This window comes from Melopsittacus undulatus, chromosome 3 (genome assembly GCF_012275295.1).
Source record: "Melopsittacus undulatus isolate bMelUnd1 chromosome 3, bMelUnd1.mat.Z, whole genome shotgun sequence".
Classification (NCBI taxonomy): Eukaryota; Metazoa; Chordata; class Aves; order Psittaciformes; family Psittaculidae; genus Melopsittacus; species Melopsittacus undulatus.
The window spans coordinates 21,206,747-21,350,925 of record NC_047529.1 but is presented as its reverse complement, the minus strand read 5'-3'; positions in this window follow the sequence as shown (position 1 = coordinate 21,350,925).

The following is a 144,179-nucleotide window of genomic DNA, read 5'->3' as shown; positions in this document are numbered from 1 at the left end:
AAAGGTGTTGTGGGTATAATTTATTCAAAGACTGTGAAGTAATCAACTAGTAGAGTATTAGAAGCTTTATAAATATTATGATAAATTGATGGAAGCGTTGCTCTCTATTTTGAGGCAGAAAGCTGGTCATGTTTTAAATTAACTATCTGAATTTGGATTCTCCATCCAGCTAGGGTTCATTGAACCCTAGGGCTTCTTAACATATGTCTACATAGCAATCCAGAAATGCAATTGTATTATCTTGGATTCATATTTGACCTGTGAGCTATCACAACATAGGAAGTATTGGAGTGAGAGGATGCATTCTGTTGTTTAAAAATGTGAAGGACAGGTTCATAAAACTACCAGTTACAGACCAGCTAGTGATGGAAGAAGTTTATTATTTGGATGCGAAGAAAACTGATCCATAATATTCTTTATTTTACCCTAGACAGTCCTAAGAAATTATTTAAAGAATACTCACCAACTCAATCTGAATCAAGAATCATCTTAACACAAAAGAAGTGAAATTTTGCACTTACCCAGAAAATATTAAATTATGAAAGGTCAATAAAAAAACACAATTTTTAGAATATGAATATCTATGATGTCAAAAACAGAAATTCCTTTATATTGTCCTTCTAAGAATTTAGAGGGAAACTGAGGTAAAGATGACGTAGTTTGCTCTGGCACATTTCCTTCATTCATCTCACTTGGAAACTCTGCAATTTACTATCAAACAAGTAGATTGGACTGGGTGCTCTGAAGAGGTCCCTTCCAACCTAAGTGAAGTTCCAATTCTGTGAGGAACCATTACCCAGAATCAGAGCTGCATCTCTTTCTAGGACAGGGAGAGTATTACTTTTAAGGCAATATTACTGTTTCACCCCACTTTGCCCCATTCAAAACACATCTAAGTGCCCTATGTTTAAGAGAGGCTAGGTAATTTCTGCTCCCATTTTTAGGTTATTTGGGTGTTAATCTGGAAAGATATTCAATTTAACCAAATAGGTAAATTCTTAGCTTCCAGCAAGGGTCCCATCTTTGCATACAAATGTTTGGTTAAAATAGGCCTTGTATACCATATTTTTGCAATGTAGAATAATTTCTAGCAGTTTGACATTATTTTACTGCCATCAGGTGAATATCCAGCTGATACAGAAATGCAAAGGCACACCTTCACAGCAGTTCACTGAACTAAGAGTTCATCTGTTTGCCAGTTATCCCATAGTGAGAGCCAGTTGAGAAAAGCATGATATCAAGCCAAAAAAATGAAGGTATTGAAACATACTATCACACAAAGATATTACTCACCAGTCCAGATACTGCATACCTGTTGTTTGAGGTTTATCCAAATATGACTCCATTAGGTAGACTAAATTTTCTTCTCTATTCCTTTAATTACCACATACCACTGTAAAATAGAAGTCTTTAAAATTTGCTTATTCAAATAAAGATCATCTTTCCCCCTAAATTCAATGTAGAATAACAAAAAAAAAAAGTTATATACCTGTCATAAGTATTAATTGGTAAGAACTAAATAAAATTTATTAGAAATTAATTCTGTTGCCTTATTTTATATGTCATTCATAATAGCAATAAGAATGTAAAATAATTTCTTTCCATTTATCTGTGTATTAATGAAATAGTACTCAGCTCCCACCAGAGCTACTGACAAAATTTCCCAAGGTACTCTAGAGGCCAGATTGCAGTAAACACCAATGAGCAAAGGAGACAGAGGCAATGGCCAAAAATACTCTTTTCTCTTCAGACACCATCTGATTCAAATTGAAAAATTATATGATCTCTAACCCCCTCTGGGTTTCCTAAAGAAGTGTGTGTAGGCTAAAGGTAAGAAGCCACTCCTCCAGCAACAGCAGTGAGCAACCTGGTAATCAGCAGCACCTTGGCTACTGTGTCTCAATTTAAACATCACAAATTACCTCTTTTAGAGCTATAATATAGCCTGCAACCTATAGGCCAGTATCAGTTACTTTTATGCACAAAACTTCACCCTTTGATAGGTAGATGGTCATCTTTCTTGAGCAGCTGTAACTGTAGCTTCACAGGATCCAGCTTTTCTCAGAGAGCAGGAATACAGAGGGGTGTATTCATTACTGACAGTGATGGGAACAGGTGGGTAGAACTGCAGTATTAATGAGCAAACAGAGAGGAATAAGTTGTTAACAGGGACATAGTCCAGGTTTATAGACCAATTTCTCCATTTTTATTTTAAGAAAAATAACAATTTAAAAGTATGTGAGATACATACACAAAGCAGAGGAAACAAAACATCCAGCCTTTAAAATGGAGATAGAGAACACATAACTTATTTACAATTTTTTTCTCTTTGTCCCCTTAAACTGTCACAAAGGCAAGGGAGAGAGCAATCCTTCACATTTTTTTACTGAAAGGAATTTTAAATACTTGAAGACAGGCTGGGAAAAGCTGCCAAACTGTGACTGTAAACTGCAGCTCTTCTTTCGCACGCTTTTTCTTCTACAGCCTACCTGGAAGGCAACAGTAATAAACTCCAGCACAATTCCTGCCTTGCTCCATCACATTAAGCAGTGCTGACAGACACATCATTGCAAGTTTGCCTCTTGGATAAAGAGTAACAGTAGTACACACCTTAAAGGAGACCTCTCAAGTCTGAAGACTGAAAGAGGCTCTTCCACCCACTTGTCTACTTTTTCCTGTCATTATCACACCATAGTTTATCACTTTTCAAAATTGCCTCTCTCCATCTCTTCCTCAGAGTGATCTCTATACACGACACTGTATAGCAAAATGATACTGGCACTGTGGGGCAAACTTGTCAAGTACTACACAGTTCCTCTTGATGCGTGGAGTTTTAGCAATATGCCGTAGTGCTTCTCCCTGTGCATGATATGCATCCATTCGTGTAAAATTCATGATGCAATCAAGACAAATGTTGAAATACTCAGATGAAAGCAAGGTCAGACAGAAACCCAGGCAAGGAAAAGCATGTGTGAACCAATCATTAAGAAAGAGTCCTAGGGTCAAGACTTTCCATTTTGTCCTTTCTGTTCATCTAAAGACTTCTTTATAATCACTAGCTAATTAATTAACTGCCCCTTACTCCTCATTCCGTACAAATTAACTTCTGTGTTACTTTATGTGGTTGTAACATTTCCAGAAAAAAACAGGTTTGTGTTTAAAATCAGCAGAGATTATTCCAGTTTGAACCAGCTAGGCTCACGGTTTCTGAAAGGATTGATCCCACAGTGTGACAGTGCTTCCACATAGATTCAAGTTGAGCATCTCATGGGAAATTGTACAATCTCTGTTCAACAGTAGAGATGAGGTCCTACTGGGACAAAGCAAGGGTTGTTTATTACAGCTTCCCTTCTATTTGGAGCTACCTTTTTTGGAGTGCATAAACAAGAATCAGAGAACCAGATATAGGAGATCCAAGTAATCTAAATAATGGTTTCAGTAAATAATGGTTTCAGTGACCCTCTCTACTGATTCTTCAACAAAATCACTGGGGCTCCAGCTGATTAAGGAGATTTAAATTGATGGTAATGCTGTTTGGTTTGTTATTTCCAAAAGGCTCATTTTGCAACATTACATGTCATGTTTGTTTACTGATGTAGTTAAATGAATGAATGCACTAAAGTTTCTGAAAGGAGTGGCTGCTTTATCTAATTTCCTGTCTGTTCTGATCATAGCTACTTTTCTATTGACACTTGGACATAAGAGAGTTTACAGCTGTTACTTCCCACAATCCTCTCCATAAATTTTCCATCACAAACCCACAGTGATCATCGGTTGACAGAAATACTATGTCTACTGTTGATGAAGACATCACATCCTCCTGTCTACACTCCTGTCACTTCTTTACAAGTACACTGCTAAACTGGTCAAATCCACATTGAGATTAGGAGCTTAGCAGGAATGGACATTTCATGTAGAAAATAAGAATGGTCAGAGTTACTGTCAGTAGTCTGTCCCACACTTCGCAGTATAGCGGACGAGGATGCTTAGGGTGTGCCAGTCCTTAGAGCTAAGAAAATGATGTGACAAGATAGATCCCAGTTTCACAGCTCTTGATGACTGTCCACCAGCTTCTGACTGAACCAATTAAATGTGGTTCTTTCTGCCAGCCTGAAGCAAAGCTCAAATTCTTCTACACAGAATTGCAGAAAAATATGTAATGTTTCCTTTCCTACTGTAATTTGGGTTTTTCTTATAAGTTATTAAAACCATAAATATGAGTTTGGGTCATAGGACAAGTTTAAATCCTAGATTTTTTTTCACAGTCTTTGACTACCATCAGGTAAATAGAAATGAGTCTTCAGGAAAACTGGCTTCTATCTGTCTTTTATCTAGATTACCATATCTTGGTGGAAATGGCTGGCACTGGATATTGTCAGACACAGATGTTGCTGAATTATTCCCCTCTGTGCAGATATATCTCAGCCTCTGTTAGAAACTCTCTGAAAAGTGAGCACTTTTACAAGAGCAGTGGAAAGCAAAATCTGATTTCCTTTTTGTTTCTTCGAGTTCTGGTCTTAAAGTCCTGCTTATAAGAGGGATTGCATTTGCATGAAGTTACTCGGCTTCTTAAGGAAAATCTTTGTTAAAGACTTTACATTTGTCATATGGGGGAAAACATGTATGACATATGCCATGATTAAGTACATAAATTTCTCTGCTGGACCACTGAAGTCTGCCACAGGGGCTTCAACTGCAATAAATGCTTATTTGTTTACCCCAGGACAGAACTGGAAAACCAGAGGTGTCATGAGATCCTGTAAATTTAGTGTAATATTCATTGCAATTGCCTTTTTAACTTAAGTTCTCTATTCTTACAGAAACCAGCAATGTGGAATCTGATTCCTTTCTGTGGTGTGTGTCTGTGTTTCAGTTTCAATTCTCTGGCTGCAGAGAAGCTTGTAAATGTGGCACAGGTGTACAATGAAGGTGCTGGATGAAAAGGTAACTAATAAGATACTTAATTCTATAACATGATTCTGGGGTTCCTGATCCTCATTTCCTGTGGAGGCTGCCATTATTGGACTTTCATTCATATTTGAATAATGGGCTTGCTGTCAACACAGTATTTTGGTGCCCTTCTGCTGAAGGGTAATACGTAAATTATTATGGTATATGACTCAAAATGCTTCTGGGTCTAGTGCTGGGGGAAAATCTAAAAGTATGAGAATCATTGTCTGTACTGTCAGTTATACCCTCCAGGGAAACATAATACATGAAAAACGAAACAGCTAAATGAAGCATCAAGACAACATATGCACCAAGTCCTTCCTTGTCTTCATTTTTCAGCTTTCTTCATTACCACTGTTCTGCTATGACAGAACTGCAGACACTCAAAAGAGCCGAGAAAATGAAATCTCAGATGTCATTCAGCACCCAAGAAGGACTGGTATATTTTTCACTTCACATTGAGGAATTCTACTGAATCGCGAGCCACAATACTAGATTATAGGCATTAAAATCTGTGGTGAGCTCATTATCATACTAAATTCAGGTGTCCAGCTGTGCACAACAGGCTTGGTTCTACTGCTTCAATACAGGCATGCACTGCCTTTTTCACAACACCTAGTTTATCCTAGACACCCACAGGCTCATAGACCTGACAAAAGACCTGCTGGAGGAGATGTGCATCCCTTTGAAACGGCAGTCAGCTGTCGGTGAATACAGTAGTGCATCTGGAATGGTATTAGACACCTGTGTTTAGGAAACTGACTCAAAATCATAATATAAGCTCCCATTATCATTAATAGAGATGCAATCAATGCAATCTATAAAGACCAAAGAGCTGGAGAGGCTCTATGATTATATTGACTAGGTTTTCATTGATTGTAACAGGATCGTAGACACCTAGTGTAACAGTAAATGTCTATGCTACATAACTGAATTTAGATTTCTTAAACTGAACTAAGCTCCCTAACATCTTAATTTAGAGAGTAGCAGTAGAAATAAATGTTTCCTGAATGTTAGAAGCAATTTCAAATTAAGTAATAAATGAGAAAATGTCACTGTGCAGTGAGAATGTGATTAGATTTTTAGCAGAATGTAATGAAAGTAGAAAAGAATATAAGAATAGTCTCACTTGGTCAAGCCCAAGGTCCTTACAGTCTAATTTCTCATTGTGACCATAAACAGATACCAAAGGAAATATAAGAACAGGCTAAACCTGGTTTCACGAGGATGCTCACCACTGTTGTGATCATAGAATCATAGAATAGTTAGGATTGGAAAGGACCTCAAGATCATCTAGTTCCAACCCCCCTGCCATGGCCAGGGACACCTCACACTAAACCATATCACCCAAGGCTTCATCCAACCTGGTCTTGAACACTGCCAGGGATGGAGTATTCACTACCTCCCTGAGCAACCCATTCCAGTACCTCACCCCCCTAACAGTAAAGAATTTCTTCCTTATATACAGTCTAAACCCCTGCTGTTTAAGTTTCAACCCATTACTCCTTGTCCTATCACTACAGTCCCTAATGAATAGTCCCTCACCACCATCCCTGTAGGCCCCCTTCAGATACTGGAAGGCTGATATGAGGTCTCCACGAAGCCTTCTCTTCTCCAGGATAAACAGACCCAACTTTCTCAGCCTGTCTTCATACGGGAGGTCTCCAGTCCCCTGATCATCCTCGTGGCCCTCTTCTGTACTTGTTCCAACACTTCCATGTCCTTTTCATGTTGAGGACACCAGAACTGCACACAATACTCCAAGTGAGGTTTCAAAAGAGCAGAGTAGAGGGGCAGGATCACTTCCTTTGACCTGCTGGTCACGCTTATTATGATGCAGCCCAGAATACGATTGTCTTTCTGGGCTGAGAGCACACACTGAAGTCGGCTCATGTTCATTTTCTCATTGACTAACACCCCCAATTCCTTCTCTGCAAGGCTTGATTTTTGCACAACTTATTTTGCACTCTCTGGGTTATATTTTTGCACAACCTGTAGCTGTGCCTGGTATTGCTCTGACCCAGGTGCACTTGGCATGGTTAAACTTCAGGAGGTTGGCATCAGCCCACCTCACAAGCGTGTCAAGGTCCCTCTGGATGGCATTCCTTCCCTCTAGCATATCAACCAAACCACACAGCTTGGTGTCATCGGCAAACTTGCTGAGGGCACACTCAATTCCATTGTCCATGTCAGCGACAAAGATGTTAAAAAAGACCGGTCCCAACACCAACCCCAGAGGGACACCACTCGTTACTGGTCTCCAGCTGGACATTGAACCATTGACCACAATACTTTGCGTATGACCATCGAGCCATTTCTTTATCCACCAAGTGGTCCGCCTATCCAATTGAAGACACTCCAATTTAGAGACAAGGATGTCATGTGGGACAGTGTCGAAAGCTTTGCACAAGTCTAGGTAGATGATGTCAACTGCTCCACTCCTGTCATAGGAGGCCACCAAAATCGTTAGGCAGGATTTCCCCCTAGTGAAGCCATGCTGGCTGTCACCAAGCACCTTGTTGTTTTTCATGTGCCTCAGCATGCCTTCCAGGAGAATCTGCTCCAAGATTTTGCCAGGCAGAGGGATGAGACTGACTGGTCTGTAATTCCCTGGGTCATCCATTTTTCCCTTCTTGAAAATGGGGGTTATATTTCGCTTTTCCCAATCGTCGGGAACTTCACCTGCCATGATTGGTCAGTGGCTTTCCAACTTCATTCGCCATCTCCTTCAGGACCCACGGATGGATTTCTTCAGGTCCCATGGACTTGTGCATATTCAGGTTCTTAAGATGGTATCAAGCTTGATCCTCTCCTACAGTGGGAGTAAGGTCTTCATTCCCACAGTCCCTGCGTCCACCTACCAAGACTTGAGTGGTGTGGTCAGAGACTTTGCCAGTGAAAACTGTGGCAAAGAAGCCATTCAGAACCTCAGCCTTCTCCAAATCCTGTGTAGCCAGTTCACCCAAAAGCTTCCGGAGGAGGCCTACATTGACCCTAGTCTGTTTTTTAGCCGCTACATACCTATAAAATCCCTTCCTATTATCTTTCACATCCCTCGCCAAGTTTAGCTTTAATTGGGCCTTAACTTTCCTAACTTGGTCCCTAACTTCCCGGACAACATCTCTGTATTCATCCCAGGCCACCTGTCCTTGCTTACACTTTTTATAAGCGTCTTTTTTCTTGTGAATTTTTCTCAGCAGCTCCTTATCCATCCAAGGAGGTCTCCTGGCCCTCCTGCTGTGCTTCCTTCTAGTTGGGATGCAACACTCCTGAGCTTGTAACAGGTGATCCTTGAATATTAACCAAGAGTCTTGGGCCCCCTTGCTGTCTAGGGCTATATACCATGGAACCTTGCTAAGCAGGTTCCTGAAAAGGCCAAAGTCTGCTCTGTTGAAGTCCAGGGCAGTGAGCTTGCTGCACGCTCTTCTCACTGTCTTGAGGACCTCAAATTCGACCATCTCGTGATCACTGCATCCAAGACTTCCCTGGAGAGTCACATTTCCAACGTGCCCTTCCCTGTTGGTGAGCACGAGGTCAAGCAGGGCACCTCTCCTCGTCGGCTCCTTTATTGCTTGCAGAAGGAATTTGTCTTCCACACAGTTGAGAAGATTGCTTGTGCCGGGCCGTACCGTTGCCCCAACAGATGGCAGGGTGGTTGAAATCCCCCATGAGAACAAGGGCCTGCGAGTGTGAGGCTTTTCCTATTTGTCTGTAGAGTTCTTCATCCACAGGTTCCTCTTGATCAGGCGGTCTGTAACATATCTCCACAGTAATGTCTCCCATCACTGATTTCCCCTTAACCCTGACCCACAAACTTTCTGTTAACTGATCAACTGTCTCCAGAGAGAGTTCCATGCTCTCCAGCCTATCTCTAACATAAAGGGCAACTCCCTTTCCCCTCCTACTGGGCCTGTCTTTTCTAAAAAGCCTGTAACCTTCCATTCCAACACTCCAGTCAAAGGAGCCATCCCACTATGTTTCTGTGATGCCTATTATATCATAGCCCTGTAGATGTGCCCACATCTCTAATTCCTGTTGTTTGTTCCTCATGCTATGGGCACTTGTATAGAAGCATCTGATCTGAGCTCCAAGCTGAGCGGCTAGAATATCACTACATTGCTCCAAGCATTCATTATAGGTGCTGGCAACTGACTGGGTGTGTTGGGATGGAATGATGCTCCCCTCCTCCAACACAACTAGTTTAAAGCATCCTTGACAAGTCTGGCAAGCCTCCCAGCAAAACCACTCTTCCCTTTCTTTATCAGAGCAGCTCCACCAGCCCCCAGTAGGCCTGGCTTACAAACTTGGGCCCCATGTTCAAGACACCCAAACCCTTGACTATGACTCCACCCTCTTAACCATTTATTAACCTGTCCAATCCTCCTAGCCTTTGGAAGGTCCTCCGCTCTGTCCTGGAGAACTGTTGAAAAGCCTATCTGAGCTCCAGAGCCCCTAATCACCTCTCCCAGGGCTCTGTAGTCCTTCTTTATACTCCTCAGGCTACTTCTATCTATATCCCTAGCACCCACATGTATCACTAGAATTGGGTAATAGTCCGTGAGACTTACTAGAGCAGGCAGCCTCTCCGCAACATCTCTGATCCATGCCCCAGGTAGGCAACACACCTCCCTTGCGACCGGGTCAGGCCAACAGATGAGCGCTTCTGTCCCTTTCAAGGCAGAGTCCCCTACTACTACAACCTGCTGCTTTTTCCTGGTGGCACCAATAGAGATCTTCTGTATTAGTGCACTAGCCGGCTGTTTCTGGTGCAAGTGTATTTCCTCATCAGCCCCCTGCAGGACAGCAAGGTGGTTCTGGGTGGGTGCAGCAGATTAGGAGGAAGCCCCTTGCTTTTAATTGCTCTCTTCCTCCTTTTGTTGGTTTTTCTTTTTTTTGTTACTAATTCCCAGCTTCCCGGGTTAACGGCCTCCTTCTTTCCTCCATGAGTTAGAGGGGAATCTTGAGGCCCCTGCGTTGTTTGGGCCTGGAGCAAGAAGTCCTGCTTCCTCTCAGCTTCCCTGACATCTTGCAACTTACTGACAGCATGCCGTAGCTCAGCCACCTGCTGGAGGAGGACCTCCACCACAGAGCAGCAAGTGCAGCCCTGCCCATTCTGCACCTTTCCCTCACAAGACCAGTTCAGGCACTCTCTACACTTCGAGCTCTGCACCGCAACCTCCCCACTTACCGGCTCTGTCTGGGTGCCTACGCTGGCCACCACCGGGGCAGCCAAGGCAGGGCTCCCAGACCAGACCCTGGTCATACGGCAAGTGTTCACCATCCCGCTCTCCTGCCCGCGCGAACTGCTGTGCAAACTGCTCTGGCCCGCTCTGTTTGCCCGCTCAAACTGCCTCGACCTGCTCTGGTCGCCATGTTCCGTGGGTAGGTTTTTAACCACTCACAGCTGGTGCCACACCTCCTGTCTCCACCCCCGGTGAGTCACCTCCTCTCGTGAGCTGAGCTGCTGGCTCTTGGGCAAGTCCTGTCGAGGACTTGAGGCTCCCCCCTCAATGGTTCTTGTTTCTCTGAGGTGAGGCTCCTGGACGCTGATCTCCCCCCGTTCCGCTCCGGTGTTGCAGGCGTCCTCTCTCAAGCTACTCACTTCAGCAACTGAACACAGATCCATTTTAAATATGCCTGGCTATTAATAATACAAAGAAAAGTCTTAGGTACACAACTATATCACTTCTTAGCCGGCTTCCAAAGCTCACAGATTTTGAAGAGTTCTACCTCCCATTTGTCTATCACTGAAGAGTTTCAAAATTGTATGTTTTTATATGAGTTGATAGTTTTTCAGCCTGATATGATTAGCAAAAAGTAATTGTGGTTATGTAAGCAATCTTCCCCTATCTTCCCAGAATTGTGCTAATCTATAAAATCTATCTACCATTTTAAAGTGTATTCTTACTCTCCCTCCTCTTCTCTTTATGTTGAAAACTTTCAGAAAACTGGCTTGTCACATATTGTCAGCTATGAGACAGGAGGCTGACCTGTTCAACTCAATGAGCCAAGGAATTCAGAGACTGCAGTCATTGAAGCCTGATGAGTTTATGGGAGGTATTGTATCGTGCCAGTGGCAGCAGGGGCCTGGAACTGATGATTAAAAAATATCTTCCTGTTGTGTGCTTTTATTTTAGTGAAACATGTTTAAGCACAGGGCCTTTTCTTCACTTTCCCCTTGTTTGTTTGTTTGTTTGTTTTTCCCTTTTTGAACAGAAAACTAGAGAGGAAACAAAATGTCGTGCTTCACAAAACTTATACAGATGCAAAATTCAAACTCAAATGAGACAAGAGAGAAAGATGGGAGAGCCAAACTGACTGGTGTTCAGGTACTACAGCTTCACCAGGAACTGTAGTGATAGGACAAGGGGTAATGGCTCAAACTTAAACAGAGGTGATTTAGCTTAGCTATAAGGAAGAAGTTCTTTATAGTGAGGGTGGTGAGGCACTGGAACGGATTGTCCAAGAAGTGGTGAATGTTCCATCCTTAACTATTCTACTATTCTATGATTTTATTTTGCCATTGAAGCCTGGGGTGTTGTTACAGACTTTACCACTAACTCAGTCATCTCTGTGTGAGTGGCAATTAGGACATTGCAATGTGGATGTAGGCACGAACATGTATTGGTTTTCTTCCTATTTATATTCTTGTCGCTTTCTGTTATAAAATGAACACCAATGAAACAGCAACTGGGGAATGTTAATGTAGACACTGAAAAATTAACTTCTCTGAAATATTTTTGTGATTTTAATTGTAAAGTCTTAAATAACATTAACAAAGCTTTATTCTCTATTGATTCTATTGCTATACTAAACTCTTCATTATGTGAATTTCTGAATGCTCACAAGAATCAATCATAATTATGCGTGGCCCAATACAGTTAAAATCAAAACAATGGATTGATTCATGCTGTAAAGTGCATTACATCTAGCAATCTCTGTAAAGCAATCAACCAAAAATTAGATCTGCATTTTAGTTATTTAAGTATTAAGCAATGGTAAGCAAACATCCAGAACTCCTTTTCACATAGGTTCACACCAGCATAAGATTAACTGATTTCAGGCTTATATCCCTAAAACACCAAGGAATTATAATCAAAACCACAAGGTCAGACTGTATTTTCATTAAAATAAAAAAATAACTAACAAAAAATTTAGTGCATTTTATTCTACTAAACCATGTTCATAAAAGTCTTAATTTTAGTTCCACATAAATAGAATTAAAGTCTGACTAATTTTGTAAATAGAATGGAATGATTCTATTTTATCTGAACAATTAAAATGTGGGTTTGAAATAAGGGGAACAAACTGCTATCAGCTGTGGTATGGATAGTTTGAGTATTGATTTATTTATTTTTTTAACCAGTTCCAACAACATGCTAGCAACTTGCGAACTAAGGAAGACAATTGAAAAACGAATTTTAAGCTTCAAATTTATCTAAATCAATTAACAATAGTAAAAAAGATGTGGGGTTTGGGTACCTTTAGTGCATTTCTTACTAACTTTGAGTTCTTAGAAAAGCTGATGCTATTTCTAGTCCTGAGTCCTAACACAGCAAAAGGTGGCAAGTGGTAGACAGCCTGTTGTTGTGATTTGCTGCTGAGTTAACCATGTGCCTGGTAACACCAAAAGAAAAAACAACAAAACAGAGTTGCAGATCAGGTAGGAAAATAAGATGGAGAAAGATTAAGCTCTCCTATTTTATTTTAGCCTCGAGTTGGACCCAAGTGCAGAGCCTACCAAATCTTTGCCAATAATTTAACAATTCAAAACCATACATTATTTACAATTGTACCCAATTCCTCTATCTGTCAGATGGAATCAGGCACACTTAGAGGGGTGTTTATGCAGTGAGCTATTAATTTCTCCCATAATGTTGCATAGACTATATATATTGAGTCACTCTTCTTTCACCTTTCACAATTCTTTTCTCTGCTTTTTCAAAGTGTTGGTGTTCCTGATTAGAGTCCATACCATGGGCTAAGTTCATTTCTCTCTCAGCGGCCCTGAACCATGCGAAACATGTTATTTTTTCAAAAAAACACCTTTCCTAGGTGTCAAGAGCAGAGTGTTATAAATGTTCCTCTTTAAAACAAGAAGATGAGATGATTGGAAAATTCAGGTGGAAACTTCCTTCTCTCTTTCTTCCTCTTAATTCCCCTGTACTTGATAAACCATGGATAAAGCAGCATTTTCCTTTTTATTGCTTATGAAAAGCAGCTGGCTCTCCACTCTGGAGTTCATAGTCCTGCACCACTGGACAAGGACAGAAACACAGTGAAATGTGTTTCCCTCAAAGCCCCTTTCTCTGCCACAGGACTCCTCAACTCCTACCCAAGAAGATAATTTCAAGAAGGGAAATAAGTTTAATTTAGCCTCTGAGCTTTTTCTCTCCTCATTTCTCTGATGAGATGTTCAATTCACTCCATTTTGTTGTCAGATTTGTGACATAGAGACCTGTCTCTGAGCAATGAGTCTAAAGCCAATATCTCATTTCACATAGCAGTCATCACATGGTAATGCTTTCCAGTCACTATGGGTGCAATGGCTGTAAGCTTTCATCTATAAATTCTTCTTTAGTTGCTCATTTCTGTCAAGCTGGTCTAATCTACTTACACCTGGCACATTAATTCTTATCTTTTCTCTGCAACATTGTAATTATATGTTATTTCCAGCAATAATTAATTCTCTCTCAGGCGGGCTTTTTATAGCTTATAAGTCAAAGTGGGTTGCACCATACTAAATAATTAATTCAGACTCTGTTTTATGTCATGACATACACACAGCCCCTGGGTGTAATTGTTGCACAATTCTTTTGAGAAGAAAGTCCTTAGCTCCCAGGGGTTGTACAGATCAGAAAGCACCAATTATAATGGTTATTTCTCTCAGACCAGCACCAGGTGGTTTCGCTTCTTTCTACCAACAATCTATGTAAGGCAGTGATTTCCAGAAGGTCTTGCTACAGTATTAACCTACAAGAACATGCAGCTGCAGACCATATGAATGACACCAAAGAGTATTTAAATCCCTTCAGAGAAGCCTGTAATAGTTCAAATACTTACTATGATTGCCTATATTTCTTTGGTTTATTAATTGTACACAAAAGGGATATTCACATGACAAAAGATGTGTTACAAAGATGTAGCTATGAGGTATTGACAAGCTGTGTCCAGAGAAAACTCAGTCATAAAGTAAAAGTCGACAGCTAGGTAGTATCTCTATATATCTATAGTATCTCACCTAGAGGAAGTTCAGTCTCGAATATCTCACCACTCTAGAAATGCAGCAAAAAAAAAAAAAAAGTAAAAAGAAAAAAGAAAAAAAATAGAAGTCCTTTCTTTAAAATTATCCAGAAAGACAGATGAGGTAACAGAAATCTGGAAATTGCAGTATGTGTAAAAGGTTTTGCAGGAATCCAATGAGATAATGTTTGGAAGACTTAAGAATTCTATTAATAGGAAAAGTAGGATTACCAGTTGTCCTGGGTTTAGCAGTAGCCGTCAATTTTTCTTCTCCTTAGTAGCTGGTGCAGCTCTGCATTTTGACTTCCAGCCTGGGAACAGAGCTGATAACACCAATGTTTTTAGTTGTTGCTAAGTAACGTTTACTCTGACCAAGGACTTTATGAGTGTCATGGTCTGCCAGGGAGAGCGGGAGGCCAGAAGGAAACAGAGACAGGACACCTGACCCAAGCTAGCCAAAGAGGTATTCCGTATCACAGCATGTCAGGCCCGGGGAGGTAACTGGGAGTTACCCGGAAGGGCTTGCTTTCTTCTGGGTCGGGCTCATTTTGGTGGTATCGTATTCTCTTCCCTTGTTATTTCTCTTATCATTATTATTATTGGTGGTATCTGTAGTGATTTGTGTTATGCCTTAGATACTGGACTGTTCTTATCTCAACTCGTGGAAGTTACATTCTTTCGATTCTCCTCCCCACCCCTCCGGGAGCGGGGAGTGGGGAGGAAGGAAACAAAGACTGGGGGGTGTGTGAGAGATTGTGTGGTTGGGTTTAAACCACAACACCAATCATGAGCTATAAAGAAAGCAAATATATTAAACACAGAATTATAGCACATACCTCCTTATCAGAGCAAGAATAGCAACTGTAGAAGGAAGAGAAAGATCAAACTGTATAGAAAGCATGAATAATAGCAATTTAAATTGTTTATGGATAATGAAGCATAAGAAAATAACATGTTTAAGTAATGTTATATCCAGACACCTTAAAGCAATAGGTCCCAAATTTGCGTTGGTATTCTGCTCTTTCAGCTGCTGGTATAAGTAGTGGCATTAGTAATACCAGGTCCTAGTTCCTGTTTTGTTCATACAAATTATTTCAGCTGTTTCAGGAGTGGGCTTATTTCAGCTACAGTACCTTTACCTGTGCATGTAGCACAGTCACAGGGTCATTTAAAGAGTCAGGCTAAGTAAAGTACTATAAATTTGTTTCTTTGAGATCATGTGGTCAGCAATGAAGAGTAAGCCAGAGCAAAGTACTGGGCAATTCTACTGATAGGAAAAAAACATACACACTGCAATAAGCCATTATATAGTAATAAAAGGTTTAAAAACATATATATCACAGAATCATAGAATGGTGTGTTTGGAAGGTACTTCTGGAGATCATCTCATCCAACACCTCACACCACTCCACCCCCAAAAAGCAGGTTCACCTAGTGCAAGTTGTAAAGGATCGTGTCCAGCTAGCTTTTGAATATCTCCAGGGAAGGAGACTCCACAACCTCTCTGGGCAGTCTGTTCCAGTGCTCTTTGACCATCAAAGCAAAGAAGTTCTTCCTCATTCAGATGGAAATTTCTATGTTTCAGTTTGTGCCGATTGTCACTTATCCTGTTACTGGGCACCACTGGGAAGAGTCTGACCACATCTTCTTGACACCTGCCAGTAAGATATTTGTATCCATTGATAAGGTCCCTTCCCAGTCACCTCTTCTCCAGGCTGAACAGGCCCTGCTGCCCCCACAGGCTAACATGGAGGAGAAAGGAGGTAAGAGTAATTCAGACTACTTGAAAGTACCTGCAAAAGACCTGAATCTAATGAAAGCAATAAGGTGTTAGCCAATGGAAGGGAACTGCATGGAGCCAATGATGATTTCTTTGGTAATAAGACAAGGGCAGCAATGCTCCATGAATGCAATCAATCATAATGGCAAGTTGTCTATACACAGCCTCCCAAAAAAAATTCCTTGAGTTCTCGAACTTCATAAGGAAGTGTTACTATCAAGCCAAGATATTCCTTTACTATTTGTATTTGCATGATAAAGTTCCAACCATCAGACATCTCTGAGCAGCATGAGCATGTTAACAGACTGACAATAATAACCTTCAGCAATATGGCTGGAAGGAGTCTCAGAGCAGTTCTGCAGCCCTTCAATATGAAAAGCAGTGGCAATATTACTTATATTTTAAAGCTGCAGTAAATGGGTGAGGACTAAACAGTGTGAAAATATCAATCATATCTGCAACATACTGGTAATGAAAAGTGCATGACACAGTTTTTTCTGCTTTAGCTCTCACACAGAGCTTAGAGGATAGCAAGAGTTTTGCATTTGTATCATCTCAGGAAAATTACTGTGTGTTTTGGTCCTCCCTGTGTTGGGTTTTTTTTTTTTTTTCCCAGTTGAGTTAAAAAGTTAAGGGTTATGCTTGGTCAAGAAGGAAGAAAGCCTTTAGACATATAGAAAAGAAACAACATTCTTTTCACCTTTTAAATGATAGAATTTTTAAGAACATACAAAAAGACAAAACTGTGTCAACTTTTTGTCTAAATATCAAAATTTCCTGACAGCTCCATTATGCATAATTTTTTGCCTCCCATGAGGATCCTGATGCCTATAAAGAACACACTTGCTGTCTCCCATCCCTTGCAGAAGGAAGGTAAGTATAGTTTCTTAAAAAGACTGAACAAGAGAAAGCTTAAATTCCTTGCATTTTGCAAATATCTTACAAGGTCATTGGTGCTGTTATAACTGTTTGTTCATTGCGTTATTTACACCATGGCAACTGGCCACATCACAAGCAATAAAATATCTGTCCATAAGGTAGCTATAATTGTAATTTTCCTATTAAACACCTCTATTTATAATACAGAAAGAAAGCTGCAGCAGTTTAGCTTGACCCTGCTGATATAAGGGGACAGTGTGAGACTCATCTCACTTTCTGAACAGCAATAAGCTTCTGCCATAACCAACAAGTCCTGGAAATGTCATGAATTCAGGGAAAAAAATAAAGCTGAGGATTCCAGCAAGTATCAAAATGTCTTTTGTGAACTTAGTTATGATGATGACTGCAGACAGTCCTTTGAACAACAGGTATATATGGCATGAGCTTAGCAGAAGAGGAACGGGCTAAGTATATGCTGCTTGCTTTGGCATTAAGGAAACTCCTGGGCACCACTAATAAAAAATTACAAGAATCTTTTATGAATTATGAGATATTCAAGTTGTCTTAAAGATTCCCAAGCAGGGCCTTTAAAGTTGGCAAATAGCAGATTTATCAAACTTTTTGAAATACAATATCCACCCTATGCAAATGTATAAAGGAGAAGGAATGAAATCTGTAAAAATAGTAAAAAATATGCTGATGTAACTAAAGATGTTATTATAATGCACATACAGATTGGTCAAAATAAAATTTATCTTAAAATGATAACAAGGGCATTTACTAATTTTCAAGAGCTCAACTCTGAATACCACATTTTTGCTACCTTAAGTCTGTTGTTGTTTTACATATTTAGAAAACTAACCTCGTGGGAAACACGTTTTCAAGGTCTTGCCTTCTGATTTGAAAGTAAAATAGAGAAATTTCACCTGCACTTTTAAAACAGTGGCATGGAAATGAAATGCAATTTCCTTAAATGTCAAGATTTCCAAATTTGATTTTGAATACATTGCACTTATGCTTTGTTCCTATCTTACCACAACTGTCTTATTTGTTGGTAATAAAGATTAGGAAAGCTGAAGGTCAAAAATATAGTAATTTTCTGTTATTTTGATGTCTCTAAAGCAGAAAGAACTATGGAACAGTGAAGAATGCAGAATATTTCCCTTTTAAGTGCTAACTGACTTTGTCCTTGTGTGCCATGGGTACCCCTTTCTGAAATTAAATTCCTGTTTTGTGTCAATGGAAGTAAAGTCTACATCAGAAAGTACAGAGAACAGTTAAAATCATACGGATGCTGCTAGCATGATTCATCTGTCTAAACATAAATGCTTACAATGCAGATATTTGCATCAATGATGCCAGTAAAAATGCTCCTTTCATACCTGATAGAAATTGCCACATCTAGAGCTCTGTAAGTGTCTCTTCCTCTCCATCAGCTATAGAAGGTGTCTAGACAACCATTTAGTTACAGATGTCTGCTTTGAAGGTATTTAAAGCTAGGTGAGATGAATCTTACCCCAAGTGGATGTCTACCTTTCCTGTATTTTCATTGTGTTAATTGAGAGAAAGAATGCAGACTTTGTTCATCATATGCCAAATGATCTGGTTTCTCTGTCAACATCTGGATTAGTGAAGGCTCTTGAACATGGCCTTTTACTCTTAGTGATTTATCTCTGACACTTAAATTTTACTGTTTCGTTCTGCTTCAGGACTGATTTAACATTTTTTCATATAAAGGAATAATAGAAAATATGTTTCCTAAATTTTAAGTCTATCTGATCAGTCTCAAGACTATTCTTTGAAAATACTTAAATCATTGACAAAATACTCCTCAAACAAGAAATTGTGGGTACTGTTTTTTAACTTTTCATGATGTTGGGAAGTGCTGTTTTGGCTACAGTGGCACAAAACATGCTTTTAGAAGTATGTTGTGTGAACTTCACAGGTAAAAGTGAAAACAGTTTCAAGCTTTCCCTTTAAAAGATATTTGTAATCTCTGTGGTTGATTAAGAATATTTATCTGATTCCTTGGTTCTTTTCAGGAACCAGAAATGGTCCTTACCTGCCCTCAAAGCAAACGTAGGCAGCCAGTGTGCAGGAAAAAAATGTGTTATAGAAAAAGGACATGGTAATCACAGGCAGCTGCATTGATCAGATCAGACTGATTTTCCGATGAAGTGTAAATATTTAACCCTCACACACTGAATGAAGAGGACATTCCCCAGCACTCCAGAAGCAGGTTTAGTTACAGGTAGTTTTCATATCGTTACCAGTGACTTGAATATTGGCTGCCCAGACCTGACTATGTTAAAACATTCATTCTCAGTACTTTACACAAGACATCTAGCTTAAAGGTAGCTAAAGTACACCTATCAAGTTTCTTACCCTAGAGGCCCTGGCAGCTGTGTAGATATTCCCTTACTGAACCCTGATTTTCATTACGCCACCAGCCAAAGGAGCATTACTGAGTCCAAAAAGCAGACAAGCACACATTGTGGCCTGGGAGTAGAAATGTGGTTGGAAATGCTGCCTCAGTTAGAGGTGCCATTCCCCCAGTTGGCAACACTGCCACCAGTCAAATGATATTATATGGTTGATATATGCAGATGTGACATGCCATTGTAACATACTGTCAGCTCAGGATACAGATGCTGTTTTTCTGAAAATTGTGATTATAATAGCTCAAAACAAAAGGACTTTATGGAAGGGTTTTTTTCCTCCTTCTTTTTAAAAGTTTTTAAACCCATTTAACAAGTGTCAGAGCCCATGAAATAGAATGATGTAGGGTGCTCAAGTTAAGATGCTAGAGCAGAAATATGAGGAAAAACCTGGGTAATTTCCCATTACCTGCTAGGACCAAATACTTGAAATCTGGCTGCTCTGCTTGAATCACAATAAAGCCATTTTTTCCCTTGTGAGAAGCAATAGAATCCTAACCAGCTTCATTATTTTCACTTCTCTGCTGCTTTATTTTTTATATTATTAACCAGTGTATTACTGAAATATACATATACATATACATACCCACATGCAAGCAAAAGAAATAAATTAGCCAGATTTTCATCATTAGGGATAAAAAATGTTAATACCATTACATCTTGCATCCTACTGGAGATACTTTTATACTTGTCTTTAGCTGACTTCTATTACAGTTTCTTTATAAGGTGGGAAAATATAGGTACAGCAAAGAAAGTTATCCCAAGTTAGCTGGATGTCTTTTGCATAGGCTAAAAATGTTAGTGTTTTGATTTCCCACTGCAAGTCTTTAGTCTTTAGAAAGTCTATTTCCCTTACAGAAGAACTGTGCATTTCCCTTTTTGTTAAAGCTCTGGGAATGCTGAAATGCCTTGAAACATTTAGCCCTTTGGGACTTTTGAAGACCTTATCTCTGACGATAAGGAGTTTCAGCCTCTGTTTTGCAGGAACATGAGAGGCTGCACAAAAGGGCACTATTTCAGGTGCACAAACTGTATAGGTGTCCCCACCTTTCTTGTCTCTTTTTTAATAACTTTTCTCTCTTTAGAATATGCTGACAAGAAATTATCTCTCCCTCAGCGTACAATGACTGGATATCTTTCCTTGTTAGTTGAAGTCTTCAGACAAGAATACAAGAGTTTCTAGACTGAAAGGGCAGCACAACTACTCTGAACATTTTGGAGACACAGTTAGGAGAAGTTGAGGGACTTAAATTTCCTTACACAGGTACCTGCAGATACACAAGGATCCACACCGGTGTCCCACCAGCTAAAAAACTCTGAGACCCATGACTATAAAACCAGTCTAAAAATTGTTTCCTTTCCTGAATTCATGTATTCTGCAAAAGCTCCATGAATTCCTCAGTTGAGATGTATGTAGTGGTGGGGCTCAACAGATTTTCCAAATTATGGCTCAATGGGGGAACTGAAGGAAATTCTGGCTAATCATGGAGTGTTCTTTGTGACTTCAGGTACTTCCAGAATTAGCTGAAGTGTACCAAGTGGAATTTGATTCAGCCACACTGAATATTAGGATATGTGCCAAAGTACTTTGAAGTTAGCCATTTTATTTCTAGTACTAAGCTTTTTTTCTAGGGGGCAAAGCGGTTTGGGTTTCAGTACGCTGGTCTGACTAGGCTCTGCTCTTGACTATGAGCCTCATGGCCGTAAGGGTTCAGCTCAGGCATGAGGAACTGGAGAGAATTGGGGTTTGGTTAACAGCTGCTGGGTAGACTGTCTGAGGCCAGCTGCTGGAGACACCCATATTGTGTGTGCCTATATCCCATCAGCAGACTTCAGCCCTGATCAGTTGGAGAAAAGGAGCAGAAGAGAGTGACTCTGCTGCTCATGAACATGTGAGTATTGAATGTGATTATACAGGTCGCAGGATATGCTCTCTTTCCTCTTTTTGCTGACATGTGCTGTTGGTTCTGTTTATATTTTGTGTATGTACTAACCCAGCCTAGGGGCATGTAACTGCAGCAGCCTTGCAACTATCAGGCTGGCAAGGTGAAATACCGCTGGGGTCTGAAGCTACCCCTGATCACCCCACCTGGGCATGTAAAGCCATTAGAGCTTCCAAAGGATGTGTACCCATCCAGGCAAGTACATGGAAAGGAGAAAGGATATTCTAGGGCATTTCAAATGGCAGCAGATGTCCATATTGGCAGAACTAAGACTCAGGTATTTGAAGAATAATCTGAATCCCATCCCTAACAATAGACAAAATTAATCCAAACTGTTGTCATTATAAGTATTAGTTGATTTCTGTCTTTCAGTTCACACTTGCAGTATGTGTTTGCTTGCCTGAAGGAAACGTTCGGATATCCTTACATTAAACATATATCACCATCATTGTTCTTCCCAAAATGAGTGCTAACTTTATACTATATTTCACACAGGAGAGGCTGTTTGGCTGGTGTTGTGGTTTAAAACCCCACCACAGTCTCCTGCAGTACCACACACCCCTTTCCCCCCCCACCTCCCCACTCCCAGAGGGATGGGGAAGAGAACCGGAGGAATACAACTCCCACGGGTTGAGATAAAATCCAATCCAGCAATTAAGGTATAACACAAATCACTACTGCTACCACTAATGAAAACAATGATAGAGGAAATAAACAAGGAGAGAGAATACGATACCACCCGCTGAAATGAGCCCAACCCGGAAGAGAGCTAACTCCCCCCCCTACCCGCCAACTTCCAGTTACCTCCCCAAGCATGATGTGCTGTGGTATGGAATACCTCTTTGGCTAGCCCAGGCCAGGCTCCCTGTCTCTCCCTCCTCCCGGCTTCCCCTCCTCCCTGGCAGAACATGAGCTCAGAAAAGGCCTTGGACAAAACCAAACATTTGAGCAGTAACTCAAAACGTACGTGCTATCAGCAACCGTTCTCAGCCCGAAAGTCAAAACACAGCACCGCACCAGCTACCAAGAAGGAGAAAAAATGATTGCTACTGCTGAACCCATGACAGCTGGTTTTCAGAAAAGATACTTCTAACCTTCCTGGCACACTACAGCTGCTGGGAATACCTTGGGAAGGCAGTAAAGGCAAAATGCTCACTCATCACTCAGGACAAGTGAAGCTGTGTAACACTCATTTGTTTTTACAATAATTCATTGTGCTACAACAATTTATTTTTTTAAACGTTTTTACTCCTAAATCTTTTACTGAAATGAGACTTTTTGGAAAAATTCATTAAATAGAAGATCTATTTAAACAAGCCTGACTTCCACACTCTTTCTTCTGCTATGATCCAGCTAGGAGCACCAGCCCTTTCTTCACAAACCTCATCAGTGGGAGCTGCTAATTCTTGCACTGAGAAAAAAGAGACATCGCCTGATTATCCAGGGAGTTAGCTACCAATGCATTTTCCCCTTCCCTATCTCTTTGCCTCTCTCCCTGCCATTGTCCTACAGGTTCATTATTTAGGCAGCTGTAAAGCCCAGGTAGCACAATAATACATACAATCAGAAATGCAAGTGGTTTTCTGCTAGGAACTAGGAACATAGAAAATGACAATGAATCCACTGATCTGGTGAAGCTGTGTTGACTTTCAGTAAGGATGATGTTGATAAAATAGGTGACATCACCTGGTGTCCAGTCACTTGTTCTTAGTTTTATATGATGTAATGATGTGCTTCTTACTTTCTTACTCTCCAGATACCAACAGTATCAATTAGATGCTTGCTTTTTTTTTCTTTCTTTCTTTCCCCAAATCAAAGTAAATAAATATTTTGCTTGCATTTTTAGCCATGAACATGCTTTTGATCCATTTTTAGACTTCCTCTGAACCCTGCCTCTCTCAGCATTCTCCATTAGCCAAAGTTTAACATCTGGAACTTCCAGCCTGACTTGAAAGCTGTATGTTAAATTATAGAGCTGAATTCCATCAGTCAATTTCTCCTTTGCTGTCTACACAGCAGCTACATTTTTTGTCTGAACAAGCTCATCCCATATAACAGGCTGCAAAAACATCAGAGGGAAAAAAGGATCAACATAGGACAATACTTCCTAATCAGGCCTGCGTTCAAGAGAAAGGCACAAGGATTTTTCTTTTGCAAAACCAAATTAAAAAAAAAAAGTCTTTTGCATATCAGATAAGCCAGAAATTGCCTTATTTAATTTCTGAAAGACTAGGATCATTCAGAGCAAAATTCTGCTATGAAGAAAAAATATGCAAAGCTGCCTGTAGTGGTGTGGTACAGCTTATCTGAACTATCAGCTTTATAAAATAAAAACTAATGAAGTCAAGGCAGAAAAAGTCAACTGTTACACATCAGACAATTCTGGAATCTTTACCTCTGCAGAAAATAAATGATTGTAAATTTCACGTTACTATTATATGGGAGTTATGCATAGCTATGTTTTTATAATATGCTAAAATTATTGTTACTGCAAATTTCCCTTAGGCTAGGTCTACATGATCTACCATTCATGTAAACTTAATCAGCTAATGCGGTGAGGCACTGACACAGGTTGCCCTGATAAGCTGTGTATTCCCCATCCCTGGAAGTGTTCAAGGCCCGGCTGGATGGACTTTGAGCAACCTGGTCTAGTGAAAGGTTCCCTGTCCATGGCAGAGAGGTTGTAACAAGGTGATCTTCAAAGTCCCTTCCAACCCAGACTGTTCTATGATATGATTCCCTGAAAACCTTTATGAAAGCTACTATGTTTAGCACACTTTAAGAAAGGAATTAAATCAGAAGCTCACTGGAAGTACTTATGTTTTGACTGAGGTATTTGGCCTCTTTTATTGAACATTCTGCTTTCAATGCATACATCCCATGGATATAAAATGATAAATCTCTTTGGATTTTAAACCAGCGGCACTTTATATCATTAATAAATATTCATTTTCCTGCTATCCCTCCAGTGGTATTTCATCATCAATCATGGCTGAAATCACAGCTGTGAGAGCTGTTTATGCCTTACTGTTCTCCTCTACATGATTTGGCAGATACTTACAAAATTATTGGACCATGGAAGTAAAGGGGGGTTGGAGAGGAGGGAAGAGGTGGGATAGGGTTTTTTTTTAAAAGCCTTTCTTTGTGTTCATATTTATTCCTGGAACAGAACTGTTTTGTTTTGCCTTCCAAAGTACACATAAATCATTCCATTGGTTTCAACTGTCCTGTGAAAATAAAAATGATCCCAAACTGTTCAAGAATTACTCAGGGACTATTCAGTGTTCAATATGTCAGAGAAGCAAAGACAGACGCTCAGGAAGAGGAAGATTACAATCAATGAAGAAAAATCAATAGCGTGTAGAAGTTATACTGCCAGCATTGTCAGAAAAAGGCTTCACCATTCCCCAGTCTCATTATATGTAGAAGATTATTAGAAGCTGAGCAGCCAAAGTGAAGCTGCAATCATCTCCCTTTTGCTTTTTTTTTATGTTCTTCGTGTAAATCAACATTTCACTTTGGCTTAATATACAAAAAAAACTGTTCTACTAATGTAGCCTTTTATATATTTACTTACCTGCCACTGTAAATGAAAAGAGATGAGATTAAAAATATCTTAAAGTACATATTGGAGAAGTCTAAACAATGACTGGAGCTGTTAGCTACAATATTTTCTGTTTACTTGCAGTGTTTCTTTATTTTTCCATCTGTGTGTTTTTCTGTCCCTCTGGCCAAACCAGTAGATCCTGGTTGCTAATCTTGGCTTGTTAATGAGGTGGTCATTTCTTGAGTCTCCCCTAAAAATTAATTAACAAGTCAATGAAATAACTGGGTTTTATGGAATAACATTTGTGTAACCTTAGGGAAATACTCATGCTTTATTGTATCAACTGATAGAAAGAAATAACTGCACAGCTAACAACATTATCTTTCTGGCCCTGATTCAGAAAAGTATTCTTGTTTTGGAAAATGATTTAACATACGCAAGTGAAGTAATTGAAGGCATGATAGGTAAATATTTAAATACCTTCCCGGATTTAGATCTGTACAAATAAAAAAATAATATCCATGTAAAAAATATAATAGTTTATGGCTTAACATATTGTACATTTTAATAAAATATACACATGCACACACTGACATATAGTAGAGAGTCCACACAAAAAACCTCATCTTGAGAAATATATGTCAAGATTAATTCCATAACCCTCCACTTCCCAAGGCCCTCTAAATTATGGTGACAACTGTTAGCAAACACAGATGTCCAAACTCATAAACTTTGCATTTATATGAAATAGGATTGCTTGTGTGTGCAGGTGTTTGTTTCATTTATAAAAATATCAACTGTATGTACAAAATCAGGGCATTTTTTTTTTCAGACAGCTTTCAATAGAACTATGTCCAAATGACATCATATCATCATCACTATCATCATCATCAAGTCTGTTTCTGAACATTGTCCATCAGAGGCTGGTGGGAGATAACACATGGGATAAGTCAGTCAATAATACTTCTATTTCAGAGATGGCTGTTGTGTAGTCAAAAGCATAATGGATATTTTTAAGAAGTCAAATTCTAATTGCTAAATTCTGGCAGATTGTTTGAGTGTGTGAGCTTGTTTTTCCCAGATTTGCAATTTTTTTTTTTTTTTAGCAGGTACTATTTATGTTTGGATATATAGAGTTCAACTAAACTGAGTAATTTGTTATGTTAGTTTCTTGATTATTGATGTGATTGTGTTTGGAATATCCATCAACATTACAGGAAGTACCTGCAAACAACTGAGAGGACTTTGCTCCTGCTCTGAAGAATGTGAAGTCTGAAGCACCTGCCTTCCTAAATACCATCAGGAATCCCAGGAGAATGATACAAAGATATATCCTTTATTTGTCTAATCTAGAACCAATGAAAAGGCCAATCTATAAAATCATAATCTTCAAGATTCAGTAAGAGTTTCTGAATCTACTCTTAGAGCTAATAAAGTGAGCACGTGGTGAATGCTGATCCTGTAACATATGGTTTTCAGCTTAGCTTTTACAGCAATGAAATAAAATCAATTCTTTCCAGGGAGGAAATCATAAATAGCACTAAGTTTCACTTTCTCACACGATCTTTCAAGCTATATGCTAGGCTGTTTGTCACTTTTGAGAGCTCTGATAGCCAAAAAGTTAATTCTTCAGAAGTGAAACTCTCTAGCAGTTCTTGAAGTAATTGACTGGGATGTGGAAGTGAGTGATTTGTCTTGCCTGGCAAGGTTGTTGTTTAAGTTAAAAGAGAAAATGCTAAACATAGTATTTTAAGCTCAAATATTAGTCTTTGTTTTTACAAAAGAAGCCTCTGAAATGTAATACCATAATAAATTCTCCTTATTCCTATAGTCTCTTTTATTCCTTAAATATAATAATAATAAAAAAAAAAAACAAAAAAACAAAATGAACCTGAGTTCTAGTATCACCAGAAACTCAGTTACAAGGAGTATCTGTATGTAAATTATCCAAAAATAGAATAGTCCAGTCAAGTTTTGTATTGGAAGTGGTATGTACCAAGCAGGCAAAAAATGATAAAAAGACAGCTTCCATTAAGCACTGCTGATTATACTTGTCGGATTTATTTTAGGACAATGTGGCCCACTGCTGTCAGAGTACACAGTCTGTTATCATTTTTACCACTTTTTCTACCCTTGTCACACAGATGCCTCTTTTTAGTCAGTGGAGAGAAATAGGCAGAAATATTTTACAGTCTTTTTTAGAAGAGTCTTCAAGATTAAACAAATTATGCCCTCAGTTCTAACAAAATCTTTTGTCCAGTTCTCTACTCATTTTAAAGGCAGCTTATAGACACTTACTCAAGCACAGTTGTCAATGCTGTATGTGTTTGCATGTAGTAAAATGAATCCAAATCTTAATATCATTTATTCACTAACTTGGCCAAATAGGACCTGGCCAGAACCAAAGACTTCATTATCATTTATAATAAAATATTATGACATTTCAGCTTATTTTTCATAATGGGTGTTAGAATTTGTACCATATTATAAAACAAAGATGTCTTTTCCTGTTTATTTTCTGTCTGATCAACTGATAAAGTGCAAATGAAATCTCTCAACTTGTTTACTAAGAGCTATAAATCAAATGTGTATTTATTGAATTTCAATGCCTATTTTATACTGTCTCACTTCACTAAATGTATTGTACATGACAATCTAGGATTGAGCTCTGAAGAGATGCACATATATATATAGGACCTATTCACAGCATATGAGAAAAGGTATGCAAAATTCTTTATCCAGTGATAGATTTTGAAGAGCATTTAAAAGCACTGGCATACAATGTGCAGGGTTCTCAAAAAAAAATTCAGGGACGTGCTTCAGTTAATAACAGTGGGAGTCAAACATTTAGGCAATGTTAAAAATTGTATCAGACATCTATCTAAATCCATAGATTCTTTAAAAGGTTAGTCTTTTATGATGTACTGCTTATTTATGTGGAGAAAAAGGCCTAGTCCCATATGCAAATAAATAATATTCTTGCCTTCAAATCTTCTTTTGCCACTTCTTCCCCTGTAATTTGTCCATTTATCTATTTTGGGGATCCCTCAAAGTAGATTCTTTCAGAATCAAGCACAGGGAAAATGTTTTCCCTTCAGTTTACTGTATATTCACACTAAAAGTATAAAATGTTTCTCGTATGCTCTATGTATAATTGCTCTTAATAATCAAGTGGTGCAGTAGAAAAGTCCCTGTTCATTAGTAGCAAATATTACACACACACATACACATGCACACACATACACACACCTAATTTGAGAATATTGGCAGTAAAGTTAAGTATCTGCAAGCTATACAGAATTTAAGCCAAACTGAGTGTGTTTCTTGAAATTATGTGATGATAGCAGCTTTTAAAACTATCTCCTGGGCATTGTTTTCATGAATACAATTTTGAAGGAATGTATAAAAACCACATCTTTCATGAGAACAATAGCTTTTTATTGCTTTTGCTTTAAATATAATAAAGACTGAACTAGAATATATTGAGAAGTCCTATAATAAGAAAACCAATTTGCAGTATTTTTAGACTTGATTTTGTTTTTATTGTCAGAATGGAAAATAACTCATAAAAGAATTCTTCACTACATGTATGAATACCAGAAATATTGACAAGTTATTTTAGTTTTAACCTAGTGGAATAATCTATAAAGCAAATTTAAATTATTACTGCATATGCATTATTTAAGCAATTACATTTAAAAATCTAGTGAAACCAACTCATACTGAACTTTAACATTGTTAGTGTCAAGTTATTTAAAATCAGTCACAGTGTGGAAGCATTACATGCAAGGATTTCCAAATAATAGACTGTTTCAGTCCAAGCATGGCTACACGATGTTCCTCTGCAATATTACAGTCTTATACCTTATTGCTCACAAATTCTTTTAGACTTAGGAAAACTTGTCTTTTCCAGTAGTTTTTATTTTACAGCTATAAGGAAATTCCAGGTCTGAAACCCTTGGAAGCTGATCTTGATTGAGAATAATTATGAAGCCACTGCAGAGTATGAAGTACTTCACAAATGCACTCTTGTTCTTCTTTGCTCCTTAACTGGTGCAGTGACATATCTTGATCCAGCTGCAGTTCTCCAGCTACCATCATCCTTCACACAACTATGAAGCATAAAAAAATCACCAATAATTAATGTAACTAAGGTGAAGCCTTTTGGCCAGATAAATAAAGCAAGCAGAGCACAAACCAGAGACAAAAATGAATGCCCTCAAGGTTAAGAGTGTTCTTGATAATAGAAGGAAGATGCCCTGTATTGAAGGACATATTGTAAATTTTCTAAATCTTTTGTAGTACTTCCTCCTTTATATTAATTTCATTTCTGGCTTATCTTGATTCATCTTTGGGCAGTTGATTTAAACAGGCTCTCTATTACAAGCAGAGAAATAGTTTCATCGGCATATAACGTAAGGAATATCTATCATTGAATGCATTCAAATAATTTTCCTCTATGGTGATGATATCTCATGGTTCCCTCTTAATAATTTTACAGTTATAGAAAGAGAACGTAATAAACACATAAAGAAACAAAGGTACAATTGCTTATGACCCTCTTTGTTACTCTGAAAGGAAGATTATAGTACGCTGATTTATGTCGATACACTTTGTTCAATTCACCAGCTCCTTCAATATGTTAATAATGTCTTGTAGTTAAATGTTCTCAAAGGTGCTACCAGGTATGCAACTGTGTGAATACAACTCTCATAGGGTTCATTCTTCTAGGAACTTCTGCTAGATAACAGGTTTAATACTGTATTAGCTGATACCTTATTAAAAAAGAACAAGATGAAGCTGTGGTGTTCTCAGGTTCTGTCCAAGAAGCAGGGAGAGGGTAAAATATTTCTGAAAAAGCCATTTGTAGCTGGTGATCATTTCTGAAGTGCACACTGGGCAGATTTAACGTAGTACAGATTGTATAGCTCAAATGGATCTTTCTTACTGATATCTGTATTCCCCTAGAGCTTTTCATTTTAAATTTTCCACCATTGCTTTACTGCTTTGTGAATAAGCCATATGAAAATCAAGCTGTTTTAGTAGTACCATAACTTTAGTCATGGTTCTCTACTTCTAAGATTCAACGAAACCTACATGATGCTGTGAATTTATTTCATAATTTTGGCTCAAATATTTTCTGAGTGAACTCTGCTGATATCTCAACAGGAGTGAAAGCAAAACAGCTAAATGAACTACAGCTTTCTTACTACATTTTACAGTGTACAATTTAAAGTTTTCATCAGCAGCAAATAACGTTAATGTTGGGCCATATTTGCAAAACTAAGTAGCCTGAAAGTAGTTGTGTTACTGCTATTACAATTAATTATCCGTATCTGTTCATATTTCCACCAGCGCCATTCAGTATTGCTTCCATTATGATTTATCACTGTTTATCTGGCACTGAAAACACTCCATGAGATAATATAAGGAGTGCTATTTTCCTTCTATCTTACTACTTTATACTATCACCATGGGAAAATATTTATGGCAAAATATATATAAAAAGTGTAAAAAATCCCCAACATCCATCCTTTCCATATTTTCTGTTTATTTTTTAGAAGTGCAAATATCAACATTCAGGCATTGCTAAGGACGAAAGAGAATTGATATTTGAAAAAGAGATCAGGTGGATAAAATTGGAAACAAAAAATGATAAAAGAATTACAGTGCACAATGTGATTTGGACTATAAATTCTAATACTGAAGAATTACTTGAACTAATCACAATAAATACAGTAAGAAAAAAACAAAGTCAAACCCCAAAAGGCCGTAGGAAAGGCTGTAATGCAAATTATAACTAGGAAAGGTCAAGAGGGAAATTTACTTTTCATCACAAAGTTTTCCTTCTCTTTTATCGTTAGTGACCATGTAAAAATCTAATGAATTTTTAACTCAAGAAAAAAAAAAAAGACAACTACTGGGGTTTCTATACAATTTTTTTTCAGAATTTCATAAAAGATGGGTAGAGCTAATGTGGATTGAAGATATGTCAATAATAGTAAAAAAGGTATTTCTTTTCCAATTTGTATGATATCATTAGACAATTAGACATCTGCTATACTGTAGTTCTATGTTCCATTTCAACTGAAGATTCTCCAATATCTATTTTTATAGATTTATTTATTTATTTCTATTTTACAAGTACTGTGTCTGTGAATGAAAAAAATAAATTTGTGGGGAGGGGCTGGTTGGGGGAGATTTTAACTAAAACTCTATAGTTTTAAGTTTCGTAGATCAAATGACGAATAAAACCCAAATACCAATACACCTCTTACCATTGACATGAAAGGAAAATTAAAGAAAATGTAATCTGGTAATACTGAAAGTTCCTGAAACCCCAAAGCAACTTTAAATCAAGCCCTTGGGATCTACATAATGGAATAACAAAGAAGAACCAAACCATACAGCTTGAAAGAAATAGCTCAACATAATTATTAGAATTGTTACACCCTAATTCAATATATTGAAATAACTGTTAAAATAATAGTAAGCACAAGTGGAACACTGCTGTTAGAGTGGCCGAGTGATTTAGAATCCTCAGGTAGTATGGCCTGATAACATGGAAAGTGGAATATTTGAATAGGCAAAAAAAAAATATTCTTTAGGAAGAAAAGCAGTTTTTAGATGAGGAACATGGATCAAATAAAGAAGTACTGGTGTTGACAGTAGAAGTTAAAAAACTGGGATTTGTAATTAATAGATACAGAAAAATGGTGGACTGCAAAAAACAAGGCCTGGAATTGTTTATCTTACTTGTCTAGTTTATTTGCTGCTTCTACTCTCTACAGCCCATGTGCTTCACTGTCTCATAAAATCCTCTCATGCACTTAAATAAACTGTACTTTATTGTCCTGTAACAGACACTTGGGCTGATGCTATTACTCCAAATGAAATCAATGGCTGAGCTACCATCAGCTCGATGGGAAGAGAACTTTTCCCTCTCCTATAAAACACATTGAAAGAATTAGCACCAAGTCTGATCAATGTCTTTTCAAATCAGAACCTAGTGCAACACTCAATAGGTTTGCTGACTTGAGCATGCTGCTAAGTGCAGGTTCTTTTTCACTCACAGAACTAATACCTGGGCATTTCTGTGGCCTATTACACACACAAGACCTTACCATTACACATTTTTATTTCCTTTATTATCTTGACAGGTAACTTTTCCTTACCTGAAGAGAAGTATCCTTCAGCACTAAAAATATCTTGAGAAAGAAAATAGAAAATAAACTTCATCTTCATTATAGGAAGTGCTGCTGTGTCAACATGATGTAATTTTTCAATGCAGACATAATTCCAAATAAATATTCAAGCAACATACTACACAGCAGAAGAAAAGTCGATGTCATGATGAGTGGTTAAAGACAAAATATCATTCAGGCTTAAGTAATTCTTAGTGTTTTACAGTAATTTAGAATTGTTACTACTCTAAAGTGAAAAGCAAGATGAATATTGAGCCAGTAATAGCACCCAATAACAGAACAGACTCTTCTGAACTTCTGAAAATCTAACTTACTCCATAAGCAGAAGACACTAGAGGAATTTAATATTGACAGGATTCAATTGATTTTCTTGTATTTATTTACTGTATGCATTGCTATGTACCAGATAGATGTGTATAGATAGCAACTTCTTTTGATAGAATTCTAAATAAATATTTAAATTTTTAAAAAAACATTTCTTGAAAAAATCGAATTGTTAGTGAACTTCAGAACAAAAATATAATGAGCTTTATATAAATCTAGGGAGGAAAATGGTTCCATTTAGTCCAGGAAATAAAATTGTTTATCCATCCATCATTGCATATCAAATTCAAAGGCAGTTCTGTGGTTCAGAAGTTATTGGTGTGTGTATTCAGTGCTTCTGGTTCCTTTGTTTTTATTTTTTTTTTTTTTCATTTCTATGGTTATTTCACAATTAAAAATTATTTGTCAGCAATACAAAGATTTTGGGGGGGGGAAGTTGTTTGAAACAAAGAAATTGTAGACTGAAGTTGTTAAAATAGCAGGTGACGCTCTACTCACGCAAGAAACTTTTCTGCTTGGTTTTATTTGCATACCTGCAGCTGTCATAATTAATTTAGAAACACACATGTATATGCATACACACACACATATATATGTACACACAAATACAATGCATGGAAACCCATCAAGGAACTAGTATTTCTAGAGTTTCTAATTCCATAAATTCCATTTCTTTACTGAGTTACTTTAAATAGATTATTTTAATTGGATGTTTTAGTACTTAATATGTGTATAAGTACTTATATGTGTATAATAGTGTTAAGCTGTCTTAGGAGCATTATTTCATATCTGCACAGTGTTTTCTTCAAGTATACGATCAATTAAGCATTGTTAAAATTGTGTATTAATAAAAATGATGGAGAATAATAGGTTTCAGTGATCAATAATTTTTCACACCTGCAGATATTCTACAGAGTATTCCTAAAGGATTCAGTAAAATTCTTATGTTTTCCTTTTGGAAGAATAAATATATGACTTTTTAAAAGTACAGTTTAATACAACAAATTCACTCTGGGAATAATGCTGGCTTTTTCATGCTAAGATTTTCAAGTCAGAAAGGCTTTTTACATTTTTTCTTTAATGAACTTTTAGTATTTTGATTTTTTTCAAATGGGTTCAGAAAAGCAATTAATTCCAAAATTTCTTACAGAAGATAATTCCACTGTTCAAACAGTTCAAAAGCAGACAGGTTGATAAGCTTATATAAGTTAACGGCTTATGCAAAAGTGAAGTTTAACTTAAAAACGTGATATCAACTCTTTGCATTAGCATTACCTTGCCAGAAAGTAGTAAATCTGTATACATATGACTTTTTAAGTACAGTCTAGAGTTACAGATTTTATATTTCCTTTCTTTAACCAGTTTTATACTGACTTCAGCATTTAAAAGCTTACCTGTTTGGATTTACTGGCATTGCTTCTGAATTGCATGCTTATGAAGTGACAAAACGAATCAAGCTTGTCCTCTCAAAAAAGGATAATACTGAGAGACTAGGTATGGTTTACTGTCTGTGATTAGAGCCTTGTGTCCAGATTCAGAAACAAGAATATATAGAGTTAACCCACATGCCTTCACACTTTGTGACTTCTGCTGATTAGATTCTCCAGCTTTATTCCACTTCCACAGTAGCATCACTTAAATAAAATCGTAAGACTTGGACTTAAGATATCAGTCAGATCTCTCCTCACATCCAACCAACTTTATACATCATGGTGTAATTAAACTAAATGACACCACAAAGCAATTTCAGCTGCAGGCTTTGCCTACAGCACTAATGAGACAACATTCATGAAAATAAAAACAAAGAAGTGCACAAAGACTTTACTTTAGTCAGGTGGGTGATGGACACAGGCTGCAGGACTTGGTTTCATGAGACTCGATTCCACCCCATATATACTCAGCAACTTGCGAGGTATCAGCAGTTTGTTTATTTCTCTATCTCTGCTTGGAGAGCCCTGTTATATGGAAATTCTAACACAATCCAGAGCAGAGGCCAATGCTCAGTAGATTTATTTACACGTCAGTAGCCCCTAAGATACCTCTCCAGCCACAGCCTTTTCCGAGCAGCAAAGCAATATTTGATATGGAAACAAACCAAACGTTACAGTATTTTCTCTTTTTATAGGAGATGATTCATCATAGCTGCCCAATTGAAATTCATTATGTGGGGTTTTTTTGGCCCACAGTAAGGGAACATCAATGTATTGAATAGTTACACACTTTAGAACACTGATGTATTGGGTCCTTTGTGTTTTTGTTTTATTAGATAGGTGACTGCCCAATCCCCTGGGGCTTGAAAATGTCCCATTGTGCTTTCAGTGTCCAAAAGTACCATGAAAGAAAGAACAGAATTGTTATACCTACAAGAAAATGTCACTATGACAACAGTGATGCATTTCTGCTCCTGTCCAAGCCTAAAGTAAGCAAGCTCCAACTGGAGCTATGTCTGAGACTGGAAAGGAAAGACCTGGAGCTCACAAGCTATGGCTGAGCCAACCGAAGTTAAACTACTTGTGGCAGTAGGCAAAACAAAAGTCCATTTTCAGAAATGTTGCTCAGCACTAACTCCAAACCTGGGAAAAAGGGAAATCCTCAGTACTCAGATTTTATTTTCATATGGCTCTGCAGATTCAGACAGACACAGAAAATGGTCTGAGCATAATCAATTTCTTATCCATCAAGAAACCAAAATGCTACATTTAACTCAATGATGCTTTTTTTGCTATTGTCTGTTTGATCCTGGTACTGGGAAACTTTTTCGTTTTCTTTGAGCTTCTCATTCTGGTAGAAGATTCTGTATGTTGTGTTACTTTTTTTCAGAAGAGAAAACGTGCTGGAAATAGCATGATTTCCCACAAAGTGGAATTCTGAGCTTCAAACTACTGGATAACTACTGTCTCACACTAGGATAGGGAAGACAACACAAACCAAGTGCTACATAAGAAACAGATGCTGTATCACTAAAATATGAAATTATATTTTTTTGCTGTGTTTTGTCATTTTTTTTTTAATTTTGTGTTTTTATTTGGAGCATACTGAGAAGTGTTTTCAAAAGCAATGCTGGGAAAAAATGTTGCAAAGAATTATTCTCATCAGGTGGGATTAAATGTCATTGCCCTTGTAACAGCAGTACACCCCCAGTGTCTTGGCCAAATCCCACCTAGCTAAATTTTCTCAGCAGTTGGAATGGGTATCATATTAAGCAATATCAGCCATTGTTAGGGATCTAGTAAATAACACCATCCTTCTCCTCTTTGTAAAGCGATGCTCAGTGCATTCCTCAATAATATTTCCAGCTGACCTTGAGAGGTGTTAGTCACTGGAGGTAAAGGGGTATGACAACCACTGAACTCATCCCAGGAAAGGCTCAGCATTTGCAGGATGACATACACAAAGTAATTATTTTTGTGCCAGTGAAAGCTGCCTGCCATCCTAGAGAAAGTGAAATGATTCTAGTTAACGTGGAGCTTTTATAACTACAATTACAGCAAAAAATACAGAGCAGTCTGTGGGTCCTGTATTCTTAGGTCACTGAAGCCCTCTAACCAGCAAAAGAAATAATCAATTTAAATCGCAGTCTTTATTAGATGCTCAGCTGGTAGATACACATAGCAAATGGGAGTTATATGAACAAAATGCTATGCCCGTGAAAGAGTGTGTGCATCAGTAAAAAGTGACGTGAAACACTGTACCACTCACTTGGAATTAATTTGCAGAAATATCATTCTGATGTCACTGTTCAGCGTTGTATTCATATTAATTTAGTATTTTGTCTTCAGTATCTCATATACACACAAACATAAGAACACATAACACACAGACACAAACACTTTTTCCATTTTTCATCTCTATAATCCATATAAAATCAGTTCATTCCTTTCTTTGGGAAAAAAGCACATGGAAATGATAAAGAACCAAAACAAAGTTCTTCTCAAATTATTTGTCTTTAAATGCAGGTGCCTGAAGGATGCTGCACAAGTGGAGACACAGGAGAATTGGAGAAGAGTTTTGAGATCTCTTTTGTGGGCTAAAAAAGGGTGTCAGTCACAGAACACACTGTGTGGATACCTGATGGAGAAAAAAGTGACCTTGTATGAGAGGTTAATGTCTCCATATGGATTCCCAGGTGGCGGATCCCCTGCTAGTGTGTGTCAGTATGGTTCAGGCAAATCTGTATTCAGGCAAATCTGTATTAGCAGGTTAAGACTTCATGGTTTAGCACAAGGTCACAAAAACAGAGGTCCTTCGGTAACTTTTCAAAGAACTCCTCACTATGCCTATTACTCCTCTGAAACTTCCTACAGTTCCTTTCTGCTTTTCATTTGCTGGTCTAGCTCTGCCACAGATCATCACGCCTTTTCATGAGCCCTCCAAGGCAGATATTTGAAGCAGTGAAGGTCTATATATTTAACCTGTTTCTTCCATGGAAACTTCCTTATGCATGCTGGCTAAGAAAGCTGAGTAGATCCCACAAGCAAATCTATGAATTCTATCTAAAAGAAAACAGAAAGTTCACTGACCACAGGATTGTCCCTCACCTGTGTATAAGACCACAAGAAACTTGACATTTTCCAGTTTCTATAGAGACAGGAAGAATTTCACCTTCCCTGATTACAGACATCCAGTAGATGGATGTCTAATAGTTGCTAGTCATTCTAGACTACTTAGTAGTAAGAAACAGTATGAAAGAAGAAACCCACTGAACAGATGACAACCCTTTAATGACGATACACAAAAATGTAAAAAAAGTAAATTTATAGACTTGCTGTATTTTTTAAAAGTTGAAAAACTCTTAAAAGTTTGAACTGAAACATTCATAAGAAATTAATTTGGAGCAGACTGAAATACTATATGTTAACATTAAATGAAAAAGATTCATTTTTTAAAGGATATTCTAAAGGGAAAGATTAAGCTAAAGAAATTAATTAAACCAAATATATCTGTCCTGGTTTCAGCTGGGATAGAGTTAATTTTCTTCCTAGTAACTGGTGCGGTGCTATGTTTTGGCTTTAGACTGAGAACAATGCTGATAACACACTGATGTTTTATCTGTTGCTCAGTAGCACTTACCCTGATCAAGGACTTTTCAGTCTTATGTTCTGCCAGTGAGGAGGAACACAAGAAGCTGGGAAGGAGCAGAGACAGGACACCTGACCCCAAATAGCCAAAGTGGTATTCCATACCACAGCACATCATGCCCAGTATATAAACTGGGGAAAACTACCTGAAAGGGCAGATCACTGATCTGGTAGGGCTGGGTGTCGGTCAGTGGGTGGTGAACAATTGTATTATGCATTATTTGTGTTTATTGGGTTTTTTTCCCTTTTCTCTTTGCATTTTATATTCTCTCCCCATATAATTACTAATAATAGTAGTAGTAATAGTAGTAGTATACTGTACTAAAGTCACTAAAATTTTAAATAGAACTTTGTTTCTACAGGCAGATAGTGTTATTTTTATAGCATCTGAATTTGCTTTCTTATACTCAAAGACAGGCAGAGGATAACGCCTATAATATGACATGATAACAACACATAATTTAACAGTTTAGACTTGTGTACATCTTGCTGGTGTAATTAAATCTTTTCTTTTAATGTCACATCAGTACTTCATTTCTGGTAGATGAATGGCACGTTAAGGATGCAGTCAAGAAAAAGAAGGGTGGTGTCACCTTAACAGCTCGAAAAACACAGAGTAAAGCACAGGTTTGGGAGCAGAACAAGGGAAGAATATTTGTAACCCAAGATGGTATTTAACATTGAATTGACAGCCTTCATCCTCTTGCAGTATACTGTTGCAGATGCAATAAAACAGAGCTTCACATATAATCCTGGGGAATCTGGAGAATCAAAAAATTAATGAATAGTTTAAAGATAAATGAAAAAGGACAGAAACCTATAATACTCTGAAGTAGATTCAGTGCATGGTTGCTATATATATGAACTGGAGTTCAATCTCTTCCCTCTCTTTAGGTTTTAGGAAGGTGAGATGTGATGTCGTAGTTTCTCCTAGTGGGGGAAAAGTAATTCAAAATAAAAACACAAATCCTGTGCTAACATACATGAATACAAGAGAATGACAGCCACATGGACTACACCAGACTTCCTAAACCCAGTAAAATTCTTCACTGATCCTGTAAGAATATTGTGCAGGTTGAAACCTTTATTTTAGCCAGTTTTGATTAAAAAAGTGTTAACTGTGAGTTTCTGATAAAACTTATTGCATAGCTTTATGAATTCTTGATGTTCAAAATTCTTTAGTGGTTGTTCACAGTCTCCTCAGTCATGAAGAAGTTCTCATGGTGTTGAAAGCTGAATGCCAAAGCTCATGGAAGAGATTCGCTCAGACATTAGACAATAACATTTTAACAATTAGTATGAGACTGTGTGAGTCTGAAATTACGTATCACAATAGGCCAGATAAAAAGGGAAACCTCTGCCCTCAATGAAAAAAATGGACCCATAAATTATTAATTTCAGTGCCAAAAATGCCATAGGTGAAAATCAAAAATAACAGTAATGTTTAGATATTCATATTTGAGACCACTGAAAGTGATAGAGCTCAGAGGACATATCTAGAAAATCACAACTTATAACCCTGTCAAGAACACCTGAACTTTAGAAAAAAAGCCCCAGCTCAAATCTGTTTTCTAATAGTTTTCCCCACAAACCAGGAACTTGAATCCTGAAAGTACATGGTATAAAAAAAAATTGTTATAAAAATTATATGAGTTCAGTAGTGGCTCCCCTTTCAACTTTTTTATTCCACTCATGGCTGTGTCACCCAGAGAGACTGGAAAACAGAATGGAGCAACCCTACTGAAATAAGGAAGTTTCAGTCATTAAAAACAGCAGCTACATATTTGCCAAATACAAATGCTTGCAGTGTGCAAGACAGAACCAGTCATTCATGCAGGAAAGTGAGAGGCTAAATAATATAATTGCTGTATTATAATATATAGGTCTTCACTGTGGCATGACAGCCTATGTGGAGTCTCAACCACACAGTAGGACTAATTGAGAAAGCAGATGAACACTAGTGCTAGCAAAAATTGCAATAAAGGTATTACTTTTTTCCCACCATCTTACAGGCAATGAGAACAGAAAAATTCATAGTGTGCTCCACATTAGCCCATACATGAATGCTAAGAGAAAATTCACTTCCATTACTGCATGGTGGGTGTGCATCTATGGCTACCAGTTAGGATTTGAGTGCTCACCATTAATTATATAATTCTTATCCCACAGCTGTGTGGCGCTGTTTAATCAAGGTTTCCTCCATAAGGTGAAATTCACCCCTGTAGACAAAGCCGGAACACAACTGATAGAACAGAAGCATCGTACTTATACCTCCATAATTTACATTCAATAAATGTATTATTAAAACTTAGTTATGTGAATATTCTGTAGTCAGTGTAATCTGGGGTCTTGAATGTGCATTTTTTATGTAATGAGCTCAAGCAGTGGGAGATGTATGTTCAAATGGAGGAAAGTATTTTTCTCTCAAAAACAGTATATCTAGTATTCATTTCATGTAACTTTAAAGTTTTTTAAAATAAACTAGGGTGGGATTTAATACTTCCTGTCATCTAGACAGCAAAAAGTATCTAAAATGCGCCCTTCTTAAAAGTGCCCATTTCCTTTCATTAGCTGTTGATAGACCCTGAAGTGGCCAGCTAAGATGGACATGTCTGGCACTGGAGATGGCTGTAGCTGGTTGAGGTGAGTATTAGTGTAAAACTCTCTCTACCATCAGTAAAGAAAAGCATCTTCATGTGACAAAATTACCCTTCAAGTACCTTATTATGTATAGAGCTGGCGATAACATACAGGAATTGTAGGAGACCTGTGAACACCTGGAATAGCAGCTGGAAAACGGTTAGAGGGCCTTTGGGGTCCCAATTATTGCTAGGTGCCTATGTTTAAGGAAGAGGCTGCCCAGGGAAGTGCTTGAGTCACTAGTCCTGGAGATGTTAGAACACCTATAGATATATGGCACCTGGGGACATGGTTCAGTGATGGACTTGATGTGTTAGGTTTACAGTCAGACTCGATGACCTTAAAGGTCTTCAACTTAAATGATTATATGGTTCTATAATTCTAAATGAATTGAGCACTTAGAGTTGAAAGAGGTGAGTCTTCTCATACATACACACGATATAAAGTGTCACTAACAATAAATTTCTTCCCCAAGTTTTATTTCATGTGAACACGCTTATTTCAAAAGCACTCAACGTCTTTCTTAAAATTTCTTTAAAGAAGTGGAACCTGAAATTTGTATACATCTTTATCCACACATTTTTGCATCTTTATAACTAATTATAACCTAGTAAATATAACAGCAGTATTAAAAATGTGCATTATTTTTCTGATGTTAAGCTGCAAAAAGTGCCACTGTAAAGGCTAGGACTAGCAAAAACCAATTGTGTGTGAACCTATCCCATGAAAAGAATCTGGAAGGTCAGGACCTTGTGCTTTACCAATGTCCAGTCCTGTCCAGATTGTTTCTAGGTGTAGAAGTGTCATGGTTTGAGCATGTTTTGAGGGTGTTTTTGTTCAAGGTTTTTTTCCAGCCACGTGGAGGAGGGGAGTCCGGGAGGAAGGAGAGACAGGACACCTGACCCAGGCTAGGCAATGAGGTATTCCATACCATAGCACGTGATGCCCAGGATGCATACTGGGAAAGAGAAGGCTGGAGGGGGGAGCTCTGGAGGAAAATGGAGGAGGGAGCACATGGTGCTCGGCCGGGCAGGGTGGAGTGAGTTATGGGTCGGTGGCTGGTGGGGTGTTGTATTCTTTTCACTTGCTGTTTGCTGTATCATTATTATTTGTAGTAGTGAATGGCAGTAGGGGTTTTGTGTTATGCCTTAGCAATTAAACCGTTCTTATCTCAATCTGTGGGGGCTACATTCTTTGGATTTTCCTTCCTAACTCTCCGGGAGTTGGGGGACTTGGTTTAAACTACGACATTACACTTTTGGCGCCCAACGTGGGGCCCGAGGGTTTGAGATAAGAACAGATCTGAGCGGATTTATGGTCTCTTGTCACAATGCTGATTTATTGGCTCTTAGAGGTTTTTCTCTGGATCTCGCTGTTTCGGGATTTTGCCGGGTACTTTGTGTATGGATTGGACGTGTTTGAGGCTTGGGCTAAAGCTTTTGTTTCACTGTACTTTGTGTCGGAGGCTTGTAATACGGTGGGGCTCCGGCAGCAGGGGGGGATGGACGTGGCCGTGGACTTGGACTTGTACCAGGCCGTCCCGCTGCTCTTCGCCGTCCTTGCCCTTATCCTCGTTGTCGTCTGCGTGAGGCTGCATGAAGCCAGGAGGGAGCGGCCCCGGGAGCTGCCGGCAGCTGAGGCTGCCAGGGAGAGCGGCACGGGGAGCCAAACGGCTGTGGCAGAGCAGCGGGAGCAGGCGGGGGAGGAGCGGAGCAGGGCGGTAGCTGAGCAGCGGGATCAGGCAGCAGGGGGGGTGAGTCCCGCGGCCGTTCCCGACCCTCCGACGGCCGAGAGTGTCCCCCGGAAGTCGCCCGCCGACCCCCAGCAGGATGCAGGAGACTACGCAGCACTTCCCAGCAAGGCAGTGGAGGAACCGAGTCCTGCCGCCGTCCCGAACCCCGCAGCGGCCGAGAAAATTCCCCGGAAGTCACCCACCGAGCCCCAGCAGGAGGCAGGAGACCACACAGCATTTCCCAGCAAGGCAGAGAAGGAAGATCCGGACTCAGGAGAAGAGAAGCTGGTGGTGGGAGAGCTGGCAAGCAGGGCAGCTACATCAGCCCCAGTGACAAGTGCAGCAGCAGCATCTGAGAGTTCTGACGGTTTTGAATGGCTTTTGGGTGCCCTTGGGACCTGCCTGCTGATTATGATAGGGATCAGCCTATTGGCACACACACAGAGTGTGTTCTACCTACAACCATTTTGTCTGATCCCAAAAGTTAAGCAGAGTCAGGTCTGGGTCTTGTCTAAGGTTAGACAAGTACATAGGAGCACCAGGAGACTGTCCCCAAGGCTGGACAGTCATGAGTGGCAGGGCATGTGGGACAGTATGGCCAGGTATCTGATCCACTGGGCCCCTCCAGTGCTTTGGAAGCATTGGAGGTGGAAGGCAGCTGTATGGAGTCCCCAGCAGCAAGCTGTAGAACTGCTGAAGGGGACGGTGAATGATTTTGAGCCTGGTGGGCCCAGATACTGCAGGCCATCATTCCACAGATGCAACATAGAGATGTCTCATGATCGAGGGGTGGACTTAAGAGTGATGGTGTATTGAAAATGTGGGATCTGGGCATGACGTGAATGGTATGGAATAAGGGGTGGATAATGTCATGGTTTGAGCATGTTTTGAGGGTGTTTTTGTTCAAGGTTTTTTTCCAGCCAGGTGGAGGAGGGGAGTCCGGGAGGAAGGAGAGACAGGACACCTGACCCAGACTAGGCAATGAGGTATTCCATACCACAGCACGTGATGCCCAGGATGCATACTGGGAAAGAGAAGGCTGGAGGGGGGAGCTCTGGAGGAAAATGGAGGAGGGAGCACATGGTGCTCGGCCGGGCAGGGTGGAGTGAGTTATGGGTCGGTGGCTGGTGGGGTGTTGTATTCTTTTCACTTGCTGTTTGCTGTATCATTATTATTTGTAGTAGTAAATGGCAGTAGGGGTTCTGTGTTATGCCTTAGCAATTAAACCGTTCTTATCTCAATCTGTGGGGGCTACATTCTTTGGATTCTCCTTCCTAACTCTCCGGGAGTTGGGGGACTTGGTTTAAACTACGACAAGAAGTCATAATTCAGGTACTCTGTGTGGATCAGTAAGACAGACACGCAAAACTATATGCGCTTCTACTTGCCTGCTGTTACATCATGGTGCTGGGTTGCTTTCTTCTTCCATCTCTTAGCAGAACTTTTGCTACAGGCTCTTTTTTTCCAGCTTTTCCCTGGGCTTCCCAGGAGAAGTTTTGAACCTACCACAGCCTTTCAAGTCTCTGTCACATAGCATCTAACATTAGAACGAATTTCAAAGGACAGAATGAGGTCTAGAAAATAGGATATACAGTGATAAGCCACAAAAGGTGTTCTAGGAAATACATAAGTAAAGGTATTGCTGAGTAGGTACAGTTCTACATAACCAAAGACAATGAGGCTGTATCAGCTATATTCCATTGAAGACCTTGACACCTGCAAGTAATCTTCAGTTGTTCATTAGGTGACTGAAATACAGGACTTAAACTAAGCCACTGACACCCATGGTCACAGCAGGAGAAACACTCTTCTAAGTGTCCTTTGCTTTAAGCTAGTCACTCTCACCTCCCATTGATTGGTAGCTGAGGACTTTCAACAACCCAAATGAGTTCAAAAGCTTTAAAATGTTTCAAGTCTTTCTCAAGGTAAAATGTCACAACTATTTATCATTAAAAAACAAAATTCTATTTGTTGGTCAGATCAAAACTCTGACAACAGCTGGAACTCAGGAAGCAGAAAAAGAGACTAAGGTAACAAGTAGAGCTAAACTGTAAATATAAGCTACATTAATATGAACAAATAAATGAGGCCAAAATTGATTTATCTTAAGACAAGACAAATGAGTCACTCTAAGGAGCATATTTGGCCCATTATTTTTTGTTATATTTAATTAAAGTGTAAAGTCTTTGTAAAAATGTAAAATATGAATGTAAACCATTACATTTTTTTAAAATGAAGCAAAAAGTAGTATATCCAGCTAGGTCAGACTTGACATAAAACATAACTCATTAACACTCATAAATATTGCCTATCTTGTTTGAATCTTTGATTATGTAGTTCATTATAATACTATACTAAATATTAATCTTAGCAATTATTTAATAAATAGATGCTAAAAAAATGAGAGAACAGTATATTTTGATAAAATTGTTTTTTGTTCTCTGTAACTTCCATTAAATTCATGAACAGGTATACAAAATTTGCACATAACAAAGACATGACTTATTTGCAGACAGCCTGAATACATTCAGATCCAAAAGTTTTTTTTTGTGGGAGAATCAGAATGGACATTTTTATTTAGCTGCCTGTGGTGACCTGCTCTGTCACTCCCCTCCTCAGCTGGACAGGGGAGAGAAAACATAAAAAAGGCTTATGGGTTGAAATAAGGACAGGGAGAGATCACTCATCAGTTACTATAATGGGCAAAACAGACTTGACTTGGAGAAATCAGTTTAATTTGTTACCAATCAAAATCAGAGTAAGATAATGAGAAATAAACCCAAATCTTAGAACACCTCCTCACCCCTCCCTTCTTCCTGGGCTCAACTTCAATCCCAAATTCTCTACCTCCTCCCCTCAAGAAGCACAGGGGAGGTAGGGAGTGGAGGTTGTGGTCATTTCCTCACATGTTTCTGCTGCTCCTTCCTCCTCAAGAGAACTCCTCAAGCTCTTCCCCCGCTCCAGCGTGGGCTCCCTCCCACAGGAGACATATCTCCATGAACTTCTCCAATGTGAGGCCTTCCCACAGGCTGCAGTTCTTCATAAACTGCTCCACCGTGGGTCCATTCTGTGGGGTGCAGTCATTCAGGAACAGGCTGCTCCAGCATGGGTCTCCTGTGGGGTCACAAGTCCTACAGCAAACCTGCTCCACTGTGAGCTCCTCTCTCCATGGGGCTACATCTCCTGCCAGGGGCCTGCTCCAGAGCAGGCTTCCCATGGGGTCACAGCCTCCTTTGGACGACCCCCTGCCCCAGTGTGGTGTTCTCCACTGGCTGCAGGTGGAGATCTGCTCCACCGTGGTTCTCCATGGGCTGCGGGGGCACAGCCTGCCTCACCATGGGCTGCACCATGGGCTGCTGTGCAACCTCTGATCCAACACCTGGAGCACTTCCTCCTCTTCTTCCTCACTGACCTTGGTGTCTGCAGGGCTGTTACTCTCACATAGTCTCATTCCTCTCTCTGACTGCTGCTGGTGTTGCACAGGCTAGTTTTCCCCACCCCTCTTCTCAAATACGTTACCCCAGCAGCACTGCCACTGTTGGTGATGGTCTCAGCTTTGGCCAGCTGTGGGTCTACCTTGCAGCCAGGTAGCATTGACTCTATCGGACATGGGGGAAGCTTCTGGCAGCTTATTAACCCTGTAGAAATCACCCCTGTAGCCCCACCACTACAAGAACTTTGCCATGCAAACCTGATACATTGCCAGATTAGTATTCCTTTGACTTCATGGAAGTGGAGCATTCTTGGTCTAATTATAAATTAACATTTATATAAATACCAATTTATATAAATGAGTATGGAATATAAGGAATATGTTTCTTGAATTAAGATAAAAGTGATCTGGGGAGTCTCACTTTTAACAGTTGTATTTCCAAAAAGCACTGTAATATTCCCAGATTATTCTTTCTTTTTATTTGATTGTTAAAAACATTCTTGCCAATAATCTCTTGCCTTTGAGCAGTGTGCATATTTCTAATCCTAAGAAAAATTAATTTGCAGAAATATTCAACATATTTGTATGTACAGTGATAACATGCAGATCAGTAAGATAAACTATAAGAGGCTGGTAAATATGAGGAAGATCAGGTATATTTCAGACAAAGAGACTACAGATTGGATATTCCAGCAATGTTACTGTTTACTTTTAAACCAGGATCATGACATGTCAGAAAGGTAGACATTTCAGGGTACATTAGTCTGCAAAAATGCCTTATACTTACCAAGGAAACCCCAGGTTTCCTAATTGCCAGCTACAGAGGGTCTTAAATCACTATAAAATCATGTAATGTTCAGGTTTTACTTATGACTTATTTTAGCACATTCACACTCTACCCATTTCACACAGTTACTATAAAGTCAACTTACAAGTTCTAATGGGTTTCCTGGAAAATGCTGCATGATAAACAGAATCTCCAAGCTCCAGCACTGTATAAGCATAGTTACCAAGACTGTTTTGGTGAGAATGATGACCCAATTAGTACTTTGCTTAAGGAAAGAGAGAAAACCTGTAGAAGTTTAGGTTCTATCTTGGCACACTTTTATTAAAAGAGCAGAACTTTAATTACTAGTCCTCAAACTTGCAGCAATTCAAACTCCATAGTAACAAAGATAAGCTAATGAAATCCAATGAGACAAAATGTTTTCATACTTCAATAAAGGAGGGGATTTTTTTTTTTTCTAAGATAATGATTCTATGCCACTAAAGAGTTTTTGTACCAAAACAGAATCTCAGCCTTTCTCAGCAGTGTAGCTGCAGTGGAGGAGTTCCAGAAAGCTTTCAGAAAACAGACATAATAAACTTAATATGTTCAAGCCAAGATTATGCAGTGAGAGTTCCTCAAAAACACTGAAGTGCATCTCTGTTAAATGCCTGAAGCTTGAGTCTAGGGAAGAAGGAGGGAAGCGCAACAGTGGCAATTTCTGTATGTCAGTACTACCAGCAATGTTCAACTTACTGTGCTGCTTGCAAACAAGGAAGAGCCATTGTGCCCAGGATTGTAGATGAAAGCTTCAGAAGCCTGAATTTGGGATCAAGAGGAAGGCTGGAAGGTAGACATCAAGGATAGTCATAATTTGACCATCCTTAATTCAAGAAGATTGTAAAAAAAAAAATGGAGAGCTAAGAAGGACTGAGAAGTATGTAGGACCTTACGGCATCTTCAGAGGAGGTTGGTGGAAATGGACTTATTAAGCTTTGTGAGAAGCAGAGCAAGGCTAGTAATTATATTGCAATCTGAATACATTTCTAATTCCTGAATAAGACCTCAAGAAAGTTACAGAAGAAAGGAGCACCCACAGAACATTAGCCAGATATTACACTGAGCTCACAGCCCTTTACCTAAACCAATTTTTCATAAAAATTTTCAAATTAATATTTTACAATAGTTAAGTAATATTTTGAGAAGGAAAAAGGTAGTCTTTTTGATGACATTTGTCATAATGTTCCTTTGCTGATGGACTGTAACCCCCATGCTCCACAAGAACCCTATGGAGTTATGTACTTTGAACCTTGAAAAAAATGTTTTACAAAGTTTCCGGAAGATACTTCCATTCACTAAAATAGCCAGGACAGGGTTGTTCCTCACATTTAACGTGGGTTTCCATAAGGAAACACACACCTTGCAACATGAACAACTGGCTGATGCACTGGTAAAGAAGATCACTACTGGTGCTGCCAGGAAAAAGCAGCAGGTCATAGAAGTAGGGGACTGTACTCTGAAAGGCACAGAGGCACCCATCTGTTGCACTGACCCAGTCTCAAGGGAGGTGTGTTGCCTACGAGGGGCACGGATCAGGGGTGTTGCAGAGAGACTGCCTGCTCTAGTAAGTCCCACTGACTATTACCCACTTCTAGTGATCCATATGGGTGCCAGTGATATAGATAGCAGTAACTCGGAGAACATTAAGGACTACAGAGCCCTGGGAGAGGTTGTTAAGGGACTCTGCAGCTTAGATAGTCTACTCATCAATTTTCCAGGGTAAAGGGGAGGACCTTAAAAATGCTAGGTGGATTTGGCAGGTTAATAACTGGTTAGAGCAGTGGTACCACAGTAAGGGGTTTTGGTATTTAGAACATGGGAGAATTTGGGAGGCCAGGTTTATCGGAAGCTGGTGGAGCTGGTCTGACAACAAAGTGAGGGAGGGATTTTGGTAGGAAGCTTGCCAGGCTGGTCAAGAAAGACTTAAACTAGATGTGTTGGGGGAGGGGGGCATCATTCCATCCCAACACACCCAGTCAGTTGCCAGCACCTATAATAAATGCTGGGAGCAATGCAGTGATATTCCAGCCACACCAGCCAATGAGCTGGCTTCATTTGGAGCTCGGCTGAGATGCCTTTATACAAATGCCCATAGTATGGGAACAAACAAGAGAAATTAGAGATGTGTACACATCTATGGGGATTTGATATAATAACCATCACAGAAACATGGTGGGATGGCTCCTATGACTGGAGTGTTGGAATGGAAGGTTACAGGCTCTTTAGAAAAGACAGGCCCAGCAGGCAGGGAGGGGCATTTGCTGTCTATGTTAAGGACAGGCTGGAGAGTATGGAACACTCTCTGGGGACAGGTGAGCAGTCAACAGAGAGTTTGTGGGTCAGTGTTCAAGGAAGAACAGCTATGGGGATCTATTACAGACTGCCTGATCAAGAGGAATCTGGATTAAGCACTCTATAGACAAATAGGAGCAGCCTCATGTTTGTAGGCCTTTGTCCTCATGGAGGACTTCAAACACCCTAACATCCGTTGAAGGGACAGTACAGCCCAGCACAAGCAATACAGGAGGTTCCTTGATTGTGTGAAAGACAACTTCCTTCTGCAAGTAATAGAGGAGCTGACAAGGAGAGGTGCCATGCTTGACCTTGTGCTCACCAACAGGGAAGGGCTCATTGGAAATGTGATGCTCCAGGGCAGCCTTAGTTGTAACGATTATGAGATGGTTGAGTTCAAGAGCCTCAGAACAGTGAGAAGAGCACACAACAAGCTCACAGCCCTGGACTTCAAGAGAGCAGACTTTGGCCTCTTCAGGAACCTGCTTAGCAAGTGTCCATGGGATATAGCCCTAGAGGGCAGGGGGACCAAAGACTGTTGGTTAATATTCAAGAATCACTTACTACAAGCTCAGGAGTGTTGTGTCTGGACTAGAAGGAAGTGCAGCAGGAGTGCCAGTAGACTTCCTTGGATGGATAAGGAACTGCTGAGGAAACTTAGAGGGGAAGAAAGTATCTTATAAAAAGTGGAAGCAAGGACAGGGGGCATGGGAAAAATATAGGGATGTTGTCTGGGAAATGAGGTGCCAGGTTAGGAAATCTGAGGCCCAGTTAGAATTAAACTTGTCTAAGGATGTTAAGGATAACAGGAAGGGATTGTATAGGTACATTGCAAATAAAAGACAGACTATGGAAAATGTGGGCCCTCTCCAAAAGCTATCATGAGAGCTGGGTACCTTGGATTTGGAGAAGGCTGAGGTTCTGAATGGCTTCTTTGTCTTGGTCTTTACTGGCAAAGGCTCTGACCACACCACTCAAGTCTTGGTAGGTGGACTCAGGGACTGTGAGAATGAAGACCTTATTCCCACTGTAGGAGAGGATCAAGCTCGATACCATCTTCAGAACCTGAATATGCACAAGTCCATGGGACCTGAAGAAATCCATCCGTGGGTCCTGAAGGAGCTGACGAATGAAGTTGCAAAGCCACTGGCCACCATATTTGAAAAAACATGGCAGTCAGGTGAAGTTCCCGACGACTGGAAAAAGGGAAATATAACCCCCATTTTCAAGAAGGGGAAAATGGATGGCCCAGAGAATTACAGACCAGTCAGTCTCACCTCTGTGCCTGGCAAAATCTGGGAGCAGATTCTCCTGGAAGGTATGCTAGGGCACATGAAAAACAACAAGTTGACAGCCAGCATGGCTTTACTAGGGGGAAATCCTGCCTGACCAATTTGGTGGCCTTCTATGACAGGGCTACAAAAATAGTGGACAGGGGTGGAGCAGCTGACGTCATCTACCTGAACTCGTGCAAAGCGTTCGACACTGTCCCACATGACATCCTTGTCTCTAAATTGGAGAGACATCAATTAGACAGGTGGACCACTGAGTGGATAAAGAACTGGCTGGATGGTTGCACTCAAAGAGTTGTGGTCAGCAGTTCAATGTCCGGCTGGAGACCAGTAATGAGTGGTGTCCCTCTGGGATTGGTGTTGGGACCGGTCTTGTTAAATATCTTTGTCACTGACATGGACAGTGGGATTGAGTACACCCTCAGCAAGTTTGCCGATGACACCAAACTGTGTGGTTTGGTTGATACGCTGGAGGGAAGGAATGCCATCCAGAGGGACCTTGACACACTTGTGAAGTGGGCTGATTCCAACCTCATGAAGTTTAATCATACCAGATGCAAGGTCCTACACCTGCCCAGGGAGTGCGGTGACCAGAACAGGCAAACAGAGCGGGTAAGGCAGTTTGCGCAGCAGTTCGCGCGGGCAGGAGAGCGGGATAACCCCCTCATCAAGAAGGCTCGCCTCGAGCGCAGGAGGAGGAAGGAGTGCTTGTTGGTGTGGAGAGACGTAGACAGATCGATCGACCAGATAGATAATGGTCACAACATGATCAAAAGCAGTAGTGAGTGATAATGTGGGTATCCAGACTGAGCCTTCCTGCAGACATGCGGCCGTGCAGGTCTCTGGCTACAGCGAATGCCTGAGCCTGGCACTTGTATTGGAGGGAGCCAGTGACACTGCTTGTGTTCGCTGTGAGCAAATAAATGATCTGCTCAGGCAGGTGGTTGAACTGAGGGAGGAGGTAGAAAGGTTGAGAGCCATCAGGGAATGCGAAAGTGAAATAGATTGGTGGAGCCACACCCTAAGGCAGGGGCAGAGGGAAGTGGTTGAACAAGTGATGGATCCCCTTCCCTCCTACCATCAGACAGAAGGAGTGAACTTAAGGGACAAGGATGTATGGAGGGAGGTCCCTCCTCGGAGAGGTAAGCGAAAACCCTCACAATCCCTTCCTCCCTCCCAGTTGCCCTTGAATAACAGGTATGAGGTCTTGGAACTACAGGGCCAGGTAAATGGAGATGGAGAGGTACATCTATCTAGTGAGTCACCTGGGGCTTGTCACTCACCCCAAAGCCTTAGAACTTCCCCAACCAAGAAGAAAAGAAGAGTAATCGTGGTGGGTGACTCCCTTCAGAGGGGAACCAAAGGGCCCATTTGTCAACCAGATCAATCCCACAGGGACGTCTGCTGCCTACCCGGGGCTCAGATTAGAGACGTTAAAAGGAATCTCTCTGATCTGGTGCAGCCCTCTGACTACTATCCGCTGCTGGGTTTTCAGGTTGGCAGTGATGAAATTATTACGAGGGCAAGGGCAATGAAGAGAGACTTCAGGGCCCTGGGACGGCTGGTTAAAGGATCTGGAGCGCAAGTAGTGTTTGCCTCCATACCTCTTACAAGCAACGGTAAAGAGATAAATAGGAAGAGTCTGCAGATTAATGTATGGCTACATGACTGGTGCCAAAGGCAGGGGTTTGGGTTTTTCAATCATGGGCTGCCATATGAGACACCTGGTTTGCTGGTGGCAGGTGGGATACACCAGTCCCAGAGGGGGAAAAGGATTTTGGGGCAGGAGTTAGCAGGGCTTATTGACAGGGCTTTAAACTAGATATAAAGGGGGGAGGGGATTTAACTGGGCCTGTTAGAGACAAGCCCAAGAGAAACATGTTAGGGCTTGAAGGATGGCGGACTAGGGAGGACTATCAATCTATTGTTTCATCTGTGGGAAAGGATAGTTTTTTAGACCTTGTCCCACAGGGGGAAAAGGGTACTAGGGCAAGAATTAGCAGAGCTAACTCACAGAGCTTCAGGTTAGATTCAAAGTGAGAGGGGGTTGTAGCTGGGTTTGAGCTAGTGGGGCATTGTTCTAGTATTAATGAAGACCAGAAGGCCTCTGCCTCCCGAGGGTGCCATCAGCGTGCTCTGCTCACTCCCTGAAATGCCTGTACACCAATGCATGCAGCATAGGGAATAAACAGGAGGAGTTAGAAGTCTGTGTGCGGTCTAAAGGTTATGACCTAGTGGCAATTACAGAGAAATGGTGGGACAGCTCACATGACTGGAATGTGGTCACGGATGGCTATGTCCTTTTTAGGAAAGAGGTCAACAAAGCGAGGTGGTGGAGTTGCTCTTTATGTGAGAGAGCGATTAGAATGTATTGAGTTCTGTCCGGGGTCAGATCAGGAGCAAGTGGAATGCCTGTGGGTTCAAATTAAGGGACAGACTGATATGGGTGATACAGTTGTGGGGGTATATTAAAGACCTCCTGATCAGGATGAAGGAGTTGATGAGGCTTTCTACAGGCAACTGGAAGTAGCCTCGCGACTACATGCCTTAGTCCTCATGGGAGATTTTAACTACCCCGATATTTGCTGGAAGACTCACACAGCCAATCATTCACAGTCTAGGAGGTTCCTCCAGTGCATTGATGATAACTTCTTAATGCAAATGGTGGACAAACCAACTAGAAGAGGAGCTATGCTAGATTTGGTACTGACCAACAAGGAGGGTCTGGTTGAAGTGGTGATGGTCAGTGGCAGCCTTGGCTGCAGTGACCATGAGATGGTGGAGTTTAGGATCCTGTGGGGGAGGAATAGAATACCTAGCAAGGCCACAGTTCTGGATTTTCGAAGGGCCAACTTTGGCCTCTTCAATCAACTGCTAAGGGAAGTCTCATGGGAACGGGTACTAGGCGGTAAAGGGGTTCAAGACAGTTGGTCAGCACTCAAGGACCACTTCTTCCAAGCTCAGGATCAGAGTGTCCCAATGGGTAGGAAATCAAATAAGAGAGCTAGGAGACCAGCGTGGTTAAACAAGGAGCTGCTGGGCAAACTCAAGTGGAAAAGGAGAATCTATGGATTATGGAAGGAGGGGCTGGCCAATTGGGAGGAATATTTGGCAGTTATTAGAGGATGTAGGGAGGCAATTAGGACAGCTAAGGCCTCCTTGGAAATTAATCTTGCTAGCCGGATTAAGGACAATAGAAAGGGCTTCTTCAAATACATAGCAAATAAAACTAACACAAGAGGCAATATAGGCCCACTGTTGAACGAGGGGGGTACCCTGGAGACAGAGGATATAAAGAAGGCAGAGGTGCTGAATGCTTTCTTTGCCTCTGTCTTTACTCCTGCAGACTCTCACCGGGGGCCCCAGATTCCTATAGCCCCAGAAAGAGTCAGGACAAAGGAGGAGTTTGCTTTGGTAGATGAGGATTGGGTTAGGGATCAGCTAAGCAATCCGAACATCTATAAATCGATGGGTCCAGATGGAATACACCCACGGGTGCTGAGGGAGCTGGCGGAGGTCATTGCTAGGCCACTCTCCATCATCTTTGGTAAGTCGTGGGAAACGGGAGAGGTGCCTGAGGATTGGAGGATGGCAAATGTCACGCCAGTCTATAAGAAGGGCAAGAAGGAGGACCTGGGTAATTATAGACCAGTCAGCCTTAACTCCATCTCTGGAAAGGTGATGGAAAAACTTATTCTTGACTCCATCTCTAGCATATCAAGGATGAAGGGGTCATTAAGAACAACCAACATGGTTTTATGAGGGGGAAGTCATGTTTGATCAACCTTACAGCCTTCTGTGAGGAAGTAACTAGGTGGAGGGATGATGGTAGAGCAGTAGATGTGATTTTTCTTGATTTCAGTAAGGCATTTGATACTGTCTCCCACAGCATCCTCATAGATAAGCTAAGGAAGTGTGGGCTTGATGATCAGGTAGAGAGGTGGATCAAGAACTGGTTAAAAGGAAGAAGGCAGAGAGTTGTGGTCAATGGCACGGAATCTAGCTGTATGTCTGTGACTAGTGGAGCTGTTTAATATTTTCATCAACGACCTGGATGAGGAACTGAGTGTACCCTCAGCAAGTTCGCTGATGACACTAAATTAGGAGGAGTGGCTGACACACCAGAAGGCTGTGTTGCCATTCAGAGAGACCTGGACAGGCTGGAGAGTTGGATGGGGAGAAACTTGATGAAATTCAACAAAGGCAAGTGAAAAGTCTTGCATCTGGGGAAGAACAACCCCATGTACCAATACAGGGTGGGAGTTGACCTGCTGCAAAGTAGTGAAGGGGAAAGGGACCTGGGGGTCCTGGTGGATAGGAGGATTATCATGAGCCAGCAATGTGGCCTTGTGGCCAAGAAGGCAAAGGGTACATTAGAAAGGGTGTGGTTAGTAGGTCAAGAGAAGTTCCCTTCCCCCTCTACTCTGCCTTGGTGAGGTCACATCTGGAATATGGCATCCAGTTCTGGGCCCCCCAGTTCAAGAAGGACAGGGAATTGCTTGAAAGAGTCCAGCACAGAGTCACAAAGATGATTAAGAGAGTGGAACACCTCCCTTATGAGGAGAGGCTGAGGGAGCTGGGTCTCTTTAGCTTGGAGGAGACTGAGGGGTGACCTCATCAGTGTTTACAAATATGTAAAGCGTGGGTGTCAGGATGATGGAGCTAGGCTTTTTTCAGTGATATGATAAGGGGTAATGGGTGTAAACTGGAGCATAGGAGGTTCCACGTTAACATCAGGAAGAACGTCTTTATTGTAAGAGTGACAGAGCACTGGAACAGGTTGCCCAGGGGGGCTGTGGAGTCTCCTACATTGGAGATATTCAAGGCCAGCCTGGACAAGTTCCTGTGTGATGTACTCTAGGTTACCCTGCTCTTGCAGGGGGGATTGGACTAGATGATCTTTTGAGGTCCCTTCCCTTAGGATTCTGTGATTCTGTTCAGCCTGGAGAAGGGAAGGCTGTGTGAAGACCTCATAGCAGCCTTTCAGTATCTGAAGGGGGCCTCTAAGGATGCTAGGGATGGCCTATTCTTTAGGGACTGTAGTGATATGAGAAAGGGTAATGGGTTCAAACTTAAACAGGATAAGTTTAGACTGGGTATAAGGAAGAAGTTCTTTACTGTGAGGGTGGTGAGGCACTGGAATGGGCTGCCCAAGGAAGCCGTGAATGCTCCATCCCTGGCAGTGTTCCAGGCCAGGTTGGACAGAGCCTTGGGTGACACAGTTTTGTGTGAGGTGCCCCTGCCCATGGCAGGTGAGGTTGGAACTTGATGATCTTAAGGTCATTTCCAACCCTTATTATTCTATGATTCCATGATTAAGCTCCTTCTCTAAACAAATATTTATGCCACCTTTTTTTCCCCTTGCAGAATATCTACTTGCTAAATGCAAACAAAAAATTATCACTGTTTTGTGTTTGTTTTGGTTTTTTTTGGTGTTTTATCACAACCAAGTGAGACAGTGTGATAAGCACAGGGCAGACATTGTACTTGAGCATTATGTTGATTCAAGTAGTTTCAGTAACCTAGGTTATGGCAATATTCCCAGTATTACATTTTATTACATAATGAAGAGGCAGTATTTGGGGCTGACTCTCAAAAATTTCAGATGTTTCCTGTTGACAGCAATGACAAACCAAAGGTACTGTAAATGAAACAAATACAAAAGCATTCCCCTTTCTCTTTTCAGCCTGTATGAGACTCAACAGTGCAACTGACTGATCACCACCACTTGTTTATTTCTTTTGTGTCAGTTTTTTTTGAGAAGGAAAATCAGTGTGAATATGCATTTCAGATTAATCAAAAAGATTGATATATGAGTATACAACAGAAACCACGTGCTAACCTCTAGCTAAGGAGAGTTTAGGAATCTTCACTAACTCTTAACATACATTTGAAGAAATATGTGAGAAAAGAGGAAATTTGATGTAACATCAATTAATCATATAGAGAAAATACATGAGATGACATCTTTTATTGTCATGCTCAAAGTTTAAAGCTTCCATTATAACTCTTCTCTTTAAATATATTATGATCTGTGAATCAGTACAATGAAACAATGGCATTACACTCCCACTGTTTTATAAACAGTTCCAAATACAGAATCCTTCAAAGATATGGTTGCAAAGATATTCATTCTTCTTTTAAACCCAAAAATCTTCTCTGTTGGAACTCTCAATGAAAGTGAAAACCAACCATCTTCCATCTTAAGAAGTGGAAATTTTGCTAGATAAAAGTTCTACTGTCAGTAAAAGCCTGAAATACCAGTTGGTTTAGATTCTTCTGCCCAAAGAGTACCACATTCCTTGTCAGACATTGCTCAGACACTGGGGAAAAAAAATCCTGCTCTGCAGAATGAAGGCGAGTTTTAATCAGACATCCATTAAGGCTCTGAAGTAGAAGGCAGACAATAAAAAAAAAATAAAAGCAGGAGCAATGCTAGTTCTCAGGACCTTTTATGAGCATGACCTCGTGCCCACCAACAGGGAAGGGTTCATTGGAAATGTGACACTCCAGGGAAGTCTTGGATGCAGTGATCATGAGATGGTCGAATTCAAGGTCCTCAGTACAGTGAGAAGAGTGTGCAGCAAGCTCACTGCCCTGGACTTCAAGAGAGCAGACTCTGGGCTCTTCAGGAACCTGCTTAGTAAAGTTCCATGATATATAGCCCTAGACAGCAAGGGGGCCCAAGACTCTTGGTTAATATTCAAGGATCACCTGCTACAAGCTCAGGAGTGTTGCATCCCAACTAGAAGGAAGCACAGCAGGAGGGCCAGGAGACCTCCTTGGATGGATAAGGAGCTGCTGAGAGAAATTCACAGGAAAAAAGAGGCTTATAAAAGGTGTAAGCAAGGACAGGTGGCCTGGGATGAATACAGGGATGTTGTCCGGGAAGTTAGGGACAAAAGTTAGGAAAGCTAAGGCCCAATTGGAGCTAAACTTGGTGAGGGATGTGAAAGATAACAGGAAGCGATTTTATAGGTATGTAGCGGCTAAAAAACAGACTAGGGACAACACAGGCCCCCTCCGGAAACTTTTGGGAGAACTGGCTACACAGGATTTGGAGAAGGCTGAGGTTCTGAATTACTTCTTTGCCTTGGTCTTTACTGGCAAAGGCTCTGACCGCACCGCCCGGGTCTTGGTGGGTGGACTCAGGGACTGTGAAAACCTAGACCTTGGGCCCACTGTACGAGAGGATCTGGTTCGAGACCATCTTAAGAACCTGAACATACACAAGTCCATGGGACCTGATGAAATCCATCCATGGGTCCTGAAGGAGCTGGCGAATGAAGTTGCATACAAATTTATTCTTACTATTTTCCTGATAAGACAAAACTGCACTCCATCTCATTTTCTCACTTAAGATATTCTTTCTCATCCTTGTGGATTGGATGCCTCAGTCCCTGAATGAGCACATAACCTCTGACATGTTGTCATTTCTACAAATCACTTGGGTTTCTATGCCTACCTTCTACTATCAAAATAATCTCAAATGGAATTTAAGCACATTAGTTACAGAAAGCAGTTCTGCTCACTTACTGTCAGAGGCAACTTTAGCAGTACTATCTATATTAGATTATATGTTTCACAAAACATCTAAACCTCAACTCCTTTCCCCCAGTTTGAGCTTTAGTGGTGTCTGTACCATAATGTAACTCACCAGTAACTGGAAATCACCTAAACACTCTCTAGTACTGCACAAATTATCCTTAATACATGTACAGAGCACTGAACTCAACCCAAAATCAACCCAAAATCAACCAAGCAAAGAATTTTCCATGCAGCTTTCTGATGATCAAAACATTCAGCAACACATGAGAGCTAAATTCTAGGCTTTTCTCAGCCTCTGGGGACACTTAATCTGCCAAAACAATAACTTAAACACAGGTTTGTCTTCTTGCGGAAAATGGGTCATGGTAAATAAATAATTGTCAGAAAGAGAAGCAGCAGTGAGAATCATGATTCTGTAAATCAGTGTAAAAGGGGCTTAGATGAAACTTGTATTTTCTGGTATAACAACATTCACCTTGGTCAACTACAGGAGGTAGTTTGAATATGATTTATCAGTCCTCTATTTAAGGTAATATGTTATAATTCAAAACACAGACAAACTTTATCTTTCTCCAGAACTCCCTAAATTATATCCTTTCACAAGCAAAGATGTTACTTATTTTCTTTGCCCTCTGATACACTGTATGGGTGTTCAAGTATGTGCATAAGTAAAAGAACACTGCACTGAGATTATGTCAAGGACACAAAGGCAAGTACAACAAAAATGTGAAATTTTATTTCTAAAATTTTTAAAATTTTTCTAACTGAATTCTGATTTTTGTGTCTTTGTTGTTGATCTATTTTATTGCAGACTAATTTCAAGTCTTCTTCAGTGTATGAGGTAGATTGAAATCAAAGCAAAAATGGACGGTGAAAGAAACCATCGGTTGAAGAACAGCTCCAGTGGACATAACTTCTTCCAGGGAGGTGTCAATCATTTGATAAAATCATGGCTCAAGATTATAAAATACTTGTGTTCTATACACATCTAATGTTCTATGCACATTTCTGACATATCATTAAAAAAAATAATAATTATTAGTCAGTTGATATTATATATACCATCTTGTCAGGGGGTAAACCTGATTTTGTGGATGTATGATCTAAAGGCCAGAGATTTTCTCCAAGACATCAGCTTTTCCCATCAAGAAGGAAATAATATTGTATGGTAATCATTTGCAAATATACTGTGAGTTCTGAATATAGTTTCAAGACTTTAACATAAACAAAAGTTCAAGGTGTTCTAATGTGTGGCATCTTAAATGAGAAATTTAGGAACATTACTGCTTTCCACATAAAGTAGTGTGAAAAGGGAAAGTTGGAAGGATTTAAATATCAAAAGAGATAGAGATAACTACCACCACCAGCCAACAGGGTCTGCATATATAGCATCCTGGAATTTTTATCTACCTTGTCCATTTTCCATAGAGAAGGCTGTCTGTTTATGATGGAAATTCAGCTTATTGACTAGAGTAAGTAATTGATGAAGCACTTGAAGAGTGATAATATAGTCTTATTATCACTCAGAACACATTGTAGAAAACTACTTGTAAAATCTTTATTATTCTTATATTCATATCAGTGGATTCATTGATTTAAAAACTGTTTTAATGAATTGTTCTGAAGTTCAGAACATTTCCTTGATTGCCAAGAAATTCTGTGAAGGAAGTCTATCAAATATTATACACTTCATCCCAAGTAAGGTAAAAAAGGGTCATCTATTAGTGACTGGACAGCTACAGGACTGTTTTTCTTTCAAGCAAGAAGCATTCTGAGCTTGCTTCTTTACTCCTTCCTTAGTAAATAATTAAATATATTCTGTATGTATTTACTTGATAAATGTTCTGTATAGAGACAGACATATAGACAGACACATATAGATCCCTGTATGTAAAACATACTATCATAAACCCACCACTGGCAGAGAGTAATATAGGCAAAGATGTGTCAAAACTTATTTCTCCCACAGCTGGAGTCTTGATTAGGAAGCTGATATACTCTGATCATTTCCTAGTTCTTCTCCCTTAGTTATCTACATCTTGCCTTGAACTTCTGCTCCACCTGTCTGTTGCACCCTCACGTTGTCCCTAGATTTATAGATTTGTAGTTAAAGCAATTATTCCATGAATAGGATGTTTCACTGTCATGTGTAAAATAAGTGTTTCCTTCTGTTAGAACAGAATAAGGCTGTTAGAAGCTACTGCAATTCAACAAAATTAAGTTGGTTGCTCTTCTGTTCCTTTATTTTGCATAGAGTTTTATGTAGCTTTTCTCACTGGCATTCCTAACAATGCAGCAAACAATATGGCTACGCATAGTTTTATTGTCTTTTCATCTTCTCCAAAAGGAGAAGCATAAAAAGTAGATTGTTTTGGCAAGGTTTTTCTAAAAGTTTTGAAAATACTTACGGTGCTTTACTATTTATTTATCAGTAGCAAATACTGATGAGTCTGTGATCCCTAGTACATGAGGAAGGGCTTTCATCCATTTCTGTGCTTTCTTATTTCCCTCCCCAGAATTAGAAGGTTGAATTAAAACATTATTACAAAGTGATCCATTGTGCTATAAGACCAAATCTCTTACAGAATGGTTCTCATTTTCCAGTGGTTTCCCATTCCCAAGCTTCTTTTACCTTGAGCTGAAAGGCACATACATTTATGAAGAGTGTAGCCAATGTTGATGAGAATGTGGACTGCAGCACTGGGAACTGTACGAATTCTTTTAAATGTTGGAGGCTCCGTATATCACATTACTATGATCAAGATGAAAAGTAAATAAAGATGTGAACACCTGATGATGTGAGTACCTGATAACATGTACCACAGATGAACAGACACTGGAGTTACCTAGCAACTGGAGAGAAAGTTTTGCTTGTGCTAGGCTAGATCTTAGCTAAAGCGCTCAGAGATTAAGGGGAAACTGACAAATTGATGAATTGGTGATAAGTATCTGAAAACAAAAACCTGAAAAAGTCAAAGGAGCTGCAAATTTTCCTGAATACTTTCTTCTTTCTAGTAGCATCACTGCCATCTTACTTGAGTTTTTAATGTTTATTACTTGCTGATGTATTTTAAGCATGAAACTCTTGGAGGTAGGAACATAGCTACAGTGAAGTCTGAGGTAGTTGCATCCATAAACTGCATATTGCAGTTCATTTAACAGGTACATGCTTACCTAGGGGCTAATGGGGAGAACTGATCATTATAGCACTTACAGATTAATCTGATTAGTATCCAGCCTTGGCAAATGAGGGCATACACTGGACCACAGGCACACCTGTTTTAAGCCACCGCTTTTGATTTCCTCTTTTCTTCCGGGGGAATAGACCTGGAAAGGGTCTCTAGATAACTGCATCCTTCCAGTCTTATCTTGTAACTTCATCACATAATCCTGTTATCAAGTTTCTCTGAAAATGGTTTCTTACTTCAACTACTTTTATGAGATGGCTGCTAAAAGATCACATTGGTTGTTGGGACTGCTTCAATATCTGACCTAATTTGCTCATAGCAACTGTATGCATTTTTTGTTGTTACAGCAATGTCAGTTTATAAAGACATTTCACCTCTCAATGTCTACCATAACCTTGTGTTTAACAATGAATTCCTTTATCTTTGTTTCAATTTGAACACTTGCCTTCTTTTGATAGGCCAACGGTTCACTGCTGTTGTACAGTCATCACTCAGTCATTTTTCCTCTTTTAAAAGTTCCTTGTCTCTGAGCCCATTAGACATTTTCCTGGTTCATTTTCACAGCCTTTTTCAATATTTCCAGTGTACCTTTCCTATCCAGTACCACCATTCCTTAAATAAGGAGTCATCACATTCTTTTGATTGACATTGCCCTACCATTCTCCTTCACATCATGCCATAAGGCGTCAGTACAGACACCTGTTCAGATAAACAAGTAGGATTAGGCCCTTTTTGGTTTTCTTTAGCAGGACTTTGCAGAAGGCAGTCTACCACAGGCCAAAATTCTGTAGAGAGTGAAATTTTGGTGAAATTTTACCCATGCAGTGAATTTAGAGGTTGAACACCAACACCCAGAGCAAACTGTTCCACTTAAGATTCTCTTAATGCACAGTTCAAGCACTATAGTCCATACTTCATTTAGCTGACACAAATCTGTTAATTTCCCTAAAGTCAGCAGGCCTATGTTATTTTATTGCTGTTGCTGAAAAATGATGTAACTATAAATAAACAAAGTTTTGCATGTTAGACCAGATTCAGGATTTCTCTGCTACCATCTTCTCTGATGATGAGAAAAGAACTGTTGTCATATACTAGATAAGCTTTCTCCTACACTGATGATAAAAATGGAACTAAAATTTGCTGTGCCCAAAGACTTCACATGGAGGCACCACTGATTCAAAAACAGATTATGGTCCACTGTTTTATAAAACCAACATATAAAAATGCGGACCCCCACACGCACAAATAATGGAAGGGGACCTTTTCATCAATGGATAACGTGCAATTATCTGGACTTCGACTTTTTTTACACCAGCAGGTGGCCCTAGCTTCAGTCTTTCCAGGTGCAGTAGGAGACTAATGCATTGAATGGAAGTGGGGCAAGCTACTAATCAGAGCAGCCCTCAAGGCATCTGCCACCTGCTGCCTGCTCCAAGGAACTCCTCTGATTAGTTCTCTACTAATGGATTTGCCTACTGCACATGTATTATGACTGAAGCTAATGGAACTACTTTCCATTGACATGGCAGGCAGAATTTGGCCCAGAACTACCACATCGAGTTCTGTTGTGGGTGTTATATTAGCACTTACTGACTACCTTGTCTAAGCTGATAATGTAGATTTTGTTTTATTTGAAGCAATTTTTTTTTTAACCTTATTGACCTAAAACCCACTCAAGTCATGGTAATGGGTCTGCTGGGCTTACTCCTATTGCTGCAGGGCTTGCTCGTAGTTCCTTCCTTGAACACACTCGAGTATTCCATAGTAATCAGGTCTGCACCGCAGATATAAACTTACTGCTCACTTTTCTTACCTATTTATTAATCAAATTAGTCCACCTCTGCATGCTTAGCACAGTGGAAAAATATTAAATTATAATAGCAGTTGCTAGGGTTGGAGAACTATTAGTTGGACTACATTTTTTAGCAACAGGAAGGAAAAGTTTTACTTTTTATATTTTTTCCACACTATAATGGCCTATTTATAGCCCGCTGCTGAAAGCAAAGTGTAAATGGGAAAATACACTGCTAGAATATTTCACTGTCTAAATAACATTATTGGGAGGCAGAGGAGCAGTAATGTAGGAAATCAATTGGGAAATTTTGTAAAAAGTGATTCTCATAAAAATTCTTCAAAAAATGTATTAGCCTACTGTATTCCTCTCTTTTACAAGCATTCAGCCTCAACAGTTGTCACATTTTCAGCTGAAGGAGTTTGGTCAATTCACTTAGAGAGGAAACAGCCTTTTGAAAAAAAGAAGTCTGTACCAACTCACCATGTGCAGAGCACAGCAGTAGCTCTTCCTCTCCCATGGTGCCAGGACCTTCTGCCCTGTGTCCTTAATGAAGAACTCAGAAGTTAATAGCAAGAAAGTATAAACTAAAATAAAGAACTAGTGGAACCAAAAGTCAAAACTGATGAAAAAATATTGTTCTGTTAGATATGGCATAGTAACATACATTGTTACCCAGTCTCACTTTGGATCTCGAATAGGCAAAGGAAAATGCAAGAGTAAAATTAGTGGTGTTTAACACTCCGTAGTCAAGGCCATTTTGACGTACAGGAATAGTTCCTCCCTTTCCTGCTTTTGAAGCTTCTCATAACCTTTATCACTTTCCCAATTGACGTTAACTGCAGAAGAGTCTTTTTCTCTTATTTGTTCACTTTGTCTGGCATGATAAAATATGTTAATCTAATAAAATCGAGCTATCCACCACTCAAATGAAAAACAAAAAACCAAAAACATACAAACAAAGAACCCCACAAAACCAAACCAAAAAACTAAAAAAAGATTTCTGATCAGAGTAGGAGCTAGGCATAGAAGAAAGAGCAACAGTAATAATGGTGCATAACTGCAAACTAAGGTATGCTGGCAGGGAAGGAAAAGTGGAAAGGAAGAAATTAAGTAAAAGGATAAATGTGGTGATGTAAAGTCAAGTATGTTCACTCTGCTAATAACCTCTTACCTCTAGATAGCTCTACAGCTAGTACCATATTACAGTCATTAGAGGACTTAATAATGATAGAAACCATACTGTCTTCTACACATAGGGAATTTTTCTTCAAAGATTATAAATATGATCATTCAGGCCAGTTAACTTTGGTCACCTTTTTAGTATGACCATGAGGAACATAAAATGGGAATGGTGAACACCACATAGAGATCTGAGAATAAAACGGAATTATTCACATCCACAAAGGGGAACAGAAAGGAGCAAAATTCCATTTGTATTTTTCTCTTTCTCCTAATCACCATACCAGCCCAGTACTTACATGAGACATGGCTCTCAGGCGGAGCAGCAGTGTTAGGATGATGCAGCTGTGTACACCTGGGATGGCTGCTTTGGCTGTTCTCCTGTAAGTTTCATTGCTGTTCTGCAGATACCAGATGTGTTTCTATTTCCACAGGAGTAGGGTAATCACCAGCAGCTGTTTTATGCACCAGGAGACAGAGATTTGTTTATTGGTGCTAGTCCATAGGTGTTAAGATAATTTGTTGGATGTATTTTTTTTTTCTGCAGAAACAAAGCAGCCAGAGTGGAGAGTAAACTTCACATTTCTATAATGAGCAACAATTTCTAACACAGAAGCATAAGCACTGGGTGTCACACACTCCCAAGGAGCAAATGCTTTCTCTAAGGCTGTTTCAAGAATAACATTTTTCAGCGGATGCAGGGAGTCCACTCTTGATATTCATGCAAATTAAAGGAAATAGGTCTCAGCAGCAAAATTCAACATGTTTGTGCCCTGAAGTTCAAGCAACAACAAGTACAATAGCTAAGGCTGTAGCTTGACTAAAATTTTGTAACTGGCCTTCGTTTTCCTAATTCAACTCCATTTCAGAGCCACTTTCACGGTTTTTTTCTGACCCATTGTAGACATGAGTAAAATTTTTAAATCTTGGCTAAGTGGAGGGATTTGGTTTCTACTAATTTGTTTCAGAAGACTCTCAACATACTGAGACTCTCTAACTTCTATTCTCAAGGCTCCCATGATATTTTCAGATATACCTAGTCCAAAGAAACATGGGACATACGGACTTAGAAATCCAGTTGGTTCAGTCAGAGCCCCTGTGTTCAATGGGAGGGCCAGTGACATTTCTTCTTCAATTACTTAGGCTCTTTTTGAAGAACATATTCAAAATCTAAAACCTGAGCCCTTTTTCAAATAGCTCACTGATAGAAAAGAAGTTTTACTAGTGCAATACTGGAAATATCTCTTAGAAGTCATCACTGTCTGTTCCAGCTGAATGAACAGTCCTGAAAACACAGATGGAAGATAAAGTAGAACAACACATTATTATTATTATTATTATTATTATTATTATTATTATTATTACTATTATTATTACTATTATTATTATCATCATTTGTTGAAGGAAACAGCTGAAGAATAAGATAAGAGAAACTTTGGAATAAGATGAGGAATAAGGTCCTCTTTTAGCCTTTGGCCAAAAGCAAGTCTTTCAAGTCAGTTCATAATTGCACTGGCAACCAGTGAGACTCTAGTTTATGTCAATACCAATGAGTGATTGTCAATATCTCTGATCAGCAACATTTTGCATCATTTGTAACCTGTATACTGAGTCTAAAGGGAGACTTCTAAGTAAATCATTACAGCACATTGTAAATGCAGGAACCAGTTTCTCTTAAAACGCTTTAGTAACACTTCATTAATTATATTGAACCTGCAGACTGAAATTCTTCTTGCTTATATTCATCACTTACCATGACCAGTTGTCTATATATTGTCTAAGACACTAGTATATCAAGCTGAACAGGCAAATTATACCCCATGGATCTTAGTAGAGGGATAGAGAGACAGTTCTCGCTGGTGTCAGCAGTTCAGACACAGCTGAATGTGGCATCTGACAAACAGAGAAACAAAGAGAAACAAAGCAAGGCATGTTAGTGAATACTTTAGTTATTAAAGTTAACCACTTCTTCTTTTCAGGCATTTCCCACAGGCTGACTCAAAATCTCCTGTATTTGCTATTCATTTATTCACCAAGCAATTCTTTGTCTGCACCTTCATTGCACTTGTTTTTTTGTGAGCTGAGCTGCTTTGTTCAGATGGTGAGGGTAGATAACATGGTTCCATGCCTTTTTTTTCTTTTACAAGAATCAAGTTACTGATCTTCAATTACTCAGGGTTATGGGATTCTGTTTCCTTCTGCTGAAGATGCCTGGAAAGCACTTAAAACAGATTGACAGATTTTACTCTGGACAGAAATAACCACCAAAAAGTCACAGAAAGCAGATCTTTACTTTGAGTTATTTTGATAACACTTGCACAGAAGTTAGACCTCATGTATGGGTCCTATGTCTACCTCACTACATTTTCTGCAGCCAGCCAAGCAAAGTGGATGTTACTATTAAAGGATTTCTAAAGGGAGAGAGCACATTAGTGTTGCAATTTTCTACCAGAATATGCCATGCTTCCCAGCAGCCATTTTGTGCTGTGTATTAGAGATTCTTTCTAACTGTATCCAACTCCACTTCCTCCTTTCTCTGGGCTTGTGTATCTATCCTTGGTAATCAGTCTTTCTCCAGATCACAGCTAAGCATGAGCAGTCCACACAGCAGCATGCTGGGAACAGTCAAGGAACCTTACCTGAACTCAGTGACTGCATCCCATGAGAACATCACAGCATCAGTGCCTCTTCATACCTGGATCCATGCATCTCAAAATAGGCAGTAGGATAGGTGACTGAACCCTTCCCTGGAGAGCTTCTTCCAATGCTTGACAACTCTTTCAGTGATTTTTTTTTTTTAATATCTAATTAAACATAAAATCTTAATGCAGGAGGACTCCATCCAGATACAGAGTTTCAGCCACAAGAAACAGCTTCCAGGATCACAGTCTAATTATCTGAAAAAAAGTGACAGAACACATTATCATTTTCATTACACAGGCCTCATATATTATTCTTCATATAGTGGTATGAGTAGAGCTTTCAAACCACTTTTCTTTTAATCTCCATACTTCTTTCTTCATCATCACATTTGCCTGTATTTTTCTAATACCTGCACCAGTGTTAGTCACAACTGGCAGCAGCCCATAGAGAGCTTTAGAGAACATTATTTTTTGCCCTCTGTGCATACGTTAGTGTTGCCCTTTAAAGATGCAGCCCTTTGTCCTTTTAATGAAGAATAAAACTCATTTCCAAGCATCTCAATAAGATTATCTCATATAATAGCAATCTAATTAGCTTAGGCAGTTTGAAGTCTCACTTAGACTCCCAGGTGGTATCCCCCATCATTAAACGTACAGCTTTAAGTTAGTTTCAAATACCTGTCTAGTATCTAAAGTCAAAGATACTTCTAAGAATGCAAGTAACATCCAATCCCTAAATATAAACCACATTTAAAGGAAGAAACAGGGATGAGGAATATCCACACTTGGCACACTTTTCCTCACAGCATGTGGGCATCTCAGCCCGGCCAGTTCACTCAGATCCCCTCTGTCACCTTAACACAAGATTTAGAGCCTGCCTGCTTTAAGCTAGGAATATTAAAGCAAAGCATGTTCAGTCTGTCAGTGAATTGAAAAGCCCTTTCATCCTTCAGGTCTTGCTGTCCCCTTGCCACTGTCACTACCTTTTCTTCCCTTACCTCTTAAAGCAGGGCTTCTATTGAGATGAGCTATAATTACTTAGGAAGCAGCCCTATCCTGCTATGGCCTTCAGGCATCTTTCCTGGCTACCACAGACATCTGCCTTAGTTCCTACTGCTAACTTCCCTTCAGAAAGTGTTTTCTCTAGCTGGCTTTAAATATAACTAACTTCTTTCATGCTCTAAATACTCAAAAACTGCTGTTCTTGCCCCCAGCTTCCAACTTTATTTTCTTTTACACTTCTGTATCTTCTTGGGGAATTTTACTGGTTCCAAAAATCATGAATTTCATTTTACAATATTTCATTAACAATAACCTTTGTTAAAAAAAGCTTAAATATTAGATCATATTATCACTCTCACTGTGAGAGAGGTTTGAGAGAAGAATTAGTTGAACTGGAAGTCAAGCTCTTAATACATATCAAAAAACCTCAGACTTTTTCTGTCTCATAGCCTTAGCCAAAACAAGACTTAAAGAAGGCATAGAAAGCACCAACCTCTTTTGTCTTGCATGTCTCTTCTTCAGGCTGTCTACATAGTCAGAAAGACTATTCAGTGCCATTAGAACAGTAAAAACATGAAGAAGCCTCTATAATGGGGCAATGGGTGTAAACTGGAGCATAGGAGGTTCCACGTTAACATCAGGAAGAATTTCTTTACTGTAAGAGTGAGAGAGCACTGGAACAGGTTGCCCAGGGAGGTTGTGGAGTCTCCTACATTGGAGATATTCAAGGCCCGCCTGGACAAGTTCCTGTGTGATGTACTCTAGGTTACCCTGCTCTTGCAGGGGGGTTGGACTAGATGATCTTTTGAGGTCCCTTCCAACCCTCAGGATTCTGGGACTCTGTGATTCTGTGATTCTGTAATGATACTGTTTTCCAGTGTTGTTATTCCCATCATTTGTAAGACAGTGAAATCTAAAAATATATCAAAAAATCCTATAAGACCTCTAATTTCTCACAGCTTAGCCCTTGATTAACTGGAAATACTTTCTGCAACCCAGAAAGAACAAATTATAAAGAAAAGCTTCAATAAAGTAAATATGAATTTCTCAAAACTGACTGCTCCATTTTCATTCTAATTTGGAAAAAAAAAATCCAATATAGCTACGAAACATGGACCTTTTCTGCAAAACTGAAAAAGTCATTAAATAACAGAAAAGTCACCAGGAAAAGAAAAAAAGGAAAGAAAAAGAAAGGAAAGGGAAAGGGAAGGGAAAAGGAAGTGAAAGGGAAGTGAAAGGGAAGGGAAAGAGAAGGAAAAGGGAAAAAAGGGAAAGGGAAGGAAAGGAGAGGAAAAGAAAGAAAAGGAAAAAAGAAAAAAGAAAATAAAAAGAAAGAAAAGAGAAGAAAAGAGAAAAGAAAAAAGTTAAAAAAGAAAAAAGAAAACAAATTCCCAACACCCACCCCCATCCCCACCCTGAACAAACAGGATATTAGGAACTTCTACAAAATTGAATTGTGTGAATATGGTAAAATGTGCACAAAAATACTAGAGCCTTGAGCCACACTTACTCCCTTAGGTTCTATACCTTAGAGGTATAGAAAAATAATGAAGAAAAATTGATCAGAGTCAGCAAGATTCAGATAATTTGGATTATTAAACCTGTGGGGGACAAAAGTACTTCACTGTGAAATAATTATTCTTGAGCCAAGGGAAAAGTCTGTAGGATATTGGGAGAAATGGGTCTGTTCACTGACAAAAATGATATTTGGGGCTAATGGATAAAAGGAAGACTCCATCATCACAGCCATAAAAAAGGTGTTATACTTGGTTTTATCACCAAAAGAAAACACAGAACAGAAGTGCTGCTCAGCCCCAACATGAAATACCTTATGCAGTCCCCAATGAACATAGAAAAAGTACAAGGGAAATGGAAAGTTTGAGGTAATACAGCAGATCAAATTCGAGAGTGACATCTCATAGAAAGTCCCATTTTGCATGGTCATATTATGTATGCTGGAGAGAATACTGCACTAAAATGCCAATGAAAGTTGTACATTTATATTAGGAAGAAAATAGTCCTTTTACACTTTTCTGTCCATTTAGTTTTAGTCTCAGACAACACCACCCCCTAAAAAAAAAAAGGGGGAAAAAAAATCTAGAGCTTAAATATATGGTTTCCAGTTACTGTTCAAGACTAAACTAACATGAAACCTTCATAATTTTCTTATCTTCTTGAATCTGTTTACTTGGCTATATATTGGCAATCAACTAGAATATCATTACAGCTATATTGTTGAAAATAATCAGAATTCAATGGGATGATGCCCTTCACCATTTCCACTGCAGAGATGTCTCCCTTTCTCTCTGTACTATGGTTGATTATGATGCCAAAGTACATGTGACGTAATCTTCTGAGGGGGATTGTTTTCTGCTCACAGCATTTATGACACAGTGGTGTCTGTTGCCGTGCTCCTGCTGTTTATGCTTGGTGTGATCCCACTGCATACACCCCTTGAACCTGATAAAATTTGTTTTGATTCAGTCACTCGTCTTTGGTCTCACAAACCAATGCATTGTGGAACATTACTTTGTAAATTGATGAGGAGCTCTCAGAGAACTCTGCTTCTTCATCATATTCATAATCAGACCTTTAGGTTTGAGACTATACATTCAAAAACATACTTGCTATTGTTTTGTCATTTATACTGAAAGCGACACAGGCCTGCAGAGAATGTATTTACGAATCCTAACTCTGTGCTAGACACTTCAACATCATGCTGTGATTGCCTCCATGTTTGTGGCAAATAAATCTAGACTCTGACACTTGTTTACTTTTACACTCTTTTTTTATAACTTGCTATACAGTTTTTAATTAGGTCTACCCCAGTTATTTCATTGCTTGCTAGTACTATCATTTAAACAGTACAGCATTAATATAACCTTGGAAATAACAACTGCCAATTTATTGCAGCCACCTAGTTTTAGCCTATTTATCTACAACTTCACAAATCATTCACTCAGTCTCTAATTAGTTCATATATGATCATTCAAATGCATTCAAGTTAGCTGCATTTTACAGGTAGGTGATAGGATACCTGTAAAATGCTTCACCAGCCATCTTTTTTCTCATTACAACAGGCTGGATAAATGACTGTACACATGTAGAGAGAGAGAGAGGGATCTGGAGAGACCTTAAAGCAGCCTTCCAATACCTAAAACAAGCTGGAAAGGGGCTTTTTACAAGGCTGTGTAGTGATAGGATAAGGGTTAATGGCTTTAAACTGAAAAAGAGTAGATTTAGATTAGATATTATGAAAAATATCTTTACTGTGAGGATGGTGAGGCACTGGTACAGGTTGCCCAGGGAAGTTGTGGCTGCCCCATCTCTGGAAGTGTTCAAGGCCAGGTTGGATGGGACCTTGAGCAACCTGGCGCATTAGAAGGTGTGCCTGTCCATGGCAGGGGGTATGGAACTAGAAGAGCTTTAAGGTCACTTCTAAACCAGACTTATGATTCTGTGAGTCTACAATAAATATAAAATCAAATTATGCTAGTAACTGAGACATGCATTACATGTCCCATACATTTCTTCAGAAGGATCTCAGTGCAGAAGAAAGACAGTAATGCTAATAAATGAGGATGTCTGACACCAGAAGTCTGGGCTTTCTCTTCACCTTCTGATTTCAAAAGTTCTGAGTTTCCTCTATATAGTGGATGTTCAAGTGACCTTATTTCCACAGTTATTTAATTTACCTCTAATTGAATATTATATTGCATGTGTGTGAAGTGTGCAACTAATTATATTTCTTGGGAATGTGACTGACTTAATTTAGTTTCCCTGTCATGAAAGAATTCTTCACTAGGAACATGGTACCACTAGAGCTGTGGTTGCAGTTAATTTTTCATATTGATGGCAAAAGAAAAACTTCAAAAACTTATATTCCGTAGAAATTAAACAACTTTTTCTGTTGTATTGCCAGATCAAAACACCCTAGAGAAATATAAAGGGAACTTTCTGTTTACACCAACAGCTATTAGACATTCCTGTGTCTCATTCCTCATTCATGTAAAAAAGATATTAGTTTTCTATTAGGTTTTCATTCTATTGGCATCAACTGAAATGTTATGGCTACTGAAAGAGCTTGTGTCCATTTTCTGACCCTCTATTCAAAAGGTGCAGAATGTTTCCATTACACTGATGAACTTTCATACCTGCCAAAATAGGGGTCCACAAATTCCATACTGATGATCTTCACTGGGATAACTCCTGAACCATGTTTATACTGTCAGGAAGAGTATAGATTACTGGGAAAAAAAATTCTGGGTACCATGTTAACAATTCAGTTCTCTTGGTGATCTTGAACTCTGGCTTTGTTTCATTTGTTCATACATCACATCCTCTGAAGTTTACATGATGTTCAGCTGTAAACAGACAAGCTAAAAAGATAAGATGTTTTCCTTCTTAGCAAATATGAAGTACTCAGATTTATTCAGAGGTAAATATGAGTATTTGATTAATATATATAATCTTCTCAAACATTTAAGAAAAAGTTCTAAGTAGTGTTGTCTGTCTGCAAAGTTTTCTGCTGTCAATGAGAAATGGATCCATTCTAAAAAGCAACTCAAGATGCTTACTTCATAGGTGGGAAAGGATCTTCAATCTTGTTCTTAATTACTGTGGCTCAAATTGATTTGACCTGAACTCTCTCTGCCTTTCAAATAGAGAAGGATCCACAGGCAAGCTCCCTAGCTTTTTGAACTAACAAACTGGCTGACAATTAAGTAATTGTAAGTAGCTGATTTATTGCCCAGCCAGACACAGCTGGATATAAAATATTAATTTTTAATGTAAGAAACAATTTCCATTTCTTTTACCCATAAAATCTAATGAATTAATCCAAGCTCTTACAAATAATTGATATTTTACAATGGAGGAACTTTTTCTTACCACTTACAAATGAGCCCCTTTAAAAAAAAATGCTTTAAAGAGAAGATGTTTGTGCATTTCAAAGCTACAAATATATCTCAGGGCTCTGCTGACACCAAAATAAACCATAAAAGCAAAAAGCAAGAGTATTTTATGATGCCACTGGGACCCCAAAATAAAGCCTTGTCCAGATTTTATTTTTATCTTATATAATACATGGATCCTACTACAAATTACAAGCTGCCATCCTTCCAATTCCTTTTTGTAACTCTTTATCACTTTCCAGTTCCCTTAGTCTTCTGAAATTTTACCAAGATAACAAACAAGGGATCCTAGATGCACATATGACTGCCAATAGACTGCTGATCTTTTTACTTCCAAGAACTTTCTTCTTCACATGAAGAACAAAAATTCTTATAAACTGCTGATTACAAGAAAAAAATGCTAATCTCAAAGGCTAATTAGCTCTAGAATAAGTTACTCTGGGAGTCTTCGTCACTGAAGACATTTAGAAACATCTGGAAGCACCTAAGGAAAGACCTGTCTAAACCAGTTTAATTCTACTCAATTTCGATGAAGTAGATCAGTGTCCCTCCCACAGCTATGTTGCACAATTATATTATAAAAATATTTAACCTGACTTCATTATCCATTGACGGACAATCAGAAGACAGGTCTCCTACTCAAACCTTTCAGAAGCCTCTTTCCCCAGACGGTAAAGAACAACTTACTGTTTCTGTAGCAGTAAACAAACCAGAATATGAACAGTTCTCTGATACTCAGTTATAGCATGGCACAGCCCACCTTCTTAAAGATAAACTCCCCAACCCTGATCAAAAAGGAAGAGACCACCCCCAAAGTAGATATCAGGAATGGTTCTTGGCTTGTGTTAACCCCTTACTGTGCTTAGGCAATGTGTGCTGCAATGCTACCAGACATTGGCTGAATGCGTGTCAAAGAATTTGAGAACAGTTTAACAGTGTAGTGATCATATACAAGCTCTCAGGTTTATGTTTGGTTCTTTAACTTGCCAGTAAAGACATAGCACTTGGTTTGTTTTCCCTATCGAAAAATGGAGGCAAAATTCTAGCAGAAAGCAGTAGGACAACTTGCAATCTTTCTCCATAGTAAAATGGCACACAAAGCTCAAGCATAATTGAGGCAGGGAAGATTTTATGTAAAGGCTGTGGATCTTACATACACGTCTCTATACTACCAGAGTAGCACCATTAAGCAGCAAAATATTTTCTCTGTGGAGAAAATCTCATAAGACTCTAACACAGACCTTCAGAACTGCAGGTTATTTCCCTTGTGATCATTAGCAGAAAGCAACTGACTCCTAAGAAGCCTGAAAATGTCATCTCTTCATATTATAAATCCCTTTCAACTTTGGCCATGGTTTCATTTCTACTTTTACAAAAGAAGTCCAGACACAGGAGCAAAACTCTCTGCCCTTGTTGGACTGAATGAATTATAACTTATGTGGTAGGAAAAATTATCATTTAACAGTATTCTGTTATTCTGTGATTTTAATTTCCTGATGATGGTTTGTTTTACAGCAGTTAAATGCATATCCCATTCTGTTTGTACACAGATGTAGGGATGCCATGACCCAAAGAGTTCAAATTACCTAAATCCACAGGGCAGGCAAAAGCTTATTATTTGCATTCCTATTTATACATTAGGAAAAAAGGTTAGTCACCAAGATCAAAGAGGAAGCCTGATGAACCAGGAGCAAAGTGCAAATCTTTTGAGCATCAGCTCATTGCCTTCACAAAAGACCTTTTCCCCATTTCCTTTGTCAGAGGAACTGACAAAACCTTTATGTATATTATCAGCACATCTGAAATGTCGTTAGTCCTGACTTCATTACTTGTCTCTAAGCCCTTGCAATGTATTGAAGTGACAGTGGCTAGGTAGCCTGTGAAGCAAAGACTGTATTAACAGCTATAGAAACATGTTCCATTACTTTGTCCACACCTCACTATGCTCTTTGAGGCTTGTCCTAAGTACAGAATCTTAACTGGTTTAAACCATCCCAGTTCCATTAATTTACTTGGTACCATACCCCAGCGAGGATGTATCTGCCACATCTAAGGTAACAGCATTGATCCTTGATTGGTTTTCACTGGCACCACTGATGAATAAATAAGGTATAATAGTAGTAATGTACCCACATTATCTGCTGAGTCTATAGGGATTTCCTAATTCCTTTTATTAAATCTTTGATGCTGAGCAGTACCATGTGAATAACAAGTAAGGAATTCTGTCTAGAGGGATTCAGGAGTAGAAATGATGCACAGTGGCACTCTTGCTATTGTTAGCAAAGTGATCATGATTCAGAAGCATTGTGAGAATTCTTTTGCCATGTCAACCATCAAAGAGAGACACAAGAGATTAAAGTTACAGAGTGTTAAACCCTGCCTGTCGCCTTCAGCATGTTTTTGTTTAGTTCCATTCAACTCAACATTTGATTTTTAATCGTTCACTTTTGTTGTTATGAGTGAAAAATAAAAAGGACTATTATAGAACAAATTGTGTGCAGGCAAAACAGTTGCTGGCAGTTTGCACCACCCAGAACACAATGTTATCTGCCAATTTGACTTGCTTTTATTTCATGTTCAATTACAAAAAAAGGAACAGAAGAGAGAGAGTCCCAGTGTTCCCTTTTCTATTTATTTTTTTTTCCTTACTGTGTTTAAAAAATACAACAAGCCAAGCTAACAGCATAGGTAAAAGCAACCTTTTAAACCCTAAGGAGCAGAAAGCTATTTTAAACTTCCTCCAGGAAAATTGTATAAATACTATCCACTGCAGCAAAACATGAATTTAATAAACCCCAATAACACCACTGGAAACAAATCTATTTAATTTGAAGTCTAGGCTGTGCCCTTGAATTTAACAAAGAGAGATGATCTGGAGAAACAAATAGGAAAGATAAATAATTGTAGAAAACATGAACTAAACTCTCAGCTAGACTAATTTGGAATTCAACAGCACCAGACAGCCTTAAACTGTTAGGAACTAAGACCAGATTTTGGACCTATGGAAGAATTTTTTATTCATAATTTTCTTTGAAAATTTTCAAATTCTTATGAGTAACAATAGCTTGATGAGAAACTAACAGGGATATTAAAGTCAATAAGCATAGACCAGCCGAAGTATCTACTGACCTATGAGTCACAGAATCATAGAACAGTTAGGGTTGGAAGGGACCTTAAAGATCTACTGGTCCCAACCCCCCACCATGGTCAGAATGAAGAAGGCACTAAAACTTTTGCTCTTGCAATTTTTTGGACAATATCTCAAAACTAAACAGGGTACAATTTCTGTTCTTCCCACAGCTACAAGCTCTATGGGAAAGACACACATCTAAATGATACTAACATACATGTTAATCCATGACATTCCCCATTGCTCCCAGTCCAGGTGTTGAGAGGATTTGTAAAGAAATTAATTTTCTTATACCATTTCCCTTCTCATGTGTTTCTGAGAAAGATGAAAGATCTCATCAAGAAATATTGCTTTAGTAGTTTGGTTCTCAGAAATTTTTGAAATCTGAAACCTTTTTCTTGCCATAAATAACTTCAAAAGATTTTAAAGAATAAGACAGGCATGCAGTAAATAGGAATATATATATATAACAGCTTGTACAGCATATAGACCTTCATACATGCATATACATAGCCTGAAGGGCCAATGATTAGATTAAGAAGATGAAAGTGGTGCCTGAATGAGATATTTTAGCACTCAAAGCTTCACCACCACTCAGTCATCTGGTCTTTCCATCTCTTTGCCTTCCCTGAGGTGTTCTTCAGCCAATAGCATTTCCCTCACTCCATCGGTCTGGGTAGCAGCAGAAGCAGCAGCAGTAAGTGAAGGTTAGGTTTGTATATTCATTTAAAATCCTTTTTCAAGCAATGTTTCTCATCCTTCCCCTATTACAACTCTGAATGCTCAGTTTTGTAACATATTACAAGATCTACTGTTCTCTGCATCTCCTATGTTTGCAGCAGTAAGGGTATATTCTGTATCTTTCATTTAATTTTGTCTGCTTTTTCCTGTGAAATAATTTCTTCAGTTTTAGCTTGAAAGATAGCTATTTTACCCCACTACTCTATTCTGCATACGTTCCAGCTTTTTTATCTCTTTGCTCTAATTTTTTTGTTTTCTGGATGACAGCTAAACAATCATTTGGACATGCTGAACTGAGCACATCACAAACCATGGATGATTTTTTGTTGATTGATACTACAGTTCATTAACTATTATTCTTAGTCTAATCCAAACTAATTAGGTCTACTGCTGTGTTTCTTCTCACTTATCTGTGTAGGGACCCTGCCTTGTACCACATCCTTGTGGTACTTGCTCCATTCAGAGAGATGCACAATTTTTTCATTTTGAAGAGCTGCACAAAAAACACATTGATTTGCTAACACTCGCAGCATCTTTGTTCCCTTGAGTGCTCCATAGCTTATTTTCTGCTCCAATAGTTCCATCCTTCCAGTTTGTTGTCTATCACTGGTGCTAATTTGTTTCATCTGAAAGCTCAATGTTATCTTTCTTTCTCTGTACGATTTCTGCAAGGTAATAGGGACATTCTTATGGCAGATTGCTGTGTTAAGTGTTGGGCTTGGTAACTAAGGTACCCAGGCACATGTAATACAATACTTACTTACCCACATTTCTGCTGCCATTCTTCCTCTAGAACCACAGGTCGTCTAATAACTTTGTCACATTATATTACATTAAACTCACCAAAACTTTAAGGCATCTCAAAGTCAGTTGTCTAGTGTAAGCTGATCATGAGATCTTTGCATATATTCAACAACACCTTTAGATAATTATTTATATTCTCTACCATCTTGTATATCTAGAATCATAGAATGGTTTGGGTTGGAAAGGACATTTAAAGGTCATTCAGTCCAACCCTACTGCAATAAGTAGGGATATCTTCAACTTGATCAGAATCCTCAGAGCTGCATCTAACCTGACCTTGAGTGTTTCCCAGAATGAGGCATCTACAACCTCTCTGGGAAACCTGTTCTAGGGTTCCATCACCTTCATCGTAAAAAATTTCTTTCTTATATCTAGTCTGAATGTACCTTCTTTTAGTTTAAAACCCTTATTCTATTGTTACAGACCTTACTGAAAAATCTGTCCCCATCTTTCTTCTAAGCCCCTTGTATATATTGAAACAGCAGTAAGGTCTCCACTGTCTAATTTAGATTAAATATGTTAAAACACCTGCAGTCCAGTTTTCAGCACAGACTTTAGCAGACACCTAGGACTGCCTTCAACCATTCCCTACCGTTGAACAACTAAATTTAGGTGAGATGGACATGATCTCTGAAGCAGTATAGATACATCATTGGAGAGAATGAAGGATCCCTTTGTAGTCCTCTGAGATCATACAGAGAGCTGGGATCCCTACCTGATAAGCAAGTGCATATAACTGGGACAGGTAAATGGCAGAGGACTAGAGAATTTTGCAGTACTCACAAAAAGTTTCTGAACCATCTGGAATTTTTTGCTTTGGTTGTGTTTGGTTTGGTTTTGGGGTGGATGGGTTTTTTGTTGCTGGATTTGGTTTGTTTTATATTTTTTTTTCTGAAGCTTTTATAATAATAGAATCATAGAATACTTAGGTTGGAAAGGATCTTAAGATCATCAAGTTCCAATCCCCCTGCCATGGGCAGGGACAACTCACACTAAACCATGACATGCAAGGCTTCGTGCAACCTGGCCTGGAACACCACCAGGGATGGAGCATTCACAGCTTCCTTGGGCAGCCCATTCCAGTGCCTCACCACCCTTACAGTAAAGAACTTCTTTCTTATGTCCAATGCAAACTTCCCCTGTTTAAGTTTTAACCAGTTACTACTTGTACTATCACTACAGACCCTAACGAAGAGTTTGTCCTCAACATCCCTATAGCCCCCCTTCAGATACTGGAAGGCTGCTATAAGGTCTCCATGCTCATGTTCATTTTCTCATTGACCAACACCCCAAGTCCTTCTCCACAGGGCTGCACTGAATTTCCTTTTTGCCCAACCTGTAGCTGTGCCGGGGATTGCTCCAACCGAGGTGTAGGACCTTGCAGTTGGTATGGATAAGTTTCATGAGGTTAGCATCAGCCCACCTCACAAGTGTGTCAAGGTCCCTCTGAATGGCATTCCTTCCCTCCAGCCTATCAACCGAATCACACAGCTTGGTGTCATCGGCAAAATTTCTGAGGATGCACTCAATACCACTGTCCATGTCACCAACAAAGATATTGAACAGGATCAGTCTCAACACTGATCCCTGAAGGACATCATTTGGTTCCCATCTCCAGTTGGATATTGAGACGTTGACCACAACTCCTTATGTGAGGCCATCCAGCCAATATATTGGCTTTGTTTGTTGCTATTACAGTTACCTTGAAGACATAGCTTATGATTTCTTCTCGTGCATCTGCTTTTTAATTTTCAGCCTCCTGAGGATATAGCCACACAAAATGCAGCAAGCCATAGAGCAGGTTTATGAGAAGCAGTGCTGGATCATCCCAGGCCATTACAACCTGTGTCTCAGCATAGCTAATAGTCCTTCTGTGACTGAAGCACCATGTCACAGCAGGTTTACTGCTGGTATCCTTACTAGCTCACAGCTTTAGTGTCCCTGCATGGACATACATTGTGTCCTGTAGACCTGCTGTCAATGCCAGTACATAATATGATTCAGCTAGTCCAACAGGTCAGCAGAAACACTTATAGCTGGTTCTAAAATATCAAAACTGTAATTGCTCAAATGTAAAATCAGCATTTCAGGTTTTAGAGCTACCTTCATCTGTACCCTGTGTCTCCCACATCTAAAAGCAGGATAAATCAGCAGAACAGAATTGCATTTTCATCTTTTGTTATCTACCTACTGTAGTGTATGCACAACATAACATGGTTCCATGCAGGATACTTATATCATGAAAGTTATCACCGAAGACACACAAAGGTTAAATAGTTTCAGCAAAGTGAAGTACTGTACCACGCTGAAGCAGCAATAAAAATTTCAAGGTAAAATCATCTGGTATGTATACAGCCCTTTCTGGAAAACTTTTTTTCTTTTGAAAACTCCTGAAGCAGCTAAATACATTTTAAAGCCTGTTCTCTTTGCAACCTGGTGCCTTTGCTGATGCTATAACAGATTATTTTCATCATCAACAGCAATTACAACAAAGGCAAAAGAAAAGGTATTTGTCTGGATTACCTTTCAAATTTATGAACAATTTCTCAGCAAACCATTTCAGATATCCTCCAAACACTACAACAACCTTTTACAAGTTCAGACTTCCAATTAAGATCATGCTAGGAATGCAATCAAGGATCTCAGCACTCAGAAGTTAATTATCTCCTTAGGCTAAGTCATAAACATACTTGTTTTGTTTTTGTCCACTTCATCTAATGATATAATGTATTTGGAAGATACAGATTTTGGTTGTTGTTAAGAGGGCCTATGGCGAGGCTGTGGGAGCTTTTGTCACTGCTGAAATACAGCAAAAGATAAACTGTTTCTGAGAATTAACAACACTGGCTACTTTCTGTCCAAAATTACCCAATCTGCCACACCACATGAAGCTCCAAGATGGTTACAGATCTTCTCTGCATGCTCAGCCAACTTATCCATCCCCAAAATTGGCTGGATTTGGGCCACACATATACACTTGTTCAATATATGTGCTCTGAGAGATGATTTAGACTGACTTTATGGAAAGCTGAACAAGACTGAAGATAAATTAACTAAATAATCCTTTCTACCCACAATCAAATGGCTTTCTGATTCACAAGGGCCAAAAACTTCTCTGATTATCAAAAAAGCAATGGCAGCATTTGAAACTTCCAAGTTAATCCAGCTCAAAGTTGAATTGACTGCCCTGGAGACTTCTAATTGCCAGATGTTCTGCTAATGCCCACCTGGGAAAGTGTGTGATTCGGGTGGCTCACATATATAATCTGATCTGCTGCCAAAAGGCAGTGGTTCAAAACTGTCAACATTTCTAGGCTTTAGATGTGTTTGTGGACTGATAACAGCAATCACTTTCCAAGTCCACTGTACTTCTTGAAAATTAATCACAGATATATTATTACAAATGAGATACATTTTCAGGAGGGATATTTAGTCTTGTTAAGCTTCCAATTCCAAAAGTCACATAAGCTCTAGTTTGTCTTTTGGTACATTTACATTTCCAGCTCAGTGTTGTTGGTAACATCAGACCCACACTCCACGGGTATTACAGAATTTAAAAAAACCTTAAGCAGCATAAAGTGTGCAGCCTTCCAGCCCTCCAGTGGGGGAGAGATATATTTGAGGTGCACTATCCAATTCACAAACACAGGAGCAAATACAGCCCCTACAGACTGGGCCAAAGCTGCACATGTTCTACACTAACAGTAGGGATGACATAAGTGCATCCTGGTAAGACCACATCCATCCAGCAGAAAATGAGCTCTATTGTTCCAGAACATAGCATGAATTATTTGAACCTCAGCTACAACCAGTTTTGCAGACAGGCTATAAACAGCAATATGGACCAATCACAGGAGATGGCACACTCATGAGTCTTCTCTTAACTTTGTCTTTGCAGACATATCAAAGAATAAAAATATCATATAATGGTTTGGGTTGAAAAAGACCTTTTAAATACACCTAGTCCATTCTGCCTGCCATTGGCAAGGGCATCTTTCACTATATCAGGTCACTCAAAGCTTCATACAACCTGACCTTGAACATTTCCAGTGATGGGGCATCCACAAGGAATATCCTATAGATCTTGAGAAGTAAGGTCATAGTGGGAAACTCATTTCAACATTGGGACAAATAATATGATAAAAACTCTGCTTGGGAGGAATATAAGCACCAACACAACACAAACTAGTGGTACCTAAAAAATCTTTGGGTAAAACATAGCAGGCTCATGACAGCCTGCTATCGGATAACCTCCCAGTGACCACCATCCAAAAAAGAGAGAACTGATGACAAGTAAATAATCATAATTAATTTTTTGTTTTCTGCTAGCAACTCTGAAAGAATTGCTCTGCCACACAGCTTGCACACCATTGCAGCCTGTGATCAGTGCTTTATTATGCACATCAAAGAATGAATCTTGTTATTCACTATTTTACATGACAAAGTTTCTATGGGGAGAAAAACATTCCTTATAAAGAAATAGTAAGAATTCACATTTCACTACTTCATATGCTTTCTGTGGTTTAGCACTCTACATTAATCAGACACTGTATCCTGAAAATCTTCCAGAAAAGATCCCACTTGTCTTTGTAACTTCAGCTGACATAAACAACCTTCTAGTACCAGTAAACAAAACACATTATCTGGGAACACGACATAAGAATAGACTTAATAACAGCTTCAAAATCGAGGAAGTCATCAGGGGAGAGCTGTTAGGGTCCTTACTCTGTCCTAAATGATAATCCATGTGGTTCCATTCAATGAGCAGAGCACTCTGATATAAATAGGCATGGCCAACTGAGAAGTTGCACTCACAGATGCTAGCAGTGAGTTTTGACCAACTTACCTATATGCCTCACGTTCCTGCTTCTCAGTCTTACTGATCATTTGCAACAGTCAATAATGTCCAGAGATTCATCCCATTTCACCACTGTTTTGTTTTCTGGACATTTAAGAATCATGGTCCAGATGCAGCAAATGGACACATTTGCTATCCTAGGCCTGAAAGTTAAACTTCCATGTCTTGCAGCAGAGCTGGCTGTGCTGGGACAAGTTTGTCTTCAATGCATGGTGGAGCATTGAGCTGCTGCACTGAGAGTCAAAACAAACAGCAGCTCAGAGCTAGGAACACAAGGAAGTGTCAAGCAAAAGGATTCTGAAATTCTTCCTCTAACTTGAACACATGTGTGGAGGCTGCCACAAGGCATCTCTGTGAAATATAGTTTGAGCTTACTGTTCTCTCAAAGGGAGCTGGGGACAAAATTCATAAGAAACCCCATTTGCTTGGTCATTGAGGCTTACAGGTAAGAAACACCTGTGCAGGAAATGGGAAACCTGGATAATGGAGGTGTTCTGAACCTTCCATTTCCAAAGCCCAGGAGAGTGGTACCACTGGGGCAAATACTGAGGGAAAGCCATTCTGCTTGTCAAGTAGGAGAAGGGACATTTTACAGGCAAGAAACCGGAACCAGATTACAAGGGAAAGTGGACAAAAAGGCTGCTTATATAGTTTCAAGCGTATTTAAATGTTTCCTCAACAAATGCTAGAAATAATCTAGAACAAAACACTGAAGTCCCAAGATTCTTGCTTCCCTGAAGACTGTGTGGATAATTAGTCTAACAAGGAACATAGTAACACTATCTCCATAATCTCAACTGAATCCTGGGTGTTCCATAAACATGTGTAAGGCGTGTCCAGGCAAAAAGGATCTGGATCTTAAAATTTAAGTCACAATTCTCAATGCAAAGGGCTAAATTCCTTCTATCAATAAAAGAGTTGTTTACGAAGCCTCAGTGAGAAGAGAAGAAATAACTCCAGTGTGTAAGTGTGGATTTTATTTTGGGCTAGGATATATTTATGTATTTACTTTGGCTGTCTCAGGGAAGAATTTATGAAGCACACTGGTACTTTGTAAAGATGCAAGAGTGGCTTTCATGTTTACAGTGTTAAGCTGCCAACAAGCAGAAGCAATGTAAGCAATCACACTGGTCTCTGAAATCTTTTATCCTTTTCCTGTACTCTCAAGGATGTCCCAAGGATGCTCCAAAAGCCTTTCACTTGCAGCACTGGAAAATTTACCACCATTCAACAACTCGATTTGAAAAAAAAAAAAAAAACTGATTGAAAACCTAACTTGGCTGTTGTCTTTTTTCAAAAAAAAAAAAAACCAAGCAGGCCATGATATATTGCACAGTACTTTAACAAAGCACTTGATTCTGTACATCTAAACTCAAACAGCAACAGCAAAATAATGTATAGTTAGAAAGTACTTACAGATATAGAAACACACACATACCCCACTAAATGAGGTATCACAAGTTATTCACAATGCTTTTGACACATTGTTTTCAGATAGTTTTTGTCAATGAACTGAAAGAAAATATCATTGCAGAAAGCTTTGTTGACAATATAAAAAGCTGAGTATTGCCTAATAGTATACATCAGCAGTAATAAGTCAATAATGTTATAGGTCTGTTGTGGTCAAACAACCTGTACTGTATTACAGCAAAGCATAATCCATCTGGGACTGAAAAGTGGGGACTGCACATGTGAACTGTGGGACCACACCTTTAAAGAACAGTGATTTCCAAAATGGTCATAACTGGGATACAGAAATAATGAACTACACACAAAACTGATCCAAAGAAGTACCAAGACCTACTAGCTGCTTTCTTCTGTCTAAAATTCTTCCCGAGTCTGAAAAAATACACTTTTAATGAGAACCTGAAAAAAAAAAATCCAATCTACACTTCTTAGTGAAAGAGAACTTAGAGAATCAATTAGATCTTTATGTAAGATACAAATGACCTTAGAAGATACCAGAAATGTGTGTATCCTTTTCTTGCACTATCATTAAAGATAGAAGAAATCCCAAGTCTGGAGGGGGAAGCATGCAACAATCAATGTGAAGTTGCTCATTTTTAATAGTAGTAGAATTAAAAACTGGGGCAGTTTACCAATTAACGTATTTAGGAGTCCTCAGCAGAAGACAAGATAGCTTTATAGAAATTATGAATTTGGTATTAAGTTATTGGTTCTAATAAAAAGTAAAGTGTGTATTTCTTCTGCCTGTGTAAGGCAGGTGATCAGAAAGGTCTCTTTTCCCTTAAAATTGTTAATTATTTAGTTGAAGGCTAGATCTTAACTAGCTTGGGTCTTTTAATGAAATTCCTCTGATCTTAGCCTTAACACAAGGAAAACAGAGATTTGGATTTCCTTACGTTAGCCTTTAGCAGTCACTGTTATGCATGTTTATTTTTCCAGTCATTCAATGATTATCACAGGATTTTTCAAAGCCATGTCAGTTTTAGGCACCCAGATCCCACTGAATTTCAACTTGCACTGCCTGAATTGGCTACAGGCCTCATCAACACAAAATGAACTCCTGACTGGACCATGGCTGTTCTTTTCAAGAATTAATGGCAACAAATAGGTTATGTAATTAGAACTACAACTTGCTTCATTATAAACAAACAATAAAAACTTTCATTCTAGTTCATCCAAAGAATCAAAGTGTGGAAGCTCTAAATCATGTCTGAAATGGCAGATTAGAACAAAACCCTGACAGTGTTAAATGGAGACAGGGAATTATTTTGGAAGGCTTGTAAGATGAATTGATCATGCATGACTCCATTTCTGCCTTAGGAGCAATGTTGATGAACACTGAATAGGCTGTTGTATAGAAAAAAGAAACAGATATTTCTGTCCTTTAATTTATTCTAGACTTCCTATAATTATAAGAAATTATTATTGTGTGATATTCATTCATCTCATTACGCAGTTTAAGAAGAAACAAATTCATCTTTTCTGAAGAGAATGATGTTTTCCTGAAGGTGAAAAAAAATATATCAGCCACCCTTATAAGAATTACACTAATGTTTGCAATCCTTTTTTTCTCAAAGCTGCTAGTAGCCTGTTAAAACCAAACCTGACGCATATGTAAGATGCAGTTGTGGGAATGGTGGCTCTTTCAGTCCCCTCTCTTCACACAAAAGCACATTTCTTTCTTAAGTAATGATTGCTTAGCAAAAAACATGGGTTTTTTCCCCCTATATGGCCTGCCTAATAAACAGGATGGAGAAAAAAGAACTTTACTTCCTACCCACGTCTGTTACTGAGGGTGCCGCCACCACTCCATGTGACACATATTGCTAAAAAAACAGTAGGAATTGTTGATTCAAGAGTCTCAGTCCACAGAGAAAGTAATTCTACCTGAAGGAGAAGCTGACCTTCAGAATTCAGTTCCTATGGTCTTAGATATGTTTATCTGTTGTAAAACAGCTATGATAGTCCATAAAATAAGTCAAGCTCAGCTAGCATTAAGGTCCACCATACACGGTAGGCTATTATTAGGTTTTGAATCTATTGATTTGTAGGAAGGGTAGGTGTCTTCCAGGTATGTGGTGTCTAAGATGATAAATAACCAGTCATTCAAGGACTTCTTGAGATGGGGGAACAGCTCCAGGTAAGTGAGAAACAGAAAATGTTCTTCGGGTTAGATGTGTGTATCCTTCAGCTGTTCCAAGGAGGGTACCTTTGGATAGCACATCTCCTCTTCACCCTTCTGGAGGAGGTGGATGAAGCAGTAAGATTCTCTCCATCCATCCTTCAAGAGAAAAAAAGAATGTCAATTTCCTTGCCTGTCCAGAGTGGGCTCTGCTTTGGTCTGCTGGCTTGCAGTGTTTTGCTATAAAGTGGGGTCAGACACTCTTTGAAATCTCTAAATGTCTCACACAACCAGTGAAATCATGGTGTTGTGTTTTGTTATGATTTGGTTTGAGGTTTTGTTTTTTGGTTTTTTTTTTTTTTACTCTGAATAAACAGGAAAGCAAGGATTATGTTTCAGAGCAGTTGTAAAGAATATTTTCATAATCCAGAGGCAAAGAAACAAAAAAATGGAGAGAGGAAAAACTGCAGTACAGGCAGCATTTGATGGTTGTGTGTTACCCAAGCCATAGGAAACTCTTCCTGTTTTTTTTTGCAATTATAGTTTAAGCAGGCTGTTCTCCAGAGTGTAACTCCTTTATATGCTGCTATCCCCATTTTTCTGACTCCTCATCTCAAGCCAAAATTGAACCACATGGCTTGGGATAAACAGTGCTTAGACAGATATGAAAAAATGTGCCTCCTAGATATTATGAAACAGTCTCTTTTTTTGCAGAGGAAGAGCCAGAATAAGATCAGATTACGGTACAGTTATGATCCCCCTGTCTTTTGTTCTCTTGTGATGTAAGCTTAAAGCCAGGCTGATGTTTGCATCAAAAGTATGGGCCCTTTGCCTTAAAAGAAATCTCTTATTGTTTTTCTGTGTACATGTGGCTGTGGGTGCCTGTGCTCAAGAAGCTGTTTTTTCTTTGTTGGCTGTTCCAAAGCAAACTATATGTTTCAAACTACTTCTAATGCTGGATGGAAAACAATGTGAATAGTTAGGTATTATACTTAAAGAGTCATCTTCAAAGAGAGATTGGAAAAATTTTTTGAAAAATGAGAAAAAGTCATCATACTCTATTATGACTGGTAATGGGGAAGTGCTATGATTGTTACTCCTAGTTCTGACCTATGGTGAAGTTCACATCAGAAATAATCCCTGCTATTCCCAGCAAAAACTCGACTCCCTTTTTCAGTTCAACAACCCTGTGATTAACATTTAACTGGTGTGTTGCATCTTTCCTTTGCCTTTAATAAATTTTCTGTCCAAGGACATTCCTACTTCATAATCAAATCTACAAATCCTTCCTTTTTGCTTGCTTTTGAGTGTATTTATTTCAAAATATCTTTGGAACATATGGAGTATTAACAAAGCAGGTGACGAATAAAGAATCGAACAGGAGACAGTTCTAAATACGGTTGCTTGCAAGCTTGTATTACCCTTCTGTAACGAGACATTTCACAGTTTTTGGTAAAAATCAAAGCAAGTGGACATAGGTTTATTTTGGAGATAACAGAAGTATTTTTCATCCTAAAATGCTTCTCTAAGAGAACTGAGATGGATCAGCTTCCAGTAACACTGACTGGTCTCCACTATAAAATGGGTCCTTCCTAGACCTAAACAGCTAACTTCTCATCATCTAATACTGGGGAACCCAAATCCTGTCCTAACTATACCCCATTAATACTCTTTCGACTGCATATCAATACTCTTTATACAGACAGTCTCATGTCTACTGGTACTGTATTTTAACATGTCTACAGGCCTTTAGACCACCTGTGCTTAGCCAGGCTGCAGATGTGGATTGTTGTTCAAGCCCTTTTCCAAAGACTTTTGGTGGCAGGGGGTGAGCAGGCACCTGACTGACCAAAAATACATGTTAAAATGAAAATGTGAAAGCACAGAGCGTGTGCAGATAAGACAGAAGAGTCTCTAGAGAGTGTTGCTAAAACCCATCACAGTAAATAAATGTGGGTAATTTGAAAGTTACTTTTGCAGCAAATTAATCAACCTGAAAAGGCACATTAACACAGCTTAAAATTTTGAACTGTAGGGAACGAACCTGGAGAGAGAAAGGCAGCAGTCTGAATTAGGTTTGGTGCTGCTGGAAGTTGCCACATGGCATCACTAGCCTGCCTAATCCAGGATGAGCGTCCCTCGGGATGCTGCAGAGACATGGCACCCAGTCAGCAAGAGACAGCTAGAGCAGGGACCCTGAAGTGTGTGCATGTGTCTGAGGTATTTTTCCTTTTCTTTTTGAATATGCTTAGAAGTTTCTTTCTGATTAGTTTTACTCTTGGCTATCTTTTTACCTTTATTTTCTCATTTTTGGGGTGGGCTTTTTTGCTTTTTATTGTGGTGGGTTTTTTTTGGGTTTTTTTTTTGTGAATTGTATTATTGTCTTCATCTGGAGACACTATGAAAAACTGTCACCAAGATATCTGGTTTTGCCTTCAAGTTAGATCATATTTCATCAGTTTTTGATGATAGGATATTTTCAGACACAGTCATGTATACCAAAACAGGGAGAAGGTTTACAGGTTTACAAGAAAAGACAACTTCCAAATTCAGCTGAGAGTTTTATTATGAGAAAGGCATAATGAGAACTAAGGACTGGAAGATGCAGAATAGGAAATTCAAAGTGAAAATAAAGATGCTAATTTTTAAAAATTTGGGTAAATAACTGTCAAATTATATTCTGTTGTAGACCACTTGTCTCTGGAAACCTTAAAAAAAAAGACCAACCAATGGTATTTCACTATGAAACATAGTTTAGTTCATCTTCAGGTTATTTGGCTGGATGCAGGCATTATGAATCTAAATTAATGGTTAAGAGTTTGGGAAGTTTTTAGGCTAAATGGACACAATGCTTCTTTAAGATCTTTAAAACTTCAGAACTGGTTTAAACATAGAAAGTGGGGTTTGAGTTTGTGTTTGAGGGACTTTTTTTTTGTAAATGTAAAAATATTTTGCTTTGCAGTTTTGTGGGGTTTTTTTAACATTACTGTATCCCAGTTCTCTGTGCAGGTTTTTTGTTTTCTTTAAAAAAGGAACTGGTTTGCTCTAAAATCAACGGGGTGGGAGGAGGGAGTGTTTATTTCTGTTTCCAATTGCGGTTTGAAAATTTCAGTTGGCTCTCCAGGGATTCTGCGCTGCAATTTTAGTTTCTCCATTTAAAAAACCCTACAAAAACATTCATGTTAGTATGTAAATTATCCAAATCCTCTTTTCATAAATAAAAATACTTTTTTTTTTCCAAAAGTGAGTGCAAACTAAAGGCCAAAGAAGTGAGTTTGGGATTTTGTAGAGCAGTCTTGTGCCTGTTTCTACCGTGGTTTCATTTGATCTTACAGTAGCAAATCCTTGCACATCAGTCAGTAGGAAATACAGGCTGCTAGACTCTACTGCATGTCAGTGCCAATTCTGTTCATGAGTTGAACAAAATAAAGCAAACTGAGCAAGAAAACAATATGAAGAATGGACAGGCTAGGGACATAAATGCAGAACCTTGATAAGATGAAGCAAACACAGCTAAATCAGAATAAAATTCCAGGGCTAAAATAAATGAAAGGGTTATTTAGTTTTTTTAGAAGTGGCTGATTTTCAGCATATGGTTAAACATGTAAAACTAGACAGGACAGCTGCCTGGTGCTCTGTTTATTTCAGAAACAACAGCCTAAAGGTTTAGAGAAAGAGAGTTGGTAGCAACTGTTTACCAGAAATATTAGAAACATTTGAAAACTACTATGAAACCAAGAAGAAATTCATGAGTACAAGTGAGTGTGTGCTCACATGTGTTCCCTATTTATTATGTACTGCTATAAGGTTTTATGCCTCTCCCTGACCTTTCATTCTATTTATTAGCTTGAGGGTTTTTCCCTTGTTTTTTGTTGTTGGCTTCCTTCCTCCCTTCCTTCCTTCTTCCCTTCCCTCTTCTTCTCTCTCTTCCCTTCTCCCTCCCTTCTTTCCTTCTTTCCTCCCTCCATCCCTAGATCTCATTGTGTTTAAAATGTTGTGATCACTTATATCAGACATAGCATTATAGGTGTTAAATTTAAATTGTGCTTTATATACTTAATAGAAACACAACTGTGACAGCATTAGAATGTGCATGCAAGACAGAATGCAGAATAGCTGGGGATGTGACAACTCAGATAAATAATTAGTCCTTTTCATGTCAACAGGAGGGGTGCATGCATTTTGATTTTGTGCACATATTCGCATTCACCCAGGTTTTATGGTTTGTGATTTTTTGTTGGATTTTTTTGATGTCTAGAAAAATGAAACCTTTAGCTTCACCCTGAATGTGATAGTGTCTGGTCTGATTACATGGATCTGAATGATGCATGTTAGCTCTCTGCTTATTAACCACTCTTCATCTTCAGCAGGTCTGTGTTAGACACCTGTTTCAATTTTCCCATCACATGCCTTCTGTGCAGCACTGTCATAAGAACAGCAGACACCAACCCATATTTTTCAGAGGCCTGTATTATAGAAGCTAAATGTAGACAAAAGGCACCAAATTAGCTTTTATTCTTACCCTCTTCTTTTCCCGGTGAATAAGTCTCCATGAATTTCCTAAACCACAAGTTTTACTTTCAGATCAATTCTAACTACTTTGAGGAGGATCCCGATAAGGCAGCCAGCCACTGAAATTACCCTGGATGCCCATTCCTGGACTCTATAAAGCCTCGGTACACAACACAACTGACCTGTTTGCTACATTTCCATTATGAAAATTCCTGTCTTGCCATCTGTTTAGAAAGCACTTCTGAAACATTATTTGAGGTCATGATGATAAAAGCAAAAGGGATTTATGAACATGTAAATGGACAATATATCTTAATGGCTGGATGTGGATTTGGGGCTTAGGAAATTTGAATAGAGCACCTTACTGTCTGTCCCACAGGTAAGGCCCAGTTCACCCAATTTTGATATCTGAAAGTAGTTTTTTTGCAAAAAAAAAATATAGGTGCCTGTAGAGTACTATCCTCCTTATAATAAAATAAAATCCTATCACTTCCAATGTTTCTGTCTTGCTCTTTCAAAATATTTAACTATATCACAAGATAAATATATTTTTTATTTTTATCATTTGTCTGTTTTACACTGATGCATCCAGAATTTAGCATGTCATTTCTGCACAAAACCTGTCTCCAAAATCCTTATTCTGTTGGTTTGTTGTTTTGTTTTTTTCTGTCCAGTCTTCTTCAACAAGCCTTCTAATACTTATTGGTCTTTGGTGGGACAAAACAATAACTAACTCCACTGCACAATGGGGCACAGAAAAAAAATTACTAAACTTCACTTTTTTTTTCTGATGCTTCCTATTATACCCAGTTCCTCTTGGATTTGAATTACTAACTCTGCTGGGGGCATGGCTTTGACTTTTCATGACCCCTTATACAGCCTTAAAGAACATGGTGCTGGCTATACACTCTACTGGTCAGGCAAATTCAAACTAGAAGTCATCTTTCTGAAGCTGGCTTCATGATTAAAAACTCCATTGCCTCTAAACTTCAAAATTTGCTGATAAGCTATTCTGATCGTATTGCCTCTTTATGTCTTCCAATACACAATAAGCAACATGTTGTTCTTTTCAGCATATATGCTCTAACTCTGTAAGCTGACCCTTCAGAAATTCTACTCAAGTCTGTGGTGCCTCACTCAAAAGGTTCCTATAGATGATAAGATCATAATCCTTGGTGACTTTAGCATCCAAGTAGGTAAGAACTTTGAAGCTTGGAAAGGAGTACTAGGCAAGCACAATGTTGGTAGCTGCAATGATAACGGTCGCTTCTTGCTAGAGTTTTGTGCAGAGCAGCAGCTTACCATCACCAACACTGTTTTCCAGTAGAAAGATAGCCAGAAGACAGCCTGGATGCATCCTCGATCTAAACATTGGCACCTTATTGATTAAGTCTTAGCGTGTCAGAAAAATGTTCGTGATGTCTGTCACACGTGAGTGATGCCCAGTGCAGAATGTCAAACAGACCACCACCTTGTGCGTTACAAACTTAACTTCCACTTCAAGCCCAAACCTAAGATGGGCGGCATTCCGAGGAGGAGGCTCAATGTTAATAATCTTCAAATAGCTGCAGTGAAGCACAGCTTTCAGGCTATCCTTGAAACTAGGCTTGAAGACCATCTTATAGATTCTTCTCCTGAAGCACTTTGGCAACATGTTCAAAATAGCATCCTGCAGTCCTCCATAGAATCATTTGGGTTCTCCTTAAAATAAAACAAAGACTGGTTTGACAATAACAATCAGGAGGTCCAGGAATTGCTGACAAAGAAGAGATCTGCCCATCAAGCACACCTCGTTCAGCCACTTTGCCATGTAAGAAAAGCAGCCTTTCATCTTGCATGTAGTAAACTCCAACAGAAACTTCAAGACATCCAGAACAAGTGGTGGCTCAACCTAGCAGAAAAGACTCAATTATGTGCAGATTTGGGTGACCACAGAGGATTCTATGAGGCTCTGAAAGCAGTGTATGGACCCACATACCAGGTTCAAAGACCCTTACTTAGTGCAGATGGCCAAATGCTTCTTACAGATAAAATCTCCATCCTGAATCATTTCAAACAGTCTTTAGTGCTAACCGTGTAGTGCAAGACAAAGGAATCCAGCACATTTTACAATATCTGGTGAAAAACGAATTGGATATAGCCCCTACAATGGGAGAAACTCTTAAGGCTATACAGCAGGTAAAAACTGGCAAGGCAGCTGGGGTCAACGGAATCCCACGCGAAATCTGGAAGCACAGAGGCCAAGCACTCCACGCTAAATTTCATGAGCTAGTTGTGCACTGCTGGGAGCAAGGTAAATTACCATCAGGTTTTCGTGATGCAATCATCATCACTCTGTATAAGAAAAATGGTGTAAAGTCAGACTGCTCAAGTTACTGAGGTATAACTTTGCCCTCCATCACTGGAAAAATTATTGCAAGAATACTATTGAACAGATTAGTACCCGCTATCGCAGAAGAACTTTTACCTGAGAGTCAGTGCCGTTTCAGATCTTATAGAAGTACCACAGACATGGTATTTGTTCTCAGACAACTGCAAGATAAGTGTAGAGAACAGAATAAGGGGCTCTATGTAGCTTTCATTGACCTCACCAAAGTTTTTGACACTGTGAGTAGAAAAGGCCTGTGGCTGATCTTGGAATGATTAGGTTGCCCCCCCAAGTTCCTCAAAATTATTATTCTGTTACATGAGGATCAGCAAGTCCAAGTCAGATATGGCAATACACTCTCTGAACCCTTCCCAATAACCAGTGGTGTGAAACAAGGTTGCGTTCTCACACCAACTTTATTCACAATCTTCTTCAACATGATGCTTCAAAGGGCTATGGTAGACCTCGACGAACGAAATGGCATTTATATTCAATATTGTACTGATGGGAGCCTATTCAATCTAAGGTGACTGAAGGCCCACACTAAGATCTAAAATCATCTTGACAGTGAGCTACTTTTTGCTGATGATGCCTCCCTTGTTGCCCACACAGAAGCAGCTCTGCAGCGTTTAACATCTTGCTTTGCTGAGGTGGCTGAGATTTTTGGGCTGGAAGTCAGCTTGAAGAAGACAGTAGTTCTCTACCAACCCCCACCACAAGAAGATTATCATCATCCCCACATTACCATTGGTGAGTCAGAGCTTAAGTCAGTTCAGCAGCTCAGCTATCTGGGAAGCATTATTTCCTCGGATGCCATGATGCACAAAGAGGTAGACAACAGAATAGCGAAGGCTTATAGGGCCTTTGGGAAACTCCATAAAACAGTGGTGCAATAAACACCTGAAGAAAAGTACAAAGATTAGTGTCTATAGAGCCATTGTACTGTCTACTCTTTTATATGGGTCTGAATCATGGGTTATCTACTGCCATCACCTGAGACTCCTCGAACGCTTTCATAAGCGCTGCCTCCATACAATTCTAAAGATCCATTGGACTAACTCTGTGTCAAATGTTACTGTCCCTGAACAGGCAGGGGTCACCAGTATCGAGGCCATATTGCTGAATTTGCAGCTGCACTGGGCAGGGCACGTCTCTAGGATGAAGGATTATCGCCTCTCTAAGACTATGTTTCACGGTGAACTTGCCACCGGTTGCCACAAGAGAAGTGCCCCAAAGAAGAAATATAAGGACTCCCTGAAACAACCCCTTAGCCTTGCCCATACTGACTATCATCAGTGGTCCACCTTGGCCTCCAATCGGGAGACTTGGAGACACACCATGCAAAATGCAGTTGTCTCCTTTGAGAACACACGCAGAACTATTCTTGAGGAGAAAAGACAATGTAGAAAGAATCACGCCCCGCCTATACCACCCAAGGAGACGTTTCGTTCTACTTTTTGCAACCGGATTTGCCTATCCCACATTGGCCTTTTTAGCCATCAGCGCACTTGTAGCAAGTGTGGGTAAAACCTTTCCCAAATCTTCGTTTGTGAAGTCAAGCCATTATGATACACCAGCTGCAATGAAATTAAGCATCATGACTGATGGAGCCCATCTGCCCTTCACACCATCAGACAGGAGTGTTTTCCACATTATTCACTGTCTCCCTGCCTTTGTATGGCTCTCATCCATGTCTGTGTTTTCTGGGCTGTCAAGAAATCTATTTCTTTCTCTCTATTCCTTTTATTAGCAGAGAAGTTGAGGATTTATGCATTTATGTGTATTCATTTTAACCCTTTTTTTCTCAGGATGTTTCTAAGAAAAGCTGAAGAGGAAAATACCATGAGACAACTTCTCAAAGGAGGTTTATTTGCCCTCACACATAATCTCTTTACAAGATTTCCAGAATTACCTTGGGTTTCCAGGCACTTTAGCATGTGCTGAGGATATAAAGGATGAAGACACCAAGTTTTGGGGTCATATCTCCTTTTTCTCCTCTGATAGCTGATAGGATGTTTGAATGTCATGAACAGTGAGAAGTCCTCCTGCCTGTGGAAATCACTTTTAATAGACTTTAAAGACTTTTATTTCCACAGTTATGCTGTAAAGTAGAGGAGTGTGTCCATTTCAAGCAGGGTATACTGAGGAACAAAACAGACCTACTGACTTGTCCGGTATTACAGAGCTCGTGAATGTGCCAGGAATTGAGTACAGCTTCTCAGCCCCACCGTAGTTCTCTAGAGTATCACCCAGATTATTGGCTCAGCTCTTCATCAGCTGAAGCACTGAATCACTGAACAGGAGTTATTCCTTTGTTCAGCCCTCTTTTTTCAGCGATTTGTAATTGCAACAAGCTGAACTTGTTTTTTTTTAATTCTTTTTTCAGTGTAAAAAGGAAATGCTTCATAGTAGGTTGATTTTAAATTCCATGGAGCCCACAGAACCTTCAGGCTACCACAGTTCTGAGGTATTTATAACATGGTATTGATGTGAAGTACTTCACCTCCACCCGTCTGCCTTGAGACATCTTGTTTTCAGAGGGATGTGAATACAAGTTTAAGGTTACAGGAGAACATTTCCCTAGCTTGTCAGCTCCTCCTCTTTCAGCTTGACTGGAGAGCAGCTTCATGCTCTCATACTTTATTCCTGTGATCAGACTGCAGGAAGCAAATGAGAGCCATGAGGGTTGTGTTTGTGGTTTCTTTAAACAGTGGTTTATTCTCAGAGAGAAGAAAAAAAAAAAAAAAGCACCCTGAAATGTTCACATAGAAAAATTATCTGGGATGTGTCCCGTTGAGTTGCTTTAGTGACTTTTAGGGTTGTAGCTATTCATCCTTTCCTCTTCCGGCAGGTTTCTGCTTAGGTTTGGCAACAAGTGACATTATTAGTGCTGATGGTTAGGCCTTGAACTCACTGTGTTGATTGCCTGAATGTTTCTGCTTCACAGTGTAAATGAAAGAACAATCAGTGCCTCTGTGGTATCCTCATGTGGCATTAACTGCTATTAGAATTTATTATCATTTGTTTGTAAGTATTTATTATATGTTCTGACAAGGGGCTCTACAGGCTCCAACTGAGATTGAAGCAATGTTGTATAAGGCATTGTGTGGATTCACAGGAACATGCTAAGTACTTACAATCTATATAAATGAGTAGGAATTGAGAAAAGGGACATGAAGTAGAAAATTGCCTTCCCTAGCAGTCATTTCAGCAGCTACCATGCAGTGCCTCAGTCCCTACACATTTGATCATGCTTCCTATCTCATTACAACAGTCAAAATTTACTGTCCTTCATTTCAATTCTTTAGTTAGGAGCATAATGACATGTAACCTTGGACAACAAAAGCTTTCTGAATACCAAAAATCACAAGAATGAAAAAGGAGGAGGAGGAAAGAAATATATAATTAGTTTGTATGCTAGGTCTCACTCCATAACAGTACCCCTACCAAGAATAAAAACATATATTTTCTTATAAGAAGAAACATTGAAATCATGTTGCTTTTTATTTTCTATAGAAAACTTTAGTCCCTGACAAATATGCCAGTAAGAGAACCAACAGGAACATCCTGTGAGAATAAACATATGATGATCAGGGGAAAAATGCAGTCATCTAAATGGGCACCTCTGGTTCCCCCTTAGATGCTTGAGATTGTGCTGGAGAGACCTGCACCAGGCTGGCTGACATGAATGTAGGGGAGCTCTATGACCTCCTGGCACAAGAGCCAGATGCAAGATGGAATATACTCAAAAAAAAAAGGCACTTGAGCCTTGTGATGAAAAATCAACATAAAATAAATAAATAAATAGATAAATAAATAAAGCAATAAAGAGAAAATAGACAAGCAGAAAACCATTGGATGCACATTGCAGCATTGCACCTGGAGTCTCTCTGAATGGAGAACAGCATCACAAGTAGCAGCAAGAACCCAACCTCAGCATCCCAAGATAATAGCTGATCTCACACTGAACATCTCCTCCCTAGGCAGGGCAGCACTGAAATGTTCTTGCCTGCCTGGTGCAATTACACAACCTGAGAGAGTACAGGAAAGTGCAGAGATAGGGCTTGAGGCTACTTTAAGCATTTAGCCTAAAATGCTTTCTCCATCTTTTACTCTTGTGTTTCAGTGGAGAAAGTTATTCACTCCTTGGAGGGATCTGGACATATTTTTCTAGCAGTAAGATCAAGTGTTTAAAAACCAACAAAAACAAAAACAACACCAAACAAACCACAACACAACAAAACAAGGACATAATAATGCAAATGGGAAAAGTTGTTTCTTTGCTGTTCAGCCTAATAAACAGTAGGAGACAAATTTCTGCAAGGAATGTGGTCTATACCTCTAAAGTTAATTAGCAGAAAATGCATATTTAGTTAGTGGGAGGGGTGAAAACAAAAAACCTTGCTATTTCTGTTTCTCACTCCTGTGCATTTAAATTTACAGTTACACTTCTGGAGGAAGCTGCTTCTCCAGCAGAGAGGTCTGTACTGATCAAGGGAGCTGCCTGTTTCAGATACACTTTAAGAAGGTATCTGTTGCCAAGGGGCCTCAGAGTTGTAACTGTTCACTGTTCTCATTTTCTCTTCTGCCAATTATCCAAACACTTTTCACATTTACTTCATAATAATGATAATAATACCTTCATTAGATAATCTCAAGGCAATTTCTACTATAAAGCAAATTGGGGTTATTTCACCCTATCAACAAGACTCAGGAAATGTCACTTAGCCTTTGGCTGAAGCTAAATGGCCAAGCAAAATAACCAGATTTCACCAGTTTCTCTTATGTGAAAAACATCGGAAAAAATCCACTGCTACTACCACTGCAAAGCAGCTAGTTGCTTGAATATGCAGCCTTTCTTGCACCAAAAATTCTTCCAGATTGATGGATATCCTTCACTAATTCTCCATTCTTTGAGCTTTTGCCTAAGCCCTGAGGATGAGGAACCTTAAGTACAGCAGTGTTGCAAGGACATAACATCACAAAGACAGCTTGATTGCTCCTTCTCATCACTTCTCAGCTGCAGAGCTACAGATAATTTTTTGAGCAAGGCATCAGCCTGTCCTTAACACATCACTGAATTCATCAAAGTCTTCCCTTGTGAGAATTCTTTAATATTGCCAAAGCTTGAAGTTTGGATGCTGTGACTGAAGGTGGCTGGAGCATCAGCAAACCTTTGCTGCCAGTAGGGAAGACTTTGCCAGTAAGTCTTGTATCAAATTCCAGGTAGATTGGTAGAGTGTTGAAATAACCTATTCAAAGCTACCAATAATGCACAGCTTGTGGCTGTTCATGACAGTGCTGTAAGATATGTAAAACAGAATTCCACCTCACTGTGATTCTAGACGAGCTCAGGAAACAAAATTCAGCTCCAAATACAAAGTTTTGAAAAATGCACACAGAAAACAGTAATTGGTCTAACCCTATCTCTAGTAATAGCATCACCGGTCTATTTTTATGCAAGAGTAGATGTTTGTAGCATTATAAGAGTGACTTTATGTGACCTTCTCAGTTCCTTTCACAGGATCCTTATTACTGAAGCTGTAATGATATAAAGGAATAGGGCTAGAAAATTTTGCAGAGAGGTCTTATTAAGCCACCTAATACATGCAGGAGAAAATATAGCACCAGAGTTTGTGCTCCTGACACTTCCTCTACTTTCTCCAACAGTGAGTTTAATAAAAGCTGTTATCTATACCTGCAAACCTTGACTTGTTACAGGAATCAGATAAAGAACCAGTCACACTACCCAGAGACATCCACCTCTCAGTGTCCTAACAACATCCAGAACATGGTCCATAGAAATAAGCCAATGAGTCCTTGAGGAAAAAAAAGCACATTTTAATTTGTGCCTTGAATTTGTGCTGCAGATTGCTAGGCATATGGAGCTCATTAAAGGCTTTCAAAGATAACAGAGCCATTGTCATTGGACTCTTGTTTCAAGTGCATATGGTTGCTTATGTACATGACAGTTGCAAAATACACAGCTTATCTCGCATTCTCTTCCAGTACCTGAACAACCAAAATTGTTATAGACAGAGGTACTGGAGGGTTCTTCTCCGGGTGTGCCTTTCCACCACTACCCTCAGGTCACAGATCAAGAGATGATGGTTAAATTCACAGAGTCAGAAACAAGCTTTGGCAGAATGGCTCAGCTACATGGGGTTATCTTGTTACACAAGGAAAGCACTGTGTGTCAGAAAACCTCTCAGATAAGGGGGAAGCAGGGCACCAAATATGACTTGGGGCTAGTGTAGTGTAGTTGTGTTTAAAACTGCATGAGTTCTGTGTAATCTGCAGTGAATAAAGTCATGTTTTAAAAAATAGTCGGCTTCTAAAAAAAAAAAAAAACAAAGAAACGAGGCTTTGAAAAAATATTTTTGAAAGCAAGGATATAACGAGTTGATCTCAAAGATCTTTATAGTTATTACAACTACTATTTATACTTTCAACTTATGAGTGCCTAGAAGCCAATCATCCGGAGCTACCCTAAAATGGGCACTCAGGACATAAAGCAAGTGACAGATGTGACATGCTTTTATCAGTCTTTCTATGGCATTGTCAATATTGATTCATGGCACTAACTGTTCAGGTTTGAATACCCCGAATACTGTTATAACAACTCAATGAACTGTACATCAGGAAAATCTGAAGAGAGTTAGTTTTCCTTCTCCTTCCTCCCTTCCTTCCCCTTCCCCTCCCTTCCTCTCCCTTTCTCCCTTCCTCTCACTTCCCTCCCTACATCCATTCCTCCCTACCTCCATTCCTCCCTTCCACTCCCACCTTCCCTCCCGCCCTTCTTCCTTCTCCCTCCCTTCCCTACTTCCTTCCTTGTCCTTCCTCCCTCCCTCCCTCCCTTCTTCCTTCCTTGTCCTTCCTTCCTTCTTTCCCTTCCCCTCCCTTCCTCTCCCTTTCTCCCTTCCCCTCACTCCCCTCCTTACCTCCATTCCTCCCTTCCATTCCCACCTTCCCTCCCTCCCTTCTTCCTTCCAACCTTCCTTCCTCCCTTCCTCCCTCCCTTTCCTTCCTTCCTTCCTTCCTTCCTTCCTTCCTTCCTTCCTTCCTTCCTTCCTTCCTTCCTTCCTTCCTTCCTTCCTTCCTTCCTTCCTTCCTTCCTTCCTTCCTCTCTTACCCTCTCTCCTTCCTTCTTTCCTTTCCTTTCTTTTCCTTCTTTTCCTTTTGCTCTTCCTTTTCCTCTTCCTCTTCACTTTCCCTTTCCTCTCCTTACCTCTCTTTTCCTTTCCCTTTCCTTTTCTTTCTTTTCCTTTTATTTTCCTTTTGCTCTTCTTTTCCTCTTCCTCTTCCTTTTCCTTTTCTCTTTCCTTTCTTTCCTTTTCCTCTCCTCTCCTCTCCTCTCCTCTCCTCTCCTCTCCTCTCCTCTCCTCTCCTCTCTTCTCCTCTCCTCTCCTCTCCTCTCCTCTCCTCTCCTCTCCTCTCCTCTCCTCTCCTCTCCTCTCCTCTCTTTCCCTTACCCTTTCCCTTTCCCTTTCCCTTTCATTCCTTCCTCTCTTTCTCTCTTCCCCCCATCATCTCCCTCTGCAGACCATTGTTGCTTTTATTTTATTTTTAGAAGAACATGGCCAATAAAACTGAAAGGAACAAGGTGTGGGAAATAAAATTAAACCAACCTAGCAGAGAAAGTTGTAACAGGAATCAGTGGATGGGAGTTATAGCCAGATGAATTCAAATGAGAAATAAAGTACAGTGAGTGTGATTAGCCATTGGAACAGACTATGAAGGGTACCAGATTTACATCCCTTGTTTCCTTTGTGGGAAATATGCTTTGAAAGGTGGTTTACACTGGTAGCTCCTCATCCAATGGTTAAATACTTGGCTGAAATGTAGCTACTATGTGTAATGCAGAAGAAAACTGACCAAGGCTATTTTCAGCCTTCAAATATGCTGTTAACATCTCTTCTGTAGGTCTCCTTTTTCTCTGAATTCACTTTACTTTGACTTCTTTATCCAATAGACACCAGAAAGAATGAAGCAGGCACACAAAGCCAGACAGAATGAACCTCCAGCTCCTTGTTTATAGTCAAGACCCAAACAATTCACGTTTATTTCTCCATTGGGCTTTTTCTATTCCTGTATGTCCAGATACTCAAGCCACCAAAGAAGGCAGGCAGACATGTTTATCATCAGAGACTTTACTGTATGCCAATCTGCAAGTCATAAAATCATTACTAGATGAATGAATACCCATGCTACTCCTATTCAAAACTGGAGAAGAAACTGGCTGCATTACAGCAGTCTAATTAATGAACAGACATAAAATAAATGTGTTCACATCATGCTTAGATAGCCTTATGCTGCTTTCTTCTGTTCTGTTCTACAAGGGATAGTGGTAGAAATATTAAGTCTTGTTAAATCTAGTAAGTACAGACAATCTGGGATTGGAGAAGAAGGGATACTTTGTCACATTTAGGACACTTTTTCAAGAATGATTATGAGAACCGCAGTCTGAAGGGATAATTGATGGTCTTCCCTTTTATGATTAGCAGGAGCAAGAGGAGCAGCTCAGCACAGACCATGCAAGGAGGGAGAGCCATCTCCTTGGCTGCATGCACAACAGTGACTCAAAAACATGTTCCCATCTGTAATAGGAAATACGGTCTGTAGAAAGTGAAGAATAGTATTTCAAGACCTCTGAAGTAAATAGAGCAATTAACTGTAGTTAGGGGAGTAACAACTCTCTTGAAATCCCAGATGTTGCAGAACAGGGATCCATACAAGTGCTTAGCATCTGCATGGTTCAAGTACTGCCTTAGATACAGTGTGCCACTGATGAAGCAAGCATTCGCCCCATTTTCTGCCCTCCCACACAAAATTTCCCACCGAGTTCTGTCTTTTGTCACTATATCTCACTTGCTTTTTCTTGAAAGTTAAACTACTGCATGGTTTCATAATCCTCTAGTGCTTATCAGATGAATTAACAACCACTGAGATACTGGTCAAACTTTGAAAAGGCTTGCAGAACAAAAAGAATCTAGTGAAGAGCTGCAACAGTAGTAAACACTGGTTTAGTAGTAAATGCAGAGAAAGAGAGTGTATGTTACTTTAGCTTTAATAATAATTAATATCCAATTAGTGCTTGAGCAATGCCAAGCACTGCTCTATCCAATTCCTGCTCAGCCACTGAGCAGTCTGATTTCTTTTTCTGTAAATAGTTTTTTAGCCCTAACTGTTCTCCTATGCCTAGTCCATTGCTGCTGCAGTGGCCCTGTTATTAAACTATCTTGTACCTGACTTTTGTCTCAGCAGCAGCAGCTGCTGAATTATCACTGACAGGTGCCACGAATGGTAAGCATGGTCCCAGCCATCACAAGGGTATTCTGGTGAAGAAATCTCTCTGGCAATAACAATACACATAGTAGGAGCTCTGATTATATCTTGGACATACGTATTGAACCATTTTATTAAGACTGCAGTGCAGCATCTGCTGTGGCAGGAAAGGAACTGATGATTAAGTAGGTCTCAGCATTATCTGAAGGGCTATCCACAACGAAAGGGTCACCACCATGTTCATAGACCAGGGCTGCACCAGGAAAGACAGTAAGATACAAAGAATGTAAATCATAACATGGCAGCAATTGCTTCCGCTGCTAGTTGATTGATTGATTGATTGATTGATTGATGGCTTCGTGAACAAAGATTTGGGAAGGGCTTTACCCACCCTTTCTAAAAGCACAATGATGACTAAAAGAGCAATGTGGGATAGGCAAGTCCGGTTGGCAAAAAGGCTGCTTGATCATTCAGGTTGTTGCCGAACAAGACTGTCATCTCCTGGGTCAGTCTCAAGTGACCAATGTCCTGAACTGCCTGCATGCAGGGTTCAGTCTGCAGCTTCCAGTGCACCTTGTCATCTGCTGTTTCATCCCTTGGCTGTCTCTACAGGGCTTTGCAAGTGTGAGTAAATCCTTCCAGCCTGCAGAGTGGATTTTTTAGGTGAGGTACAGAGTACATGGAACTGGCCCCACCCATTACACCTGAGGTTTATCTGCGAGGGCCTAGCTAGCTAGGATGGTGACAGCAAAGTCCGCAGGTCATAGGTTTGGTTAGAGTGGCCCACTGCTAGTTAGTGCTTTACCAACAACACTAACAAGGGGTGTCTTCTCAGAATGTAACTGTAGTTTCCAAGTCACCTGCCAATATCAACAACAAGGCAGCACTAGAACAGGCAAGAGGTACAGTTTCTTCTAGTTGTGGATGGAAGCAAAAGCTGAATCCTGCTGGTAGAGAGACAAATCACTGGGTGCACATTTGAACCTGAATCTGTGAAGAAATACCACCAAAGCCCCTGGCTGAAGAGTGCCGTAATGACTGTATGAAGGAAGAGTGACCCCCAACAGAGGCTAACCACACTTATTGCCATTTTGAGGACAGCAACTATGAGCAGCGGCAACTTCCCACCCAAAAAAGTTCAGGTTCTAACAGGAAAGGAATTCACATGCATGCTAGAAAACAGGCTGGAAGTAACACTGATATTGCAGCACAGAGCTCAGGGGTGCACTTGAGATTCTACAGAACCCCTAAGGTTTTGGGGAAACATAATAACTTTCTTCCCTTTGGGAGGACGGCATCCTCCTCAACACCAGACAATTAATGGATTATACTTTACTTCCTCATATGTTATCACTGCACAGAAAAGCATAGTGAATAAGGCTGAAAAACCTTACTCGCCATTTTGTGTCTGAGGCTATCTCTAGTAGCGTATGTAGAGCAGTTCCTACGCTATATATTGTGCCAGACCATGACAGATAAGAGAGCTCTTTGATTTGCCTTGACCTACAGCTGTCCAGCAGCTCCATTGCCTCTGTTGTGATTGGGCAAGACCTCAGAGATCAGTTCAGGATGAAGTCTTTTCCCACTCCATTTCTACCAGCATTTTCCTAATATATCTGCTTTGCTTCCTGTTTTTTAGGAAAATAATTGTTTTCTCCTATACTCCGAAGAGCCAGCTGAAAAACCTACTGGTTTTCAGCTGTGGAAAAAGATTTCCTCTTACCCTTTTTGTTTCTAAACTGTAGTCTGAAAAGTACATTTCTTCTCTGATTCGTAGAAGTCAATTATTCCCTTAGGTCATGCACGGCTGACCACAAAATACTTTTTCCCCTTCACTTTGAAAATTTATTTTCCCCATTGGGGCTCCTAAATACTGGTCTTAGGAATCAGGTACATGCTGTCATTCAAAACTCCATTGTTTCTGGCCCAACTCTAACCTCATTTTTACCTCCTCTCCCCTAGCACTTTAAGGCAGCAGGCAGTTACACAAGACAGCTCTTCTGGTGGGCTGCAAATCTGCCAAAAGAACCATTTCAACAAGATTTCAGACTATGAAAAAGGAAGCATCAGCTTTTTGTGACTTGGTAATGACAAAGTAGCCAGGAGTGGAGAAGCTCAGCACCAATGTGAAGAAAGGGAGACTCTACTCTAGCAGCTGGACAGGCAGATACTGTGGTTTTCTCTGGCTTCTGACTCCCACGCTAATTAAGAGAAATCAGCACCCAGCAGCATCTCCATAAATCCTGATCTGAATGGAAAATCTGCAGCAAATTTTCAAAGCAAGGCTTCAGAGTTGGAGAAAGACAGTCACATGGTAAAGTAACAGTACCTATTTCCAAAGCAAAGTGTGGATCTGATATCATTAACAATGAGGCACAACTTTATAGCAATATGTGTAGCTTCACAAATGAAATAAGCTGTCAAACAAAGTAGTGGATTCTACATCTGATGTCTCTGAATAAAGACAATCTGTCTTTCTGGAAGCTATACCTTGGTTCAGCACAGGTTGCTAGCATTTTCACTGGTTTGACAAGGCCAAATTCCACGTTCTGCACTTTGCAGAAGGTCAAGCTAGATGGACAAAATGGTCTCACACAGATTTAAAATATCTTTTTCTGTGATTCTGGAAAAAAAGAGGCATCCAATTTTTTAAACTCTTTTCAATATTTAATCCCAATTTGCTTCTATCAAAAGAATATAAAGACATTATGAGGAAAAATGAAGGGGAAGAGAAATTAAAGAGCTTTTATCAGGGCACTCTTGCTTTTTTGTTGTGCGTTTTTAGCAGACATCTCAGCAGTTATTCACAGACTTACAGAACAGACTGTATGTCCTATCCGGTGCCTTCTACAAGCAATTTAGTTTCAACAGAATTTTTAAAAAAGGGATATCTTAGAAATTCATTCTTTCCCTGTTATGCATTTCTGCCCAAAGCTTGTACTCACTTGCAGAGATACCTGCTGAATTTAACAGAACTGTCTGCATCAGAAAGTGCCCTATTCACATCAGTAACAACCCTCCCATTGAGCTTAGTAGGATAGGAGCTCGCCTACCCCCTCCTCAGCAGAGCTATTTTTCACCTTCTCTCTTTACCTCTGGCCCCATAAAGATGAGAGAGAAAAACAAACAGCTATTCATTAAAAAAAAAGTTCTATCATCTAATGTTTAGGAAGCATCAGTAGGTAAAGTTAGGATGTATGCCTTGTTCAGGGCTGGAAAATTGTTGCTCCAGAAACAAGTGAAAAGGACCCAGCACCTTAAAAGGCATGTATATAAAATTTCTATCTTTCTCTAAAGCACCACGGCACTATTACACAAATCATTAAATGCTTGGAAAACAATAGTACCTCTGTTAATGATAAAACTTAATTTATAGGTGATCAAAAGTCTCCACACAATTAATTCTACAGTTATGTTTCTAAGGCAATGGACATGCCAAAAAAAAATCTCACAAGACTAAACCCTTAATGAATCAAACTGAATTACTCTAGGAGTTAATTTTGCTGAGATAACACCATCCACACTGGGAATTTCAAAAAGACCTATCAAAAATTACGATGCTGAGATCTTACTTAAGCACCCTAAGAAAATCCTGAAAATTCAAAAATATCTGTGGATTCCCAGGCAGGATTTCAGCATTAGGTGAGAATAATAGCCATTTGAAGAGAATGCCTTCTGCGTGACAGACATTTTAAGTTATAAAACTTAACTAGAAGTTTAAAGGAAGAAAATGGCAACAAGAAAGCTTTGCCCTGAAGGCTAGTTATAAGTTTCCAACTAGACTCTGTGCCACTGATCACAAACATCTGAGACCTGCGATTCAGCCAGTTCTTAATCCATCTCACTGTCCACTGATCCAGCCTGCACTTTTTGAGCTTGCCTATGAGGATGTCATGGGAGGTGGTGTCAAAAACTTTGCTGAAGTCCAAGCAAACAATATCCACTGCTCTCCCCTCATATGTCCAGCCAGTTGTCCCACTGTAGAAAGCAATAAGGTTGATGAAGCATCATTTCCATTTAGTGAATCCATGCTGACTTCTCCTGATCATCTTGTCTTCCACAAGCTTAGAGATGGCCTTCAGTATGAGCCACTCCATCATTTTTCCAGGGATTAAGTTTAGGCTGATTGGCTTATAGTTCCCAAGGTCCACCTTTTGTCCTTTTTGAAGACTGGGGTGACATTTGCTTTCTTCCAGTCCTCAGGCACCTCTCCTAATTGCAATAACTTTTCAATGGTGACCGAGAGTGGCCTAGCAATGATGTCCACTAGCTCCCTCAGCACTTGTGGGTGCATCCCATCAGGGCCCATGGAATTATGGATGCCAGGTTTGTCTGAATGAGCTCTAACCCAAACCTCCTCAACCCAGGGAAAGATTCCCTTTCTCCAGACTGTCTTCCTGGTCTTTTGGGTCAGAGATTCCTGAGGGCTGCCCTTGGCATTGAAGCCTGAAACAAAGAAGGCATTCAGTACCTCCACCTTCTCTGAACCCTCTCTAGCCATGGCCCATCCACCATTCAGTAGCAAGGCCACATATTCCCTAGTTTTCCTCTTGTTATTTATGTATTTGAAGAATAATAAGATGTCTTGGTGTCCTTGACATCCTTAGCCAGATACATTTCCAAATGGGCCTTAGCTTTCCTCATTGTATTTCTGCATACTCTGTAAGCATCCCTATATTCACTCAGTAATTCACTCAGTAATCTTTTATCCAGCTCATTCTCAGGTGTTTCCCAGACACTAACATTTAGTCACACCAGCCACACTCATACCCTCTCTATATTCTTCCCTCTGCTCAGAAAAGCATCATGTTCCTCATTGACCACCTTCTCTGTAATTCCATGGTTACTGCTCACTTCCAATGGCTTCAGTGGCCAGTATTTTCATCTTAGAGTATGTATAGGTGAGCATGAATATGCACATTCATTTAGTATATAACATACTTCACTCGAGGCAAGACACAAAACTTGGCATGTCTGCTACTAGCAGATCCAATGCTACACTTTGTTGCCTGTACAATTAAACATATGGATGCTCCTAAGGTTGAAAGAAATACTGCTGCTCCTTGCTGGACTTCACTGCTGTGACTCAATTCTGGCAGCCTGCTACAGTTAATTCCTTGCTTGCTTGCTGGTATTTTTAACTTTTACTTTACCTCTTAGCCACTAGTCTAATAGACTAGACTACTGAACAGTTCTACCCAAACTGTTTAAGCACAAAGCTTTATTTTCTTTAAACAAAACAGAACAGAAGACCACACAGTGAGATTTGAGTGGTGACTGTCAAGAACTTCCTTCCTATATGTTAACTCACCAAGGGTGTTAAAATGAGTTTCTGAATTTTGTAAGGAAAGGTTTACTTAGGTGTCCTTGGCTTTTCTCAAGGTTCATTTCCCATCCAAATAGAGAACAGGCTTAAAACTTCTCAACATCTCTGGACACATGCATTTAGCATGACATGTCCAGGTCATCAGTGAAAACTATGTACTCTTTAATTAGTTTTCCTAGCTTGCTGTGTCAAAAGTACTGTTCATATGATTTAAAGATGAGAGCAGTCCAGACAGAACTATGCCACCAACAAACTTGTAACACTATAGGTCTTTTGATGGGCACCTGTCCAGCTTACACCAGCTAAAAATATGTCCAGCAGCTTTAACCCTAAATACATGAACAATCTCATTGAGCATCAATGTTTTATCAATAACAATATGATAGCTGGAAACAAAGATGTCAGTGGAATTTATAAGTAATACTTCAGTCTGGCTCATGCTGGTGACATTGTGCCTTCTGCTTCCTAGCTGAGAGAGTAGTATGTACTGTGTTATGTACATTGAAAAATTAGAAACTCGTGAGTACAGCCTCAGTATCAGTCTTCCTAATGCAATACAGCATGCACCAAAAGAGATTATCACTGTTCCACTCTGCTGGTGACTATTATACAGAGAAGGGGTGAGTGACTACTCACCGCAGCTTGGGCTTCCATGCTTTGCCATTCAGATGACAACTTCTTAGGCAGGCAGCATTTGATTCTGTCCCTCTGGAAACCAAAGATGCTAGAGTAATTCAGTCATGGAATACATAAGTTTGGTTTAGCCAATAGTTGAGGAGAACCAGTCAAGCATCCTTGAATCTCTACAGCAGCATGATTTATCCCAGATAAACTATATTCAGAATAAGTGACTTCGTAAATCATTTTTTTAGAAAAATGTTATCTCTGTTACTACAATTTTAGAGCACACATTCGTGTATGTGTTATCTACTTATTGACCTTATCAGGTCAATGAACTGATAAAAATTTTTATGCAACCACATGGCTTCAAGATGATAAAGCTTTTCTATGCAAGTACCTAAGACTATTACCAGTGACAGGATTTCCAAAGTCTCTTTGATGAATTAGATTAGAAAACCTTCTTATTTTAAACTCTTATTTAAACAAACAAACAAAACAAACCAGTGAAATTTTTTGGATGTGTTCATCACCTCCTTGCTAATGCCATTAGGTACTGGTCTCATTTATGCAATAGCTGTTAGAACCCATCTTATCCAAAAGAGTCCATGATCTGTAGCATCTAAAAAGGAAATCAAGCCTTCTCATATGGCATTTGCTCTGAACAACTGTTGATTTTGCTGAGAGGAATAATCACATCATAGATGTGCAAAAAAGCCATCTGCAGATACATGTTAAGGAGGGAATACTGAGACAATCAAACCAATGTTTTGTTTCATGGGCTTAGACCAGAAGTGAGCAACATGTGGCTCTTGAGCCATATGCACCTCTTGAGCTGTTCAAGTAAGATTTCTATGCCAGGGCTAAATCACTTTGTAGGAAGAGGAGTAATGGGCCATGCTGGCAATAGGGAATGTGGGTATAATCAGACTCTCCTGCTAATAGCAAGTACCAAGCCATACGGGGCTAATGAAGCTGATATCACTGGATGACCTTGAAAGACCATATGCATAGCCCCACCAGTTCCCCAAATAAGATCCATGATGAGCTATTGTCATCTCCCATCTGTGAATTGCTCTTCAATCATCTCTCCCATTGATTCGACATGTGTCGTATGGTTTACAGCCATATGAAAGCACACAGGATTGGCCACCCCTGTGCTACCCTGCAACTAGTATTTGATATTTTAAGTGGAGAAGAGGTTTTAAAAATCCATCTGTAACAAAGACATATAATTATGTAAAATGCAAAAGCAAAAATATCCTCTTCTACTTCCCAGTGTTGGAGTTTTGGAGTGTGATGTTTGATTATCTTACATAACTGTTAACTGGAATTGAGTCATGATTGCTTAGTAAATGCTTTTAATTTTCATTTGAAAAGGAATTTAACTTTTTATGCTACCTAAAACTGTGTTCCTAAATTATTGTGGATATTCTTCAGATCAAAAGATTCTTAGCAATGAGAGAGGAAGAACGGTACACAGGGACTTAAGCAGATGATGACATTTATCATTCCAAGCAATATTACTGAAGATCTGTATCCACCCATGAGTTATTATATCTTCTTTTTCATTAAAACAAACCTCATTAGAGACAGTGCAGTGTGTATATAGACCCAACTGATGGCAAATTCTCTGTAAACAGGTGGAAAGGCAAGAAATGTACTGAGGTTTTCGCAATTCTACATTTTAATCCAGAAGACCATCAAACTTCCTCAACTAAAAACAGGTTAAAGCTTTCTCAGTGCTACAATTCTTTTGTTAAGAAAATGTACATTCTCTGCAATAAGACTTTTTTATTTAAGTTCCAAAAAATGTTTATTGTCCAATAATATTTGTGGAATGTATTTTATTGGGGTGAAACTGACTATTTTAACTTTCAGTTTTTAAATAGAAATATATCTGGTTTTAGTATGCATTTTATTGTGAAGTGATGTAGAGATTTCTGCAAAATAAGAGCAGAACATAGTTATCTTGATAGATAAAGAACGGCCTGACTGATTTTTTTTTTTCCCCCCAAAAAAATTCACTTTAAGGACTTCATGATTGTTGGCTTCAAAGTCTCAAAAAAACAAAGCAAAGCAAGACAAGACAAGACAACCAAAATAAAACTCACCAAACAAGCAAACAAAAAACCAAACAAACCAAACAGGTCTCTTCCAAAAGTACAGAAATTCCACATTTCTGCCATCTCTGAATTCTGGTTAATAAGCACCATTCCCTGCTGCTACCATTATGAAAAATAACCTTGCAACGCTTGCTTTGCTCCTTGGTTCTCATATAGACTCTACTGGATTATGTAGAGGTGGGGTTACCCTGAAGACTCTTCACCTTGACCCATACAAAGTCTTTTTTTTGGGCATTAACTGCAATAGTAATGCTGTGCAGCCTTACAGTAAAGGATAATGTTTCCAGGACTTCTAAACTGATTGATGTTTCAATCCATGCAAGAATTTAAAAAAAAAAACAACAGTCATCATCAAGAAATTAACTGAGCAGACTTTTCTTTAAAATTGATCTTTTAGAATTTGGTATACTTTCCTTACAATAATGAAATTTAAAACAACAAAACTTCAAATAAGCATTATAACAGCTGCACAGCATCAGAGATACATTTTCCAGAAAAAAATGTGTTTGTAATTTGTCTTTTGTGCAGCAGGGAGTAGCCATTGCCATGCTGTGGTCTCAGGTGTTCATGTGGTTCTGTTCAGGCAGTTGGGTTTTGTGCTGTTGATCAAAATGCTTCTTTTGTGATGGCCCTCATTTTATCTGCTCAGAGGAATTTATCATTCCAGGATTTGGTGAGGTCCTGATCCTGGAATAAAGTATATACAGGCAGGATGCTGAAGCCACACAGACCCTCTAGCAATTTCATACCCTTGCATACTACATTTAGTGTAGGTTTTCATAAGATTATATGCACATATTTCATCCTATCCAATTGCTCTCAGTTACCAAATCAAAACTCTACTATTGGTTGCTCCTTCCTTTAATTGGAAGAAAGACTCTGAAAATATTGTCATGAAGAACAAAAGGCACCAAGAATGGGGTATTGCTATGTTTTTTCTATAGAAAACTCACACATCTAAAATACATGGTTTGAAGTCTTGCTCGACTCAATAAAGAACAAAAATTTGACAGAATTTCGCCTAGGGAAAGATAATATACACTTACATGAAATGAAGTTCCAGGACTGTTGTTTGTGATGCCCTTCATCCAGCACTATAATTTGTAAGTGAATCATCCTAAAATTTGGGAGGCCATTGGAAATTTCTAGCTATATTATTACACTAGAAATATTATATTCTTCATGATATGCTAGTATCACCAGATAGCCTGGGTAGACCAACATGGCCCAGGTCTCATTGATTTTAATAACACCGTGCCATTTTACATTACCTTAGCAGCTGAGCCAGAGGTTGTGGTTTTTTGCACACTTTTTTCTTCCTTCTCACAAAACTATAGAAAAGGATGACATTCTAGTTCTTCACACAGAAGAAAAAAGCTGAGGGTTGTTAAGCATATTTACTACAGAAAAACAACCAAAGACCATGTGAAAAAAAAATAAGTGTGGCTGATCCTGACACATTCAGTAATGACATATTTTATCATAGCAGACATGGAATCATTTAAACATTGAAAAGCTATGATAATGTTTATACTATGCTCAAGGTGCAGAAGGCACAATAAACACATGATTAAAATTCAACAAAAACATAAGTAAAAAACACTCTTGATACAATTCAAACAAATAAAGCTGGTCACCAAAAGGGAAGGGAAAAAAAAAAAAGATCATTTGGGTCTAGAACAGGTGATAATTGTGAAGTATTTCGGAGACTGGCATACTCAAGGGAAAGAAAAAATTGAAGAAACCCACCATGACACTGAAAAGAAAGAAAGAAAATCTCCCCTTGCAACTTTCCTGACTAAAGTAGGTAGAGGCAGAGCTTAAACATAATTAAAAGTAGTTCTGCAGGGGTAGGGGCATAGACGTAAAGCCTTTAAAAGGTAATAGCAGCCAGTCTGCCAGAGCCCTGCAGCAAGCACCCATGATCCCCAGGGAAGTGTCTCACCTTTCTGCACGTGTAAACACAACTGTGTTGTAAGGTGAGATCTGAGCTAGTTTTCCTCAGCACCAACAGACATGGTGTCATGGTTTGAGCATGTTTTGAGGGTGTTTTTTGTTCAAGGTTTTTTTCCAGCCAGGTGGAGGAGGGGAGTCCGGGAGGAAGGAGAGACAGGGCACCTGACCCAGGCTAGGCAATGAGGTATTCCATACCATAGCACGTGATGCCCAGGAGGCATACTGGGAAAGAGAAGGCTGGAGGGGTTGTGCTCTAGAGAAAAATGGAGGAGGGAGCACATGGTGCTCGGCCGGGCAGGGTGGAGTGAGTTATGGGTCGGTGGCTGGTGGGGTGTTGTATTCTTTTCACTTGCTGTTTGCTGTATCATTATTATTTGTAGTAGTAAATGGCAGTAGGGGTTCTGTGTTATGCCTTAGCAATTAAACCGTTCTTATCTCAATCCGTGGGGGCTACATTCTTTGGATTCTCCTTCCTAACTCTCCGGGAGTTGGGGGACTTGGTTTAAACCACGACACATGGCCACTGCTCATACACAACTGTGTTTGCTCTGTAGTGTGGCCGTGAGAATAGTGAGGCATTTTTCTGAGTCTTCCACATGCTTTCTAGGTAACACAGCTGAGCCACAAGCTTCTTCTCCAGCCAAGGGGGCTAATATGCTCTCCTTCTAAAATCCTCTGCAGAATTCAAGTCCCTGCAACAGCTTTACCCCACAGAAGACAGTTGTTAAGCTTGACGCAAAGATCATTTTCACAGACCCTCAAATTTTTCCATGAGCCACCTTCTCCCTTCTCCTGCATCCTGTTGTGTTTTTCTCCTTCACTACTGCAAGTAACACAGAATTGTTGGCATTTTCAAAGCCCTCTTGACTCCTGGCCATCATCTTACAGTGACAAAATGTCTTTTTTGATCAGTTCACCAAGCTGGTCTCTGTCAACTACTGGGGCTGGATTTTAAGCATACCTGTTATTATTTTTGTGCTTAGGAGGAATTTCCTATGAACAGATCTGTTTCATTACCTTCCTTTAAATCTGTTCTTATTACTCTCTTTTGCTCTCACCCCTATGAAAACAACTGAACAATTAAGCTTCTAATATGCCAATCCCCTGCCTATGATGCTAACAATTTTTCTTCTATTCCTATTCACTCATCTTTTATACTTCTCATCCCACATATGGCCTGTAAGCTTTGAGACAAAGACTTAATATTGTTCTTTGTTTGTACAACTCAAAGTACAGTGTTTTCTAGGTCTTTCACTAGTCCAAGTCTACATTTTCTAGGTATTACTGTAGCAGAAATCCTAATAACAGCAACAATGCAATATAAAGGAAATCCGTCTGGAGATCAGACTTTAACCAAATGTGTGCAACTGCATCTGCTGCCTTTGTTCAGGGAGCTGTCTGCACTAGCACAGTTTCTGGAATATAATTGCAAAACTACCAGGAAATTCACCACTGGAAAATTGTGGCTATAGGGGAAGTCTGTTCTTTAAGGTTGTGACCACAAGCCACCATCTATGAAGTAGAAAATAACCCAAACTGACTAGGTTGATCAGTGGAGAGAGAAAGGGTGAAAAACACTTCTTGCACTAATGTTATCATGAAGTCTCAAACAAATTGTGATTTGAAAGTTGGGGATGATTCCAACACCATCTACCCCATCAGACAGGTCATAAAATCCTGGAAAATTATCTGAATATCAAAAAATACTTAATCTTGCAATCTGCTGTCTTCTAATCACAATCCAGTGGGCTAACAAACCATGGCAAAAGCTATTGAATACAATGTTACTGAAACTGCCCATTTTTCTCCACCAGAAAAAAAATACACTAGTGAGTTTTAAACTTTATAGTGGGATATGTTCTGGGCAGTGAGTGTGCAGAGCTTTTATGCACTTATCCCAGAATATAGCTAACCTATAATTATATGTATATGCTTTGATTATCTGTATATGTTTATATAGATAATATATATATTTATGGTAGTGGGTGCTTTTACCCACAAGTGTTTCAGGGTCAAGGCATCAATACCACTTTTTATTTATTCTTGTAGCCACTGTGGCATTAATGAGAGGATCAGGTGATGCCTGTGAAACAACTCCGGTAGCTTCATTTCTCTGAAGTCAGTAAAAAGACAAACCATTCTAGTTTTGATTTGTATTTGAACTATTTCATACAACTCCCTTACTCATAACATCTCTGTTTATCCTCAATACACACTGCAGAGCATGAAGCTAGATCCATACATTAAACATGCTATCCATCAGCTGCCTGTAGTTATAGATAATTATTTCAACTGCCATTAAAAAAAAAGTCAAAATTAGAATGATGCCAAATTGAAAAATCTGTTCCTCACTTCTCCTGGTGCATGAGGTCCCTTGTTGGGTTATTGAAATTGCTAGGCTGTTCTCATAGCCAAGAAAAAGAGAGAAGACAGATGGACCCATGTATTTTTGTAATAACTCTTAAGAACTGTCCTCGTGACAACCCCTTCTCTGTCTCTAAGGTAGTGGGCAATCTTGTTATGTGTCCTGCTCTATACTAAAGATATTCCAAGAAATGCCTGACAATTCAGGCATGTTTCCTGTGGGGATTTACTTGTACTGCATCATTAAGGAAAGATATTTTTCATATGATCAGCTCAATGCTCTCCCCTTCCCACAAAACAAAACAAAAACAAAAATGTAAATATTTATATACATGTATACATACATGCATGTACGGTTTATATACAGACATATATAGATATATGCTAATGTCCTGATGGGAGATTAACCTTAGTATTTATTTGAGAAAGAATGCCTGCATTTTAATTGTTGTTTTAGTACACTAAAATTGTGCATGACCTAAAAGTCCCGAGACAATGCATATCACTTTCTAATATGCCCAGGTTGTTACAAATGCAATGCACTTAATTTCAGACAGAAGCAAATCCCATTCAGAAGACCTATACAAGAAGCAAGACTGCTTCAACCCTGTATTTTAAACCAACTAAATATTTTCTTCTGCTTTACCTCTGGCCTAAATAAAAAAAGTGCCCAGTTATTCATTTATTTTACTCTACCTTTCTGACTTCTTATAAAACTATTATTCTGTCTTCTCCCCAGTGTCTCAGAATCTTAGTGTCCTCTGTATGCGGCATTGGTAACTAAATATTTTGTGTATACATGTATGAGAGAATGGGGAGGGGACAGGAAAAACAGTCTTTCACATACCCTGTCTCCATAGCTAGAGAGATCACATATGCACACACAGAGCATTCAAGTCAATGCAAATGATGTATTACCATATTTTCGATTTCTATAACACCTCCCATCAAGTGCTTTACAAATATCAGTGCATTCATAACACTGATGAGAGGTAGAGAAATATAAATAATCTTACTGAAAAATGGAAGAGGTTGATCGAGATGACCTTATTTTTAGAGGTATTGAACATGCACAGCTGTCTAACTTCAAGCAGAAAATGGAAGATGTTCATCACCCTGGCAAAGAGAATTCAAATCCTTGGCCCCTTCTGCCTGAGATTTAAGTGTCTAATTTTCTCCAGCTCAAGTGCAATATAAGCTTGAAGTTGAAACCCCTGAAGAAGTTATTTGCCTATGTTATATACAAGATTGGATGAGATGATCATAAAAGTGATCCGAACTTAATGTCTATGAACTTTGAAGATAGTGGCTTAGGTAATATTTCTGCAGTAAATCTTCAGTAAGATCAGGAATAAAGTCAGGTCCTCTGACTGCCATTATTTTTGATGCTTTTATCACAAATTTGTTACTTGTTCTTTTCAAGTATGCTGAAAAGTCTTGAATTAACAAAACAAGGAACTAATAAAACAATCAGATGCATTACATTGTCAACATTATCCACATTAAGGTTTACAAAGTCTACATAGTAGCATTGAGGCATGATTCAATAAGAAAGTCATTTAGCCTATCCTGCATTTAAAATAGACAATTTCTAGAAAAAAATCCTTTATTTTTTGCCAGTTTCTTGTGCTATAGCACAGCACAATGTCTTGCTTTCAAGAGAGGGAGGAGAGAACTGATTATACAACTGCATTAGAAGACATTGTACCTGGGAATCAAATTTGCTGAGTAAGTTATAAAAATGAATTTCTCTTCTGCCTGTTGTTTGATAGAGAATCAAAAGAAAAGGAAAAAAAAGAAACAAAAATAAAACAAAAAAACCCCAACCCTTACTTATGGTTTTGTCTTGTTGGTATTTCAGAACAAAAGCCTTATTGTTTGGGCTTCTATTATCTTTTTTGTGTATGATTTAGGTTCTAAATATGCATGTACTTATTAAAATAATAATAAATCAATGCTAAAGCTGTTAAAAGAAGAGAACATTAAGGTAAAATAATTTAAAGATGTTTGTTATCCATGTATGACACAGACACAAAAAACTGAGTAGCAATCATGTTAAAAACAACTGTGCTCCTGCTTTTGTCTCAAAAGCTCTGTGGCCACTTGGTTAGGAGTAGTTTATCCTTTCTCCTTTGCTTTGATTTATAAGCAAGTCATTGTTCAATCTAATTGTGTCCAATATATCACCAGAACACATTGCATCTTGGCATTTCTCTATTTATAGCTTCACAGAAAAATTGATGCTAGTAAAAGGCCTTTGTTTCCCCTGTCTCTCCCTATTAACAAAGGAGTCTATGAAATCAGATAATTCCATGTCCATCAGTGAATCAATAAGGGCAATAAATCAATGTAATTTATTAAAAATTACAATATGCTGGACTACTACATAGATTCATCCAAGTGAGCTCTTATCACCTTAGGTCTATGTGAAGAGACACTTGTAGAATCCCCAAAAAGCAGAAGTCAAATAACTAGTTTTAAAGGTCATTAAAAATCAAGTTAGAAAGTTTCAGTGCAATTTATGACCTAGTTGGTACAAAATGTAACACACTGACATAGTGCAGTCTAGACAAATCCCTTAAGACTATGTTATGGCAAGAAATATTTTGTATCACCAAGGGAAGAAATGGAGAACAAAGGAAAACGTACTTTCTTGTCTCAGTGAGACATCACAAGGTTTATGCGTTTCATCCACATACATGTAACTTATTCTGTTGGTGGTGCTTAAGCTCTTTGAGGACTGTCACTTTCTCTCTGAAGGAGGTGGTATTTGCACATTGGAACTATGGACCTTTGCATCATCTCTCATTTGTGGATGTAAGAGAGCCTCCTAGAAGAATATTTTTATGAAAAAGGAGGTAGCAGAATGGAGCAGGATGTGAGGTTGGCATTGTAATAAGGCTGTGGCAGTCCTCTAGCTCCCTCTATTCCTATCCATAAGGACATCAGGCCACACTGTGAGAAGTATCACTCCTTCTTCAGCTCATGTGCTCAAGGCAGAAGCCTGTTTCAGGATATGCACTGAAGATGTGCTTAGCTTCCACTGTATTTGCAGAATAGTTCCAGAAATTGCTGGCTCAACTTCAGACCACATGTCTGGGGAAAGTGAGAATCTTAATGCTTTACATTTCAGCAATGGTGGGTTGTCACCCTATCCAGTTGTCATGTCTGAATTCAAACAGGGAGAAAATCCAGCTGTGCCTCTTTCTCCCACTCATGGGAAATGTTATCTTCTGTGAATTCCTTAATATTTATAATCCATTCATTGAAGATTTACTGGGTGGGATTTGCCTGCTGTGGGAGGTGAAAGAAAGACCAAGGAAATGATTCAGTATCCTCTCAACATCATAACCCTTCAGACTAGGATGCAGTTGAATTTCTGAACTACTTATTTATCAGCAAAGTATCAGTAGGAATTGATGAAACCTTAAAAGCCACAGTTAAGCAGCATGCAGCATAAGGATGGAGAGCAGAAGAAGCTGTGTGCATTGTGCCATTAAGAAAAAAGAATGCTACTAGCAGTAGTCATCCTTTTTAATTCAGATAACACCTGTGAGGAATATTTAAATCGCATTTAGTCTGAGATTAAAAAAAATAAATAAATAAGAAAAACCTGGCTTAATAAGAAGGCACCATTGAGACACCATGGTGAGAACAGACCAAAATAGACTTATGACACAAAACCCTTTTTGAAGTATCGCTCTATGCACTCGTATATTATCAACAGAGCAGATGAATAACTAAAATCCAATCTTGCTGGTTCCATTGAAAATCTGGGTTGATTTTGTTACATTAAAGACTATTATTATGGCAGAAAAGGCCTAATTTTTACCTTGCTATTAAAATTCATTGTAATAATTACTAATGCCCCATCAATGATAATGGATGCTGTCTGCATGTGTGCACCCATGCACGCCCAAAGTGATATGCAATTTTTAGCACACACTGTGGAGTCCTACCCCATGTCCCTGCCTGCACAGCCCAGCGTGACTATTAGTTTTTGCTTCCCACTCCTCCTTGCTTTTGAGATGACTTGAATTTCCTTGCAGTTTATCCTGAATAAACAGGATAAGCTGAATAAACAGTAAGGATCTTGTAACATATATAGACTTCACAGCAACAAGCTCAGTAAATCCACAGGAAAAAAAAAAAAGGTAAAAAAGGAGGAAAATTGTAAATGCACAGAGAACTAAATCTTGTTATCAGTGCCTTATTTCATGTGTCATCATGTAATGAATGTGCAATCTGCTGTACTATGTAAGCACAGGGTGTTAAAAGAATTTACAGTATATGGAGTTATCAGTAAGTGCTCCATCTGAAACAGCACTTTGTAACAGCAGCTACGACAGTCTATATATATACGTCAGACATACACACATAAAAATGCATACGTATGTCATAAATGTACACATAGACACAGATGTATACAGAAATTCTCATCAGTGACATTTAAATACCTCTCCCTTTTCCAGAGCTCCTGTAAGAAGCGTGATTTTTCTGTGCATGTTATTAATCAGCTTAATCCTGTAATTACTGCAGTTACACGCAGAGCTCTGAGAACTTGGGAAAATTTGCTTGGCAAGCAAGTTCCCAGAAAAAGAATCAGCTCTCCAGATTGAATGAACTTCATGAGCCCAGGGGTAGTGAGCATCACTGGAGAAACGCAGGGGGGAAACTGCAGCTAGCATGAAGGAAAAGAAACTACTCATCAGAGCACTGAGCACTACTCACTCAGAGCACTGAGAAGAAAAACAAACATGTTGTGTCTTAATTCTGTTGCTGGCTTTCTCCCTGGTAGGCCTCCTGCCCCTGGCCTTAGTCAATGCAGTGGACTGGACAATGTGGCAGAAGCACTGCAGATGGAGCAGTAATAGCACACACACTGTGTTATCTGCTTAAAAGGAGAAACAGCTCATGGGGCAGAACTGCTCTCACATGTTGGAAAGGAAAACTTGTGAGGTAATTAATGAAATAAACAAAAAACTCATGAGTTCCTTGCAAGAACAGCTCATTTTTCAGTGGGTAATGCAGCACAGTCACAGATATTTGATATTGATTGTTTATACAGAAGCTGGTGAGGAAGCAGTGCCAAGGCTTTTGGCAGGTAGTGGCAATCACTACATATTTAAAACAAAAACCAGAACAGAAGACAACTAAAACCAGGATGACAGAACAGGAGAATTTCATCAACTGATCATAATCTTCCAGCATCATGTCAGGCCCTGAGTCAATGGTTTGGCCTTTCTGCATTTCACGTCCTTCCTTGGTCAGTCATTACCTTGTTCATTAACTGAGATGACTTAAAAAAAAAGTTAGAAAAAAAAATTATAAAGAAAAGCAAATTGCTGGTTTTTGGAGTCATCACATAACTAGGTATAGCTCACTGTGCAGATCCTTCACCACATTCCAGCAGTGGAGAAACACTGACAAATGACAGCTGCTTGAGAACAAAGGATTCTCTTATCTCCATAAAGAAGTGAATCAGTCCTAGTCAGAAAAGACTTAATGAAGACTCTAATGTACATGTACCCTGGAACACCGTGTGGAAAACTTGTTGCATGTTGCAATAATAAAAGATATCCTAAGAGATGGCAATTGTCCAACAACAAGAAAGGTCAGTTCATGCCTTGTGTTACCGTGTTAGGTAAGTGTCGTGGTTCAAACCCAGCCATACAGCTTGCTCACTCACTCGCACCCTTCCTCTCCCAACTCCCAGAGAGTTGGGGAGGAGAATCAAAAGAATGTAGCTCCCACAGGTTGAGATAAGAATAGTTTAATAACTAAGGTATAACACAAATCACTACTGCTACCACCAATAATAATAATAATGAAAAAGGAAATAACAAGTGAAGAGAATACGAAACCTCACCACCCACTGACCGACAACTCACCCCACCCTGCCTGACCGAGCACCGACCGATACCTCCTTCAACACCCCCCCCCACCCCCCCGAGAACTAGCCCTTCTGGGTAACTCTCCATTACATCCTGGACATGACGTGCTATGGTATGGAATACCTCTTTGGCTAGCTTGGGACAGGTATCCTGCCTCTGCTTCCTCCCAGCTTCCCCTCCTTCCTGGCAGAGCATGAGACTTACAAAGTCCTTGGCCAGACCAAACATTCGAGCAGTAGCTAAAAACATATGTGTTATCAACACCGTTCCCAGGCCGAAAGTCAAAACACAGCGCTGCACCAGCTACCGAAAAGGAGAAAAAATGTCTGCTACTGCTGAACCCAGGACAGTAAGACAGATCAGGTAACTACTCCCACCAGAAATGTGTTAGCAGAGTAGAAAAAGTCTTCTCCTAAACAGATCATCTCCTGAGCATGTGATAGGCTCCATGCAATGTCCCCAGAGGACATGCTTGCAGAATATAGTTCAAGCAAATCCATCAGCTTGTGTTTCCAAATAGAAAGAGTAATAAGGTGAGGCAGTTATAATTGAAATAAGGGAGGAAAACAGACCTTGGTAAATGGAGATATAGGTATTGCATTCTCTAGCAGTGGTTAAGTTTTATAGTGAAAATATGTTTCATCCTTGACACAGTATTCTGTTTGTGTGGGAAAGGAAAGATGGTCCACAAAAAACTTTTGGTGGGTTATCTAAGGGTTTCTTCCCAGCAGGCTATTTTCAAAAATTTCTGCTTATCACCACCTAGTCTACTATAAAAGTACATATTTCTTCTTCAGAACAATTTTATGAGCTCCAGAAATAAGGGAAAAGACACTGCTCTGAATTTCTCCTTTGGCAATTTTCAGATTTCAGCACTCAAAAGATCTGTTTAATAATTTCTCATCTTTAGCTCATTTGGAGCAATGCAGAAGAGAGTAACATCACGACCACTTATTCTTTTGCACTATTTGTGCAGAAACTGTGCAGAGTTTGACTCTCACAAGCACAGCAGTATCTAAAAGAAGGGAATTACTTTGACTGTTCTTTCACCATTCTAGAGAGTCAAGTCCACTAAAAGTCTCCATGCCATTGTTTTCAAGATCTTCTACTAATCATGTAATTTCTTTGATTCCCTTTAATATACATATATATATAAATAAATATATATATATATATTTGCCTAATGTTGTATGAGACACTGGTATCTGTATTAATACAGATACCAGTTTTAATATCTGTATTAATACAGATACCAGATATTAATACAGATGTATTAATACAGATACCAGTATCTGTATTATGAAAGTCATTTAAGTAATGACTTTCAACATGCACGTTCATTTCAAGACACACCCTTGAAGAGTGTCATACAGCACATAAAGATAGCAGTGAACTTGTCAAATCTTTCTGGTGAATACTCACCAGAAATTTGTTGAGACTTTAGACAAAACCACAACCTTACACAGGAGCATCCACTTCTCACAATAACTATTCTTGCTGTACTTTTAAAATGAAGTACTCAAGGCAAAGACTATTCTTGAGAGATAAACTGCTTTGAATTGTCTTGCATTAACCACTGAGTAAGAAAATACGTAGCAGCTGTGACTGCAGTAGGTCAATGCCTTGGCTCTGAAATTAGTGCCATCAATGCAGCTTCTCCAGGCCTATCACACTCCCCAGACTCCTATCAAAAACAGAAGTCTTGTGGTTTTCAGGGATTTCATGTGAGAAGAGATACAAAACAATTTGCAGAGTATCCTACAGCAAAACACTTGTTCCATAAGACATAAAGTATAAGCAAGCACCCAGGATTCAGAAAACAAATGCCTTAAAGACCATGAAATCCCTAGGTCTCGCTTCATTTTTTCTTGTAAGTTCATCTATTCATGTATGTGGCATTTCACCCATCTTGCAATAGTCTCATCCGTTCAAGAAAATAACCCAAAATTACAACCAGACTCCTAGTTTACAAGAAAAACATCTCATCCACTGTCAGAATAACATAAGGGAATAACAAACACTAATAACAAACAAAATCTAAAGTCAGATTTCCAAGTTCCATTTTTTTTTTTTATCTCAGCTTGTGTTTATGTTACCCTCACAGGAAAGCAATTCTCTGGTGTCCATCATTTTTTTCTTTTGAATTTTCTTCTTACTTTGCTTTACCAAGAAATATCAACATTAGTATGTTGATAGATGCTGTTTGAAAGTCCTTAATGCCAGGAGCTGCTGAATCCAGCAGCCCCAGAGAGGCAAGACTGCCGCAGCTCAAGCTTGATTCTCAGGTTAAGCCAATGTCAAGGCTCAACATGTACACAAACATGCTAGGCACATGCACACAAACACACTTATTCAACACATATGCACATATATAAACAGCTGCTCACCCAAATCAACATACAAGGAAACAGCACCACATTCTCATCCTGTTCCATTCCCTGGTTGAGCAAGATGAAGGTTCATAGTAGGAATGTATCTAAACAGGTAAGCAATGTGAATCCCTCCAGCAGCCACGCTCAGACATTCACTATCTGCCCAATAGCTGTGCTTGGGTCCTGGCCTCCCCAGTGACAGCAAATGGATACATGAGCCCTGAAATCACAGACCCACTCCAGCTGCTGCAACAGACACCCTTGTGCACACCAGCTCATGCACGCTGTAGGTCCATCCAGTAACTGGGATTAGACACGCAGCTCATCCTGTTGGTCATGGAACCTAGCTCTCCCCAGTTGCTTCTTGTACAAAGACATGGTGCACATGTGCATGCACACACACACACACACACACTTCTCTCAGGCCATCCCCAGATCCCACGATCTCTGTTAGCTGGCTAAGACTCCCCTCAAAGACTCCCCTCAACCCTCCAACAGCCTACTTCTCCTGTGGTCTGACCCTTAGAGAAACACACACCTCCCTGATTCCCAGGACACTTGACTTACTCACTGGCTGCTGACGTTTGATGGTTGTTAGTGCCCATACGCTGCGATGAATACTCCTCTCCCTCCAGATCCTGGCACTGTAATCCACTCATTCCAGTCTCTCCTGTCACTGGCAGTACAGACACGTGGGTCCTCTAATCTGCGGTGACTTCAGTTGCTGACACTGGTTCCCTGACTGTGTTCCTTTGCTCTTTTGGAAATAAGCCTTTGGCTGATAACTCCTGAGATGGGCTTGGAAGTAGCTGGAGTTTGGTGTTATTGGGCTCTCCCATCTACAATTCACACTTTGTGATCCTTTGTCTATTACATGGAATCACGAGCAATGTGGTAACAGTAATGTCTAAATAACCTTAATAAGTGATAGGACAAAGGGTAATGGGTTCAGACTTACACAGGGGAAACTTAGGTTATGTATAAAAAGAAGTTCTTTACTGTGAGGATGGTAAGGCCCTGGAATGGGTCGCCAGAACTTGTGAATGTTCCATCCCTGTCAGTGTTCAAGGCCAGGTTGGATGGAGTCTTGGATGACATGGTTTAGTGCTATATGTCCCTGCTCATGGCAGGGGGGTTAGAATGAGATGGTCTTAAGGTCACTTTCAACCCTAGTTATTTTATGATTTCATGATTCTATGATTCCATTATTCTAATTTCAGATGATATTTTAATGGCAAAGGCTTAGATATTCCTTAGAAGCAAAACCCAAATGGATAATGACTTCTGTGTGATTATCCCATTTACATTCCACAGCAGCAAGCTCTGCTGGCATGTAGCTGGAGCACAACATAAAATCATAGAATCATAGAATAGTTAGGGTTGGAACGGTCTTTAAGATCATTGTTCCAAACCCCACTGCCATGGGCAGGGACACCTCACACTAAACCATGCCACCCAAGGCTCTATCCAACCTGGCCTTGAACACCACCAGGGATGGAGCATTCACAACTTCCTCGGACAACCCTTTCCATTACCTCACCACCGTCACAGTAAAGAATTTCTTCCTTAAATCCAGTCTAAACCTGCCCTGTTTAAGCTTGAACCCATTACCCCTTGTCCTATCACTACAGTCCCTAATGAATGGTCCCTCCCCAGCATCCTTACAGGCCCCCTTCAGATACTGGAAGGCTGCTACGAGGTCTCCATAAAGCCTTCTCTTCTCCAGGATGAACAGCCACAACTTTCTCAGCCTATCTTCATATGGGAGATGCTCCAGTCCCTGATCATCCTTTTGGCCCTCCTCTGCACTTGTTCCAACAGTTCCATGTCCTTTTCATGTTGAGGACACCAGAACTGTACATAATACTCCAAGTGAGGTCTCATGAGAGCAGAGTAGAGGGGCAGGATCACCCTTCAACCTGCTGGTCACGCTCCTTTTGATGCAGCCCAGGCTATAGTTGGCTTTCTGCGCTGCAAGTGCACACTGAAGTTGGCTCATGTTCATTTTCTCATCAACCAACATCCCCAGGTCCTTATCCACAGGGCTGCTCTGAATCTCTTCTCTGCCCAACCTGTAGGTGGGCCTAGGATTGCTCTGACTCAGGTGTAGGACCTTGCACCTGGTCCTGTTGAAATTCGTAAGGTTGGCATCAGCCCACCTCACAAGCAAGTCATAGAATCACAGAATCATAGAATCATAGAATAGTTAGGGTTGGAAAGGACCTGAAGATCATCTAGTTCCAACCCCCCTGCCATGGGCAGGGACACCTCACACTAAACCATATCACCCAAGGCTTCATCCAACCTGGCCTTGAACACTGCCAGGGATGGAGCATTCACAACCTCCCTGGGCAACCCATTCCAGTACCTCAACACCCTAACAGTAAAGAATTTCTTCCTTATATCCAGTCTAAACCTCTGCTGTTTAAGTTTCAACCTGTTACCCTTTGTCCTATCAGTACAGTCCCTAATGAAGTTCCCTCTGGATGGCATTCCTTCCCTCCAGCATATCAACTGAAACACGCAGCTTGGTGTCATTGGCAAACTTGCTGAGGGCGCACTCAATCCCACTCTCCATGCCACCAACAAAGATGTTAAACAAGACCGGTCCCAACACTGATCCCTGAGGGACACTACTCGTTACTGGTCTCCAGATGGATATTGAGCCATTGACCACAACTCTTTGTATACAGCCATACAGCCAGTTCTGGACCACCACCAAGTGGTCCGCCTATGAAATTGACGTCTCTCCAATTTAGAGACAAGGATGTCATGCGGGACAGTGTGAAAGGCTCAGCACAACTCCAGGTAGATGACGTCAACTGATCTACCCCTGTCGCTCAGTTCCGTAGCCCCATCATAGAAGGCCACCAAATTGGTCAGGCAGGATTTCCCCCTAGTAAAGCCATGCTGGCTGTCCACCAAGCACCTTGTGGTTTTTCATGTGCCTTAGCATGCCTTCCAGGGGAATCTGCTCCAAGATTTTGCAGCCACGGATTTGAGACTACTGGTCTGTAGTTCCCTGGGTCATCCATTTTCCACTTATTAAAAATGGGGGTTATATTTCCCTTTTTCCAGTTTTTGGGAACTTCACCTGACTGCCATGATTTTTCAAATATGATGGACAGTGGCTTAGCAGTTTCATTTGCCATCTCCTTCAGGACCCGCAGATGGATTTTGTCAGGTCCCATGGACTTGTGTATGTTCAGGTTTTTAAGATAGACAGTCTCAAACGTGATCCTCTCCTAGAGTGGGCCCAAGGTTTTCCTTCTCACAGTCTCTGCATCTGCCTTCCAAGACTTGGGTGGTGTGGTCAGAGCCTTTGCCAGTGAAGACTGTGGAAAGGAAGTAATTCAGAACCTCAGCCTTCTCCACATCCAGGGTACCCAGCTCTCACGATAGCTTCTGGAGGGGGCCTGCGTTATCCCTAGTCTGTTTTTTAGCTGCTACATACCTATAAAATCCCTTCCTGTTATCCTTAACATCCCTTGCCAAGTTTAATTCTAACTGGGCCTCAGATTTCCTAGCCTGGTCCCTAGGTTCCCAAACAACTTCCCTATATTCTTCCCAGGCCACCTGTCCTTGCTTACACCTTTTATAAGCTTCTTTTTTCCTTTGAATTTTTCTCAGCAGCTCCCTATCCATTCAAGGAGGTCTCCTGGCCCTCCTGCTGCACTTCCTTCTGGTTGGGATGCAACACTCCAGAGCTTGCAGTAGGTGATCCTTGAATATCAATGAAGAGTCTTGGGCCCCCCTACCCTCTAGGGCTATATCCCATGGAACCTTACTAAGCAGGGTCCTGAGGAGGCCAAAGTCTGCTCTCTTGAAGTCCAGGGCAGTGAGCTTGCTGCACACTCTTCTCACTGTCCTGAGGATCTCAAATTCTACCATCTTATGATCGCTGCAACCAAGGCTGCCCTGGAGTATCACATTTCCAACTAGCCCTTCTCTGTTGGTGAGCACGAGGTCAAGCAGGGCACCTCTCCTTGTCAGCTCCTCTATTACTTGCAGAAGGAAGTTGTCTTTCACACAATCGAGGAACCTCCTGGATTGCTTGTGCCAGGCCTTATCATCCCTCCAACAGATATCAGGGTGGTTGAAGTCCCCCAGGAGAACAAGGGTCTGTGAGCGTGAGGCTTTTCCTGTCTATCTCTAGAGTACTTCATCTGCAGATTCCCCTTGATCAGGTGGTCTGTAACATATCCCCATGGTAATGTCTCACATTGTTGTTCTTCCTTTAACACTGTCCCACAGACTCTCTATTGATTGCTGACCTGTCCCCAGACAGAGTTCCATACTCTCCAGCCTATCCCTAACATAAATAGCAACTCCCATCCCCACCTTTCAGGCCTGTCTTTTCTAAAGAGCCTGTAACCTTCCATTCCAACACTCCAGTCATAGGAGCTATCCCACCATGTTTCTGTGATGGTTATTATGTCATATCCCCATAGATGTGCACAAATCTCTAATTCCTCTTGCTTGTTCCCCTTGCTATGGGAGTTTTTATAGAGGCATCTGAGCCGAGCTCCAAATGAAGTCGGCTCATTGGCTGCAGCAGCTGGAATATCTCCACATTGCTTCAAGCATTTATTATAGGTGTTGGCAACTAACTGTTGGCAACTTCTTTATCAGACCAGCTCCACCAGTCTCCAGTAGACCTGGCCTACTAACTTGTTTCCTGTGCTCCAGACACCCAAACCCCTGACTATGACACCACCCTTTTAACCATTTATTAACCTGTCCAATCCTCCTAGCATTTTTAACGTACTCCCCTGCATCCTGAAGGATTGGTGAAAGACAATCTGAGCTCCAGAGCCCCTAACCACCTCTCCCAGGGCTCTGTAGTCATTCTTTATGTTCCCCAGGCTACTACTGTATATATCACTAGCACCCACATGGATCACTAGAAGTGGGTAATAGTCAGTGGGACTTACTAGAGCAGGCAGCCTCTCTGCAACATCCCTGATCTGTGCCCCTGGTAGGCAACACACCTCCCTTGAGAATGGGTCAGGCCAACAGATGGGTGCCTCTGTCCCTTTCAAAGCAGAGTCCCCTACTACCTACAACCTGGTGCTTTTTACTGGCAGCACCAGTAGAGATCTTCTATACCAGTGCATCAGCTGACTGTTTCTGGTGAAAGTGGGTTTCTTATCAGCCCCCTGCAGGACAGCAAAACATTTCTGTGTGGGGACAACAGATTTAAGAGGAAGACCCTTGCTTTTAATTGTCCTCTTCTCCCCTTTTTTTTGTTGCTGTTTCCCAAATTCCTGGGTTAACAGCCTCCTTCTTTCCTCCATGAGCTACAGAGGAAGCTTGAAGCCTCTGCACAATTTGGGCCTGGAGCAAGCAGTCCTGCTTCCTCTCAGCTTCTCTGACATCTATTCCCTGACAATAGCATCCCTCAACTCAGCTACATGCTGCAGGAGAATCTCCCCTAAGGAACACCAGGTGCAGCCCTACCCATTGTGCACCCTGCCTTCACAAGACCAGTGCAGGCACTCTTTACACTCTGGGCCCTGTGCTGCAGCCTCCTCTCTCATCCACTCTGTCTGGGTGCCTACGCTGGCCACAGCTGAGGCAGCCAGAGCAGAATTCCCACACCAGGCCCTGGTCATAGGGTGAGTGCTCACCATCCCGCTCACCTGCCCTTGCAAACTGCCTCAACCCTCCCTGTTTGCTCACACTCCCTGGGGCGGGTTTTTAACCAGTCAGGGCTGGTGCCACTCCTCCTGGCTCCGCCCCCTGTGAGTCAGCTGCTCGCCTCAGCTGAGCTGCCGCCTCCTGAGCAAGTCCTGTCGAGGGTTTGAGGCTCCCTCGGTGGCTCTTGCCACTTTGAGTTGAAGCTCCTGGACACTGATCTTCCCCCTGCTCCAGTGCTGAAGGAGTCCCCTCTCGAGCTACTCACCTCAACGATTGAGATGAAACAAAAAAACCATGAGGATGGACAATATTCCAGTACCACCCAACAACCTGTTAGTAGAAAAATGACTGATTTTGGTGAAAGCTACTATCACAACACACAGAATATCTTGGAAATGTGGCTTTCTAAATACTGTCTAAGCTTTTATTTTACTCTGCAGTCCAAAAACAACAACCAGAAATAGTCCATCTTTTCCAGTACGGTATCTTTAGGAAGACCTCAAACTCAATCAGCATTTCTGCATTGTACATAGACTGAAAACCAAGAGAGGAGCACATCGTACACAAGCAGATGTTCTTTCTTTCACTTCCTTCTTTCTGGATTTGGTATATCGGAACAAAATTTTCTGATACGTTTCTATCAGTTTTCCCATGCATGCAGATGCTCAGTTGAAGATAACTCATACACTGATATATGTATAAATAAATAAGTGCATTATGTATAAGCAAAACTTTCTCCAGACAGAATGATCCTTTCAAAGGTTTGTGTGAGGCTTCAATGGGGCTTCATGACTGCACCATGAATCTGATGCTGAATTGTTCCGAAGACAGTTTTTCATTTAGTTATGGTCAGTAGAAAGACTCAGAGGTAAATAAATCTCTTTTACTGCATCATAGGCAAGGGTTTAGTGCATCATAGGTCTAGCTATTACAAAAATATGCTATTGAGCTTATTCCCAGTAACCATTCCAGTGGAAGAAAAATATATTTGTTGGAGGCTAGATATTGATAAGGAACAACAGATGACAGCATAACCACCAATCACACAGCAAATCATGTATTATTAAAGGGCTTACTAAAGGCTATAGGCCTTTAGGTAGTGTGGGATACCATACCTTCCTTAAACTCAATAAAGCTGATCAGCAACAGTAATGACTCTGACTCAAAATGGCAAAATATGATGGAACACCTTTCAACTAATGAACTTACAGGAAAAAAAGGTCTAGGTCTAGTTATAGCTATTTTTGCAAATGACATGTGTTGTATAATACTTATTAGAAAAGAAACACCTATGTCTATTATTTTCTAATTCAGATATCTCTGATTACTAAAAGAGATTTCAATCTTGGTTATCCTCTTTTGGAAATAGGGTTTTTTTAATGTTTTCCTTTAACCTTGTAAGTATGAGAGGGGACTTGTCAATTTGTTAAGTTATTTTATAATAGTACAGATTTTATTTTCTTTACAGATAATACATTCAAACATATATCTAGCATTTCAAGCCTGTGTCGAGTTTATTATACCAGTTCATATAGTGATTAATGGCACACACATCAGAGGGAGTATGAAAATTCACAGCTGGTAATTTGTAAAAACATGGATATTAGACAGCTCCTTCTCTTCCAAGTTACTTGCCATTCTTTTTTCTTTATTATTTTTTTTCTTGAAAGCATTTTTTCTTGTACAGGCAATTGATGAATGTTTTTCTCAGCTACTATTCTCATTAGGAACATAGACTGCTTAATAATAAAATTCTATAATTACTCTTTACTGCATCATAATTATTAGAACACAAACTGTCAGATTCATTCTTAATGAATGCCAGTGACTGGAAAAAAAGATTTCCAGAGATCATGGGTATTGTTCTGATATCACAGTTATAAACATTGTAAAAAGGACCTAAGCAGTTAAGAGTATAAAAGGCTTTTATTATAAGCACAAAATTTTCACCCTGATTAGAGCTTGTGGTATTGACTTCCACCATTTAATTTATCACACCTTGCTGATGAGTGACATAATGTAAGTTCCTTGGAACTCTTATCCTTATAGAAGTAGCTCTCAATAGCTATTTATTATACCATAAACAGGCTCAACTCTCCTAATTAGTGATAACAGTACCTGAAAAGGTTCAGGTTCAATTGTGATTAGGATCTAAAATCAAATGTTAGTCCTAACTGCTTGAAACTTCAAACTGAAAAGAAATGTAATGTGAAAGATAGCTGATAGTGAAATTTTTCACACTTCTGGTTGTGTCCATGGCCAAAATTAACATTAAAACAGGTTTTCTTACAGTATTTGGCACTTCTGATAACAGGGAAAATATTCAAAGTAAAAAGTAATTTTTGAAACATTATAGAATCTTAAATGTTTGGCTTTAACAAAAGAATAGGAATGTAAGGCTTTTCTCTTCCTGATTTTTCTTTATTCTTTCCATCTTTCCATTTCCCTTTCTTTTTTTTTCCCTCCTGCTCTGTCTCTTCCCCAAGAACTGTTCTTTTTCTTTTAACCTTTTAATAATTTTTTATCAATGCTATTACTGTAAAACTCAATTCACCATGGTGTATAAGCAAGTGCCTGAGATTAAATATGTAAATGATCTCATTGACCTTAAAGAAATATTCATATACTTAAAGAATATATAACCTACTGAACTGGGTCTTACTTTGACTCTGCAATGAGTTCTGTTAACAGCATTAATCCTTTTTAACTATCTCCACAGTAGTAAATATCTAAACATACACTTGCCTAAATGTGCACTTGCCTAGGTTTCTTTGGTTTTGCCCTAGAAATCAAAGTCAGGTTTCTTGTGTTCCTAGTCTGGAAAAACTTCCTCTTTTGGTTCCACCTTTGCCAGAAGACATTAGGACCTCACTGTTATACACTTCAAAAATTTAATGAGTTCATGTAAATGCTGGTGAAGGCTTGTATGAAATACAATTGTATTCAAGCAAAATTTGCAAGGCCGCTTCTAGTAGAATAATGGGGTGGTCTAAAAGAGTTAGTCTGATTTTCGCTGAAGTGACACAGGGGATATTGTACAAACTGCACTGCCAGAGCAGTAGTGGAGTCAGTAACTTCTAAGAGGGGGGCAGCTGAAGACAGATTTCTAGAGGCCACTGAGTTTGGATATGAAGGAGGATGTCTGTCCACATCCTTTATTTCACTTTTCTAAAATGACAAGATTAGGTGTTTAAGACTAAAAAAGATGCAGTAAGAATACATTGAGAAGATAAAGTTCTGTGACATTGTGGAAGCCACACAGGTACCTAAGGTACTGCATGATTTTAATAATGTTCGCCAAAATTATGAGCAACATTTAAGTGTATAAATATAGCAAGTTCTAATATGTTCTAAACATCATTGTTAAAAATGCAGCACTTAAAACACGAAACCACTGTAAATCTCTGCTAATTTTATTTTCATTTTTGTCAAAAAGTTTTGTCTTAGAATATAGTAACTTGTGAAAAAAGCACCAGACTGACAGCTCTGGAAATGTCTCTGTCTGTCTACAAGAAAAAATGTACTGCTCAGGGAGGAGAAATAAAGCTTCAACAGCAGTGTCCCTAAGCTCTGATCTGAAGGGACTACCATCAGCCTATTATAGTCCTTCACTGGTGGCAAGAGTGCCAATTAGTACTGCCAAGCGCAATGATGGCTTTTCTGATGTGGATGCCTCACTGCTGGAAACTGGAACCATGAAACTCATTTCCAATAGCCCACTGAAGAGCCATCAGATAGTAACAACTTTTAGTCACACAGACTTAGACTGGCATTGTACTGACAATGCAGAAATAAAAGAAGCTACATCATATTACCAATTCCAGAGCAATCTGGCTTCCCCTCCATTGTATTTCTAGGGAAGACAGACCTTGCAGAGTTTCACTGAGAAATCATAAAAGAGAATATGACTGAAACTCTTTCTCAGATCAATTCTCATTTTAATTAGCTTTGAATACTTAAAAATACTGTGAAGATGTGAGGAAGGGTAAAAAATGGTAGAGACGTGCTGAAACATGAAATCTTTCATCTCCACCTTGATACTAACTTGCAAATGATTTAAAGGTATTACTCTAACAGTTTTCTGTTGGGCAATAACATGAAAAAGCTGATGACTTTAATCCATTTTCTAAACAAATGGTCACAGCCTCCAAAACACATTATCAACATGCAATTTTCTCCTTGCATGCTAGGCAGGGAAACTGTCTTCAAAGGACAAACTGCATACCAACCATACTGATAATTGGACTGTGTCAAGTGTCAAGGTCCATCAGCCTTACAGAGTTGGTACTATTATACTGTTTCTAGCCATACTATATCTATCTTCTTAGTTGAAAAAGGCATTTGGTTTCCTGGTGTTCCAACTGCTTCATCAATATCTTTGGGAGAATCCTATCTGGCCCCATAGACCTGTGTGTGTCTAAAGTGATGCAGCAGGTCACTAATCATTTCTCCTTGGATTATGGCAGCTTCATTCTGCTCCCTGTCCACGTCTTCAACCAGGGGCTGGGTACCCAGAGAACAACTGGTCTTACTGTTAAAGCCTGAGGCAAAGAAGGCATTAAGTACCTCAGCCTTTTCCTCGTCCTTTGTCAAAAAATAAATTGAAAAAAAAATAAAGGTGTTAATGCCTAGGAATTTGGAAATACATGAGGAAAGAGTACATTTTCAAGCAACTCAATCTGTCAGACAATTTCTGAAAGTCAGACAATTGCCATTTGGTTATACAATAGAGCCCACAGCTGAATGGGTATATTCATTAGAACAGTTTCACTGCTGGTATGGCATGCAACCTGAGCCTCAGATTCTCACAGCTGATAGGACAAATACTGTTAAATTACACTCCACTCAAAGACACTAAGCCATCAAAGCCATTTTTTTTTGCAACAAACAAGCACAAAAAAGACTGGAAAGTATTTGTACTTGTTGAAAAATGCACCATTCTTTTTTTTCCCTATTAAATACATCTTTTAGCAAAGAATGAATAAACTCAGCACTTAGGTTTACAATCGCTATAGAATGTGCTCTTTTCAGTATTAGCTCCTGCTTCACAATCAAACCCACACAACAAATTTTTGAGCCTATGAAAATGTCCCATAAGTAATTTTGTTTCTGTAAACCTCAAATGCAAAACCAAGGCCCAAGTATAAAATCTCAGTGGAAAGTAAACCAGAGAAGGATTGAAGTAAGGAGCAGAAATTATGATCTGTGGGGACAAATCCTCATCTTTCCCTTAGGCAAAACAGCTGTTTGAATCCTAACACTATAGCAATTTAGGTTTTGGGCTGGTACCAGTGATTTTGCACATCCTTATTAGTTCTGTTGTACTTTATTACTCTCACACAAAGTGATTTTCTTTGTTTTTAGAGAATGAATCACTTTGGCTGTCAGAATTCCACCCACAATCAATCCAAGCTGTAAAGGAAATGGGATGTTTAATATTTATACTTCTATTACTTTACGGGGGGGGGGGGGGGGTAAGAGAATCAAAATAAGAAAAATATCACAGCACTCATTTCAAAAACGTTTCTCGCACAGAATTGATTGTTAAAATAGGTTGACCTTTTAAAGAAGCAGACACATTTATAATAGGCTAGACTACAAGACATCTTTTCTCATCTCCTTGAGTGTCTATATACCATAAAGCAGGGGTATATGCACCGCTAATGGTTCTCCAGCTGCCACAAAACAATATATAAAGAGAACCAGCCGACCACCAACCTTTTTTCCAGAGGAGAAAAAACAAAGGCTGCTCAGCAAAAAGCCTCCTCACACTCTGAAGACCACTTGGCCCAGAACCAGGAGTCACAGCCAGTTTCAAGGCTTAGCAGAGTTCTCTGTCTTTGTTGTCATTTTTTAAGTAGTTAAAGATCTGGAGACTTGCTTTAATGTTTATAGCAACTGTCACAAAAATATGAGAAAATATGCACAGTTTGTACACAGATAAAGAGAGGTCACTCTCACTGTGTGTTGACCACTGGCATCATTACAGTAGAATATCACACCAGGGAGGGTAAGGAACAGTAAGGCTTCCCATCTGACAATAAATTTTCAGATATGGATTTACACATCTATTGTAGTATCAGCATTCATTATAGCATCAGGGTTTTAGACATTACAGTGATTGGGGGAAAAAAAAAGGCAGATAAATGAAGAGCAACCACTGTAACTGTCTGATGATTTAAAATATTTACAATTTACTACAGGCAAGACTTTTTAAGATTAAGCCACAATATTTTCTACTTTCAAAGATGTGACTTAAAAGGAGCTGATCCACTTGTATTTTCTTTTTTTGGGTTGGTTTTTTGGGGGTTTTTTAGGGATTTTATTTTTTTTGAAATGACACCATTTTTATCTGGATAAGCAAATGCATGATTTTTTATTTTACCCCTCGGGAAAAGTCACAGCCTGCAGAGAGCTGGTTTTGAAGCAGAACTTTTTTTCTCTGATATTTTGCCAAACCGGTTTCTTTCTGGAGAGGTGTTGCTCAGCTATAGGCACATACTTTTGAGCACTGTATATCAGGTGGAAAAATAATTAAGTCATTAAGGGCAGACTTTAAAGATCACTTCAAATTGAGGATGGTGACTGCAGCTTTTCCACTTTCACTTGCTGCTAAAGCACCAGTATGCAAATGAGCACAGTACAATATTTTGGGTGCAGGATAGACAATATGAAATGTATCCCCATATGTACTAGAAGTTTTTTGCAGATGTCTCTATTTTTTCTATTTACATGACAGATTGCAGAGACTCCTAAGAAGGTGTTACCCTCATTTTCATGAAGTCTTTGCAACTCTTTTTTTTTTATATTTACTTTAAACATCCCACATTGGCCTTATTGGTTCTTCAAACATGTAGTTGCCCACCACTATGAGAAGATCCCACATCCTGCACAGACTGCTCTTGAGGCCAGGTGGGGTTGTAGTTACACAGGAAACATGCTGCTAAAGCAATATTTCAGCTCAAGGCTCCTGAAACCCTTTCACTATAGACACCTCTGGCAATCCAAACATGAATCAGTTCCTTGATCCCACCCTCACTCCTTGCTCCTTCTGCTCCAAAGGAGGAGACCAGCAGCTGCACCTAAGAGAAAACAAGGCAAAATTGGTACACATTTCTGGAATGGCTCAGTACTTGTGCTAAGCCCACCTATTTAACTGTGTGGTGTTCCTTCTGTCTTGTCCACTCAGGCAACGACTCTGTCTTTCAGTTTTTGTGTGCTCCTTTTTTTCTCTTAAAGATATTGCTGTTAAGCTTACTGCTGTAGATACATGAACAGGCTCCTGCAAGGAACAGTGTTCAACTTGAAGGGAAAAGTTTAGTTCAGTTTCAAGTTTCACTTCGTTCCCAAGTGTTTCCTGGGGGAAGGGGGCTGGGTGAGGGTGTAAAAAAAAAAAAAAATTAAAAAAACTAAAGTGTTATTTCTTTGTTCTCGAGCATTAATACCAAAGACAGATTATTTACTTTTGAAAAAATCAGAACAATTTACAGGGTGTGGTGTGTGTGCTGAGAAGGGATTTTTGCTTTTAGAAAGATGTCAGCTGTACCTTATTTGAAGCTATTCAGCAAATTTAACCATTTTGTTCAGTGAAAGAACATCAGAGTAATGTTGCCAAGCTTTTTCACTTTTAGCTTCATACTCTGCTTAGTTTTCAAATTCAAATTGCATTTTTCTCCCAGCAGCCGTCCCTTAGGAAGACTCCTCTAATGCCTTCCTTTTAGAGATCCTTAATGTGTAATACGAAAGGCCCTGCTCTGCCTTCTCCTCCCCACTTAAGAAATCCTCAGTAATGACCCAAATAAAAAGCAGAAAGAGAGCATAAGGTTAAACTGTAAATTAATAGATCAAAGGATAAGAATCCTAATTCTGAAATAAACTGACTATGGAAAAGGATTAAAACAGAGAGAGGGGATTATAGTACAATAATTGTGATAGAAGACTGTGAATGAATTGGATGGAAAACAGGGGGTAAGCTTTATTCTGTATTTCTGAGCAAGCAAAATGAAAAGAGGATCTGAAAGATAATTAAAAATCCAAGTGGACTTAAGCAGGAGAGAAGGCTGAAAACTCAGAAGATACTGCAATGAATTCCCTGCTGTGCCTGCCCAAGACCCATATCAGATTCCTTCAAGGGAGATATCTACCCTTGTTTTGCATTCTAGGGAGGAAGACAATCATTGGAAAAATGCAAGATTTCAGCTAATTTCAGCTTTACTGCCATCTGCCACTGAGTCTCCAGAGGAGACCTAGACTCTGAGCTATCAAGAAGGAGAGGACATGAGGAATTACTTCTTAGAAGTTGCCTGTTCAGCCACTATCAACCCTGCAACATAATAGCCCAGTGCTACATGTTTTGAAAGTAACATGTATTTCCACAGAGTCCTCTGGGAGGAGGAGAAAAACTTGGGATATACACATGAATACAGCATAATAGACGGAGTTTATAGGCAGTCTATAAAGCCAAATTGAGTGGTGTGTTAATAATGAAGAAGTTGATAATGGATTCCAAAAGAGTGGAGATGGGGGGGATAGTCTTGAAACTTGACCAAGATTAATTGCTGCAAAGCTTATTTATGTGTTTACACTACATAAGAGGAGCTTCTGCCAGCAATTTCCCTAGTGAAAAACAGAATGTGCAAATAAGACAGCTTTAAGGGAAAAACACAGACTGAGCATCTTTTCTATCTGAACCTTCATCTGAGGAACTGAGAACTGAACACACATGTCAGTGCATACAGGACTGAGTACCTCCTGAACAGAGTCATGGAAAAATAACAAATGAAGTCTTGGCCATACTGAAGTCAGAAGTGTTTAGACATTGCCTCCAACAAAGCCAGAATCTTGATCTGTACCTTACTCATTAAATGTTGCCATGCTACATTATTGCAGCATTGTACATTTTACATTGTTATAACCATACAGGAAGTGCTGGTAAAGAGAGAAGGCTGCTTGATTCTTTATTCAGTCAGTAAGAGAATTAACTGAGATTTTCACAAGCCATCATCACACATGTATCTTTAAGAAAAAAAAAAAACTAAAACCAAAACCAAAAAAAACAAACAAGAAAGAAAAAAAGAACAACAATGTAATGAGCCCACCCCTCAAAAAACCCAAATCCCTTCAATTTTAGATTTCTTAGCAGTCTTCTCTCTTACTGCTTATTCCTTACAAAAACTATAATTGTTTGGTATGTTTGAATCTGCTTGCTATGGGAATGATGATGATGTCTCAAGCAGAGAGTTATCATTTCAGTTTCAGGAATTTCAGAAAAGACAGATGCAGTACTGCACCTTTAGGTAATCTTTGCAGTAAAAAAGAGGGAAAAGTAACAGCAGTAGCAGGTGTGGAAAATACAGACTTTCTAGCAACTTATGCAACTTTATAAAGGGGAAACATTGTGTCACACTTTAATTTTCAAGCCTCGTATTATTTAATCAGTAACCATAATTTTCGTTCACATAATGTGTATATAAAAACATGATTTCCCATTTCTTATCATCTTTAATAAATGGAAAGCCCATTTGCATGCCCCCAAAGTGTAATCAACACTGTGTTAATAAGCTCAGGCCTAGAAACACTTTTTCAATAAGAAAAACATTACACATTATAAAATCAATAATGCTGCTTGACAAATGAGGCTGTGCATAAATTTTTGACATGAAATCATAGACTGAAGCCTAAATTTAAATTTGGCAATGCTTTCAAAGTCTCACGCTTTATGATAGCTATTCTGGAGAGTGAGCTGTACTGAAACTAATCACATAATTTAAAGGATACATTTGCTCTAGCACTGCAATAAAAATACATTACATCATGATAAAAGCCATCCTGATTCAACCTGCAGTGGAAATCTGTGAACACAGGGAATGTGGGATCACTGGGCTGCTGTTTACAAATCACGTAAATAAAACATTTAACACCATTCTAGCAGTCTTCATCTTCACAATGCTACATAAATATTAACTAATTAATCCTCAGAACAGCTGGGAGATAGCTGAGAATTGGAGCCGAGTGAGGAACTGGTAAAAAATCACCAGTTTGACAAACACAGTCCTTTGTTTATAACTTACCCAGTTGCAAACTCCGCTTATCATTAATTTACCTGCCATTGAAAATGGGAAGGGAAATGCTTAATGTAAAATCGGTTTTGCTCTGTGGGTGCCTCACTGAATTATTCACTGCCACATACACCAGCTACCTGTCAGAGTTTCTCAAATAAGGCACATTTGCAGCCCACCACCAGATCAGGTACCTCCAGGAACAAAGGCCATGCAGGTACATGGATTCAGAGTAGTTTCCAAGGCTCAGGAGCAGGGCCATGTACCACAATGGAGTGTCTCTGCTGCATCCAGAGCAAGCCTCTTCGGGCCACTTGCCTGGCCCATGAGGGGTATATAGGCTGTGTGTATTAAGCTGGATCCATAACAATGAACCACCAGAGCCTGGGCACTGCCCAAGTATTACACAACAGTTCATATTAATTATTTCATTGCCAGCACAGTCCTTGGTATGTCTGACCAAACATAAGCACTGTTCAAGGGTTGGTGTAGTCATATGAGCATCCCCAAACCAAACCTTGGTTACAGCTCTCCTGCCTTAGGAGGCGAGACAATTTAGCTGTATGTGTGCAAACTGTGTTGTGCCAGTTGATGATCTTTAGCCTCTTCTATACAGTAGTGCAGATATAGCCTGCATTTCCAGAACAAGGTGACATTCAGCTAAACTGACATAATCTCCATGAATGCAGCAACACAAATGTTTGCCAGCTAAGGACTGGACCGTTTAGCCTATTCTTTGGGAAAGGTGAGATAAGACTGCATTAATGTTGCTTTATCTCTTAGGATTTACTTTTCTAGTATGGTACAAATCCATCAAACTCCAGAAACAGAGTGTAGTCTGGGGACTCTGCTTACAGGGCAGAATCACACAGGTATGGTGGCTGGAGCTACCCCTACCAATCCCTTTTAATGCACCAGAGAAACTGTGGGTCCATCCATTCTTCCACATCTGCACAGTGATGGCAACTTAAAACTCCCTACTAAATAATTTCTGCTCTCCTCCTCTACTGGGTTTACATGGTAAAGTGTTTATATCTTGAATTTATATTTGGGTGGATTTCCTCGTACAAGTCCCAATCCCATAGGAACTTGGCTGCTCTGTAGGAAAATGGAGAAGAAAATCTTCAGCAGTGATACAGAATTTCCACCACACACCAGTATCCACAGGATCTCTAGTATTTTGTTCCTCTAAAAGCCCATATAACTGAAAGACCTAGATTACTAAACAGAACAGTATCAGTCATTTACAGGGTAGGATGAAAACAAAACTCCTACCAAATAACAGTTACGTTAGCCTTCACTGAAAACTCAGAACACAGGGAACATCTTGAAAATTTTGTCTCTTTTCCTATTTCCCTACAGTAGAAAAGTAAGGAGTTTCTAAAACAAGCCAATATTGTTAAAATGAAAGCAAAAATGATGGATATGGATATGGATATGTGCTTCATTTTAAACCCTTTATTGTTGAAGAAAGGAACACAGTAAACCACAATGGTTCAGCATTGATTGTTTTCCTATTTTGTTAATGGATGGATAATTTAATCATTATTAAAATAATTTGACAATGTGTTACCAAGAATGGGAAAACTTAAATAACACATCTGAGGACTGAAACTTGTTGTTGTAGAAGTAGAAATGAAACATTTTCTTCACTAAAATTTCCTAAAGAGTCTAAGTCCTTCTATACATTAATGACAAGAGATAAAAATAAATGGTCCATGATTTATCATTTGCCAGGAGAGGTTTGCAACTAACTCTTCAGAGGCTGTGTGTATGACCTAACCCTGCAGGCAGTGTCTGTACCTATTTCCAAGGGTCTTGATTAACCTCATTAGTGAAATCTAGGCCTATGATCTGCTCTATCAGAACAATCTCAGAACGCAGGGAACGTGACAGTAACTGTAGCACTGACTCTCCTTTAGTTTTTGCCTTATATTACAGTAGCTCTGATATAACTTCAAATAAACCTTGCTCTAGCTTGATCCAGTCATCATCTTGGATGATACCTTGTAGAACAGATTCTTCCTGACTCAGCCAAGGTTTCTGCTGGAGTCATCTCTGAGCTTCACTGCCTCCAATCCTCAGATTGTTTTGACTGTGAAAGGAATAACAGTTAGGACAAACTGTGACCAGTTCCTTACTCCAAATCCTCATTTTCCTCAGGTGCTGCTCTGCTCCTGCATGGTGCTGTTTTGGTGCAACTTGTTAATAAATATTTAGAGTAAATGAGAAATAGCTGTGATACCCAAAAACTCACATTATAAAAGTATCCAGTATAGTCAATCTGGAGCTGATAATAAAGAGTTGTGGAGGAAGTTGGCGACAATAAGAGACTGGATGAAAACACCTACTAAAATTCATTAATAAGAAGAAGTTTGTGCATAGAGAGAAAAAAGTAACCTGCATATACATAATAGCTCCTTTGGACATACTGTTGCATTGCATAGGTAATTATGGAAGGCTCCATGACAAGATGATCCCTCAGGGATCAGTGTTGGGACCAGTCTTCTTCAACATCTTTGTTGGTGAGATAGACAGTGGGATTGAGTGCACCCTCAGCAAGTTTGCTGATGACACCAGTCTGTGTGGTTCACTTGATATGCTGGAGGGAAGGAATGCCATCCAGAGAGACCTTGACGCGCTTGTAAGGTGACCCAACCTTATGAAGTTTAACTGTGCCAAGTGCAAGGTCCTACACCTGGGTTGGAGCAATCCCAGGCACAGCTACAGGTTGGGCAGAGAAGAGATCCAGGGAAACCCTGAGGAGAAGGACTTGGGGACGTTGGTGAATGAGAAAATGAACATGAGCCGACTTCAGTGTGCGCTCTCAGCCCAGAAAGTCATCTGTATCCTGGGCTGCATCAAAAGGAGCATGACCAGCAGCTTGAAGGATGTGATCCTGCCCCTCTACTCTGCTCTTGTGAGACCTCACTTGGAGTACTGTGTGCAGTTCTGGTGTCCTCAACATAAAAAGGACATAGAACTGTTGGAACATGTCCAGAGGAGGGCCACGAGGATGACAGGGGACTGGAGCACCTCCCATATGAAGACAGGCTGAGAAAGCTGGGGTTGCATAGCCTGGAGAAGAGAAGGCAGCGTGGAGACCTCATAGCAGCCTTCCAGTATTTGAAGGAGGCCTATAGGGATGCTGGTGAGGGACTATCCATTAGGGACTGTAGTGATAGGACAAGGAGTAACGGATTGAAACTTAAACAGGGGAGGTTTAGATTGGATATAAGGTAGAAATTCTTTAGTATTAGGGTGGTGAGGTATGGACTAGATTGCCCAGGGAGATTGTGAATGCTCCATCCCTGACAGTCTTCAAGGCCAGGTTGGATGAAGCCTTGGGTGATAGGTTTTAGTGTGAGTTATCCCTGCCCATGGCAGGGGGATTAGAACTAGATGCTCTTAAGGTCCTTTCCAACCCAAACTATTCTATGATTCTGTGATTCTATAACATAGACTCATTGTACAAACATCATCCAAAATAAAGCCCAAGCAGAGTACCAGGGATCGTCAATCATGAAATAGCAAACAAAAAAATATTGTTATGCTACTATATAAACTCAATTTGTCTTCAAATTTTGACTAGTATCCTCAGTTCCAGAGACCTGAAGAAGGTTTTGCTTCTGTCACTAACCTCATCTTTTTTTTTCCAGCTACCCCACAGCGCACCAGCTACTGAGCAGCAGAATGCTGCTGATTTTCTTAGCAAGAGGGAAGTGGCAACATGATGCAGACTAAGCGTGAGCTCACTACAGATGAGGCAACATCATCATATAATACACCACAGGAAGGAGGTTTCATCTCTCTTTCTTCCCTCATACCACAGCTGTGTCCAGATTATAGTTTTGACCCTCCTTTCAAAAGAAGGATCTGACGGTCTTTACCATTCCCAGTCAGGAATATTCTTTAGTGTGTCCTAAAAAGGCTGATTTAAACATTATTTCTGCCTACTGTTTCTTAGGTGGACTGAGTAAACAGAGGTATAAGATGAGAAGTGGGAGAAAACAGATCCTAGTCTGGGGTTTTGATGTCAAAAATGATAAATATTAATTTTTTCTAATTAAGTTAAAAGGACAAAAAAAGTTTTGGCTTGTATGACCACTGGGAAATAGGCAATTATTATCTATCCATTTACACAACACCAGACTGTTTTTTATCTCTGGCCTTTGGGCACAATTATAAAATTTGAATATAATTTATACAATTTTACTATTAGCTATGAAAGCCTGATATCTGACACACACTGATGTTCTGTACTTCATGCTGAAGAATTGCTCTATGGGGCAATTATAACAAAAGAAAACAATAGGTTTAAAACTAGTCCATAGACAGCAAAAAATAACTCAGTCCAGCCCATAAACTTCAAAAGTTAATTAGCCCCAAGGAAGAGTAGGAGATGGATGTGACAGGCATTCAAATAAATTAAGTCAGAGGAAATTCAGATACACAAATGAGGGGAAGCAAAATAGTATCCACTAGTCTGTGGAAAGTTTCCCCAAAAGGAGGTCTTGAAACATAGGAAAACTCAGTGTAACAGAATGGGGAATTCTCTTTGGGGAAATATGCTTATGACAGAAAATTAATAGCTAGATGGCATAAAGCAAGATGGAAAAGCAGAAGCTTCCTGATTTTAGAGAAGCTAAAAAGGGACCTCTTAGAGTACAGTCAAAAGGTACATCTTAGAGCACTTGCTGTTACTTGGAAAAAAAGCCAGCAGCTGTGAAGAAATCTTCAGTAGAGCTGAAAGACAATGCTGAAGTGAGGAAGGATAGGCCCTGAGTAGATCCTACTCAGTTTTGGACTTTGAAGAAAGAAACATGCTTTTTATTCACGCAATTACTCCGAAATTATTCTATTGCTGCAAAACACCATGGGTCAGCATTTACTTTGAAATGCCTTGTTGAAGTTTTTCAGATGGAAAAAATGGAAACTTCCAGATCTACTGAGTAAGAGTAGACCACTGTACTTTTCCAGCAGAAAAGTACATGAAGTTGCTCAGGAGTTCCTTTTTCATTTTAAATTCACAGCCCAACTTTGCTTGAATTAACTTGCAACTTCAGACAAGACTTGAGAGAAATATTTATAAAATGCCAAAGTAACAGAAATACCCTGTAGTCAATGGGCTCATCCAGGTCTTTGGATGCAGATTATTTTTTTTCTTTATTGCTTTGTGGCACATGTGCAGTAGTGTCAAATAAGATCAGATATGGCAGCCTTGGCTGCAGTGACCATGAGATGGTGGAGTTTAGGATCCTGTGGGGGAGGAATAGAATACCTAGCAAGGCCACAGTTCTGGATTTCCGAAGATCCAACTTTGGCCTCTTCAATCAACTGCTAAGGGAAGTCCCATGCAAAAAGGTACTAGGCGGTAAAGGGGCTCAAGATAGTTGGTCAGCACTCAAGGACCACTTTTTCCAAGCTCAGGATCAGAGCATCCCAATGAGTAGGAAATCAAGTAAGAGAGCTAGGAGACCAGTGTGGTTAAACAAGGAGCTGCTGGGCAAACTCAAGTAGAAAAGGGGAATCTATGGATTATGGAAAGAGGGGCTGGCCACCAGGGAGGAATATAGGACAGTTGTTAGAGGATGTAGGGAGGCAATTAGGACAGCTAAGGCCTCCTTGGAAATTAATCTTGCTAGTTGGGTTAAGGACAATAGAAAGGGCTTCTTCAAATACATAGCAAATAAAACTAACACAAGAGGCAATATAGGCCCACTGTTGAACGAGGTGAGTATCCTGGAGACAGAGGATATAAAGAAGGCAGAAGTGCTGAATGCTTTCTTTGCCTCTGTCTTTACTCCTGCAGACCTTCCTCAGGGGCCCCAGATTCCTGTAGCCCCAGAAGGAGTCAGGACAAAGGAGGAGTTTGCTTTGGTAGATGAGGATTGGGTTAGGGATCAGCTATGCAATCCGAACATCTATAAATCGATGGGTCCGGATGGAATACACCCACGGGTGCTGAGGGCGCTGGTGGAGGTCATTGCTAGGCCACTCTCCATCATCTTTGGTAAGTCATGGGAAACGGGAGAGGTGCCTGAGGATTGGAGGATGGCAAATGTCACGCCAGTCTATATGAAAGGCAAGAAGGAGGACCTGGGTAATTATAGACCAGTCAGCCTTAACTCCATCTCTGGAAAGGTGATGGAAAAACTTATTCTTGACTCCATCTCTAGGCATATCAAGGATGAGGGGGTTATTAAGAACAGCCAACATGGTTTTATGAGGGGGAAGTCATGTTTGACCAACCTTATAGACTTATATGAGGAAATGACTAGGTGGAGGGATGATGGTAGAGTGGTAGATGTGTTTTTTCTTGATTTCAGTAAGGCATTTGATACTGTCTCCCACAGCATTCTCATAGATAAGCTAAGAAAGTGTGGGCTTGACGATCAGGTAGTGAGGTGGATCAAGAACTGGTTGAAAGGAAGAAGGCAGAGAGTTGTGGTCAATGGCACGGAATCTAGCTGTATGTCTGTGACTAGTGGAGTCCCTCAGGGGTTGCTGCTGGGACCAGTGCTGTTTAATATTTTCATCAACGACCTGGATGAGGAACTGAGTGTACCCTCAGCAAGTTCGCTGATGACACTAAATTGGGAGGAGTGGCTGACACACCAGAAGGCTGTGTTGCCATTCAGAGAGACCTGGACAGGCTGGAGAGTTGGA